At 34.4% G+C, this 115,518-nt stretch overlaps 11 protein-coding genes and 1 long non-coding RNA gene across 27 annotated transcripts; 8 read left to right on the top strand and 4 right to left on the bottom strand.

Moving 5' to 3' along the window:
* Window positions 1-2,156: 2,156 nt before the first annotated feature.
* Window positions 2,157-7,457, top strand: LOC121252468 (post-GPI attachment to proteins factor 3-like). The gene is made up of 5 exons (XM_041152133.1): window positions 2,157-2,569; window positions 4,145-4,406; window positions 4,504-4,700; window positions 5,241-5,428; window positions 6,818-7,457. Exons 1-5 carry the CDS (start codon window positions 2,475-2,477, stop codon window positions 7,102-7,104), a joined length of 1,029 nt encoding a protein of 342 aa, XP_041008067.1. The 5' UTR covers window positions 2,157-2,474; the 3' UTR covers window positions 7,105-7,457.
* Window positions 7,458-8,536: 1,079 nt separating this feature from the next.
* LOC121251671 (valine--tRNA ligase, mitochondrial 1) lies at window positions 8,537-25,639 on the top strand. 2 transcript variants are annotated; one of them, XM_041150985.1, is made up of 23 exons: window positions 8,537-8,738; window positions 8,857-8,913; window positions 9,006-9,068; window positions 10,677-10,733; window positions 10,849-11,018; window positions 11,104-11,176; window positions 14,995-15,060; window positions 15,159-15,242; window positions 15,903-15,980; window positions 16,120-16,203; window positions 16,381-16,460; window positions 17,513-17,570; window positions 17,678-17,980; window positions 18,082-18,252; window positions 18,947-19,146; window positions 19,781-20,183; window positions 21,518-21,769; window positions 21,852-22,352; window positions 23,365-23,456; window positions 23,955-24,054; window positions 24,961-25,106; window positions 25,293-25,466; window positions 25,497-25,639. In XM_041150985.1, the coding sequence occupies exons 1-23, from the start codon at window positions 8,604-8,606 to the stop codon at window positions 25,537-25,539; spliced, it is 3,390 nt and encodes a 1,129-aa protein (XP_041006919.1). In that variant the 5' UTR covers window positions 8,537-8,603; the 3' UTR covers window positions 25,540-25,639. The 2 variants fall into 2 exon arrangements, with proteins under 2 accessions (XP_041006919.1, XP_041006920.1); XM_041150986.1 differs by having other exon boundaries at window positions 25,293-25,639.
* Window positions 25,640-26,310: 671 nt separating this feature from the next.
* On the bottom strand, window positions 26,311-27,845 carry LOC121251672 (dehydration-responsive element-binding protein 1E-like). Its single transcript, XM_041150988.1, has one exon. It carries the CDS (start codon window positions 27,248-27,250, stop codon window positions 26,612-26,614), a length of 639 nt encoding a protein of 212 aa, XP_041006922.1. The 5' UTR covers window positions 27,251-27,845; the 3' UTR covers window positions 26,311-26,611.
* A 5,926-nt stretch (window positions 27,846-33,771) lies between these two features.
* On the bottom strand, window positions 33,772-34,824 carry LOC121251422 (ethylene-responsive transcription factor ERF027-like). The gene has a single exon (XM_041150674.1). The coding sequence runs from the start codon at window positions 34,685-34,687 to the stop codon at window positions 33,974-33,976; it is 714 nt and encodes a 237-aa protein (XP_041006608.1). The 5' UTR covers window positions 34,688-34,824; the 3' UTR covers window positions 33,772-33,973.
* Window positions 34,825-39,728: 4,904 nt separating this feature from the next.
* On the top strand, window positions 39,729-46,784 carry LOC121251883. The gene is made up of 2 exons (XR_005938135.1): window positions 39,729-40,187; window positions 46,722-46,784. It is a non-coding gene; the product is annotated as an uncharacterized LOC121251883 (long non-coding RNA).
* Window positions 40,204-41,166, top strand: LOC121251882 (LOB domain-containing protein 24-like). The gene is made up of 2 exons (XM_041151283.1): window positions 40,204-40,511; window positions 40,650-41,166. The coding sequence occupies exons 1-2, from the start codon at window positions 40,359-40,361 to the stop codon at window positions 40,986-40,988; spliced, it is 492 nt and encodes a 163-aa protein (XP_041007217.1). The 5' UTR covers window positions 40,204-40,358; the 3' UTR covers window positions 40,989-41,166.
* Window positions 41,856-46,715, top strand: LOC121251881 (serine/arginine-rich splicing factor RS40-like). 8 transcript variants are annotated; one of them, XM_041151281.1, is made up of 8 exons: window positions 41,858-41,990; window positions 42,183-42,241; window positions 43,500-43,611; window positions 44,532-44,844; window positions 45,054-45,166; window positions 45,257-45,492; window positions 45,723-46,355; window positions 46,461-46,715. In XM_041151281.1, the coding sequence occupies exons 5-8, from the start codon at window positions 45,071-45,073 to the stop codon at window positions 46,483-46,485; spliced, it is 990 nt and encodes a 329-aa protein (XP_041007215.1). In that variant the 5' UTR covers window positions 41,858-41,990; window positions 42,183-42,241; window positions 43,500-43,611; window positions 44,532-44,844; window positions 45,054-45,070; the 3' UTR covers window positions 46,486-46,715. The 8 variants fall into 8 exon arrangements, with proteins under 8 accessions (XP_041007212.1, XP_041007211.1, XP_041007209.1 ...); XM_041151278.1 differs by lacking the exon at window positions 44,532-44,844 and having other exon boundaries at window positions 41,856-41,990; window positions 45,260-45,492; window positions 45,723-46,346; XM_041151277.1 differs by lacking the exon at window positions 44,532-44,844 and having other exon boundaries at window positions 41,856-41,990; window positions 45,260-45,492.
* Window positions 46,785-55,030: 8,246 nt separating the features above from the next.
* LOC121251490 (protein DETOXIFICATION 49-like) lies at window positions 55,031-57,163 on the top strand. The gene has a single exon (XM_041150752.1). It carries the CDS (start codon window positions 55,166-55,168, stop codon window positions 56,801-56,803), a length of 1,638 nt encoding a protein of 545 aa, XP_041006686.1. The 5' UTR covers window positions 55,031-55,165; the 3' UTR covers window positions 56,804-57,163.
* Window positions 57,164-80,296: 23,133 nt separating this feature from the next.
* Window positions 80,297-82,697, bottom strand: LOC121252815 (BAG family molecular chaperone regulator 1-like). Of its 2 annotated transcripts, XM_041152636.1 has the most exons (6): window positions 82,496-82,697; window positions 82,253-82,376; window positions 81,765-82,084; window positions 81,312-81,568; window positions 81,056-81,202; window positions 80,297-80,928 (listed from the first exon to the last, which is right to left on the bottom strand). In XM_041152636.1, the coding sequence occupies exons 3-6, from the start codon at window positions 81,982-81,984 to the stop codon at window positions 80,560-80,562; spliced, it is 993 nt and encodes a 330-aa protein (XP_041008570.1). In that variant the 5' UTR covers window positions 81,985-82,084; window positions 82,253-82,376; window positions 82,496-82,697; the 3' UTR covers window positions 80,297-80,559. The 2 variants fall into 2 exon arrangements, with proteins under 2 accessions (XP_041008570.1, XP_041008571.1); XM_041152637.1 differs by having other exon boundaries at window positions 82,253-82,697.
* Window positions 82,698-89,399: 6,702 nt separating this feature from the next.
* Window positions 89,400-93,356, top strand: LOC121252581 (dihydrodipicolinate reductase-like protein CRR1, chloroplastic). 2 transcript variants are annotated; one of them, XM_041152292.1, is made up of 10 exons: window positions 89,401-89,636; window positions 89,734-89,856; window positions 89,979-90,053; window positions 90,132-90,197; window positions 90,292-90,387; window positions 90,535-90,651; window positions 92,276-92,368; window positions 92,701-92,802; window positions 92,898-92,984; window positions 93,088-93,356. In XM_041152292.1, the coding sequence occupies exons 1-10, from the start codon at window positions 89,526-89,528 to the stop codon at window positions 93,118-93,120; spliced, it is 903 nt and encodes a 300-aa protein (XP_041008226.1). In that variant the 5' UTR covers window positions 89,401-89,525; the 3' UTR covers window positions 93,121-93,356. The 2 variants fall into 2 exon arrangements, with proteins under 2 accessions (XP_041008225.1, XP_041008226.1); XM_041152291.1 differs by having other exon boundaries at window positions 89,400-89,636; window positions 92,898-93,356.
* On the bottom strand, window positions 92,538-100,373 carry LOC121252582 (protein COFACTOR ASSEMBLY OF COMPLEX C SUBUNIT B CCB2, chloroplastic). 2 transcript variants are annotated; one of them, XM_041152295.1, is made up of 7 exons: window positions 100,078-100,372; window positions 99,870-99,988; window positions 99,693-99,764; window positions 98,506-98,649; window positions 98,233-98,386; window positions 96,042-96,233; window positions 92,538-93,188 (listed from the first exon to the last, which is right to left on the bottom strand). In XM_041152295.1, exons 1-7 carry the CDS (start codon window positions 100,250-100,252, stop codon window positions 93,184-93,186), a joined length of 861 nt encoding a protein of 286 aa, XP_041008229.1. In that variant the 5' UTR covers window positions 100,253-100,372; the 3' UTR covers window positions 92,538-93,183. The 2 variants fall into 2 exon arrangements, with proteins under 2 accessions (XP_041008229.1, XP_041008227.1); XM_041152293.1 differs by lacking the exon at window positions 92,538-93,188 and having other exon boundaries at window positions 95,914-96,233; window positions 100,078-100,373.
* A 4,026-nt stretch (window positions 100,374-104,399) lies between these two features.
* LOC121251665 (probable transcriptional regulator SLK2) lies at window positions 104,400-114,247 on the top strand. Of its 5 annotated transcripts, none has more exons than XM_041150978.1 (10): window positions 104,400-104,535; window positions 105,172-106,465; window positions 107,192-107,327; window positions 107,648-107,696; window positions 110,336-110,550; window positions 110,625-110,693; window positions 111,394-111,494; window positions 112,242-112,335; window positions 112,440-112,509; window positions 113,093-114,247. In XM_041150978.1, the coding sequence occupies exons 2-10, from the start codon at window positions 105,513-105,515 to the stop codon at window positions 114,004-114,006; spliced, it is 2,601 nt and encodes an 866-aa protein (XP_041006912.1). In that variant the 5' UTR covers window positions 104,400-104,535; window positions 105,172-105,512; the 3' UTR covers window positions 114,007-114,247. The 5 variants fall into 5 exon arrangements, with proteins under 5 accessions (XP_041006912.1, XP_041006909.1, XP_041006910.1 ...); XM_041150975.1 differs by having other exon boundaries at window positions 105,172-106,469; window positions 107,190-107,327; XM_041150976.1 differs by having other exon boundaries at window positions 104,402-104,535; window positions 105,456-106,469; window positions 107,190-107,327.
* Window positions 114,248-115,518: the final 1,271 nt, after the last annotated feature.

The raw sequence follows: 115,518 nt of genomic DNA, 5'->3' as shown, positions 1-115,518 counted from the left end.
AAGCCTTTTACGTTACAAATGATGTAATTATCTCTGTGTTGTATTTTGGACACCCTAGGAATGGTCGTTCTGGATTTTTTATAGTATTTGAGTATCTCAATATGGCTTTAACCTCATAAAAGCATAATGGTTGACCGAAAATACGTTTAACAAAGGATAAAGAAGACATTGATAATGATGACATTCTAACATGAACTAGAATCACAAGGTGACTTAGGTTTTCAAATCCAAGGTTGCAAATCCAAGGTTACAATCTAAGGTTACAAATCCAAGGTTCAAATCCAAGTTACAAGTTACAAATTCAAGGTACAAGTTACAAATCCAAGGTTACAATCTAAGGTTACAAATCCAAGGTTCAAATCCAAGTTACAAGTTACAAATTCAAGGTACAAGTTACAAATCCAAGGTTCAAATCTAAGTTACAAGTTACAAATCAAAGGTTCAAATCCAAGTTGCAAGTTACAAATCCAAGTTACAAATTACAAATCACAAGTTATAAGTTACAAGTTACAAATCCAAGGTTCAAATCCAAGAAATATCTTAAATAAACAGGAGAGTTCTTAGATAAGAATATAGTAGTGTGGGGTATTGCACAAGAAATATCTTAAACTCAACCAAAGAAGTCTAGAGAATCCTTAAGGCTCGTTGGAGATGCTTCCTTCAGTGACTTGATGCCTCTCTCTCCTACAACATTAAGCATAAGATCATGGTTAGTTAAGTGGTAAAAATGAAGAGAACTTCAAATAATAAATGGCACATCAAAATCAATTTTAGCTCAAAAAACAAATATCTATATCATAAACTTACAAGGGCAAATAAAATATCTATATCATAAACCCTAGTTTTTGGATTAGGGTTGACTAGGGTTAGGGTTTCGAGATTTTGGGTTAGGATTAGGGTTTCAGGATTTAGGGTTAGGGTTAGGGTTAGAGTTTCAAAATAGGGTTTTGTGGCTCGGAAGATGTGGGGAAGACGAGGGAGAGGCAGAGATTCGTCGTCTTCGTGTGGGTCCTTAGAGATTCATCACTTGGGGAAGACGAAGGGATTTTGTGGGGCTTCGAGCTTCGATTTTGTGGAGAAGACGAAGGGAGGGAGACTGGTGGGAAGTAGAGGGTCTTCACTGCTCGGGAAAGATGAAGGGGAGATTTCGTAGGGCATCGATTTTGTAGGGCTTCGTGGGGAAGACGAAGGGAGGGAGACTAGAGTGCTGAAGACGACGGTAGGGAGGCTAGTCACTTGAAGACAAATGATGGAGCGCGGAAGGAGTTCGGGGGTTGAAGACGAATGGAGGCAGACGAGTGTTGAAGGGGCTTGGGGGTTGAAATCTAGGAGGGAAGAAAAATGTGAAACAAAACACCCTGTTTCATTTTCTATGGGGACAATGGTTCCCTTGCGGTTCCCCCTCTCGATTGCATCTAGAGTTTTTGTTTCATTCAAACCCATTCTCCTTATTACACATTTTCTCACTCTGGTTTCATATTGTGAAGTATGCACTCTTTCATCCATTCTCACTTATCTCTATGACATATGTTTATAAAAAATACATATATGAAACATGACATAATTATATAACATAATTATATAATTAAATTTGGATTAATCTGAAATATGACATAATTATATAATATTGTATAAGAAGAGATATTGCAAATTCATTAGTAGTTAAAAGAAATATTTGAAATAAATAAAAAATATTAAAAATAATATTTAAATGATATAGAAAAAAATAGATAAGCTTATGTATGGCCTATTGTAAAAATCAGTATATAAAATAGAAAAAATGAATTTTGATAATATATTTTGAATGATAAAATAGATAAACCATTGTATCCACCTAAATTATATTTATTAATATATGCTGTACTTTAATTATTTTTAAAATATTATATTTAAAATTAAGATCCAACTATATTATAAAAAAGTAAAGAGGGAAGAAGTATTTATTATTTATGAGTAATGCTATATGCAGTCGTGAAGTATGCAAGCGTCGTACAATTATTTTAAAAAATAGTAAAATTTATTATTAAAAAATTAATTTTTTTCAAGTAAGTTACATATTTATTTATTTATTTTTAAATAATTATGCGATAGATTCATACTCACTATTATAATTATCATTTTTTATTATTTATTATCGGGGAAAAATCATACAGCAGCATCAGGTTTCCACGTGTCCCGTCGCGGATCGCCTCCGAGTCTCTGAGATCATCTCCTCACGAGTTTCTGGTCATGCTACATCTTGAACGTTTCGCTCCCACCCACTCACCCAAAGCTCAACTCGCCCAGCTGACTCAAACCCCGCGGCTTGCATCCACTTGGTCCCGATTCAATAACCCACTCAAACCCGCTTTCTCCGATTCTATGGAGCACAGACAGTTGCATCCTCATTGCGATCATCCTCAACACTCCCCCTTGCTTCTCTAGAAACCTCCAGAACCTTCTCTCTGTTGACTTCTGTTTTTCCACGAATCGGGATGGCTCCGCTTCATTCGATTCTGCTCTTCTTCGCACTTCTCTGTATCGTTCGTGCTCTCGAAGCTAGCACTGGCGACGCTGATCCGATTTACAAGTAACCTTTCTTTCTTTCTTTTTTCATCATCCTTTCTTTGCGTTTGGTCAAGTTTTTCCATTTTCATTTTATTTTCTGTTGGATTATCGTGATCGGTTAGGTGTTTGACTTCGTTTTCTTTTCCAAATTTTGGTTAATATCGATATGCTTGCACTGTTTGATAGAGAAGATAGGCTTTGGTTCTTTTTTTATAGTAACCTGTGCAGCAGTGGCAAATTAATTCTATCGAATTTCTAATGTAGTGCGAGTTTAAAAAGAAAAAAGAAAGATAGAGAGAGAGACTGTTATCATATAGATATATTTGAATGTGAGGGTAATAGAGTAAAGTTTGAGATTCCTGAAATTTGGATGGTACTGAGTAACCGATACATTTATTGAGAAACTAATGTTACTGGAAGACATGTTGGTTGTGTTGGGTTTGTGGAGCCTGGTTTGTTGGTCTATCGGCCCAATTTGATGACTTGATCTGACAAGGATGCATTATGGTTTTTTGGCGGATTTTCAAGGAGGCTTGGGCCGATACCTTGTGGGGTCCGGGGGCAACACCCCCGGGGAACATTTTTGGCACTGTTTGCAATCAGAAAAAGCGTCAGGCAGAAAGTTCCCTCGAATCTCGCTTGAACAAACATTAGACAGAGATCTTGTTTGACACTTCGCTCGAGCGAATAATGCAAAAAAGTAAAAATTAGGGTTTCCGTCATGTGACACTATAAATATGTATTTAATGAATAGTTTAGTACACCCTGAGTGTTCTTAACGGTGAGATTTCGCTTCAAAGTGTATTTTGTGATTCCTCAGTATAATAAAATCCTCTGCAGCTCTATGGATTTCCGAACCAAGTTAATTTTGTGTCGTGTGATCGGTTTGCTTGTGTTTGCTTTTGCTTGTTTGTCATCGTTTTTCACAACAGGTTGTGCTTACCTAAGTTGATGGTGTATTGAAGAAGTTGTTGAAGAAGTCCGTACTTGGGTGCCTAGGCAAGCAAACTAGTAGTTGTTAACATTTATAAGAAGCAACACATGGTTGCAAAATAAAAACTTTCAGCCCTTTTCTTGGATGTTCAAGCTCGTTCATTTCAATTCTGGGAGATTTTTTTGGGAAACAAAATTATTCATATGTTGTTTGGCCAAGATCTTGAACATGGTTTTTTAGTGCTGATTTGCATAAAAAAGTTCTATGTAAATCCCATATATTCCAATCACAATAAAACATATGAGCTGATGAGGTGACTTATATGAAGCCAAGAACTGTGGATCCGATGTCATAGGTAGTGGCATGACATATGAGTTATGAAGAAGGAATGAGGTGGTGGTGGTGGTGGTGGTGGTGGTGAGGAGTAGGAATGGAGAGATCCAAGAGAGAGATAAAAGGGCAAATATGTGAGAAAGAGAAAAGAGAGGGCCACATTTCTGGAGAATAACTTAACTTTTTTAAAGCATAAGTCATGTTCAACCAGGTAAAAAGAATTAGTTTCTTCTACTTGTTTATGCATGCCTTTTTTATTTCTGCTTTAGCGCTTTAAGCTTATTTATCAGTATATTACTTTGTCATTGCTATTCTCATTTTGTTTCACAGGGCTTGTGTGGACAAGTGTGAGAAAACTGGATGCGTAGGAGAGAAATGTTTCCAACATTGTAAATTCTCATCTGATGGAAAATCTATTGATGGTCCATGGTATCTGCAAGAACCACTTTATCTGAGGTGGAAACAATGGGACTGCCGCACTGACTGTAGATACCACTGCATGCTATCTAGGGAGGAAGAAAGAGAGCAACTTGGTGATAGGCCTGTCAAATATCATGGGAAATGGCCATTTCGACGTGTTTATGGGATTCAGGTTTTTACATTAATATTTGAGGAGTACAGTTTTGTTTTAAATAATTACCTGGATTATGATTGCTTACACAATCTATGAATAAATGCTCTTTTTTTAGGAACCTGTTGCCGTTGCTCTGTCTGCCCTCAATCTTGCTATGCAATTTCATGGTTGGCTATCCTTTTTCATCCTTTTATATTACAAACTGCCTTTGAGGCCTGATAAGAAGGCATATTACGAGTATACTGGCTTGTGGCATATCTATGGAATTTTATCGATGAATGCCTGGTTCTGGAGTGCTGTTTTTCACAGTCGGTAAGCATCCCTCACATCATGCATAAATTAAAATGAGGATATGATTCATGCCTAAAATACTCTGAAACAAGAAAATACCTTTTTGCTTTGCATATAATGGTCAACTCCTTATCACTCTGGTTTGCGCACAATGGAGGAACTTCGGAACTTTTTTGTGTACACCTTATAACTCTGGTTTTCAGCCATTGTGCTTAATGGAATTATTGTTCATGATTTTCTGTTTTAATTTCTGGTTCCTAGAATGTATTTAGGTCTTCTTTTGTATACTTCCTGTGTACATAGGCTTTGCCTATTTCATTCGTATAAATAAAATTTTCATTTAACTTATATAAAAAAAAAATAACGGTAAACTCCAGACATACTGAGAAGCCTAGTGCCATTCACATCCTATAGGGTAAAACAGATTCTGGTTCATCATGTGGATATTTCTCTTGGCTGCTTTTGTTTTCAACTTATGAAGTTACTTATCATTGGAAAAACTCTTTTGTTTATTTTTGGCGTGTTATGCTGTTAACTGTTTGTTGATTTAATCCTTTATAGAGATGTGGAGTTGACAGAGAAGCTAGATTTTTCATCTGCTGTGGCCTTTCTTGGGTTTAGCCTGATTGTAGCATTACTGCGAGCTTTTAATGTGAGGGATGAAGCTACAAGGGTCATGGTCGCTGCTCCGCTGCTCGCATTTGTGACAACACATATCTTGTATCTGAACTTCTACAAACTTGATTATGGTAGATCATTTTCCTAATATCCACCCCTAGGGAATGAAGCCCTAGTGATGCTAAATTATGCCAATCATAATTGTTATTGTGTATGGCTTAGGTACTCCACCAGTTTAGGGTTTCCATTTAGCCAGGATTGCCTCGTTCACTAATTTATGTAGTTAAGAGTTTTAAAGCAAATTTTAATCTAACAATGCCTTTTTTCAGCTATTTGGGACTGTCAACGCTTACTTTTTTTACTACTAAATCTTGGTCTTACCTGCACAATCTTTTCTTCAATTATAGGGATTATTTTTGCCTTTTCTGGTGCAGTTGTTATCTTCTTTTTCACACAATTCACTATGGTTGCTATATCTCAACTTTTTCCTGAATTTCTCTTTCTGTAAATACTCATGAGTGGATTTTTATTTCCTTCTGTCCTTTTTTGTCATGTTTCTCATCCATCTCAACCTTGTTTAAGCTAATCCTGATATTGTGACCTGCCTATATGCGGAAATATCTTGTTTGACTTTGTTCAATTTAGATACACTGCAGAACAGTTTAAATCGATCCTTTTTGTGAGGTTACCTATGCAATTTTCTTCCTGACTTCAAATATGTTGTTTGGCTTTGTTCAATTGAGATACACTGCAACAGTTTAAATCGATCCTTTTTGTGAGGTTACCCATGCAATTTTCTTCCTGACTTCAAATATAACTGATTTTGGAAATGAATTAGTTAAAACAGATTTAGTTCAGTGCCTTTTTATGCTTAAAATGTTTACTAATTTAATAAATTTTTCCATGTAAGTTGGATCCATATTGATAGCTGTGAATTGTCATAATTAATCTCTTAAATTCTCAATAAGTATCTTACTATTTCTTATTAAATTAACTATATCACTCTTTACCTATGTATCCATGCAAATTTCATGGACAATGATATCTTTTGACTTCCAGCTCTGTAAAAGACAGTAATGATAGCTAACTGCTACAACCATATTGCTTGGTAGTTGGGACCGTGCCACGGAATTATTTGGTTCATGAATTTGTCAAAGTACTCTGAAAATGCCTTGTATTTCTCGGGAATCAATAAATATTAGTTTTTACGTATCAATTTCATGCTGGCACATGCTCAAGTGTCATTGGTATATTGAAGCAAGCCTTGAACCTGTGATTCAAAACAGGGTTGGAAGTATTTTTCTAGGCAAGTAAATATGTGTTGTTGCCTGCATGGACTGCGGTAATCAATTAATTTTTATTCAGTAACTTAATGCCAACCTTCTTTGAAGACATGGACCTAAAGTAGAAATAGGATGCATTAAGGGAATCAGTTTCTAGTTTGAAAACCCACTTTGCATTGCATGGTCTCATTCTCTATTTTCTGTGTAGTGGCCTTACACAAGTTGACCATTTTGCAGGTTTGAATATGAAAGTGTGTGTAGCCATGGGTGTTGTCCAACTTCTTGTATGGTCAATCTGGGCTGGAGTCACTTGCCACCCATCCCGCTGGAAATTATGGTTGGTGATTTTGGGTGGTGGCCTTGCAATGCTGTTGGAGGTGTATGACTTTCCACCCTACCGAGGATTCGTCGATGCTCATGCACTTTGGCATGCGACCACTGTCCCTCTCACATACGTCTGGTGGAGTTTTATCAGGGACGATGCAGAGTTTAGGACATCGTCTCTCCACAAGAAGATGAAGTAGCATATCGAAATTGAACGCTTGAACTAATGAGCTGGTGGATTGCACGAAGTACAAGGCATGCTCGCCTCACTGTTAATACATCGAATGTACTCTCTCTCTCTCTCTCTCACCTCTGGGTATGCAGTTTGTTGGAGTGCTTCCCATGACAGGTCTCTTTGCTTTGCTTTTTGCTTGATAACAACCAATTTGTTTTTCCACATAATATGTGGGATATTTTTGTAATGGAACTTACATTTCCCGTTCTCTTTTTACTTCCCCCATTTGGCAATTTCATAGCTATTAGATGTAAGAATCAAAACAACCATTGCAACTATATTTTGCTGTGAAAACTTTGTGTAGCCTGTTCATACTCAGTTGCTTTTGTGTTTTGTCCAGAGTCGCTGAGAAGCTTAGGCAAGAATGAATGTCGTTATTCTGAACAGTAAGACATAAGTTTATGCACAATTTCCTTTTAGATGTTTTTAACTTTTGGGTTGTGAACCCTTTGTGATTGAACTGGTCAAATGTTACAATACACCGTGTACCACAAATGTACAAGTACAACGACCCATGGTTAAGAAATTGAACGAGGTTTTGATTTGCTTGATGCTCTAATTTCTCCCTAAGGGTGGCCTTGAGCTTTGGATCAAGTCATTATTATTTTTTTCCTCTGTTTACTTCAGTGTATCCAACACAGGTGGTAGGGACTAGGGATTTTGTGTCCAAGATAACATATGTTTTCTGTCTACAAATAGACATGGATTTAACTAATACGGTTATTAATGTGAAATTCTAATATAATATAGCTCTTGTTTAAAATATTGTATTCATTTCGTGTTTAAAATGAAACAACGCTTTAAAAATGTATAATATATATATATATATATACATATATATATATATATATATATATATATATATATAGTTGTATAACCTTCAGCATTATGATCAAAGACATCCAAAGCAAACAACTTCACGAAACACTCTTATTATGATAAAAACAAAAACTTAATAAAAATGGCTTTAATTTATATTTGTTTATGTTAGCATTGAGGACAAGATTTGACATTAACTTATTAATATAATTTTTCATCTTAAATATTCTTAAAATTTTTTCGTAAATGAATTTGTTATGATATTCGTTATAATTATAAAAATTAAATAAAAAAGTATTTTTTATCTCGTTTAGTTACACAGTTTAAATAAGATGAGATGAGATATTTTATTGAAAATTAAATAAAATATTATTATAATATAATTTTTGTTTTAGAATTTAAAAAAGTTAAATTTTTATTATATTTTATATAAAAATTTAAAAAAATTATAATAATTACACGAAATAATTTAATTTTATAAGAGCAGATCAGTCAACTTGGAAAAGAAAGAAAAAAAATGAAAGGAAGAGCATGCAAAAAGCATCTGTTTGTTTGTTCTTTTTATTGGACAGAGCAAAACGGTATAGGTATAAAAGTCTCAGTGCCAAAGCCGGCGGAAACATAACGCTAGGGTTGGGTTTTTATATGCTGGGATTCCATGCCAGGGTTTTGCAAAAGCCGCTACTCTTGTTGAACCTTGCAAACCATATCCGCAGCCTACATAGGTCACCATTTTCACAAGTTTATTCTCTCCGATCTTTCTCAGCAACAAACATAATGGTAAGTTTACTCATTAGCCACTGAGATATTCTTTTTCATTTCTTATTATAGAATCTATATGGTTAATTTTCTGCTGGGACCCCATTTTGGTTAATCTGGAAATTCCCTGATTTTTCAGGCTGATTCGGAGAGAAGGCCGGAAATAGATGGTGCTGAGAAGAAGACCGAACGACTGGTTACTGCTTTTGTTTTTTGTCAATTGGTTTACGTTCGGTTTGTTTTCCTTTCAATGCGAGTCTCTGAACGTAATGCGTTCGAATTTCGTAGGGCGATTCGGAGAAAACGCTCAGTTTAGAAGACCTCGAGAAGAAGAAGAAAAAAGAAGAGAAGGTTCTTTGTTTTCTATCTTTTTAAAGTTTTTTTTTTTTTTTTTTTTTTTTTTTTTTTTTTTTTAATATAGTCGTAATTTATGGAGGAAAATTTCCGTTTATGTAGTTCTGTGTATGTATGCATGGATTGGGTATACATATATAACGCATTTTTGTAGACGTAATACATTATTTTGTTCTCTCGGCGTGAGTTGCTGGTTTTGAGTTTGAGGTATTTGATTATTTGCACTTGTATTTTTGGGGCCATTGGTTCAATAAAAAAAAAAACTGTCTTTTTTCCTCCCTTCATGCTTCACATGTTTAATTTCATTGGTCAGAAAGCGAATTCGTTTTGCATTGAGATCCCCTTGAAATCTAACCCAAATTCGAGGGACTAGACTTTTGGAGAGATATACAGAGTGTGTGGCCCTACAATATTCATCGTTGTCCATGAAAGTCTCTTCGTTATCATTAAATACTCAATAAATGTAGGATCTGTACTCTATGCATTATGCCCCCAACCCCCTCCCCCGCCAAAAAAAAAAAACAAAAATAGGCCCTAGAAATTCATATAAGGGATCTTGACCTGTTTTATAGGTGCATGGTGCATTTTCATCCTGGTGTTATCCCTATTAATGAAACTGATGCTTGTAACCATTTTCTTTCAAAGTATATTCATTCATAGTGGCTGAAGCCCATTTGAGGAATAGTTTATGTCGATCCATGATTTAGCATATTTTTTAAGGAAAATATAGGATCGGTGCTCACTTATACTCTGTTTTCTCCAACTTCTTTTATGAGTATTTTTTTTCCAAATTTTTCTTTGTTACAAGTAAAAATTGTATTAATATCAATAGAAGATTAGGCGAAGCTTAAGTACACAACATGTATACAAGTGCCAACACCTAGTTAGAGGTGTTTCTCCAACTTTAAAGAGGAAAAAAACAAGTAGGGAGCATTTATGCTTCTATTTCTTGGCATTTGGCTTGTTAATGTGAAGAGAAGAGAAGGATAAAGTGTGAGGAAAATATGATAGATTGTCCACTTAAGCCCAACATAATTTTCTCCCCAAAGGATAAAAATGCCGACAGTTCGTTTTTTTTAATTACCATTTATCTCCACTCTCTTCATATCTACACTATGGCAACCACCCATTAGGGTGCAGTCTAATGGTCAAAGAATGGACTTGGGACAAGTAGACTCAGATATTTTGGATTTGATTCCACTGTAAGAGTTCCATTGGATTACCTAGTATATGCATGGTTCTGGTGGTGAGGTCATGTATCCAAGGCTTGCCTCCCTAGGGGTGGGTCCAAAGGGCGCTGCCTTAGTTATGTATGTGGCTAATGAAACTATGGTATTTCAGTAATTTTTGTTATTCTTATTGCGCTAATTCTTTTTTGGGTTCTCTTCTGGTCGACGGTGATGACTCTCTCTTTATTTATTTGCTTATTTATTATTTTGATTTATTACTTCATATCCTTGTTATATTTCTGCAATTAGTCTATTTCTCTTATTTTCTCTTGTTGAATATGAAGGTGCTGGAAGTGATTCTTCAGGAAGCAGTTACATTTTGTTCTTGGGATTTCTTTGCTTTGTGTGATTCTGATTGAGTATTTGATTTTGGCAGGCAAGGGAGAAAGAATTGAAAAGGCAAAAGGCTTTAGAGAAAGCTGCTAAACTTCAGGTGACTAGAAGAAACTAATTTGGGTATTCAGGATTATATAATTTTATGCCTTGCATTAATCATTTATTGATACATATGTAAAGTGATAAAATGTTTAGTTCGTTCCATTTTTTAGGCACAACAAGCATCAATTCCTCTGAAAAGAAATGACAAGAAAACAGTAAAGCGTGGTGGGGATGAAGAGAACCCTAAGGAGTTTGTTGACCCAGAAACACCTTTTGGCGAGAAGAAACAAATGTCTCGTCAAATGGCAAAGCAGTACAGTCCTAGTGCAGTAGAGAAATCGTGAGTGCGACTTTTGTCTTTTCCTGTCCCGTATTAGTCATAATTAAAAAATTTTACACTCTGTCTTCTATTCTTGTTGATATAGGTGGTATGCATGGTGGGAGAAATCGGGTTTCTTTGTTGCAGATGCAAAAAGCTCCAAGGCCCCGTTTGTTATTGTGAGTTTCTTTATGGGCATCTTTCTTTTTTCTTTTTATTTGTTTTTTGTCTTCCTATAACAAAGGAAATTCTGAATAGAAGCATATATTATATTCATGCGATTTCGATTTAAGAACAACTTTCATGTATGGCTTGGGCTGGTTTTAAACTTGAAGAGTATGACCAGATGTCGCTGAGTAGTGAGAGATGATCTAATGATCATAGCTTGTATACCTTTAGGTAGATTTATACTTCCTACTTCATTGCAAAAATTATGGTGCTTGTTGGGTAGACTTCTATTTTACACCCTTAAAGTAATCCATGTTTTCAGTCGTAAAGGGCAATCACCTGGGAAAAATTGGGTGCTTTCGTATGGCAAATTGTTGATGATATTTACAGATTGGCTTTAGGATAAGTGGTTTGATGAAATTAACATTTTTGGTGCATGGTGTATGTAAATTAGGTTGAGATTGTAGTTGGGTGGGTTTTGATGCAGGAGATTAGACTAGTAGCTAATGTGGAGGGGACAAAGAATAAGTAGGGGTTTGTCAAGAAACAAATTTGTATGAAATGGCCGAATGAATTGGCCTTGTGATTTCGGTTTATGATATAAACTGGACAAAGAGTTCTATACATGGAAAGGAATAAGTATATGCTAATTCTATTCCTATACAATCTGTCAAATATTATGCTAATTGTACAAAAGAGTAATCAAGGAAATAAATAAGGAAACAAATATGGATAGCAAAGCTGTCCATTGACAGCCCCCCTCAAATTAATGCGGGTTGATCAACAAGCATCAATTTGCTACTATCAACAATTTATAGTTCAGTGGAAATGTGTGGAAGAGTGATAACACGAGCTTCAAAGGCTTCACAGATAGAGTGACAGTCGACTTCAATATGCTTTGTGCGCTCATGATAGACAGGATTGGTCGTAATCTGAATAGCACTTGTATTATCGGCGTGTAAATGTGCAGGATCGGTCTCAGAGAAGTCTAACTCAGCAAGCAAACCTCAAAGCCAAATAATTTCGGAACAAGCAAGAGACATTGCCCGGTATTCAGATTCTGTAGATGACTTAGAAACTCTGTCTTGTTTCTTACTCTTCTAGGGATCAACACATCACCTAAGAACACGCACCAACCAGTGATGGACCAACATGTATCAGCACAACTAGCCCAATTAGCATTGCTATAAGCAACAAGACGAGGAGAATTGCCTGCAGGAAAGAATAAGCCACGGGCAGAAGTGCCTTGAACATAGCGTATGATCCTACGGACAACAGCCAAATGAAGATGACGAGTCTGAAGAAACTAGCTGACTTGCTTTACAACAAAAGAAATATTCGGTCTAGGAATGGTGAGATAGACAAGGCTATCTGCCAACTTTCGGTATAAACTGGGATCAGCAAGTAGGTCAACATCCTCTTTGCAAAGCTTGACATTTAATTCCATGGGAGTATCGACACAGTTAGCCTCCTATAGTTCAGCGGTAGCCACCTAGTCACTAGCATACTTATGTTGATTTAGTGAAATACCAGAAGGACTATGATACACCTCAAGACCAAGAAAATATGTGAGAGACCCAAGATCTTTCATATAAAGCAAAATCGGAACCAGTGATCACAATATCATCAACATAAACCAAAAGAACAACAATACCCATGTCAGATTTTCGAAGAAACAATGAAGTGTCGTACTTGCTCTGCTTGAATGAAAATTGTAGTAAAGTGGTGCGAAATTTATCAAATTAGGCCCTCGGAGCTTGTTTGAGACCATAAAGAGGGCGACGAAGTTTACACACGTGAGGTCGGAGAGGGAAACAATCTCGGGGGCGGCTTCATATAAATACACTCTTTAAGATCCCCTTGAAGAAAAACATTTTTGACATCCATCTGATGTAGTGGCCAATCATTGGAAGCAGCAAGAGCTAGAATTATACGAACAATGGTCATCTTAGCCACAGGAGCAAATGTCTCTTCATAATTGACACCATATTCCTGATTAGTCCCAAGTGCAACAAGCTGAGCTTTATAATGATCTAAACTTCCATCAAATCGAACCTTGACTGAGTAAACCCATTTGCAACCCAGGGGAACTATGGTAGAAGGACAAGGCTCAATGTCCCAGGTGTGATTGGCCTTTAGAGCGGCAATTTCTTCCTGCATAGCTTGTTGCCAATAGTCATTCTTGACAGCATGTGGGAATATCAAAATTGGACAATACAGCAGTAAGAGCTGAAATAGAATGGCCAGAAGAAGAAAACCCATACCTATCCGGAGGTACAGACACTCAAGGAGAGCGACGTACCAAAGGCTCTGGAGGTGCTGCAACTTACTGATTCTGGAGCATGGTAGGATTAGATATCGAGTGAGCCACCGGAAGAGACTGTGGGTGGGTGGGAGCGTCTCATATACACAATACCTCGTTTAAAGTGAGGGCTGACTTGATGAAGATCTGAGAACTGCTGCTCAAGGGAGGGGAGGACCGTAGTAGAAGAAGAGGGCACAGAGGACACAGGAATAAATGTTGATTTTCAGAGACAATAACATTCTTAGAAATGCTTGTACGATGAAATGTAGGATCATAACAAATAAATCCCTATTGACACATTATATCACAAGAATGCACATCTAACAGATTGAGCAGATAATTTATGTCGCTCATGAGGAGGTAAATGCACAAAACATACACAACCAAAGATACAGAGATTATTGTAACTAGGTTGCTTAGCAAATAAGTGGAAATAGGGAGACTCCATGTGCAAGACTTGGGAAGGTAAACGATTAATTAAGTGAGTACTAGTTTTCAGAGTCTTGACCCAGAACATGGATGAAACAGAGAATTCTAACAAGAGAGTACGTACTACATCAAGAAGATGACGATTTTTGCGTTCGGCTACTCCATTCTGGTGTGCAGCGGATTAGTTGGGTGGGTTTCGATGCAGGAGATTAGACTAGTAGCTAATGTGGAGGGGACAAAGAATAAGTAGGGGTTTGTCAAGAAACAAGTTTCTATGAAATGGCTGAATGAATTGGCCTTGTGATTTCGGTTTATCATATAAACTGTACAAAGAGTTTTGTACATGGAAAGTAATAAGTATATGCTAATTCTATCCCTATACAATCTGTCAAATATTATGTTAATTGTACAAAAGAATAAATCAAGGAAATAAATAAGGAAACAAATATGGACAGCTTTGCTGTCCATTGACAGGGTTTACAATCGGGTGTGGAAAAAAGTTTGTAATGGGCTAAATGTCCATGATTTTCTCCTTTCGATTGTGAAATCTAATTAGGTTATTCTCATGTATACTCCATGTATACTTGGGTTTTGCCTACTTCTATGAATAAAACTTCTCGATTACCTATAAAAAAACAGTTCTAGGTAAAAGTGCGTAATAAATATATGAAGAATGAAAAGAAATATATAAGGCGAATTGACAATTTGCATGCTAGTCATGTGTAAATAGAACCATGTTTAATGGAAACAAAAATCATAATAAATATCATCCTAATTTAATTACATTATCAGGTTATGTACTTGAAATCAGTTTTAAAAAACAAACCCCTAGGTGTTGGCTCAAGTGGTAAAGGCCTTGGTCTTGGTGGTGTGCTCCATTTAGGTCTTAGGTTCAAATCTCCTTGGGTGCAAACAATTTCTAGGGGCCATCAGGCTGGGGGAACTTCCACTTGAATTACCCAAGATGCACTTGCGGGAAACTCCTTGGTGAGGGCTTGTGCACCCCCGGAATTAGTTTGGACTTTGTTTTCAGACAGCCGGTGCCAATAAAAAAAAGTTTTAAAAAAGAATTAAATTGATTCCTTTATTTTGCAGGTCTTGCCACCACCAAATGTAACTGGTGCCCTCCATATAGGTCATGCACTTACTGCTGCTGTAGAGGTACTGTGGTTGCCCAAAATTGATGTTTATGCTGTGCATACTCCATCTTCCATATGGTTTTTTTCCTTTTTTTGTGTGAACCAGTATACTGCATGCAGGATACCATTATTCGCTGGCGGAGAATGTCTGGATACAATACCTTGTGGGTCCCTGGGGTGGACCATGCTGGGATTGCCACACAGGTTCTTCTTCCTTTTCCTCCTTTTCCAAGTTGTTTGGTTATCTTTTGATTCAATTTGATCTTTTATCTTATTATGCACGTCTGTATTACTGAGTGAGATGTAGCTTTGAGAACACCAGTTGCAATTTTTTTGGGTTTCATTTTTGTGGGGGGGGGCGGTGTGGAACTCACATTACTCTGGCATGATGCCCTGAAAAGGCTCTCTGTGCATCAGCATATTTATCAGATGTTCTGTCGGTCATGTCCCTCATGCACGTGATCATGTTTTAATCAAACGGTTTCTCCTCAGTGTGCATCCAAAGACATCAGTGTTGCTAATTTTTTGCCCAAGCTTTGTAGCCTGTCCAGTGACAGCTATATGGGGCCTCTGCAATCTGACCCGTTATATGGCATAGATCAATCTGATGTGGCCTTGGACTTTGGTCAAGGAGAAGACCAGTTAATGGGTCAATACTGTCAGGCATCAATTCAATCTGTCATATGCCTTTGCCTAGAAACAACTGTGACTTATGTAGCCCATGTTTAATGCTTTAATTACCCTTGCAATAAATCCATATTTGTGCTCAATTGGTGGATGAGTTTGAATATTCTTTATATTTTTATCCATTTGATTGATTTAATATGTTAGATGCTTTTCTTCTTCTTCTTCTTTTCCCCTCAGGTTGTTGTGGAAAAGAAGATAATGCGTGAAAGCAAATTAACTAGGCACGATATCGGTCGTGAGAAATTTGTATCTGAAGTGAGTTCTAACTATCACTAACCAATATTAGCTCCCTCTGAGCACAAAATAGACCCCTTCACAATTATCATGTTCATATATTGCTCGACCTATTCTAACCTTTATATATTCTGTTGGTTGGACTCTATTGAAATAAAAGGTCTGGAATTGGAAAAATAAGTATGGTGGAACCATTTTGCAACAGTTGCGTCGTTTGGGTGCCTCTTTAGATTGGTCTCGTGAGGTATGCATTTAATTTATGTGACTAAGTTTTACTTGTTCTGGATAAAACATAGCATTCTAGTGTTTTTTTTTTTAATTGTTTTCCAATCAGATTCACTCATAACTCATAAGTCTCATATTCTCCCTCCCCCTCCCCCCAAACTCAGTCTGTGATCTGCTACTTTTTCCTACTTTTCAGTGCTTTACAATGGATGAGAAAAGATCAAAGGCTGTGACTGAGGCTTTTGTTAGGCTTTACAAGGAAGGCCTTATTTATAGGTGAGATCAACATCTGGATAACATTGACATTTTCTTTAGCATGGCAGTCATACACGAATTTATAAAAATGGCTTTGTCCATAATTTGTGAGATATGATCTGCTTCTGAATTTTGTTTTGTTTCATCGCTTCCTTCACATTTTTTCTTCAAACTTTTGACCTCTTTTTTGGTCCCAGATAACCCAGTAGAAATTTAAGCATCTGTTGGCCAATGTGATTTAAAAAGCTTCCTACTTGATAAGTAGCCTTTTATTGTATGTGATGTGTTAGTCAAGTTAGACATATCAAATTTAGTTGAAGGTTTTATTAGGCATGTCATTCTTCATACTATTGTTAGCTTCCCTACATATAATTGTAATAAACAATGGATATAATTTTTTTGATAAGTAATAGAGATTTTATTAATAAACGCAAAGGATGCATCCATTGTACACGGAAACTATGCAAGAGGAAAACCCAAATAAAAGATGGAACCAGTTCTCTAAGGTGATAAAACATCAATGAAAGATCTCAGATGCAATTTAACTGTTTTTAAGCAGAACTGAATCTTAAAATATCAGTATAAGAAAAATTTATTGAATCAAAATTTAGGAAAATGGTCAACTTGGGCTTTGCCTACTTTTTGGAGAGATTCCCTGACGTTTAAAAAAAAAACATAGGACCATAGACCAAAATACACCTGACAACCCCAACTAGCTAGGTGTTCCTTGTACAAAAAAACTAGCTAAGCGTTCCTCTTATATAGTTCTTATGTACTTGGGCTGTGCCCTTTGTGTTTGTTAATAATCTTCAATTATTTACTTATCAAAAAAATAATAATCTTCGATTATTTATATATAAAAAATATTTGGTTCTGAAATTTCCCTCGTTTGAATGGGGACTGGCTTAATGTTTCTTGTCCGCTCAAGTATTTTTTTCTTTTTATCAAATTGGACCTCAATATTCCTACTGTATTTGCCCTTTCCTTTCACTTGTTTAATCTCATTTCTGATTTATTTGTGCTTCTATTTTTCTGCTGTTTGGAGTTTTAATGTTATATCTTCTTTTCTGCAGAGATCTTCGCCTAGTGAATTGGGATTGTGTGTTGCGGACTGCAATATCTGACATTGAGGTAAGTCATTTCCTGTAAGAGGCACGTTTATAGTGGATTCTTTTGTATTTTTTTATTCAAAATGTCTGTTAATGGATTCTAAATTATTGTAGTTTTTGGTTCTGTAGGTAGACTATGTTGAGATCAAAGAAAGGACTCCACTAAAGGTTCCAGGATATGAGAAACCTGTGGAATTCGGTGTTTTAACTTCATTTGCCTACCCTTTGGAAGGTGAGTTTGGTGAGATTGTTGTGGCCACTACTAGGATGGAGACTATGCTTGGAGATACTGCTATTGCTATACATCCTGATGACCCAAGGTACAGTCATCTTCATGGAAAATTTGCCATTCATCCATTTAATGGACGAAAGCTTCCCATAGTTTGTGATGCAATTCTTGTTGATCCGAAGTTTGGGACTGGTGCTGTCAAGGTAAATATTTTTTAGGCGAAGTATGCTTACTTTAGTAGTTCTCTTTTGAATTTTTTTGTTTACAGGATGAAAAAACTCATATTTCATTCATGGTACTGCAGATTACCCCTGCTCATGACCCGAATGATTTTGAAGTTGGCAAGCGTCACAATCTTGAGTTCATCAACATTTTTACCGATGATGGAAAAATAAACAGCAATGGTGGGTCAGAGTTTGTAGGGTTGCCGCGTTTTAAAGCCCGAGAGGCAGTTACTGAAGCATTACAAAAGAAGGTATCGGTACTATAGTAGTCTGTACATGAGTTAATTCTCAAGTAACTGAGGCAATATAAAATTTTTATTGTAGATATGAAAATCTTATTGATGAATCCTTGACCCTAGATATTTTTTAAAAATAATTTGAATATCAACATTATGTTACTTATGACCATCCAAATCAAGATTTTAGCAAGAGGATATCAACCGAGTAGTTACATGCTTTGGTCCACGACTTCCGTAATTTTTTGAAGAACTCTCTAGGTTTCAAACAACAATAAATTTGGTTCTTGGATTTTTCATTTTGAACCAAAATGGTTGTTTCATCTATCTGCTGTCAATAACCCTAGCAGTATGCCACTTCAGCCCAATGAACTCCTCAGACCCACCAGTTAACTTTTGTGTTAATTATTTCTGTATTTCTTGCTATTTATGTATTCATGTCATTCGTTGCATGTTAATGTTGTCAATCAAGCTGCCTAAAACATGTAAAATTATTTCTGTAATTCATGCTATTTGTATGTCTTTTGTGTCTATTCAAATTTTTTTCACACTTCATGTTGCAGTGTGAGTTTAAGTTACATATATTCTTCATGTTTTACTACTTATAAAGACTGCCCAAGTTTAGTTTCTGGTCTTCATTCATGTACTTTTATTAACTACGTAATGTTGTTTATTTTTTATCATTGACATAGGTCTTCTTTGCATTTAGGGCTTTTATAGAGGTGCTAAAAATAATGAGATGCGGCTGGGCCTTTGTTCAAGAACCAATGATGTTGTGGAGCCACTTATAAAACCTCAATGGTATGTTAGTTGCAATAGTTTGGGGAGGCAAGCTCTTGATGCTGTAATGGATGAAGAAAACAGGAGGATAGAGATCATCCCGAAACAGTATTCTGCTGACTGGAGAAGGTCAGATATTGTTTTACTTCGCTTTGTAAATTTCAGATGGTCACATCGTGAAGGAATAAATAAGTAAAATCCAAAAGGGCATGAAAAATTTTCAGAACATCACTCCGAAAGACACTGCAGAGTGTCCCTAGCCTATCAGACTTAGATGCTGCTCTTTTATATGTCCCATGTACTTGGGCTATGCCTAGTTCTTCTTAATAAATTTTTTATTTTCTGATAATAAAATACTGCAGAATGTAATTTTGGTAATATTCTTAAAGAGACTCCAGAACATTGCTCTGAAATAATATCCACCGATGCATCTTAGTTTCTTCTGGTTGATCTTATAATATGATACAAACTGTTTGAAGAATGTGCTTTTGGTAACAGTCCATAAAATATCTAGATTTTATTCAAGGAGACTTTTTTTTTTTTTGGGGGGTGTGGGGGGGGGACTTTCCTTGATGGGTCTTTGTGACTTTGGATTCTAAATTTCTAATACGCCTGGCATGCTACATTTATGTTGATTTGTAGCGTATTAATTTTTTTAAGTATCTTTTATAATTAATTTTTGAAGTAATCATTACTTATAAGTAGATTTTTAAATAATTATTTATAATTACAATTGAGTACTTGGGCCTTAAAAACATCACAGGTGGCTTGAAAACATTCGTGATTGGTGCATCTCAAGGCAACTTTGGTGGGGTCATCGTGTTCCTGCATGGTATGTCTCACTGGAGGATGATGAGCTAAAGGAAGTTGGTGCTTACAATGACCACTGGGTGGTTGCAAGAAATGAGGAAGAGGCTCAGGAGGAGGCTAGCCGATTGTATAATGGGAGGAAGTTTCATTTGAGTCAAGATCCTGATGTGCTTGATACATGGTTTTCTTCTGGTCTTTTTCCATTGTCTGTTTTGGGCTGGCCTGATGATACTGAAGATCTGAAGACATTTTATCCAACTTCAGTTTTGGAAACTGGCCATGATATTCTCTTTTTCTGGGTTGCTCGCATGGTGATGCAAGGAATGAAATTGGGAGGTGATGTACCTTTTCGAAAGGTAAGTTTACATTATCCTATTATTTAGACCACAACATGACCTTTGAACAATCATATATTAAATTAGGACTGAATTATTTGTTAAATAAAAAATTTGCATAGACCTACCAGAGACTGTCTTAAGGTTAGGGATTTATTTGGATGGTTGTTACTTTATCTGTATTATCGTTTCAAGCTTCTAAATCATAAGTTCCACTGTTCCAATGAGCTCTAGCTCAAACCGTACCCCTCTTCGCTTAATTTTGACAATACCTCTTTCAATAATCATAACAGGATTGAGGAGGTATAAGTTAAGATTCCTCGGGCACATGTGAAATAATAAAAAAAAAGATCATATACACAAGGTGTGATCGGGTGCATTATTTTGTCTTTTGAAATGATGGTACTGAAACTAGAAAGATCCTTATGGTGTGTCATACAACTCATTAACATGGTGTTCATTATATGCCGTAAACTACATATTTGAATTTGCCCGAGGCTCTTACTGTAGCCACTGGGAAACTTCTGAGATACATTCTGTTGTGTTTACTGTCCTTGATGCCAGAAAGATTAGTTTTTAGTATGGTTGAAGGGTATGCCTGGGAATATGAGTAGTTTCCCAATTTCAATCTGAAGCTAGAGCTTGTTCAACAGTATGGAAGCCTTGACACGTTTAATTGGTGTTCAGTATATGCCATAAACTACATGCCTGAACTTGACTGGGGCTCTTACTGCAGCCACTGATTCATTCTGGTTCGCTTGCTATCCTTGATGCCAGAAAGATTTGGGGGCTACATACTTATAAAATAAAATAAAAAATTTAAAAAAAAAAGATTTGGGGGTTCAATTATGTAAGATTATTGTAAAATGAACAAAACAGTTCTCCCCCCTCAGTTTTCACTTTATAACCCAAAAAATAATGGATGACAATTTCTCCTCTTTTTATGTGGAATCATCAGTATGGTTGAGGGGTATGTATGATAAAGGTAAAGGCAATTGATGGTTATGGAGGCCTTAACATATTTATGTAATATATAGTATGCATCCAGTGTACTTGGCTATGCTGAGTTATGCAGCAGGCATAAGCTAAAGCTAGTTTCATTACATAGGCATTTATGCATATATGATAATTGTCTTTGGATTATTTGACATCTTCTCCTTCCATCAACAAGAGGTGGAGGTTTAGGTCATGGGTTCAATCCTGTATGAATGCATGAACTGTGTTTACCTGAAAAGAGTATGTATGCATATATCCTTGGAATTTTTATTATTTCCTATTCAGTGTGCATTTTCATGTGCGAATCTATTGCATAACTGAGGCGATATAGTCTGCTTGAATCACTTTGAACTATGCAGGTTTATTTGCACCCAATGATTCGTGATGCGCATGGGCGCAAGATGTCTAAGTCATTGGGAAATGTCATTGATCCACTTGAAGTAATAAATGGGATATCCCTGGATGGTCTTCATAAGAGGCTAGAGGAGGGTAACTTGGATCCTAAAGAACTGGTTGTTGCCCAAGAGGGGCAGACAAAAGACTTTCCTAACGGTATTTCTGAGTGTGGTGCTGATGCTCTTCGGTTTGCCCTTATAGCTTACACTGCCCAGGTTCATTCTTGTAACAATCTCTCTTTGAACCATTTGGCTATATCTTAATGATATAGTGATGTGTGACTATTTTGTCTTGCAGTCAGATAGAATAAACTTGGATATCCTAAGAGTGGTTGGGTATCGTCAATGGTGTAATAAATTGTGGAATGCTGTACGATTTGCCATGAGCAGGCTGGGAGATGATTATGTTCCACCCACAAATGTAAATCCGGATGTCTTGCCATTTAGCTGTCAGTGGATACTCTCTGTATTAAACAAAGCTATATCCAAAACTGTAGCTTCTCTGGAATTGTATGAGTTCTCAGATGCATCAAGTACAGTGTATTCATGGTGGCAGTACCAACTGTGTGATGTTTTTATTGAAGCAATTAAGCCTTTCTTTGCTGGGAATGATCCAAAATTCGAGTCTGCAAGGAGTTTGGCTCGAGATACACTTTGGTTATGTCTTGACAATGGGTTGCGACTGCTTCATCCTTTTATGCCATTTGTTACAGAAGAATTGTGGCAGCGCCTTCCTTCATCAAAGGACGGTACAAGGATAGAATCTATTATGATATGCGAGTACCCATCAGTTGTTGAGGTTAGTTTAGCTTTTTAATTTTTAAGAGAAAATATAAGGCACGGTTAAGGCTAAGCTACAATTATTATATCCAACTACTGATTTAGAGGTCATGTAGCTTTCTAATTTGAAAGAGAAAATGAAGGCACACATAAGGTGGACCATTAGTTGGTTAACTAGAAGTGGGTGGAGCATTTATTACCTTACAGGAAGGCTGTTACTTGGACCAGAAGAACTTTGCTTGGTGTGTGTGTGTGTGTGTGTATACTTTCTAAGCATAGTAGTGCTACAGTTAACACTTCGCTAACTTTTGACATGTGATACTTTTCCTGATGATGAAGGGCTCTTCCCTTTATGCTTCATATTTTTTTTATTGCCGATAGAACGTAAAGACAAGTCAAATAAAGGTTTATTCTTCCTCATCTACAAATATCGAAATTTTGGTGCCTAATACCCCATAGATAGTTCCAACTGTTTAGGAACAATAATCAATTTTAGCTCAAATAGTTTGTAGAGGAACTGTCCTTTTTCCAAAGGCAACAAAAAATCTTTGCCGCATGTGGGCTTTTCTAGTGTTTGATTGTTAAGTATAGTTATGATTTTTTCAGCCAATCTGTCTATTCAGCAAATTAGTAACAGTTATATCTATCAATATTGTATGGTCTAGGACCGTCAGTAATGGCTTTTCTTTAGAGTTCAGCTACTTGATCGATCCACTTACTTCTATTATGTTAATCTTAATTAAACCCATGTTTGAATTGAAATTGAGATGCTGCTGTAAGTTCTTCCCCTCTGGATCAGATAGATTCATATCTGAAAGAGGTTTACAATAAGTTCTTTCAAAATTGACTATTTGTCCCTCTAGAGGTGTTCCATTGATCAAATATGTGGGGAAATATTTGTGTTTGTCCCATGCATCATGGCCACTTTTTCCTATTTAGTATGCTGTGTAGGCTGTCTAAAAGTTTACGGAGTTAGCTGTAATATTTTGTAGTTGGTATAATAAATGCTGATAATATTCTTGATGTTCCAGTGCTGGACAAATGAAAGGGTGGAGTATGAGATGGATCTTATAGATTCTGTTGTGAAATCTCTCAGGTCGCTTGCAAATGAAAGACGTGAAAGGTACATGGAATTGGTCCTTTTTTTGGTTCTTTTTCATTTTTTTTCCAAGCCTTTTGTTTGTTCTTTTGATCTTTATTTTCACTAGAGTGTTGATTGTTTCACTAGAACCATGTTGCACAAAACGATTAATGGTGTTGCACAAGAAGAAATCAAGACTCTATCACTGAGAATTTTTTGAAGGAAGAAAAGTGGATAGTTGAGGGTGGAACCTAGGTTTTAGTGTAAACACTCCTACCAAGTTCTTGAATCTTTTATGCGCCTTAAAATAATTTCCTCTCTAATGAACTTTTGTGAGACAAATTTCGTAAAACCGATCAAGAAAAAAAGTATTTCGAAATAATCAAACAGAATGCCAAGGAAACTCAAATTTTCTATTTCCTCATCTTCTTTCTAAATTGTAAATCTAAGTAGTTTTCTCTTAAATTTAGCTTAATTTGCCCAATTTAAAATTGCACATTTCAATAACTCTAATTCTTGCTATGGTGTTTCTGCCCTTAGGCGACCAGCTTTTGTGCTCTGCCGAAGTGATGCAGTTGCAGAGATTATTAGCAACCATCAACTGGAGATTATTACTCTTGCCACTTTATCGTCTTTGAAGGTACATCACTGACAATGCTTTAAAAAGGGTGGTATGAAGTTTGGCAGACTTCTTGGTTGCCTAAAAGTTTGGCTTTCTTGGTTGTTCATTGGGTACACTATACATTTTTTGTGAAGTGAAATAAAAAAAGTCGGATGCTTTTCCACCGAGAGAGACATTTGGCTCAACAGGATTAGGGTTTTAGTGCTGCATTGCTGTTTTGGATAGGTCCCTTTTTATTCCCAGCTGATTAGACCGTTTTAGTTAGTTTGTTTTTTATAATTCTCATTGTAAGTAGTGGTGCTCATTTTGCACTTCAATGCATTTTAAAGCAGCAGTATGTTAGACTGTTAGACCTCTTCTCCAGACCTGTTGTTTCATTGACTGTGAACTAAAGCCATTTTGCCTCTCTCCCCGCCCCCCGGCAGCCCCTTCTTTTGCTATTTTAATTATTTTTGCTGTGAATCCTCTAAGATACGAATGGGACAATACATTATTGCAGTAATGGCGTGGTTCTTTTGCTGATAACCATTTCTTAGATTCTTTTTTTTTTCATTCTTTCCCGTATAGTTTTGAATCATGCATGTGATGCCTGGCCCATGGACGATGATTTTTTTTTTTTTTTTTTTGGTCCTCACTTTGTATTGCGTATTTCCTCCTGTTGAAGCTTTTTGTGATCATATGTTCCCATGTGCATCGATGTGTTAAATGCACATGATATTTTGTTCAACAATGGTATCTGTCCACTTATAGGCTACGAAATTTTTTATCATCGTCTTATTCCCTAAGATATGGATACTCTGACCTGGCCTACTGCTGTTTGGCTCCCTATCAATTTTTCATGTTGAATTGAGATTAACGTTGAATATTGTTAGATAAAACCATTTGGTTTAAACGCTTCTCATCTGCAAAATTATCATTATGCAGGTAATAAGTGAGAATGATGCTGCTCCAGTTGGATGTGCAGTATCGGTTGTAAATGAAAACCTCTCTGTTTATCTTGAGCTTCAGGGAACTCTTTCTCCTGAAGCAGAACTTGAAAAGATCAGGAAAAAGACGGATGAGATTCGGAAGTAAGATAGCTGCAACTATTTATCTCATTTTTTTTTCAATAAATTGGTGATGGATTTAAATTACATTTTGGATCCTTGCTTTTCTTTTTTTTTTTTTTTTTTTTTTGGGGTTGCAAGCCAAGCAGAACAGAAGAATGCCCTTCCAGTTTCAGGTCGCTGATGGTTAAATCTTTGTTAATTTTGCAGGCAACACGAGAAGCTAACAAAGATGATGAGTGCTTCTGGATACAAAGAAAAGGTCCCTTCGCACATTCATCAAGAGAATGTTGCAAAGCTAGCGTCCCTGATGCAGGAGGTTTTGTCTCTCGAAGAAGCAGGCCAACACATTGAAGCTCAAGCATCAAGCAATCAACAGGATTAGCTGTACTATTTATTGTTGGTATATGGGGGTCTTTCCCAACCTCATCATGGTAAACCATTTTTGCTTCAATGAAGGAAACGAGGGCTATATTTATCACATCTGCATAATGTCATTTTTTTGTTGAAGAAATTTTATATTGGCCGCTTTATTAAGTCGCAGATAATAGTTTTAATCTTGTCCATAAAAGTTTTTTTTATTTTTATTTTTATTTTATGGTTTATGAATAGCCAGGAAGAGTAATGTGGAATGAAATAACTAGACACTAAAATGTTTTCTTTCATTAAAGTGGTTTTCCGCTTGTTTTTCTCTTTCCTTCTAAATCGTCAACCAATGTTTTCTTTCTTTTATATATATTGCCTACTACCCCTCTCTCACTCGCAGCTTTACGAATAGAAAAGTTCTTCTCATCTCATCAGTCATCGTTCGCTATTTCACACCTCACATTATAAAAAGAGTAGTGCTACTCTGGCGGCAGAGTAGCACCGCTCGGTTTAACCGCTAATTATAAAATTAGTTTTTTTTTTTTCATTTTTCTATTCACATTTTTTAATGTATTTAAATATTTTTAAAAAATAAAAAAATACATCAATACATTTAAAATCACTTTCTTCATCATTTGGTAAAAAAAAAAAAAAAAACACTTGAGTGGTCAAACCAAGCGGTATCATTTGGGCGACATAGTAGATTTTTCTTTATAAAAATTACCTCAACACCTTGTGAAAAAAAAAATTATAAATGTGAGGTGTGAAAATGAATAGTGACTGATATAAAGAGTTCTTATTACGAATATTTTTGTCAAAACTCTTAAAAATTAAGATGAGAGAGAGAGATCGAAAAATGTACAAATGTTAATGACATAAAATTGCTACTTGGTTACATACAGGATATAGATTATACCTGTAATGCATTTCATGATTGTGCATTTTTGCACAAATCCCCCCTCTCTAGAACACAACTATTATCAGCACTCTATAAAAAATATATATATATATATATATATATATATATATATATATAAAGTGCAGATTAATGGTCTCACTCAAGTATCTATTCTATTTTCGAACATTATACACTCAAATGCGCACCGCATAATATTAAAAATATATAACTATTAAAAATTATGGTACTATAAAAACAGAAACAACTAAATGGAGTAACTCCATAATGACACGTCAGCTGAATCTTCCACGTCATTAATATAAAAATCATTTCCCGCACAAAAGGGTGGAGGCAAAAGCATCCCCTCTGCCATATCTGCCACCAGCCTCCACACTGTCATCCCGCACTCCGCCTCATCAAAGAAAATACTCTTCGGCCACTCCCTCTCGTCTTCATCCGTCGGCGATGTTGATCCGTCCAACGACTCTGCCGGTCGAAACAACTCCGCCGCCGCTGCAGCAGTCCTCTGAATGTCCTTCACATCACCGGACGCTGGCACCGGCAGCCTCCACACCGAGTCTGCGAAATTAAGGCAAGCAGACCGACCACGCATCGCTATTGCTGCGACATCGTGAGCGCGCGCCGCCATGTCGGCAGTGGGGAACGTCCCCAGCCATATCCTGGACTTCTTGTTGGGCTGGCGCACCTCGCATACCCACTTGCCGGAGTTCCTCCTCCTGACACCCCGGTACACTGGGTGCCTGGTTTCCTTGAACTTCTTCCTGCCGGCACGTTTCTTCGGATTCCTGGAAGCCAACAGAAGCTCCTCGTCGGAAAAGTTCAGGCCGCGACCATAGCTACTACTCTCGGAGTCTGGGGAATTATAAGGAGAGAAAACATCCATGTATGCAGGTGAGATATGATTTTGAAGTAGAACTCTCTCTCTCTCTCTCTCTCTCTCTCTCTCTCAATGTTTGTTGGAGTAATGAAAAAGAGGCAGCTTACTGAAAAACACTCAGCAGTGATCGATCAGTAAGTATAGCGAGCTTGTGTAATAGAAGTAGATAGTGTTGTTTTGTGTTTGGATAAAGGTGAGAAACTATATGTATATATATGTTCCTTAAGCAGAAGGAGAACGTACAGGCACACGGACTGAGGACAGGCTGTGGGAAAAAAAGCCACGGCTTTTACGTACCTATGTTAAACGAAAGCGACGTATAAATAAAGAAATAGGAAACAAGCCAGGAAAGAGTGGATTGGGTTAAGAACCAGCTGTGTTTACCCAGGTTGTTGGGTGGATGGTGGGACCCTTTTTTTGCACGGATGACACGTGGAGCATTTGACTACTGAAGAGAGAGAGAGAGAGAGAGAGAGAGAGAGGCGGGTGTGGTGCTTTAAACGATGATTAAATAATAGGAGTTGGGGGCTGGACGTGGATATTTGATATTTCTATTCAGTTCTCTCTCTCTCTTTCACTGCTGATTATTATTAAAGTTAGCTTATTATCTTGTGTATTTGACCAGTCTGTTGACTCTCCCTCCTTATCCATTCCCGTAGCCATTGCGTGGATGCCAATTCCTCGCCTATTTTTATATTATTATATATTTCTTTCTTCATATTTTTTATTTGGCAGTTGGCATGCCTTTTACTTTTTATTAAGTTATTTATAATATGTGATATTAGGATGTCCTTTAAAGTTACGTTTAGTTGTAAGATTCAGTTAAGTTTAATTTAATTTTAAGATGAATTTAATATCTAAATACTTAATTTTTAAATTATTAAACTCATATCAACTCAAAACCTCTTTAAATGTGAGACCCATAACTTTTTTAACTTCTCATAAAAAGTATTAAACTCATTTTAACATCTAAATATATTTTAAACTTAGTTTAGATGAGCTTTACATAACTCCATTCATTACTCAACTCACTATTATTTATAAAAAATTGAACTCAATTATATTCAGCTCAACATCCAAACACAGCTTAAATATGTTCTCAAAAAATGCTTTCTAATATATATATATATATATATATTCTAATGTTTAAAAAACACACACAAATTTATTAGTGATAATTTTTTTAAACATTTTAAACATATAAAAAATACACTAGAGACACTTTTGAAGACACATTTAGAGGATACCTAAGTATTTTACTTATAATATATATCTTCGATGATTTTAGTACTTATTCATTGTCATTAATAAATAAACAAATAAATTCTGTTATATATTTGGTAGCTACAAAGTTAAGTTTGAGGCCTAGTTTGGTAAATAAGATGGGATGAGATAATTTGTGAATAGTAATAAAATTATATGAGTTAATATGTTTTATGGTTTTTGGGAAAAATGAGATAAAATGTTGAATAAAAATATTATAAAGTTAAAATATTATTAGAATATAATTTCTTAAAATTATTTTTATTTTGGTATTTAAAAAAATGAAACTGTTTTTTGTGTTTTGTTTGAAAGTTTGAGAAAATTATAATGATTAAGTAATTATTAGATGAAAAAATTGAAGATTTGAAATTGAAAAGAGTTTGTATTTGTGATATTTAAATATTGAGATAAAATGAGTTTGAGAGGATTTTACTATACAAATCAGGCTTAAGGTTAAGGATTAAAAAAAATATGACTTTTTTTTTTCTTTTTAGGGAATTTTTTTTTTAGTGACAAGAATGTCACAAAACCAGTAAGTGGTTTTTTTATATGATAGAATATGAGACAAAATATTTATTTATTTTATTATATAATAGGAGATATAATTTTAGAGTGTCACTCTATATGTAATTAAAAAAATATAGTAAAATCCAGAATAATTTTTTTTTTATATATATATACAAATCTCAAATTTAATATTTTTTTTAAAAATTGCACAAAGAATAGTGTTGGGCTGTCGGCTAGTATTGATCGCCGCCCAGCATTGACTACTGGTCGTGCCGTTTAATATAAATTCATCTTCTTATTTTTTAAAGTTTTTAATTTATATTTTTTTATTATGTTAAAAAAATATATAAAATAAAATATCAATATATTAATAGCTAATTTTTTAATTATTAAGTAAAAAAAATGAAAATATTAAAAATATCAAAATGAGATATCAAAATTAGGACATTTTCGTTGCACAAATCTTGCCGACAGGTTATTCTTCAGATTTAAGTGAAATCGCTTACACAGTCAAATAGTTAAAAAAATAGGGAGAATCGGCTTAGAAATGGTGCAGTCTTCGAACTTTCGAGGAAGCTTGGCGAAACAAGATAGTCTGCGTCTGAAACAGCGAAGCAAGAAGACACGTGGCACGTTTGAACCAAACAAAACAAACGCACACCTTTTCGAATCATCGATGTGACGTCACACTAAGATTTTTTATTTTTCCTTTTAAGAAACCTGAAACACAAGATCAATGAGCCGACGGTTTCCCCACGGAAACGCGTTGCCGAACAACCATCTCTCGATCGGCCCCACAATATCTGGTTTTTTTTTTTTTTTTTTTTTTTCATTCTTAAAATTTTAATTTTATTTTAAATATTATTTATCATCCATCTATTTATTATTATCTTATTATTTTATTATATAATATTAAATAAATTTTTAATCATTCAATATCATATTAAAAAAGGGGCGGCTAGTATGCCCAGCGTAAATTTTTTTTTTTTTTCATATTTTTTTAACATATTTAAAAAATAAAAAAAATACACCAATAATCATTTTTTATTGTTTTACAATGAAAATAATCATTTTTTGTCGTATGTGAACAGAAGGTTTCATAACCCAACAGAAACCTGTCATGAAAGGAATAGAAAAGGTGGGAATGCTTTGTCTTTGGATTAGATAAATGAATAGATTGTTTTGTAATCGGCCGCATTTGGAACAGTATTCCGGATCATGTTAATTGAACCTATCTAAACAATCCTCATTCATCTATATTTAACTTTAAGCACGTCGACGACATGACACGTGGCATGTATTTTTTAATATATTTATTTAATTATTAAAAATAATATTTAAAATCTTAAGTGTATAAACTCTACGTAATTCCTTAAAAAAAATAATAATAAATTTAAAACTTACATAAAAATTAATTTTTAATAATATATCTCACTTTTTTTTTTTAAATAAATACGTGAGACTTGGATGTCTTGAAACTGCATCTAATATTTCTATTTAACTATTATAAGTCATACGTTAATCATAGAAATCGCAAAATATCCTCTATATACTTTATAGAGTAATTAATATCATTATTATTATTATTTTCTACCTTCTTCGATCGATATGCATCTCCATCGTTGGTGCTATGTCTCTTTCTGTCTCGTAAAGATCATTAAAACATGCAAAAAAGGCATAAAGACATACGCACAAAACAAAAGATCAAGTACTGCAGTAATAGATCAACTAAATATCTTTTATATCGAGCGTAATATAATAAAAAATAATACTACTCATCATCTCAATTCTCATTATTCTCATATCATCCTATGATATGACATTAGATGATAGGTTTACAAATGACATTAAATGATCAGAGATTATTTATTATATTTTATTTATAAACTTATCATCTAATACTATATCATGAGATGATAAGAAGATAATAATAATTGAGATAATAATTAGATTTTTTTTACAGTAAAAACACCGGATTGCTTGTAAATAAATCTTTCACGTGATATATTTCTTTCTTTTGGGTAGGTTGTGATCAAAAGATACTTTTCCTTTAAAAAGTTATTGAAATTAAAACATCAACAAATTTTCTATCTTGATTATTATTATTATTATTATTATTATTTATGTATGAGAAGTGTTATAACCAAAAAAAAGATTTTATAAAAATAAATTTATAAATTGATATGAATTTATGCGATACGTTAAATTTATTTTATAATAAAAATAACTTTACAATTTGACATATCACATCAAACTATATTAATTTATATGTTTATTTCTATAAAATTTATTTATGACCAAAGTAATTCTATTTATGCTTATAGGTAGGCTTATTGAATATATGTGTGGTTGCGGTTAAATGAATCTGAAATATGAAGTTGAAGGGAAGAAAACCCACATTTAAAAAACTAAAATAATGTATTAATCGATAAACTTGAAGTATCTCATAAATTAATTAGGTCATTCACCTATTTATGCCAAGATATTGATTAGGGTTAATTTCATTAATCAACCATCTTAAAGGTAGGTAGCGCTAGCTACTGTCTGCACTTTCCGTAATGATCCCTTCTCACAAAGTAACCGTCGTAAGTCCCAAATCTCAACTAGGGGTGTGGTTCAGTGAGTTTATGGATCGAAAATTTTAGTCTATCATTTTTATTGGATCTAACTACTATCCAATTAGTCTATGAATATTTTTTTTATTTTTTTCTTTTGTTGACAAAAGAAAATTAATACAAAAAATTAATAAAATTAAAATAAGTGAACTCTTTAACATTTTATATATAGTTAATGAATATTAAATAATTTTATTATATATATAGTTAATAGTGATTCATTGAATGAAAATTATAGAATTAATGTATATAATTACTATATAAAATAATATATTATATATAATATTTAAATATATATATACATTCTGTCAGTATCGATCTGATATGGTCTAAAACAATAACATCTCGAAACCAACCAATAAGATTATCGATCTGGTCCGATTGATTTTTTCGATCCGGACCGATAGTCTTACACTCCTAAATTCTCAACCCTTAAGAAACATAGAAAAAGTTCGGTCGACTTTTGGAAAGGGAGGAAATTAAACGGGATTTAGTCCAATTTAAACTTTTGTATATTCTCAAAAAAAGAAGGAAATGATATATACAAGTACTCTCGAATGCATATTATAAAAAAGTAATCTCATTATAAAAAAAACTCACTTTTCTTTATGCGACCTATATTTTTATAAAAAATTTGTACAAAATTTATAAATTTGATATTTATACCTAGAGTTCTTCTATATAGCATCTATTGTAGTGGTGCACACAATGCACATACTATGTAGATGCTTGTGGTCCATTTATTTTTTTTCTTTTTCAGCATAACGCACAAACGGCTACCCCTCTCTCTCTCTTCCTCTCTCTCTCATCAATGATTCTCTCTCTCTCGCAGGCTTTTTCTCTCTCCTCGACTCTCTCTCAACAGATCTCTCTTCAACTCTCTCTCTCATCCCTCATGCTCTCTCTCTCATCCCTCGGTCTCTCTCTCTCATTTCCGCTCTCTCTCTCATCTCTATTTTCTCTCTCATCATCACTCTCTCTCTCATCAACTCTTTCTCAGTCAAATTTGAGAGATATATGTTGTAAGGTAGTTTTTATCATTTTACTTATACTATATAGAGTGTACAGCGGCTGCTCTCTGCTACAGTAGTTTCTCTCCAAATTTTTTCTTATACCTAACGTTACTTCACGGAAATGATGCCCTTATCTTTGGCACAAATCTTGCCTCGTCTCTAAAGTTTGACTGTTGACCACCCTAGCCTTGACGGCTGGAAAGTTTAGGTATTTGTGGACAAGAAATTCCCAATGATACAGAGATGTTTTTTCTTCTTCTGGTGGCCCGGGAACTGTACTTCTGTACTGACGTTTGACCTTCTTCCGCCTTTGACGGCTAATTTCTTTTTTTTTTAACTGTTTTATTTTTTGATAATTAACTTATAATTTAGATGGAGTACGAGAAGCGTAACTCATAATTTTTTTTTGTCATCATCCTCTTGCTATTTATACAGTAGGTGTGAAGACTATTTGTCATAGAACATCGCCTGACGTGATTAAATTTAAACCAATATCATGGCCCTACCATTGGCAGGAGGAGGGAGAAATTGCCATGATCAGGGACTTTCACAAGAGAAATTACATTTATAGTGAAAATGTAAGTTTCGTACCATCTTTTTAAGAAAAGTAGGTAAAAATAGCGTTTTAATTAAACGTTATGTTGATGCTTCTGCACTTGCAAAATTTCAAAACTATAATAAAGCACAAGACAGAGAACATGGGTGAGATCTCATTAATGAGCTTAATTTGTACATCTTTCCCATTGCAAATATGTGTACACTGTATAGATTGCTAAATTATCATGAATTGTAACTTCAATTAAATGTATTACTAAGGTTTCGTTTGTTTTCATAACTCTTCTTAATTTATCTAATTTAATTATTATAATTTTTTTAAATCTTTACATAAAATAAAATAAAAAATTTAATTTTTTCAAATCTTAAAATAAAAATATTATTAAAAAAAATATTATATTAATATTTTATTCAACTTTTAACTTTAATTTTAACTCATCTCATTTTATCTGTAAAAACAATTCAAACCTTAATTATAATGGAGATTTGCTATTATATTTATAAAAATAATACTATATATAAGTTTAAAGCGCGTAAATTTCTCGTAGATATTGAAACAAAGTAGGACCTTTGAAAAAAAAATAAAAATAAACTGCTGCAGTAACACAAAACCCAGCGGGAAGGACTTGAAGAAAAATAAAACAAAAATAAAAAAAGCCACACATACTGTGCAATGGAGAACATGAGTACTGCTCAAACTGTTCGATGAATATTACAGACCAGTACCTGACAATCGAACATGTATGTTTCATCTTCCGAGAATCCGATTTGAGACTTTATACATAACTCCATAAATTATCTCCACCCGAGTCCTCCGAGGACTTCGATTCTATCCTCGGCGGGCTCACGAGCATTCCCTCCGCCATGTCCACCAGCAACTTCGGCATGTTCAAAAGCTCTTCCACGTCGATGAACTCCTCGCCCATCGGACCGCTACTACCTGTCGTTACCTCCTTCTCCGATGGTCTCGTTTCCGGATATTCTTCCGTACTCTCCGTGTCCGGCTTCCTCGCCATGGCCTCCGCCGCACTCGCCGCCGCGGCTTGTATGTCGCTTGCCGACGTCGAAGCCGGTACTGGGTACGAAACAATGGAATTCGGAAAGTTCAGGAAGGTATCGGGGCCCTTCAAGGCCAGCACCGCCACGTCGTACGCGGCAGCCGCCATCTCCGGTGTCGGGTACGTACCGAGCCAAATGCGCGTACTTTTACGTGGCTCCCGTATTTCGGACACCCATTTCCCACTCCGGCTCCGTACTCCCCGATACTTCGGGCTCCCACCGGAGGCGGCCTGTTGACCCGATGACGCGAGTGAAGATTGAACGGGTCTCGGTGATGGGTCTTCAAATGCCGTAGCAAAAGGACGTGGCGTAGTCTCCTCCTGGCACACGTTAGTAGCGAAACAAGGTCCAGGTACTTGTACAGAGAGCCTGGGTACTGCAACTTGTGGCTGTGGATAATCTGGGCGCACGTTAACTGGATTATTGGCCATGTGAGAGCACCTATCTACATCTATACATATACACACACTTGTATGTGCACGTTAGCTAAAACATGGTATATAAATATACAAAGATTTATGGTATGGGAATATACAAAGATTTATGGTATGGGAATTGGGTTCTTTTTTGTTTTGGTTTTTGAACATTTTGGGATATTGGGTTTATTTAAAGAGGAAGAGAATGCGTGGGAAATTCGTGGCTAACAGTACTTTTTGGTGACATATTGGACTGACCAAAAGTGGGCACACGTCTATATTAAGCGCAAACTAGCAATTAGCTGTAACCTCCTCTCTGTCATCAACATCTCCTTTTCATTTGGTACGTAACCAATATATATATATATATTATATTGAATCTTGAATCTTGATCTGAGATTTGGTTGTTAATATTGTTGGCTATGATTAAGTTATTGGGTAATGCTTACCCGTCACTTTATTTATCAGTTGCCTATAATGATTCGTATTAAGTACGACTTTTTATGGAGTATTAATATTGTATTTTTGTAGATACTTATTATATTATTATTAGAAAATATAAAGTCAAACTAATAAAGGTCTTTTTAATTATTGACATGTTATATGTCAATCTGCATGTGTTCTTGACTAGGGACGTTATCTTCCATGTTTTTAATTATTTACCAAGGAAGAGTTAGAAATTATGAAAAACTCTATTTTCAAGTTAGCGTGTCCAGCATATATATTAAGAATAATTATATTTGAAAGTTTTTACACTACGTATCATCTACGTGACACAATCTGATTTGAAAAATAAATTTTAAATTTTGAATTTTACAAATTAGCTCTTACTATTTAAGTGACGTAGATTGTGTGTTTTATATACAAACTTGCTCGAGAATAAGATAACTCGAATAGTAATATTACATGTACTTATAATTTTATATACAATATTCATTTGATTGGATTTCATTTTAAGTTCAAATTTTGAATTTTAAGTTTTACAATTTTAAGCATATTAGTAGTTGATATGTTAGCACGTATTATCGTGTGAGTAAAAATTATAAGTACAAATAGCATTTTCCTAACTCAAAAATCATAACCAATAACATTTAGCATGGCCTGATCAATTTCTTTTATTAAAAATCCGTTTAATTTCTTTCAAATAACCAATAGACTAATAAGCTTTTTTAATTAACTATACTACAATAAAACTACTTATTTACGATCAGTTAATTTAAGTGAAATGAGTATTTATAATTAAAATTAGTTGCGAAGAGTCTTTTAATTGCATTAAATTGATCACAAAAATTCATTTTTCTTGTAGAATTTGAAGATGCTGGAAAAAAAAAATATATGTTGTGTTTTTAAAATGAAAAAACTGTGAGCCATTTTTGAATGAAAATTATTCCCTTGCAAGTCTTTGTGCCACATGAATGGACTTGTCCCTGGTTGTTATAATTTGGTGACTTGTCTATGAATGTACAAGATTTTCTTCTTACAACATTCACATCAATAAGCTAATTTGGCCAGCCTAGAGAAAAGTCACAAAATAAAAAATAAAAATGAAAACATATAGAACTAGTCAAAACCATTTTATTGTATTGGTTGCTTGACTTGTATTTTGGCTTTAATTATGGTTGAAAATTTGTATTAATTTCCAAGCTTAAAGCTCATTTGTCAGATCCCAATTTTGAAATGAATATCCCTATTGTATTTGTATTCATGAGTTGTTTGGATAGTGAGTTGAGATGAGATAAGTTTAGTTAAAATTTAAAAGTTGAATAAAATATTGTTAGAATATTATTTTTTAATTATTATTATTTTAGGATTTGAAAAAGTTGAATTGTCTATTTTATTTTGTGTGCAAATTTAAAAAAGTTATAATGATGAAATGTGATGAGATGAAACGAGATGAAACACTTTCATTATCCAAACCAGGAGTCTTAATTTTATATGGGATAAAATATAGACTATGTGTCTGAATTTTTTTTTTCAAAGTATATATATTGTAAAATATTACCATACAGTTTTTAGTATGAAAATCAGGTTTGAAAGTGATACACTAGCTGTGCATTAATGTCAATTTTTGAATTTATTGGAGCAAATGCTGTTAGAATTTGAAACTGCAATCAAGACTAACACACATAAATAATCTAATTACCTTAATCTAATAATCTTTTCAGAAATTCCACACATAGCATTATTAGAACGAATAGGAAGAAAAAAAACATATTTAAATTTTAAATAGATTAAAATAAAGTGAGAGGGAAAGTATTTTGAAAAATAGGTATCTAAAGAAAAAGAGGATTTGGTCAATTCAAATTTAGCAAACTTTTGACTGGCCTAACGTGGATATTGCTAGCTCTTAACAGTCATCTAAAAAGGCATAAATAAATCAAATATATTTTATTTTATTAAAAAATCTATAATATAAATTCATTTATATTTTGTCTTTTGTATTATAATTAATCTATAAATAATAAGTATCTCATCAATGAAGCTCAATAAGAATATAATCAAGAGTAATGCTATATATAATCTTAAAGTGTGCAAATCTCGTGCACTCTTTAAAAAAGAATAGAGTCTATTATTAAAAAATTAACTTATTCATGTAGATTTATATTTATCTATTTTTTTCAAAAGGAGTGCACGGAGTTTGCACACTCTAAGACTATAAATATCATGTCTCTATAATCAAGCATATTCATTTTCAGTAGATTAATTGCAAATTCATTATTTGAAGGCTTTGGATTTTTAATTTTTTACAAAATTTATACTTGAATTTTAAAATATTTACAATTACTTTCAATCTTCCATTAAAAAACTAACAAAAAAAAAATATCAACCTTAATTAAACATCTAAATATCTAATATATAAAAACCGTGAAAATACATGTGCTGCCATTTTTCTTTTTCTTGTTCAACCTTCCGGAACACGGATTTGAAACTTGGGGCAACGTTGTTTAAAAAACTTCCACATGATTCAGTTAAATCTTAAATGTACCTCACATGATTATGATCTTTTTTCCTGATAGATTATGGATATATAGGTGGAGGTTGTTGCCCGTAAAGATTGCAGCCATGCATGTGCTGTGCCTGTTTGCAGCTCTGCCTTTTATCCAAGCTCTGAAGCAAGCACAGAAGAAAACTCCCATTTTCGAGACTCCCTAGCTCAAAACCCCACCCGCCTAGCTCTCTCTCTCATTCTCATCCATGGAGACCCTCGAATATTCGAGTTTTATCGCAATTTTCATCACCAACCCATTTTCTCTTTCAACAAAACACTTCGATTTCAGAGCATAAATCGTGGATGACTAGTACTCCAGATCCACATCATATGTATAAGCCCAAAATCAGTACTCCGAACTGCTTGATTTGGCTGATAACGGGAGCTTTGATGGCAACTTGTATCCTCCAGATCGAGGATAACCCTGATCAACTCCACAACCAGGTTAGCTTTTCCTTCACAATTAGTACTTTCAACAGTTGACTTTATAATATAAGATCTTACAACTGCTTTTAGATTAACCTTTAGAAGAAAATATACTCTTGAGTCCAGTTTTGATCGAGATTGTTGAATAATCAGAATGGTTTTAGACTTTACGAGTAATGCTAGATATAATATAAGTTTGGCAAATTTTGTATACTCCATTTGAAAAGTAGTGGAACCCATTGTTAACATAAAAAAATACGCACAGTCTGGAAGGGAAGAGAGATCCATTCTTGGACGCGTTAAGAGGTGTTGGGCCTCGATTAGTGTTGTAGGGAACCCCCGGCAGTAATTCGGTGCGGCTATATGGTGTCAGTTCGTACATCCATGATGATAAACAGTATTTAAATGCAGAGAATAAAGAGAGATGAATACACAGTTTTACGTGGTTCGGCACTAGGCTTACGTTTACGGAAGTTTGGAGAGATGAGATTTCACTATAATAAGCTTGTTTACAGTCTCTCATAGCCACTCATTTCTCTCTATACAATGGAAACTGTAGATCTGTTTGCTGGAGAAAAAGTTCTCTCTGGAGTTCTCTGATTTAAGAAGTCTAAAAATCGGAAGAAGTCGAAGTCGTCTCAAAAACCAGTTCCAAATCCATAGGTTCCTCTCGCCTTTGATCTCCTACCCCCATTTGAGTCACTTCCCTACTTTTTCTCTCTTGACACCTTGCTTTTTCTTGCTTTATGTCAAATCTCTAATTTTCCTCTTCTGACATTACTTTCTCATGCCTCCTGACATCTCCATGACTCTAGTCCCTTATTGTCCCTCATTCTTCTCTAATATTCTATCTTCTTGCGAGTCCCCCCATTAACTAGGCTCAGGAAATTCCATGGGCCGGAGAAAAATGATAAAATCCCCTCACACCCATAATTAAATAGTAAATTTTTAGAATAATGCTAGAGTCACGGCTGGTAGCTCTCCGCTAGGAGTTATCGTTGGCCCTAGCATGTGTTTTTTTATTTATTTATTTTAGTTCTTTTTTTTTATATAGATTTTTTTAATAATTTTAAATATTTTAAAAAAATAAAAAATTCACAATATTATTAAAAAATACGTTCTTAATCACGAAGTAAAATAAAAAGTACAAAAAAATAATTTTTTATTTTACTTCCTAATTAAGGAAGTATTTTTTAATGATTTTTTTTTAATTTATGATTAAGGAACTGTTTTTCAATAATGTTCTAAATTTATTTTATTTTTTTTAAATATTAAAAAATATTAAAAAATTTTTGTAAGAAATAACTTAAAAAATACATGAAAAAATACATGCTAAAGCCAGTGGTAGCTCCGGGAGCTACCAATGGTGGCTCCGGGAGCTACCAATGGTGGCTCCGGGAGCTACCAATGGTGGCTCTAGCAGTACTCAAATTTTTATAATTTGGGTCTTATGTTTGTCCATTTTTTAAAAATAATGCGAGAGATTTATGTTCTTTAAAATTGTACAAATGATATATATATATATATATATATATATATATATATATATTTCACTAGAAGTTGGATTTGATCTTTGTTAAGGAATGGGAGGACAAATTCATATCTTCGCCCCTAGCTGAGGAAGCAACAAGCTGGTGAATATCATGCCAGTTTTGAAGAATTTTCTTCTAATCTTAGTTGATTGGAATTAGATTATTCAACCGTTACAAGGTTTAAATTATCCTATATGGTTATCAGTGTATATATATTTCATGAATTCCACGTAGGACTGTTTAAAAAATTCAGCTCGGATGAACAATCTTAATTCTACGTACGTATGGTATATATGAAGGATAAAATATTATATATATTGTATCATATGCGCGCAATATATGACTATTTTTGTTAAACATAAATCAAGAATATTCATCCCAAGAATTTTGTTTTTCCTTCTTTTTTTGGACTAAAGAAATGCTAATATATTTATATTTGGACGAAAAACGGATATATGGTAAGCCAATAAGAGAATTTCTTACCATGATTCTCAGAAGCTTTATTTCCTTAATTTCTGATCTCCAATTTGAAAGAAAATACTAGCCGTTGGAAAATCTCTCCAGAGTCGTCAATACATGGCTTACAATACAAATACTCTCTTTTATTCTTTTATCTTGACAAATCCATGTCCAAAATCTCTGTAGATTTTCTAATTCTACAGTACTAGCAAAACATTGACAGAATCTTTGTGGGTGATCTTTCCTTTAGATTTTATAAAATTTTCCAGGATTCTGAACCATGAACTCTGGTCGCTGTGCAGCTTGCAAGTATTTGAGAAGAAGATGCCCTTCAGATTGCATTTTCTCTCCCTATTTTCCTCCCAACGATCATCAAAGATTTGCTTGTGTTCACAGAATCTACGGTGCCAGCAATGTCGGAAAGATGCTTCAGGTACTACGTATAACTAATCTTTTTATTTCTTTTTTATTACTATATATATACATACATACATATATATATATATATATATAAACTATAAAAATGGTATATTTCTTTAATTTTTTTCGTTGCTCTTGGAATAAAATTCAGCAAATCCCATCCCATGATCTCCGAGCTAAAGCAGCAGATACTTTGTATTTCGAGGCGAAGTACCGAATTCAAGACCCAGTCTATGGCTGTGTTGGTATGATCACTCAGTTACATCAACAAATACACAGCGCAGAGAGTGAGCTTGCCAAAACCCAGGCTCAGATTGCCTTCCTCAATTCCAATGATCATGCACAAGAATCCCAAGTTCAGAACATCGAAACCAAATTACATCCCGACTCCAACATTTTAATATTGCCGGAGCAAACCAATGCTGCCGGCGGCCTGTGGTCCTATGTTCCTGCCTCGGCCACTAGTACTGATCAAACTTCTTGGTTTTAATTAGTGTTGTTTTCAAATAACAAAATAACATGTTGGAAGCAATGGATTAATTCAATGCATATTAACAATAAAAGCTTCCTCTTTGATGTATTGTGATTCATTTCATATTGGTTGCGCAAAAGTAATGCTACATGCAGTCATGGAGTTCGTAAGCGTCATGCAGTCGTTTTGAAAAAGAGTGAGTCTATTATTAAAAAATTAATATTTTTCTCATGTTAGTCTCGTATTTATTCATTTTTTTTAAAATAATTACGCGGCGTTGTCCACTCACGACTGCAACTATCATTTCTCATTTTCTAATACAACTCCCGACTAAAATACATATACAATTAAAACCAGGCTTGGAAAAGCATAAGTTTTTTTTCATCTATTCATTTGTTACCTTAAATAATGAGTGATTTTTAACCAAATTGTTTAAAGATTATCTCTCGAGCTAAACTTGTCTTTTACAAATTAAGAATTTATGATTTATTTCACAAAGCTACGGTATAAGAGCTGAAAAAGAAAAGAAAAATTAAAAAGTAATAAAAGAAGGATTTGATTTCCTTAATTTTATAAGATGTGTGATGTTTTTTTATAGGATGTGTGATGTTTTTCATAGAGTGAGAATACTTTTCATAAGATGTAGAGTGTGGAATGATGAATAGTGACTGATGAGAAGAATTTATTAATAATTTAATATAATAAGGTTGATATAATCATAAATAAAATATTTATAGTATTATAAACAGGCACACAATTCTATAAACAAGCCAGCCATGAGAATTGTGCGCCTTTTTTGCAACAAATTTGAGCAAAAGGGGTATATTCGAATTAACTTTCCTAAAATTGGTCTTAACTTACAAATACGAGAATATATGGGGTCAGTTCCACAATACCTTAACGTTGTTTTCGTCTATATAGTTTCACACTTCATTTAGGTCAATCCAAAAGAAATTATCCAAACTCTTTCCTTAGGGTTTCGGAAGGCGACGTCTCCTTTTCAGTTAGTGCCTTCGAAAGGTAAAGGATGAGTCTCAAACCCTTTTACATGCTCTATCGAAACTGGAAAATTCAACTTCTCTTTCTGTTTGTTACGTTTGGTTCTCTAGAAGTAAGAGTAACTAGGGGAAATTCTTGGATCTGGTAGTTGGTTGCTTGGTGGAGTGGATATTTGTAGGTGCGTCACGATCTTACTTTTCTTTTTTCTTACAGTTTCGTGGAAAGCAAACGGAGCTTCTACGGTCTGATCTGAGCTTGTGGTTTGTTATATGGTAGATCTGATTGTTCTCTACTCGATCTCTTTTTTTTTTTTTTTTAGAATTGGTTGCTCTAAATCTAATTTCTTTTTTCGGAAAGCATCGTAGTTTTTACAAATTTTCCGGTTATCATTTGGAATGATTGTAATCTGAAAATATTGGCTGATATTTTCTTTTGGGTTTTGTTTGAATATGGTCTATGGTCATGAGTGTAGTGGAATATATAGGTGAAGTTATTGGCAAATAGTTCTGCTGTTTCTTTATTTGGGAGTTTCTCGGATTTAGTGAGTCTTTTGAGTCTTGTGAGTCTTGGTTTCCTGATTTATTTGAGGTTTTTGTATAGCGGCACTATTGTTTTAATGGTTTATGAATTTCGTGTAAATTATTATTCTGGAAGTGGTTGTTGGAGATTGGTGGTGTTGTTTTTAATTTAATTTTATAATTAGAGATTGATGGTGTTATCGTTGTGTTGGTTTACAGTTTCATCATCTGTTTCCAAATAAGCTGTAATCTACCCATTTTCTTGGGCTATTAATGGAAGCATTGCTTATGTTAGCATGAAACCTTGGAAAGGCATATAGTGATGGTCAACAAAAATTGGGTTTCATTGCCTCAAGTTAATTTCTTCGAAAAGAATCCTCAGAAAGATGCCATAATATTCACACTCCAGCTACACACTAGTAGTAGTGTGAGGACCTTGTTCAATTGATGGTGTATAATGACTCCTTGAATGTGCTTACTCTCATAATTTAATATTGGTTATATATTTCAGTTTCACCAGAGAATGAGTAAACAAAATTGAGGTGGTTGTGTATTGTTTGGTTGGTTCTGTGGTTTTCGGTTTTGAATTATGGGTTACCTAAAGCTTGAAGTGTAATCTTGGTTAAAATTTTCCTGAAAAATATACAATTGTTGATTTTAGCTCGTTGGAAAACATTTTTGAGCTGAAGAGTAACAGAGTGAGATGCTTAGTGGGGCAAAGAGATTCGAAGGTTCAGAGATGGACTAGAGTTAACAATAGGCCGATAAAGATTCTACCCTCAAGTTTCAATCTGATTTAGTTATAGGTTTTATCCAGTTATAAAGATATCATACATAAATTGCATTGAATTTTACAAGCCGTGTGCAGGCAATATTCCATGATTTTTTTTTGCTGCGACTGTACTTACTCAGTAGGCTGCACTAATTGCTGTTGCTTTGACCAAGTTTAATTATTCCTGTGTCCAAGATGCATTCTTGTATATATATGAAAGTGCTCTCATAATATGTTCAGGAAGAAATGAGGCCAATCTTCTGTGGAAATTTTGAGTATGATGCACGGCCGTCTGATCTGGAACGGCTTTTCAGTAGATATGGGAAGGTTGAGAGAGTGGATATGAAGTCTGGTAAGATCTATGGCTCATAGTGCATTTGCTCTTTTTTCAAGCTACCTGGTTTCTCTGTTCTGGCCCTTTTTATCTGCTAATCATTAAGACACTGGTATTTGAGACTTGGAGACTGGACTTTTAAAAAGTGTCAGGATATTAGTTCGGAAATGTTGATTTGGCTTTGAGAATAACCCCTCATTAAATATTTCTCAGTAAATGTTTAGCATTTGTTGGAATCAAACTTTGAGAGAATTCTCTCAGGAAGCGATTGAAGGATTGGAAGTTTTATGAGCTAGCAAGCTTCATGCTTGAATTGTAATTGATCACACAAATTAAAAATACTGTGGACATAACCTGGCATTTGATCAGCTCAGTTCCACTACGTAAGAGAGAGGAACTATGGTGCAAATTGGTTTAAGTATGGAGAATGAAGTGCTGCTGTTAATAGTAAATAGAGCGAGTAATTGCTAGAATTCAATGCCTTTGGGCACTGCATAAGTTGACTCATAATAAGATGACCACTTGATCTCCTTTCTTTCAGGATTTGATTTGCTCGAAAATAAATGCCTGATTATCTGTTTGATATAGATTCAAAGTAGACGGAAATTAAAAAGAAAAAACTTTTATACGTGTGTAACCTGCATTGGTATTTGATGTACAAGAATAAAGTACCCAATCATATAAGAAATGCCTGCACTCTTCTCAATAAGGCATGAGATACTCCACCTGCAAAGTAACTCAGCAGAAGCAAACCTATCCGTCAAGGTGGCAGGTTCCTAGCGCTCTCGTACCTTGGCAGTTTGGCTGCAAGATCAGTCAGAGTTCATGACTCAGCGATTGCTTTCTTCCTTTGTTGAGTTTAAGTGGGGGTTCAGGATATGTGAAAAACATGTTTTTTGAGACAACAACCCCCATATTCAACATTTTCTTTGGCGCAGGATTATCTTGGCATGTCCCTATTCTTCCTGGCTAATGGATGGGCTCTTCAGAATTCTGTGACGAGCTTCTTCTTGTATTCAAGAAGATTCACTCAGTTCCTCAATGGACTACCTTCCCACGTTTCCCTCAGTCACAATTGCCTTTCACCCTCATGAATTTTGCCCAGCCTCAATTTCAGACATGTTTCAAGGTAGAAACATTGCCGACCTCACAGCAGAGGCAGCAGAATAGATGGAGAAGGCACTCTTTTCATTGACCTACCATCCACTTTTGGAATGTTGTTCCTTGACACCACTTAGTTCATCACACAAGGTCTGTTACTAATTTTACTGGTCACTCAGTTTATAGAATTCACGGAGGTTGCCAACATCTTTATTTTAGGTTAGATTTTCAGGGAGTTTATATTAAGGGGAGGAATGCCGTCATGTTGAAGAATCCTTTAACGGGAGGATTCTTACTTTAGATATATTATCCACCTAGATTTTATTTTTAGTGTGATTCTTCTTTTTCATGGGTTTCAGGATTTGCTTTTATCTACATGGAAGACGAGAGAGATGCTGAGGATGCTATTCGGAGACTGGATCGAACTGAATTTGGTCGAAAGGGACGCAGGCTTCGTGTTGAATGGACAAAAGTGACATTTCTATGTCTTTGCTTATGATGATAATGATTTTTCCAGCTCTGTTTTATTATATACTTAAGCTTTTTGACATGTGTGTTGCAGCAGGAACGTGGCATTAGAAGGCCTGGAGGTTCTAGAAGATCTTCCTCTAATGTGAAGCCTTCAAAGACACTGTTTGTTATTAATTTTGATACACATCATACGAGGACTAGGGACTTGGAGAGGCACTTTGAGCCATATGGGAAAATATCAAGTGTGAGGATTAGAAGGAACTTTGCATTTGTGCAGTACGAGTCACAGGATGATGCTACGAGAGCATTGGATGCGACAAACATGAGGTAAACTTTTATCTTAATTTGGTTTTGACAGAAAAAACTAACCAACCCCCCTCCCCCCCCCCCCCCTCTCAAAAAAAAAAAAAAAAAAGAAAAAAAAAATCCTTGTTTCTCCCCGATTTTGTGAAGTAATATTCAGAATAGCACTCAATGGAAAGCCTTTGGGCACCATTTAGGGTGGTGAAATGGTGGGTTGAAATTGATGATGATTGTGTTCCAATGCTTACATGCAGCAAGTTGTTGGATCGAGTTATTTCAGTGGAGTATGCAGTCAGGGATGATGATGATGAAAGAAGAAATGGATATAGCCCTGATAGATTGGGTGATAGGTCATTGGAGAGAAGCCGTGATAGAAGGCGGTCCCCAAGCCCATATCGACGAGAGAGGGGGAGCCCTGATTATGGACGTGGTTCTAGTCCATATAGAAGAGAGAGAGGCAGCCCTGATTATGGCCGTGGACACAATCCAAGTCCCCATCGAAGAGAGAGGGGTAGCCCCGAGTATGGTCGTGTACGCAGTCGTAGTCCTAAACAAAGAGAGAGGGTTGGCCCTGATCATCGCCGTGGTTCAAGCCATAGTCCTTACCAAACAGAAAGGGCGAGTGCTGATCTTGGTCGTGGCCCTAGTCACAGTCCTTATGGAAGAGAGAAAACAAGTGCTGACCATGGTCGTGGCCCCAACCGCAGTCCTTATGGGAGAGAAAGGGCTAGTCCTGAAAATGGTCGTGTATCCAGCCGTAGTCCTTACGGAAGAGAGAAGGCTAGCCCTGACAATGCTCATGAACTCAGCCCAATACCTGAACCTAGAGAGGACAGCCCCAATTTTGGAGGTGGTCCTGAGACCCCTGTGCGTGACAGGTATCACAGGTCTGCATTACATATATTTGTCTTTATCCTGCTCATTTTGCCTTAAATATGAGCATTGTGGCTTGTGTATTGTTTTAATTATTTATGTATTATTTGATAATGCAGTCAATCGCCCCCGGCAGAGGACTGATATGGAGCCTAGTTCTTAGAAAAGCTATGATTTGTGGTGGTGGCACAAGTCATTTAAAGTTTGTTCAGCTTGGCCTCCTCTCTCAGTAACAACTAATTGTAGAGTTGGCGAGCAATATGCTTCTGTGTTTGTGATGTAGGACCTAGTCGTTGTTAGTCTTTAGTTTTTAAATTCTCGTATGCTTAGGTTTCTGCTCGAAATTTAATGGACGGTGTAAACAAGACATGTATTGTGAGTCTACTTTCTGTTCTTGTTTTGTACTTTGAATTATAATAATTAATAGTTGTCTGTCTCTGGTAGAACCTGATGATTGTCTCTCTGTTCTGTTCTTGTTTTGTTCTTGTCTTGTTCTTGTTTTGTACTTTTATTTATGCTTTTTGCTGTTATATTTGATAGAATTATAGTAGTGTCATAGAACTGTCCTTTGTAGAATGCAAAGATTGGATTGATCTTGTCAGGAGTCCAAAGAGGGCGTTTTAATTGTCAGGAGTCCCTTCGAACCTGTCTGAATCTTCAGATTTTGTTTTGAAACATGGCATACTCAGACCTTTACAATTTTATATGCACCTGACCTTTTTTCTTTTGGATCTTCTTTTTATCTTTTCTGTCTCCACTAAGGCCTCGTTTGGACATTGAGATAGAAATTTATAAATAGTATTGAAGTAATTTTAGTTAAAATGTTTTATGGGTTTTGAAAAATGGGAGAGAAAATTGAATAAAAAGAATTATAAAATTTAAATGTTATTATAATATAATTTTTATTTTGTAATTTGAAAAATTAATATTTTTTGTATTTTATTTGAAAGTTTGAAAATTTAAAGAAGTTGTAATAATCGGTTAATAATTAGATGAAAAAATCTAAAATTATAAAGTGTTTGAATGTAGAGATGGGCCTAAGCACACCCTCTCGTAAGCTGCATCAAGACCATTTTTTCAAGCTTACTTTCGTTGAGAAGGTTTCCTTCTACAGTAAGAATTATCACCGATATCATAAGTTTCTACAGAAGTTCATAAAGGGCTGAAGTTATCCACTTACCTTTGACTTTGAATAATAGGTAGGCAAATATCCGCTTACCCCAGTTCAAAAATAAATAAATATTCAATTTTTTATATATTAATTAATATTATAGAATTGGTTCTTCTATTCTCAAGCCGTTTAGAGTATACCATTAATATCATTTAATGATAAGATTTGATTTGTAATATTCAAATTTTAAAATTTATCTTTTAAATTAAATTATGTCATATAAATATTTTGTTGTATGTGATTTATACATTAATTTGAGAATATAATTTTTTTATATAATATATTCAGTATTCTTTCTTAATCTCCATGAAAGAATATGAGATAGGAGTAAAATGGATCAAGATTCTTTAGAGATTTTATCTAAACTTTAAGACGGGAGATAAAATTCCTGTTAGCTATATAAATACTATAAGATCTATTTTTATGTATTCATCTTTCTCATTTTTTTTTTTTTTTTTTTTTTTTTGGGTCTAGAGTTCAAGCCCTTGAAAGGAAGAGAAGATTTTAGGCTTAAGGTGAATTTATCCAAAACGTTTCCAATTGTGTTGAAGTACAAGTAGGTATAATGAAGGATGTTAAAATATATAAGGCCTCAATCTTTTAAATGGTAGAGATATTAATACCTAAAATGGAGTTTGTTAGTCTCACTAACCTTCCTATTTTAAATAATCAATAAATATTATAAATTCTAATTTATACATCTATCTCTCTTCTATTTTAAATTTTAAAATTTTGGATTTTTTAAAAAAAAAAAATCAAATTCAATATATAATCGCCAAAGTACAATTACTCAATATTGTTTTAAAGTAATGTTAAATACAATCTTAAGGTGCGCACTCCTTTTGAAAAATGTGAAATTCACATTAAAAAATAATTTTTTAATGTAGATTATAGATTTATTCATTTTTTTAAAAGTATGCAAAACTTACATACTCTAAAACTGTAAATATAATTTCTCATCATTTTAATACCAAAAAAATGTCCCATAACTCGGTGATGAATATGATCATGATCAAGGAAGTTGCTTGATCTAATGAACTTCTTGTAAAAAAACAAAAAGGGGAAGGCATAAGTTGCCTAAAATCTACCGACCATTGAAAAGCAAACCACAAGGAGTAAAAGTGGATCCCACTTATTCGATTGAATCAGCTTTTTAAGACTACTTTTTTTTTTTTTTTTTTTTCCTCAAAGTTTATCCAAAATAAATAGAAAAATCTAGTTTATCCTCTCACTAGCATTGCTACTCTCTCCAAAGAATACGGATATGGATAATGTGGGATATAATAGTGAAAGCGTAATATCAATAGTCTCTTTTTTCTTTTAGTGCAAATCACGATATGGATAATGTGATCTCCAGTCTCCTCCTCCACCACCCCCCCCCCCCCCCAAAAAAAAATTCCAATCAAAGCTGTCTCCTGAAATAAGACAACGGCTTGAGCGTACTGTATTTTACCTCCTTCCTTTTATAACAACCCAAAAATAAAAATAAAAAGAATCAATTCCTCTTCCAGAGGTATGGTTACATTCCTTCACATATACATGAACACAGTCTCACAGACACATCGATCACTATGTGATTTTCAACGCTTTGGATCATTACATCCCCTTTTTATACAACTTTAATTTAGTGAGGATCATTGCAGCTATTATATATTGGTTAATTACTACTCATGATTTCATATGAAACACGAGATTATATATCATGTTGATATCATATGGCTTTAACCCCCCATCTTCCTTCTTTTTTTTTTTTTCGAAAAGAAACTTCTCATTAATAAAACAAATCAATTACAGAGTTTGTCAAACAAAACATTACCTGAGATAAAACCCCCATCGTCTTTTTAAATGATGTATTACGATGAATTTTAATAAGCATTAATCCAATCGATTAAGACACTGACTAATGGTTTAAAGGCCACATTTAATATTTAAGGTGTGGTTTGGATAGTGAGATAAATGATATAGTTTCGGATAGAAGTTGAAAGTTGAATAAAATATTGTTAGAATATTACTTTTTAATATTATTATTATTTTGAAATTTGAAAAAGTTGAATTGTTTATTATATTTTGTATGAAAATTTGTAAAAATTGTAATGATGAGATAAGATGAGATGAAACACTTTTACTATCTAAACAGAGCCTAAATCTCGATTTATGAACTATATATATATATATAAGATGAGGTTTGATAACTTAAAACAAGTATGTTATGCCACGTATCGGTTTTTAACTGATTGATGTAGCATATTAATATCACGTATCAATCAATCAAAGATCGACACATGGCATACTGTTAATTTTCTAACAGGAGATTTGTAATACGTAAAAACTCAAGTACTAATCTTGCAATTAACCCTACAAATCATAAAATATATTTAATATGAAAAACAAAAAAGTTTATATCAAAACCATATTTTAATTTCATATTTCTTTTGTTTTCTGCTTGGGCCTTCTCCAATGGGGGCCTTAAGCGTGGCCTTATTTGTTACCCCCTTCAAACCCAGCCCGAGCTAATATTATGTCATGAATGCTGTTATATTTACAAAAGAATTACACAAAAGAAATTTCATAAATTAACGTAATTTCATCTTAACTGTTAGGTTTACTTTACAATAAAATAATTTTACAATTTGACGAACCACATCAAATCATACTAATTTGTGAGATTATTGTTGTGTAATTTCTTTATGGTTAGAGTATTTTTCTTATGTCATACGTTGTATTAATTATGTCATCTTGCTATGATTACTCTATATATAATAATAATAATAATAATAATTTGGACTTCTAGCAACGGCTTATGTATTTTTTACTCACAATATCATAATATATATATATATATATATATATATATATATATGTGTGTGTGTGTGTGTGTGTGTGTGTGTGTGTGTGTGGAGATGAATGAAGACTTTTCATGTTGCATGCAGACGATCATTGGGTAGATAAACTTAATTACAAAGTGACAACTTTAACACTCGATAGATGATCATGGTGTGAACTTCCATGGAATCCTCCTATTCACACTATGTGATCGCTTTCGTGTTACCAACCAAATGGGAATTGCTTTTAGGTCAGGTAGAAAATATACATGAGTACCAAACTAGAATAAAATTTAGATCATGATCAATGGCTTTAATGAAGAAGACCAAAGTCAAAAAAAGCAATTATTTTTAGATGTTTCCTTTCAGAGTTCGTCTTGAAAAAGATCAAAAGACATAGCGCAGTGTGTGGATGGATCATTTGATCCTTTTGATGGAAATTAGACTGAGACTTTACGACAAATATAATTAATCTAGAATCTAGAAAACATCTTAATTTTCATCAAAATCTTCGCATGAGTCACATAAAAATATCCCAATCAAGTCAATCAGGACAACAATTAGATGATTAGAACTAGATGACAACCATGGTTAATTAATTTGGATCTTCCGACGCAGAATAAAAAAAGAGAGAAGGATTTGGATACTTTTTTGTGGACTAGATCAACGCGATCGATCCTTAATTCATTCGTTAAGCTTATCGTCTCTACATATGGGACCGATCGATAGAATAGTCTAGTACTACTGCTTTAGAAAGCTTAATTTGGGACGTTTAACCCTAGGGATAAGATTAAACATGCATACAAGAGATAATTAACTTGACGTTTTAGGACGTTGTAGGCCCTAATTAAGCTTTTGTAAAGCTAAACTTCTTCTTTTATTTTTTTTTTCATTTTCATTTTTTGTTTTCGCTTTTGTTTTTTAGGGTTATGGGGGCCCGATAAAAACGAGGTTATGCACAGTGGCCGATCGGTACTAGTTCTGCAACTGATTAATTTTTATTGAGAAATGATTTATACAATCATAAAGTATGTAAGTTCTGCACATTCAATTTGAAAAGAGTAAGAAAAATATGAAACTACGAGAACAACAAATTTTTTTTTCCTATATGAAATGTACGAAATTTGTACACTCTAAGACTGTATCTAGCTAACTAGCATTACTCATTTTTATTTATGTAGTTGTCAAAAAGTAACCATGTATCTAGATTTGCATACACATGATGTTGGATTTAGCTTTAAGAGTATTGTACTGATAGGTGATCTTAGCATGATGTACTGTTATGTATTTCCCGTAACAAGCGGCAAGATTTTCTCAGAAAAGAGTTCTGATCATGAATTATCGATTGATCCGAACCTAACTTAAGTGGCTTCTTTATTATAAAGACGAATATAGTCGCAGGCCAAAAAAAAAAAAGACGACGGATCGCGAAGAAAGTGCATGTCTTTGTTTTTGCACCTTCAAAGTATCATTTTTTTTTTTCTCTCAATTTGCAACCCAACTACCATGCACGCGCGTTCAAACTACCAGCTAGTACTCCTTCGTAACTTGCACCATTTATTTAGATACTTGTAGCATTATAATTATTGATGAAAGCAGAACACACGACATGACACAATTACCTTGACAATATGATCATATATCGTACGTATAGGCCGTGATCATGTTGTAATTTGTGAAAAAAAAAAAAAAAAAAACAGTAATGTTGATATGTAAAAATTAATTGACTGGTTTTGATAGTTTTGGTGAACTAGAAGATGATCAATATGATAGTTTGAGCAAGACATAAATATTAGAGATATGATCATGAGCTTGCTAGTTGTTATATTGGCATCGTCCCATGCAAGTTCTTATATATTGCATGCCCAAAAAATGAAATTTTTTAGAGGGTTGATTGTCGGTTGTCATGTATGCGACCCATAATGTCTTAAATTAAAGCTTGGTCACAATTTTCGGCTCATGTTAGACTTTCATCAGTGATTAATCACATATATGTATGTGTATATATATATATATATATATATGTTATAATCATCATGATCGTGGCTTTGTTTTTTTCTGGCTTTGTGTGCGTGTTTGATTGAGATCCTTAGAGACACAACAACGTGTTAGTTCCCTAGCTATGGAGAGCCCTATATATGATCTAGTACTGTTTCTAGGAAAGCAAATAATTAAGTTCGCAAATACTTCAAAAGTTTGCTTTTATCCTTTGAACTCTATCATTAAAAAACCGACCCAAAAAGCAGTCTTTTATTACGTTTTATTTTGATAAAATGACGGTCCAAAGATCCACCGAAAGATGATCAGCCTATGCTAACAGACCAAAAAGAATTAAAGAAGTAAAGATCTTTGTGCTAGCTAGCTAGCTATCTAGCTACGAGTTTCGTTAGCAAGCATTAATATTGCTTTTTCCACAGAAGCATAGAAATGGGAACTCAAAAAGTTATTTGGAGACCAAAGTATTAATGGTAATATATGAAATATTTGAAGTGCATGCAAATTAAAACGTATTTTCTACACGTTTTTTTTTTTTACCAGAGCATGCATTGTCTCTGTGGGTAAGCATATATTCGTGTCAAGAGGAGGACCCCAGCTTATCGATCCTGTGGGCTCAGGCCCTTGTCATAACAGCTTTGCCAGCATCATGTCCAAAAAGACCAAAATCATGTGCCCCCTTTAATTCGTGGATCATGTGAGGAACCATGTCTGCCATCCCACTAATTCATGGATCAGTGGAACATCGTCTTTAGCAGGGCAGCTCAAGCCTGTGAAGTTGGTAGTTTTGAAGAATTCTTCCAACTTTTCTATTATGTGAGACTGAGCATCCAATGAAATGTGTGCCAAGTTGTGGTGGGTATCGACCGGTAAAGACACATTCTCAGTTTGATCGTTTTATGGGTCTCTCACGAAGGTGTACAACACTCAGTTTTCATATAAGAGAATATGGCATAATAAGGCGCATCCCAAAGCAACTTTCTTTGCATGTACAACTTCATTGGAAAAAAATTTGACGACGGATAATTTGAGAAGACGTGGGGTGATCATAATAGATTGATGCTGCATGTGCAAGAAGAGTGGTGAAATTGTGAATCATCTTTTACTGCACTGTGATGTTGCTAGAGCGCTATGGGTTGAGGTGTTCAACACTAGAGTTAGCTTGGGTTATGCCCGCCATAGTCGAGGCGCTCTTAGCTTGTTTGACAAATCTAAGAGGTATTCCACAAATCAAAGTTGTGTAGAAGATGGTTCCTATTTGTAATCTATGGTGCTTATGGTAGGAGTGAAATGATCGGACGTTCGAAGATAAGAAGAGATCTTTTGAGGATCTTATATCTTTTTTTGTTAGAATGTTATTCGTATGGGCCAACTGTAGATTTTAATGGTTTAGACCTAAATGATTTTCTTGTTTCTTTTTCTTTATCCTAAATAGGTGTTTCCTTTTATATACCATTTTGTGTACTTTAGGCTATGCCTATTCTATTAATAAAATGTTTATTTATGTTAAAAAAAAAAAAAAAAAGCTCTCTGCGTTAATTTTTTTTTTATAATTTAATGCTAGATATGGTCTTAGATGAGTAAGTCTCGCATTATCATTTTGAAAAATAAATTTTGCCACGTGAAAACACATAGAAGTACCATACAATTAAATCGTCTTCATTTTTAGCATGCAACACATGCTTGAGTTGAGTGGCCAATTTAATGTTATCTAAAAGTAGGACTTTGGACACGAAAGGCTCACCAATAAAAGCTGAGTACTAATGAAGTAGTTGTCGTTTTCGTATAAAGAACTGAGTATCCAAATCCTCACTGCCTCTGAATTATGGAGATCGTGGGGCTTGAACAAAGGGAACCCAACCCGATCGAAGATCGACCCTAATTAGAATTGTCTTTAGTTTGCCATATGGAGACAGAAGCTAGGGATCATGTATACTACAAAAACATCAAATGCAATGTATTTGTCTTTTTGTTTTTGGTCCAAATTATATTCCCCTCGGGACCCTCGATCGGTATCCAGCAGCTCCTAGAATCAGCCACCACAATTCAGATGTATGTTCTCTAATTCCTTGACTGAATGCACATGCAGAATCGACTTCACCTGAATTATGACCTAAATTCCTCTACAAAAAGACATGAATTAAGTGCATGTTTCACAAAAGTGGATGAACAGTACTACTACTGCTGCTGCTGCAACAAAAAGTAGCAGTAGCAGTAGCAGATCTGAATGAATGAATGAAGAATACTTTATAATGGTTAAATGCAAGAAAGAGGCTAATCGAAACCGCTTCTTTGAACAAACCTATGAGGCACCTTTGGTTTCATTTGAAAAAACAACAACATTATATATTAATCGATGATGAGCAGCCTAGGCCATGGGTGGCACAAAATTTCCTTGTACAAAGAAGACAAAAAGGATGGGCCATGATGGGCTTAATTTTGTTTTTTCATTGCTTACATTATGCTCATTGTACAGCTGTACACTAAGAAACAGCAATCTCTGTGTCTTAGTTTTTGCGTGTTGATCCCGGTCAGACGTAGATAATGTCGTTCTACATACATGTAATCATATGATAATTTACGAATCCATGTATAAATAACTGTTCACTGTGGGACTGACTGCGTGGATTATAAAATAAATTCAAAACTGAAATATTTTTATATGATTTAGTTGACATGGCAGGTATGTCTTTGACAAAGCCAAACTCATATAAATTATAAAACCCCCCCTTCGGCATTCCCAGACCACCCATCTACCCTCTAACTCTCTCTCTCTCTCTCTCTCTCTCTCTCCCTCTCTGCTCTTAACACTTGGATTTATTTTATACGCGCTAAAATGTGCCAGCTAACTTCCCCTCTCCCCGGCAAATGCGACTCAAACCCCCCATACCTTGTCTCAATCAAAGAACCAGAGCAGCCCAACATGCTTACTTCCCCATTTATCTCCGGGGCCGGGCCAACATCACAACAACAAACATGGAAACCACAAAAAACACACCTGTCCCTTGCCGTCACTGAAGCCATTTCCATAGCCAAAATAGCTCTTCCCATGATACTGACAGGCCTTTTGATTTATTCTCGCTCACTGATTTCCATGCTTTTCCTCGGCCGCCTAGGTGAGCTCGCCTTGGCCGGCGGTTCTCTCGCAGTCGGATTCGCCAACATCACCGGTTACTCTATTCTCTCCGGCCTTGCCATGGGAATGGAACCCATTTGTGCCCAAGCTTTTGGTGCCAAAAAACACACCCTCCTCGGCCTCTCCTTGCAGAGAACGGTGCTTTTGCTCACCTTTACGTCATTACCTATATCTCTTCTATGGTTAAATATGAAGAAAATCCTTCTCTTTTGCGGCCAAGATGAAACTATTGCCAGAGAAGCACAATCATATCTTTTGTATTCACTCCCTGACCTCTTAGCTCAATCACTACTACACCCATTGCGCATCTATCTTCGGTCACAATCCATAACTCTGCCTCTAACATTTTGTGCCGCTCTTTCCATTTTCCTTCACATACCCATCAATTACCTTCTCGTTTCACATCTTAATTTAGGAATCAAAGGCGTCGCTCTTAGCGGCGTTTGGACTAACTTCAGTCTTGTAGGCTCTCTGATCATCTACATCCTTATCTCCGGCCTCCACAGGAAAACCTGGGGAGGTTTTTCGATGGAGTGCTTTAAAGAATGGAGGTCTTTGTTAAATTTGGCCATTCCAAGCTGCATTTCCGTCTGCCTCGAGTGGTGGTGGTACGAGATCATGATTCTGCTATGTGGATTGTTGATAAACCCCACAGCAACCGTGGCTTCCATGGGCATTCTAATCCAAACTACATCGCTTATCTACATATTCCCTTCATCATTGAGCTTTAGCGTCTCCACAAGAGTTGGTAATGAACTTGGTGCGAACAACCCAAGAAAAGCAAACCTGGCAGCCATTGTAGGCCTTTCTTGCAGCTTCGTACTGGGCTTTTCTGCACTGGTTTTCGCAGTCATGGTGAGGAAGAAATGGGCTACTATGTTCACCCGAGATAAAGACATTATAGACTTGACAGCACTGGTTTTACCGATTATTGGGTTTTGTGAGCTCGGAAACTGCCCGCAAACAACGGGCTGCGGAGTGCTGAGAGGGACAGCAAGGCCTAAAGTGGGAGCAAACATCAACTTGGGGTGCTTTTACCTTGTGGGAATGCCAGTGGCATTGGGGTTGGCTTTCTATGCTGGACTCGACTTCCCGGGGCTGTGGTTGGGCCTTTTGGCAGCGCAAGGCTCGTGCGCAGCGAGCATGTTGGTGGTGTTGAGTCTAACAGATTGGGAATTAGAAGCCAAGAGATCAAAGGAACTAACCGGAGCTGTCCTTGTTGATGACAGTCACGAGGTTGATCATGAGGAGCAAAAGCCACTCAAAGCTGAAATCAAGGAAGGTTTTATGCTTTCGTCTGGGAGGAACTCAGATCAACCTCATGACTTGCTTGTTTAACTAAGTAGTTAGACATGGCTTTACATAACTATCAAATCTAATTTATAAATTTACTTTTATAAAATCTTAGAAGAATCTGTGTAACTAAAGCATTTTTTATTTTGGGTTATGTCCTTGGCTAGCTAGCTGTACATGGGGAAGTAGTAGTGCATGAGAAAGAAAGAGGTGGGGAATTTTGTATTGGCCTGGATGTCTGGTGGAATTTAACCAGACTGCAAAAAAAGAAAAAGGTGTGTGTGGGGGGAGCATTTGAATATCATTGGAAGTAGCACATAGAAAGGTCATTACTGCTACATGAGCTTCATTCGAGAAGTAATGACCAATTCTATTTGGTACTCTGTTCAAAGTTTTCTAGTACAAAGATATTTACAGATACTCTATTTACTGACATGATGTCAAGCTCTGCTCTTTCATGGCCTCGATAATTTTGTTTGCCTATTATAAAAAGATGGGGTACTGGTGTTAAAAGAGAAATGATAATTGTAGTCGTGAGTGTGTAAGCGTCGCACAATTATTTTAAAAAAAATAAATAAATGTGGAATCTATATGAGAAGAAAATTAATTTTTTAATAATGGATTCCACTTTTTTTCAAAATGATTGTACGGTATTTATGTATTTCATGACTGTATGTAGTAGTACTCGATATTAAATATGGGTTAATCAAACAAAATATGCATAATATAATAATATAATAGTTCTTACCAAAAGTGCCCTATCCATGCATATATGCCTAACGCTGAATATTGAAAGTTCTGAGTTAGAATTGCTAAACCATAGAGGTGGAGAAAACTGTACCATCCAAGAAAGGAAGAGAGAATGCTCGAAAATGCGTCGACATATATTCCATCGGTATAACAAGTAACAGTATAGAACTTTATTAATGAGTGAAAAGTAATTAATAAATGGTCTCTATGTTCGGTCCGAATTTATTTGATTTCAACAAGAGAAATTAGATAGACACATTTAATTTATAAGCCTATATATAGGATTTATTATTATTCATGTAAAACTTTTTGAAAAGGTATTAAATAATCAATAAACACTTTTATATATATATATATACACATTTATCTAAAATTCGTACGAGGACTTCTTGTTATCCCATTTTTTCATCTCATAGGATTTAGGTTTGAAAAAAAATCTCCCTCCTACGACTATTATGTCTGAAGCACTAATTACAGTTATGGTAGTACAGTCAATTGCCAAATCATGTTGCCATGTGGAGAAGGGAGGGTAACTTTTGAAAACTCAGTCATGACCTGTTTAATTATGAATAATTCTATTTGAACGTCTTTACACTACATACAATTTAGATGAAATAATTTGATTACGATCGATAAATTTTAAAATTTAAATCTCACAAATCAATTATATCATATGAATGATGTGTAGTGTAAAGACTTTCAAATAACGTTACTCTCTAATTATATCAATTATCTTAAATTTAACGATCAGTCCTTGTTAATTAACTTTTGCTTTAAAAAGTCCAACCGTTATTATTTACCTAGTATTTTGAAATCGGGCATGCATGTCAAACCACAACTACCACGGAGATCATTTCCAAACTGAACCTTACTTCAATATTTCTGTGTTCCACGAAATAAAATAATCAGCAAACATTATATATATACATGTATCATTCGTGCATTTGTCCTTATCTCCTCGTATTTGCAATATGCAAAGGCTGTCTGTTGTAGTGACTCTTAGATTTATATATTAACCACCTATAACCTTATCGAGGTGGCCGGCTAGATCGGCCACGCACCTCTAAGGCGGTCAGCCAAATAATTAAGTTACCTATCGCGCGCGATGACTCGTGGCTATGCAGTCTCTTTCCCGGGTGGGTGGAGTGGAGGGTTGGTCTTTTAGTAACTCCCAACATTCAAGCATACGACCCTTAGACGTACGACTAATTGGTCTCTTTGTTGACGATCTCCTGCCTTCCTCCGCAAGTGTTTAATTCCGGCCACTTGCATCATAAAGCTGGCTATCATGAAGTCCTGAATTTTGGATTCTCTTCGTTGACAGCCAAAACGAATATATGCATGAGATGCATATTTCCAATTGGTTCCAATATCTCAACTTGCAAAGTTCCTTAGATAACGATTGAGTCAACTATATAAATCTAGAAGAGTAGTCGGCCTGAAGACTCATTAAAAGATCTAAATGGCGTAATGGAATCGAAAACTCTCAACTAATACTACTCTTGGAATCTAACAAAAAAATCTGATTCTGAAATCAACAAAGTATTGGTGCCATTAATATTCCGTATGTTTTCTACGCACCATAGGCGCCCTCGTACGTAAGGAATCACAAGTAGTGACCAAGGACGACGACTTTTTATGTAATTTGTTCTAGTACTGTTCGATTTCCAAAAGTCGGGTCAATCCTAGTTGAGCGTGAACCTAAAATGATGAGAAATGTTAGTCATAAAAATAAATAAATTCATAAACTGACATAATTTCATATGATATGTTAGATTTACTTGACAATAAAAATAATTTTACAATTTAACGTACAACATGATCAAACTATGTTAGTTTATAGATTTATTTTTATGTGATTTTTTTGTGACCAAGGCATTTTTTATATAAAATATATCTCTAATTCATGCATGCTAGAATAAAATTTTTAATTAGGGCGGTCGATAGTTTAATTATAAGGGTCACATCGTAGACTACCCTTAAATCGATTGGGAAGTCCACTATATATATGTATAGAGGGACCAACCTTTCATATATACTTGGTCAAACGATCGAAGGGCATGACTACAACCTCACAAACACATACACACACATAATCAAAGTCATTATCTTTGGTGTAAAGCTAATTAGACGTTGGAAATCAATGATATTTATGTTTGTGGTCAAATATCAAAGCTATCAACTAAAACTAGATAATGAATTTCAAATTTTATATATGAATTTAATTGGAACGATATTTAAAAAAAAAAAAATTATGTCTCCAATTTAATGACATAGATGATGACACATGACCGGCCATATCGTAAATAAAGCTGTGAACCGACTTCACACCTCACACGATTCGTAAGTCATGACGAATTATCGAACAAAGCAACCAAATATGTGATTCCATTTACATTTAGATATAGTTTATAAAAGTAGCTTATTTATAATTAATTAATTAATTAAAAATATGGCCCACATTTTGTTTTTGTTTGAAGATCTGCCATATTAAGCTTTATATCACTTTTCTTTTTTGGCTCAAAATTAAAGCACACGGCTTTAGTCCTGGTAAAAGTCACTTTTCCATTTTCAATGTCACATCAAATCAACCATATATTAATGCCGTGGAACGAGCTTTGATCTGTAATTTGCATCTCGTGTGTTGAAGTTGCCCCAACATCAAACTTCCTTTTTTGAAAACAAAAATGTGAAGATCATAGTGTGAAAATTTGAATATTGACTCGGAATTAATTATCTATTTAATTATTTATTTTCTTGATCATGTAGTCGAGGTCATGACTAGTATGAATTAAGCATGGACTTGATCAGCAGTTGTGTGCTGCACATAATTTGTCAAGTACGTACTCCGCTAATTGTGACTCTTAATTTGTTGATTAGTACTGACGACATTAATTAGAATTTCCTTTTATTAGGCATTATTTGACTACTTACATTAATTTACCAGCGAGGGTGCATGGAGGGTTTTAATATAATTGGTGTTATTTTTATTTTTTTTAATGAAAATTGATGATTTTTTTAAATGGGTGTTTAATTGGTGTGAAAACAAAAATTCGCGTTTTAGCTTCTAATTTTTTCATGGGTCAATGTGTAATTTGATAGGGGATTTAAAGTTTGGGAAATACTCTAATCACAAAGTGATTATACAAAAGCAATCTCACAAACTGACATAATTTGATATAATTTGTTAAATTGTAAAATTATTTTTATTATAAAGTAGATATAATGGATCAGATGAAACCATATCAATTTATAAAATTATTTTTATATAATTATTTTGTAGATGTAGCAGTCTTCTTAAAGTTTTAAACTGTGATTTTTTTAGAACCCAGATTTGTAATGTGATTATAAAATTACAAAATTTGACAGCTTCTTGCAAATGGGTGAGAATTTAGGGATTGATTATATATGCAATTAATCTTTTTGTAACTTTTTAATCTTAGACTTTTGACTTCCAGTTTAGATTTCTAATTTCTAATTTGAAGTAATTTTTAATTTTTGTCTTATCATAAAAATATATGGTTGTTCAAGTTATATATATTATCTTTATGAGATATTTATAGTTTTATTTTTATTTTTTGGTTCTTTTAAATTTGCATATTTTTTCTTTTTTATTTTTTCGCCTACACATGCAGTAACTTATAAATGCATCACGTGGAATTATTAATTTAGAGCATAAAAAGAGTCAAATACAAGTTTGAAGCATGCAAGTTTGAGGAAGCTCTTTGAAAACAACCAATATGATTAAAATTAAATGTACTAATTAAAGAAGGGCTTGCATGTCTAAAACTTGTATTTAGTATGGTTCAGGTTGTGTTTGGATAGTGAAATATTCTTAAATATTTTGTAAATAATAGTAAAAAGTAATAATAAAATATTGAATAGTAGTGAATATGAATGAAAATTTATAATAAAATAATAAATAATAGTGAAGTATTCTCTCACTATCCAAACTAAATGATAATCTATTATTTATACGGTCAAAATGACATTCTACATCAATCGATTGATGAAAATTAGATACAAATGGCCATGATTGTTTTAAGATACGAAACAGATTATATCTCAAATTCTCATTAAAATCAAAATCGAAAGTAAATAGGTGTTATCATGAAAAAAAATTATTTACCATTTTTTAATTATTATTTTTTAAACGTTATTTGATATAACATCAAATGATTGCATTACTTTAAATAGAGTATTATAAGATAATATCACAATCATTTAAAATAATATTATAAGATAAATAAAAGGATGATAATTAATGAGTATCATTGTTTTAAAAAATAAAAAACTGACAATATATTAAAGGTTTTGGTTGTTTTTATAATTTTTCTCAATTCATCTCATTTAATTATTATAATTTTATTAAATTTTTATATAAAATAAAATAAATAATTAAATTTTTTAAATTTTAAAATAAAATTAATATTAAAAAAATATATTTTAATAATATTTTATTTAATTTTTATCTTTAATATCAATTCATCAAAAATAAATTAAGCCTTAACGTCTGTAAATTATAGTACTGATCTCGGTCTCAATGGGGTAGCTAGGGATCGAGAAGGTAGTACGGTGGAAGAAGAATATTATACCACGAATTAAACAAATTACAGGCCTTGCATGATGGCGACAAGTTGAAGTCCGTACATACAATGTACGTAAAATTATGTCTTGGGGGGAAGAACAACGCATGAGACGTCCGCGCGTCCGACTTTGAGAAGTTGCAAGTGTCAATTACACGAGAGAGTTCGCCGGGCAACCTTAGAAACTAATTAGAATGGTCAGTACTCTGTCAAAGAAGTACTGAGCGTAAGATCAGGTACGTAGAAAACAAAAGGCAGGCTGGAGCCGGGGAGCTACCCCTCTCGAGGAGACAAGTCACAAGACAGATGAGTACGTAATTATAAAATTAAGCTGTTGGCATGGGAGACCAAAACAAAAAAAAAAACCTAGTCCAAAGTGGTCGTTAGCCTAATTAATCCCCCCACCCACACACCATCAAATTAATTAATAACTGATTACTTTAGTTAGTTAATTGATGATCCATGAACTTCATTAATGGCCGCAATTGCCGTGTCAACTTGGGTCACTTGGTGATCTCGAAAAGCCAAATCAAAGACAAATGACCCATTATATTATATTATATATATATATATATATATATAAAATTTACTTCTTCCGGATCAGATGCTTGGAACATGGTCGACATTATATACTAGCCTGACGTTGTAGGTCAATTTCGGGTTTTATCTACTTTGGAGGCCGGTGGAGATAATCTTTTTCTTCCCGCATCGAAACGAGATTATATATAGATATGATCGATCTATATATTCCTAGCTTAAAGCCAAGTCATATGGCTGCCTGGCGGTAGTAGAAAAATGGGTGTCGCGATCGAGAAAGTGGAGGAAAAGTAGTTTTATTATTCATTCGTCATGAATAAAGGTACAGTATATTATTATTAATTACATGCCGATCATCTTTTGCATGCAGGGTGGGTTGGTTTTTAAACGCATACCACCCACGTACGTTGAATTCATTAGTAAGCCGCGTGCTAAGAAATACTACGACAAAATAGCACATCATGATGAATACTTCGTAGAAATATATGAAGAAATTAGCGGATCAAAAGCCGTCGATTTTGTTCGGTCTTTATATATATATATATATATATGTAATTAATTAATCAGCCAGTGTTAGCTAGCTACATATATGATGTCAGAATGATATAACTGGGCACTGTTATTGTTGGCTAGCTATCATGTTATAGATGAACTTGATCTTATTATAATTAAATAAATAAATAAAAAACAAAAAATATATGATCGGGTCTTGATATTTCAAGATTTGTTAATGTATCTTGATCATTAAGTTGATGCAGAAGTCAGCTTATTGTCGATCATGAAATTCCTCACCAAAAAAATTTATAAAATTATAAGATCAATAATGGACTGACGCTTAATTACATGCATGCATGAATTGCCAAATTTTATTTTACATGATTGAGGAAAATATAATCTGGCCACTAATATATATTTCATGCTTGACCAAGAAAATTAAGAATAGATAGATCCCAATTAATTTTGTAGCAGATCGATCGAGTATCAAATATTAAATTTATCAACATGCATGGTAATGCACCAAATTAATTAATGAAATTGTTCGTTTTTTCTTACACTAGTCAAATTAATTAAAGACCACTTGCTGTTCATATAGTGTTGTAAAATATGAGTACTGCATGATCCAGAGAAATTAATTGTAGTTGCAGATCCGATCGAATAAAGTTCTGCTTGGGATGTGTGTTGGCTAAAGTACGTACGCGTGATCACGTTTAATATAATATAATATAATGTATACATGATATGATATGATAAAAGAATAAAATCTACGTTATTATAATCATAGAAGTTTGTGCTCATTAATATTTATCAATTTCAAATAATGTGGCCGATGAGTACTAGTACTACTATCTAGTACGCCCATTTTGCCATATTGATGTATATATGATCGGAATTTAGGCGAATCATCCTCAAAAGAGTGAGTTCATCATAAAATTAACCTAACATCAAGAACATGAATCGAATCACTAGCTAATTTATTTTATATATGTGTGTATGACTGCTATTCTAAGCCTATATACACCACACACAATGCAGCTAGCTTACGTGACATAATTTAATTTGAAAAATAAATTTAAGATTTGAATCTTATAAATTAAATTTTATCATTTAAATAATGTGGATTATGTGTTCTATTTACTATTTAAATTTTATCATTTAAACTAGTAGTACTAGGCCCGCACATTGACCCACCTAAGAGATTTTTTGGCCCGACTCGTCATAGCCCGCAACAACACCCAGGAAAACATAACCCGACCCGAACCATTCTGGTCGGGTAAAAAGTTATCAGTTTTTTTTCTTTAATTTTATTTTATTATCTTGTAACCCCCATTTATACAGATTATAATAGACGCCCAATCTATATTATTGTAAACCCCTAATGCATCCAGCTAATATAATAGATTTTTTTTTTCTTTTTGCTACATAAAGGAGTACAATAAACATCATAATTTAAAGAAGTACAATAAACATTATAATTTAAAGGAGTACAACCCAGAAAAGTCCTCAAACTTGAATCTTTAACAACAAATATTAATGAATGTGCATACCATAAGTCTTGAGTCACTCTTCATCAACATAAATAAAGCTTGATTTGGAATCAAATTCTGGAAAAAAAATATTATTAAATGATATAAAAATAAATATTATGAAAAAGTTTAATAAATATGTAAGTAACAAATATGTTCATGATCCGATTCTACCTCAAAACGTTCAACATTGTCCAAGTAGGCATGAAGATCAAGAGGTAATGGATCTTTTAACCAATTTTGAGTACAAACGAGTGTCTCAACTATTCTTGGACATAATGAACAGCGAAATGGGTCAAGCACACGACCCCCTGCACTGAAGGTTGACTCAGAATAAACAATAGAAATAGAAATGGCCATCACATCATGTGCAACTCTCCCCAAATTATGATACTTTATTTCATTGATCTTCCACCAATCCAAAATATCAAAATATGGAACTTGTGCTCACAATCATGTTCCAAGTATTAATCAATCTCTGATTTGTTCCTCAAATTACATTCAATAATTTCTTACTCATACTCAACCCAAAAACTTTGCTGAGAATCAGAATCAATCATACTATGATCAACTGAGGATGGAGGCTCAGAGTATGAAACTCCACTTGAACTCTCATACATAATATTATACTTCCCGTACATGTCAGTCATCAATTGTTTCACTTTTACAATTATTTCTTCAACTAAATTGCCACCATATATTTTCTTTGAACTAAAAATGCAAAAGACTAAATTTGCATTTTGGATCAAGAACAATAACAATGAATATCATCAAGTTAGTCTTTTCAATTGATCCCCAATATTTGTCATACTTACTCTTCATGCTCATAGTCATACCTCTCAACACTGGATCATTACTTTGACTCATTTTTATAAATACAATTGGATGCCACAAAACTCTAAAAAATATGCATTGGATGTGACATACAAAGAGCTAGAAAGTTTCACAATAGCATCATAAAAAATTTGCAAAAATTTAACCATTATTTTATCTCCCACCCAATCACTAAAGTTTGGGGAGTTCAAGTTCACACTACGACAATAGTGATAAAAATAACCATTATCATTCTCCAATCGCCAAAATGGCTTTTGAAATGTTTCTGTAACTTCTAGCATGGGATAAGTGGAGTTCCACTTGGTGGAACATCAAGACACACCAATTTTAAACAACTGATTTTCTCATTCTCTATATACTTTTTGAATTTTTTCATTCTTGCAGGAGATAATCTAACATACTTAACCGTATTGCGCACCCTTGTGATTGAATCATCATAATTTTTTAACCCATCATTCACAATAAGGTTCATAATATGGCGCAACACCTTATGTGAATATACTTCCCCTCCAACAAATGATCTCCCACAAACCTTTCTAAGTAATTGATGGCAATATCGTTTGAGGAAGCATTGTCAACTGTAATAGTAAAAATCTTGTCAATTTCCCAAACCCGTATACATGACTCTACATGCTTTCCAACAGTGTCCCCTTTGTGATTAGGAATCAAACAAAAATTTATAATTCTTTTGTATAATTTTCAGTCACAGTCAATAAAATATACAGTAAGACACATATAATTGAATTTCTGATTGGACATCCTAGTGTCAGTAGTTAAACTAACCAGCCCAACTGCCTTAAATATTTCCTCTCAACTTCTCATTCTCTTTTTTAAATAGTTTAATACAATATCTCGCTGCAATGGTTCGAGATGGCACTTGAAATCTTGGTTCTAGTGATTTACATACAGTCCTAAATCATTATGCTTCCACCACCCTAAACAGAACCTCATCACAAATTATCATCTCTGTAATTGCCATTCGTACATCTTCTGGATCAAACTTATGTGTAGTTTGTTGATCCATGGGTCTAATTCTATTAGGGTTTTTCCTACAAACACTAATATGATGCAGCATACTTGATGTATCATGTTTTTTAGGGTGACAAGCGTAAGTCTTATGGCAGTAATTACACCCAACTTTTGGGTCACTTAATGAACATCCATCTATTTTTGTGAAGTGTTCCCACACCGCTGAAGGGCCCTTACTTGCCTTCCTTTTGGGAGGGAGGATGGTGTTATTACTACTAGACAAGTTATGTTTGAAGCCAAAGGAGTAGTAATCTCATCGTCTCTTAAATTTGTAAGAGTGTCACTTCTGAAGGAATCCATGGTATGAACTGACATATAATTATCATATAAAAAATGAGAAAATATAATAATTCGGCATGAGCATTCACTATCTAAGATTATATGCCTAGAACCCAACAACACAAATACCAGCAAACAAAATGTTTAATGACAGAAAAACTAGGATATGGATGATTTGCTAATAGTGCCCGAATGATTTGCTAACAAAAACACTAGGATATGGATGTTGTACAAAAACAGAGAAGTGACATGCTTATGGGGCATAATTTGGCCAATCATGCAAAATAGAGAGCCCTTGCTTTCAACAAGAATGTGCATCTGTGACACATTTTTGTAACACATTTTTAAAGGCAATGGTAAAAATGCAGGATTTTTATGAATGGTCATGAATGAGTGTTTGTGAAAAGTAGAGATATTAAAATGGCAATTCATACCAAGAATAGGTATGATGTTCCAAAAGGCCACTTTGCAGTTTATGTTGGAGAATTAAGTAGCAAGAAGAGGTTTGTGATTCCAATATCAAACTTAAACCATCCTCTATTCCAAGACTTGCTAAACCTTGCTGAGGAATTTGGATATGATCATTCTATGGGCGGCCTCATAATTCCTTGCAGTGAATAATACTTCATTGGTTTAACTTCATCTCTAAATTGCTCATAAATAAATGAAGACTCAGGGATTGAGTGAGTTTAGGCAATGAACCTCAGTCCCATCAATTTGTATTGTGGGTTCTTGCCAAAATCATTCATGTGATGTCTTGAAAATTGTAAAGAAACTATTCGTCATTAGATTTCTACTTTATGTGCGTACTAAGGATTCTAGTGTCTATAACACAAAGAAAAGTGGCAACACCAAACAGTAATTGTCAAGAAAATAAACAAGAATCATAAACAATGCCCAAAAACACACACACACACACACCCGATAGCAAAAATTTCAAATCACTAGAAAGAATTTACTGGAAAAATAACTCGCTGATTAGAATCCAAACAAATACAAGAAACCAAACAAGAACATGGGCAACTTTTTTATGCAGAATAACCATCCAAATCATTCGAAATATGTATCAGTTATGAAATAGCCTAGCAAGAGTTTCCTCTGCTCCCATACCATAAGTTCATAACAAAACCATTAAGGCACCAAAAAGCCAAATCAAAGGGAGCAGATGATGTATTAGACATAATGAAATGAAATGGTTCCAAAAACCTAAACATGTTTCCGGTTTATTTCTATACAAAATTCTAGTCTAGAAATACCAATCCAAAATAAACAAAAAAATAAAAGGAATACATAAAGCGAGAGAAAGAAAGAGTTACTTGGAAAATCCCAAGGCTCGGATTTGTAGATGTCGACGACTGAGATAGGGTCGAAGCGGAAAGGATTGGAAGAGACTTTGCGCTTGGTAGTAATGGACGGTTTCTTTGTCAATGGAGTGGAATCAGAAGCCAGGGGAGCAACAATAGAGGTATTTTCGGCGATAGCGGACTGCGACAAAGATCACGAACAGCGACAAAGATGGCGAACTACGACAGAGATGGAGAATGGCTAGGGTTTTCGTAGTGGGAGAAGAGATGTGAGAGGCCGATTACAAATTTCACAGGTTCCACCGAATGCCTGCTGTTTAAACCCGTTATTGATTTTTTACCCAATGAACCCATCTTTGACAGGTTGGGCAAGTCGGGTATTTCGGTCTGATCAAGCCCAATGCAGAGGCCCAAGTAGTACTATTACTCTAGGAAGGAGGCTATCTAGCTAGGGGCAGTACTACTCTAGGAAGTCATGGGAAAAGCGTGGAATTCAAAGTTCTATAAGATTTATGTGACTAATTATTAATTATTAATCCTCTAATATATACAAATCAATGTGGTGTGGCCCTACGCCTACTTTAGAACTCAAAACGAAAGATTATCATCCCAATGACAGTACTCAAAACGAAAGATTATCATCCCATGACGAGGTGTACGTTCCCTTCATGTTGTGGCATACTTATTCCATATTTTGAAAGTAATATGATCTTCTCGATCGGCTAGCTAGAGTGAATGTTGATTCTCATCATGATGAATTTAATTGGTTCATGCATGCATGCATGGGATAATTGATAATCTGTACTTATTATAATGCAATATATATCCCAATAATTGTCTCGATAGTCTACAAGAAATCGACAGATCACTCTCTCTCTCTCTCTCTCTCATGCTCTAACATTGAGAAGCTGATAAAGGAACAAACGCCGAAGTAAATTTTTGTCCAAGTTACTTTTATCAAGGAGCCTAACTCATGGCCGAAAGAGTGACTTTAAAGCAGGAAGAATTAAATAAATAAAGATCAAGGCCACGTACAATATTTAGTACTGTAAGGCAAGATATTCAAGAAACGAAGAATTAATTAGGTGACGCAAATTAAACGAGGTAGGGTTTTGTTGATTTGTTAAAAAGACCAAATTAAAGAGAAAAAAAAAACAGAAAAGCCTATATATATATGTATATATGTATATGTGTATATATATGTATGTATCAGATAAATTGAGAGAGAGAGAGAGTATAAACCCATGATTTTTTCCTAATTGTAACTTTCCTTTTAGAAACTTAATTGCTTGGCACTTTATCTTTCTATTCTCGTAACCTCCAAGTTTTCTCTTTTTTGTAAAAGTTATTCCTCTAAGTACTGGAGTAATCAATAAAATTTTGGTACCATCCTAGTATTTTTTAAAAATAAAAATCCATAATTTTCAAAAAATAGGAAAATCAAGAAATGAAAACCATAAAAAATATTGCATATTTAATTACTTTATGGAAATCTAGGAGAAGTTTTTTTTTTTTTTTTAATAAAGGAGCATGCCTGTTCAGTCATTTAGAAGGGGAAAGCATATATAATTAATTAATTAATTGTATAGTTAATTACTGGCTAGCGTCATGATCTTGAAGAATCTCCGTACCAGGCCAAGATCATGAATCTGACTTTAATAGCTAGGTACAATATTAGTTGATGGTTACGAGATAATCTTCCTTTTTCTCCCCCTAATTAAGAAATTAGCACCATATATATATATATATATATAGAGAGAGAGAGAGAGAGAGATTTGCTATCATAATTAGTAGTACTAAAGCAATATTAATTAATTAGTCGTATCGATCGAAGATTCGAAAGGATAAGTGATAGGGTCACTTTCAGGAGAAAAGATCGATGGACCACTAAAAAAGATAATTATTAAAAGAGAGAAGAATATATAATAATTAATAATGGAGTCGATATTGCTATATACCGGAATAATGGCAACAACGGAGGGAGTGGAACCCTTCTTCGGAGACAATAAGGAAAAGTATGGATTAGCCATGATAATACGTAGTAGGCCGGCTCGATCGGATACCGAATTAACCAAAGTGCATGGCTCCGAGATCTAGGGCTTTGTTAATTGTGTCCGAGAAAACGACTTTAGCAGCAGCGCCCATGCATGGGACACGATTCCGTGTCAAATTCGATGTCCTAATTTGAATGTGATAAGAATAATTAATGGGTATAAAGTATATTTATATATATATATATATATATATATATATATATCATGTCTATGCATGGACGTCAAGTACTACTTTCTTTCCCCCGAATAGCTTAATTAATAAGCAAACAATCTCGCACGTGCACTGGACTTTGAATATCAACATGATGAAGAAACTACTAATATTTCTAGTTAAAATTAGCATCTAGGGATCGCCTGATTAATAGCTGTTCAACGTAAAGATAAAATAGATCATGTACTGATCTTACGACGTTAATTGTTTGGTGTCTGATCTTCATGAGATGATGAGATTGTCTATATCAATTAGTACTCACATACGATATTATAAATGCATGTGGTAATCTCTAGATTCTTGACGTCGCCGGCGGGCATAGATTTTTCTGAGATCATTGTCTATATAAAAATTGGGTATATATGCTTTCCACGTTTTGTTGGTCAAAGTTAGTTCAATTCCATGCATGCATGCATGGTTTGGTTACCTCGCCGTCTAGGTCTAGCTAGCTAGTTTTTATTGGTTTGCTTTACTTTATCACAATATCACATGATATATATTTTCTCTAGCATATCTCGTAGAATATGCCTAAAGATGATATGTTTCGAACAGCTAGCTAGCTAGGGCTTGTTGTATATATCGGGAAATCAAGATCATGATGATGATATATAGTCAAGTTTAATTGATTACATTGGGATTGAGAAAGTAGCTAGCTATATATATCTATGATCTAATTGATATTTTGGTCAAACTCTAGCTAGCTCTCCATTCCTTTCCAATAAATTAAGTGATTAAGCAGCATCCTCGTGCTAGTGCAATGATCGATACACGTGCTGTCCCAAATTAGAAAGCTAGAGCACGTGTTTAATTAGTCTTAACTCGATCGTCACTACTGCATTTACAAGTCTACAAATGTCGACAATAGATCAGGGGTTTAATTGCTACTGTTTATTTGTCTAATCTGTAAGCTAAGTACTGTACATTACATTATAATATTAAGTACCAATAATCTCGATGGCGACATTCGATCACATTAGAATCCGATCCATGCTTTATAATTAAAGGGGGTACTATATTTCAACCCTACTTTTCCCCCTTTTCTTAAAAAAATATTTATTTGCAGATCCACTTGTTGACACCACATGAGACACATTACTGACACGGGAATTTATTATCAATCATCAGTTAGGATAATATATATATATCTATATATATATATATATATTTTTTTTTTTAATTTTATTGTAACTATATTATATAGTGGATCATTGATAAGTATGTTTACTCAAAAACTTATAATTTATAAGTAGAAAAAATATATTTTGGTTGAAAGAAGTGTTAGGTAATCTATACAAAAATCTTACATAAGAAAGCTTATAAATTGACATAGCTTAATGTACTGATCTATCAAATTGTAAAAAATCTTTTTATTATAAAGTTGATATTAAGGCACATCAATTTATAAATTTTATTATATAAAATTTATGTGTAGATTGAGAATTTATTGCTAAAAGTTTGTAACCTGATTGACATAACCTCCAATCTCCAATCTCCAAAATGAAAGTCTGAAGTTCGAAATCCCTCTCTCACAACTCAAAAAAAAAAAAAAAAATTGAGAATTTCTATTTTGTTAATATTAAAAAAATGAACTATGGAGGTTGATGGGCATGATGATAAAAGCCCACGTCAAAATTTCAAGCCCTTATATTCGTCCATCCGATCCATTCTGAACAGAGTAGGCCCCTAGCCCCAAAATGAAACATACCCGGCCAGTTCCCAAGTTCTTTCATTTTGTCAGCCTCGAACTATATGTTTGTACACAAGTTGTTTTGCATGTTTTTCTTTGGTTTCTTACTTTTGCTTCTATTCCCTATTTTTTTTTTTTTCCTTGGAATGTTTAGAATTTCTTAGATACAAATAACAAATTAGTGAAATGTAAAAGCCGAAATGATGAATATATATATATATATATATATATATATATATATATATATATAAACAGGACCACTATCTTTGCTGTAAAATGATAGCCACTTGTCTAGATGTCCCCTTTATATCAGAAGTGATGCAATATATAAGAGAACATTTCAGGTTTATTCCATGGAATTAAAAAAAAAAAAAAAAAAAAAAAGGAGAGATTATTTTGGGTGGGTAAGAATGTAGGATTACCCATGCATGCTGTGTCTCAGCAATTAGATACTGCCATACAAAGCTACTTGAATTTAGATTACATGATTCTCCCTAAAAGCAAAAAAAAAAAAAAAAAAAAGTATAAAATCTTCTTTCTTTTGGTTCCAATGATTTAGAAAGAAATCGTTTTGGGAGATTAAGCAAACAAATTAAATTGGGAGTTAATTATAGTTAAAAGAAGAAGAAGCAGCAGCAGCAGCAGCGATCTAGCTTTTTTACATATCCAAGAGCCAATAAATCGAATCTTCAAAATTAGAGTCCATGTTAGCAGGTGATTAACACACAAAACCTAGGTTGTGACGCCCCCGGTCCCGAAGGATCCAAGGAGTTACTTCCTGCAGCCTAAAATCATCTCCCATGACACAACTATATATATATATATATATATATATATATATATTCCAAGAACTCCATAAAATATAAATTTACCTGTTTAACATAAATATATATATATATATATGTTCCTCTAAAAGGACATCAAAGAAATACTTCAACATAACAAACTAAAAATTTATAAATCTACTAAATAGGACTCTAATAATTACTTGTACCCTTTGTCACTTATTCATCTACGATCATCTAATTTTTCTCAAACTTCATACTCTTGATTTCCAGCTAAACCATCAAAATTATCTAAAAAATATTATGGAAATAAATGGTCAGTTATCAACAACTCAGTAAGTAAATAACATATGCTAGTGTATAAACATGAGCATTTTCACAGAGTTCAGAATGCAGAACAAAACATTTTAGTTTCAGAATGCAGATCCAAAACATGTTATCAAAATATCAGAGCGACAATTCAAAATGTTTATATTCAAAAATGTCCTTTGACATAACATGATTGAACACCATCATCTTATCATATCATATCATATCATATCATAATAGAATATCATTTTTAATCCCCATGGTAGGGTTGTGCATTATGTAGAAAGTCAAACAGAACATAAATCACCATGATACCAAAGCGATTGCACTCAAAACTAGTACTGCTATTATATCTTGTGGCAGGGCCAGATGCCATTATTATGTCCAGTGACAAGGCAGAGGTTACTATTATATCTCGTGACAAGGGTAGAGGTCGCTACTATATCTCATAAAGCCAAATATCACTATTATATCCTGTGGCAGGGGTAGAGGTCACTATTATCACTCGTGACAAGACAAGAGTCTACTATTGTTACTCGTGGCAAGACCATATATCATAGCAAAACAAAATTAGAATTATCGGATCATTACTAGAAACAGATTTAAAAAGTCGTGCCAAAGGTTTTTCAGATGTTACATCATATCAAAACGGAGTACTGAGCAATTTCATATCATTTTCACATATTTAAAACAGATTCAAAGCATCTTCATATAATATGTATAAATTTTCATATTTCATATTCGCTCTTTTTGCATAGTCAAAAATAAAATGCTAAAAATTTTCTTATATCTACACTAGTCATGACTACAATACTTTCATCTTTTATACAGATTTCATGAGTAATGCAGAACCAACAACTGATGTTGTTTTAAATTTCTTTTCATAACAAAACATGCATATTTTTTCAAAATTAACCTCAATTCATTTTTTTTTATGCAATGTCTAGCATATGAACCCCCGCTTATCTAGACTTTTTAACTTCTCTGAATTTCCTCACAATCAAAGAAATATCAATCACCTATAGAAAAGTCATGTAACTTGAGTAAATTTCCAATTGAACTCGTATTTCCTAATTGTACCTAAAATACTTAAATAACTTATTTTAATTCCTCAAAACCTCTGACCCTAAAATACCATCACTTCCAAAAATTTATCGATATTCACTTAATTTTTCCGACAAAGACATTGAATTCTAGATTATTTCCTACTGAAATCTAACTATAAAAATTTAATACTAGATAATATAATTATGTTAAAAATCTATTAAAGTAAACAACAAAATTTCATTTAATAAAAATAGACTAGATCAGATTTAAAGTGTTCAAAATAAAATTACATAGTTACCATTTACTTTTGAAATTAAATTGTAAAAATCTATACTTAATAACATAATTTAAATCCTTTAAATATTTTCTGTAAAAAAATAATAAAGTTTCTGGACTATTATGAATTAAAATTGAGTACACTTAAAAAATTAAGTCTAATCCACTTAAGCATTATAATAGTGTAACTAAAACATTACGAAGCCTAAAATGATTTATGACCCGAGTCCAATAACCCACCAGTTGAATTTAGAAATACCCATCAGTGTGAGATCACAACTGGCCCACTAGAGGAAATAAGCCCAATTTAGTTGAACAAGTCTCACACTGAGACACTGAAGAAAACAAAACAAAACAAAGTATATGATGTGTTATAGTAACCAAACGGTACAGAGAGAGAGAGAGAGAGAGAATGAGGGCCATACTGACAAGAAGCAACCGAGAGGGGTGGAGATATCATGTGATGGTGGCTCACGAAGGCAAGAGGTTGGGTATGGTGGTTCGGGTGGCGCAAGGCAGTGGTGCACGGTGGAGCTTTTCCACAGTTAGGCTTATTCCAATGAAGGTAGTGTTGTGGCTTTGAGTTGGTTACTGACGGTGGTTGGTGCAAGTCCATGGGCAAGTATCTCACGATCGAGCCATAGAGAATGGGTGGCAAGTGCTGGCACCTTACAGAGGAGTCACTTAACAGAAGAGCTACTCTTTTTTTTTTTTTTTTGGGTATAAAAACAGGGCTTGCCGTGTGGTTTGAAAGCGTGGAAGTAGATTGGGCTGCGATGGTGCACTGGTGGCCAACCCAGATAGTGTCAAACGTCCGTTTTGGTGGTGGAGAAATGGAAGAAGGTGGTAGTGGCTTTGTGGCTCACAAAGGGGAACAAATACTCTGTTTGTGTGTAGAAAAAACAAATCCTTTTTGGTTTGGTTTTTTTTTTTTTGGGGGGGGGGGGGGGGGGGTGGGGTGCAAGTCTGTGGGGCGCTCTCTGTGGTTGGGTTCATTGGTGCTAGGTCTCAGGCTGCTAGTTGAAGGGGTGATGCTTGGGTTGAAGTTAAGAGTGTAAAGGTGAGAATACAACTCATGGCAGAAATGAGGATGAATTCGTGGCCTCTGAGGTTGTCAGTAGCAATCCACGAAGACTAACCTGGTTGATCGTGCGATGGTCTGCAATGGACAGGAGGGAGAGAGAGAGAGAGAGAGAGAGCGCGCGGGGGTCACAGGGAGATAGACACAGTTGGGGGTGGGGCATGAATGGGAGAGGAAATATCGGAGGAGAGAAAATTGAAGAGAGAGAGGGAGGGAAAACCGCCGGGGGTGGGGAAGGAAGAAGGAAATTGATGGGGGGAAAAGAACTTCCCAAATGCCGTCTTTTCTCTTCTTCTTCTTCTTCCTCTTTTTTTTTTTTTTTTTTTGCCTTCACTTGCTGAGCTTCTCGTGGGTCTGGGATTGGGTTTTCGGTGGGCCTGGCCCTTGCTTCACAAAAATCTGTTTAAATTTTATTTTAAAATTACTATTTTATTATTTTTGAGTTATAATATTAGAATTTATTTCTATGTTTATATTTTTATTATTGGGATTGTAATCCTATACCTATGCTTATATTCATTATTGTTAGGTTTGTATTATTGGTTTTATTATAAGTTAAAATATGAAAAAAATATTGATATTTTCTGTTAGTAAGTAGTCTTAATATTTTTTTAGATATTATGACTACTAATAAATATAAATTTTAACTTTTATATGAAATTATGCTAATCGGGTTAAATGAGTTATATGAGTTAGTTCAATCAATTTACATAAAACGGGTTGAAATTATTCATATCGTGTTGACCAATTTTTAAATAATTATTAAACAGTCAAAACAGGTAATATGACACAACCTATTATTTAAATAGATAGTGTTAGGATTTGAAGGTCTAGCTCGTTTAGGTTAACAGTTTGTGTTCAAATTGACTTATATAATCAAATGTTCATAACTTGACACGATATAAACACGACCCACACCTATTATCACACCTACTTGGCTACTTGTAGCCGAGACAAGACATGCACCTCGTGGGAACAATGGCCTCAATAATATTCATATATAAGGACGATATATATGGAAGTTCCCATCAAACTTTTGTTCAAGTTGCTTTCCAAACAACTTCCAAAAAAAAAAAAAAAATTGCTTTACAAACCCTTCCCCTGTTTCTTATGCTTTCCTTTCTTATTATTTATCTAATCAACCGATCGACTTTCAATCAATTATTTGATTGTATTCTTTGCTTGGCTTGCTTACGCTTTTTTATTCTCGAATCTCGATGAGGTGCCCACCACTGGTCTACTGATGATCAAAACCAGACACAGCTTGTTTGATATGCTTGAACACCTCCTTTTTTTTTTTTTTTTTTTTTTTTTTAAATATTTCTTGGTTGGAACAATCAATAATTGGAAGCTTATTAGAAAATTCAATTTTTATAACCCCCAGTTTTCTTCTTGATGCTGTATGTTATTTTTTTTAAATGATTTCTTAGGAGTGGGTTTTAATTTGTGTACAGAAATATATATCTTTGTTGATCAGCTGCTTGATAAAGTGTCATAGACCTCTATATCTGGTCCAGTTTAGATTTTATTTTATTTTTCCTTTGTTCTTTCACTTTATTAATGATGCTCACTTTATCAATCCTTATTAAAGTCACATCTATATATATATATATATATATAAATCAGTGATCATTTCCTAAATGCTAATGGAAATCCAATTTCTGAGCATTTTTTTTTTTTTTTTTAATTTCACTTGATAGGTAGAACTTAGAAGACTGTCACATTCCAGTGATTTTCAAGAATTCATGGGAAATTGAAGTATTTTTCTGCTAAAAGTTTGTTAAAAATAGGAAAGATTACTAAGTTCACAATAATATATACCTCTTGTTATAGAATCTGTTGCTTTATTTGGCCACTCAAACAAAAGGAACCACAATACAAGGCCTCGTGCTTCTTCTGTCACCTCACCTTGGCCTCTGCTTTCTCGTGCACTTTTTTTTTTTTTGAAGTAATCTCAGGAGGCTGTTTGCCTTTCTCGTCCATGGTTCGCTTCCCTCTTCTTAATAATAATAAATAAATAAAGTACTGCTATTTTAATGTCTTTATATCTTTCAGACTTGCATAGTATAATTTGATTTAAAAAATAAATTTTAAAATTTTAATTCTATAAATCAAATTTTACAATTAAAATGATATGGATGGATCTACACATATCGATTTGAGAGTATAATAACTCTTAAAATATAAATAAAAACCAAAAATAAAATTACCGCTTTCTATCCATACTTGCTAATAAAAGAAAAAGTTCCTAAATCTCATAAACTCGTGTCTTTTTAAAGTATTTTTAATAGATTAGTTAAAAGTTAAATTTATTGAGTATTTAGTTATTAGAGAGTAAAATATGCTCGCAATGGATTAACTAAATTCTAAATATCTACAATGACTTTCAAAAGTTTTTTCAAATTTAAAAATTATTGTATATACATCAAATACATATTTTATCAATTATTTATCTCTTCCTTTCTTTCTGTCACATATTTTATCACAATTGATATATTAATTTGAGTTAGTGATATATTAATTTAATTAGAATATGATGATTAATTAATATATAATAGGTAGAATAGTAAAATATGATAAAATAAAATAAATTAATAATTAAAAAAAATTAAATATTTTTAAAATTATTAGTTATTCATTATTATATAATGAATAAATAGATAATTCATTGTGGAGATTTGATGTGAATAATCAAAATAAAATTTATCTTATATTATTTTATTGTTATATAATAAAAAAATAACTATTCTAATATGGAGATTTATGTAAATAGAATAGTTAAAAATCAAAATTTTCTTATATTTATAAAAAAATGTCATTTAATTTTAGCTGATACATTGAGAATGTTCTTAGATATAAATTGAGGTGAGAAAAACATCCTTTATTTGTGAAAAGAAATCCTATAAATTAAGTGATTTATTAATGTGGATTATGTAACAAACTCAATAAAAAAATATTTTATATGGTTAATGATAATAAATTAAATGAAAATTATATTATTAATTTATATAATTACTATATAATTAACTAATTGATATTATATATTAGTTAATTCATAGAATATTAACAAGTGTTAATAACATATTTAAAATTTTATATTGTTAATAGTGATAGGTTAGATGAAGATATATATAAAATATTGTTAATTTATAGAATATCAACAAGTATTAATAACATATTTAAAATTTTATATTGTTAATTGTACAATTATTATATAAATAATATATATAATATTTATTTTTTATTTTTTATTCGGTCGGTCCGGTCCGGTCCAATCCGATCCGAGAAATCTCCACCTCGGGACCGGACCGAAGATCAAAATTTTTCTATTTATTGGACTCGACCAGACCATGTATTTTTTTGATCCGGTCTGGTCTGGACCAACCGTTTTACACCCTTATGTACAGTTGTTAACTTGTTTGTGCAAGCATCTTTTTTTTTTTTTTTTTTTTAAATGTGGCTTGTATTATTAAAAGAATAAATTAAATAAAATCATGAGTTGTGCTAATAACGTTTACTTATAAAGAGTGAAATATATTATTAAAATTAATTTTTTTCATATTTATGTTACATGTATTTATCCCAATCTTCACTGGAGTCTGGCATAAGATGTTTTTACATAAACAAGTTTCATACAATTTTTTTGTCAAAAGTTGGATTTAACTAATAAAGGATAATTTTTTTTACATTTTTTTAAAATAGATCTATTTTTTCATAAAGATTTATATATAAAATTTGTTTATTTGAAATTTATACACATTATTTCTCTTTTACATAACACAAAGGCATCGGTAGCAGCAACGAATATTCTTTACTCCATCTTCAAGATGGCCTTTGCAAAGTTTGGTAGGTATTGGGATAGGGTTTTGATTTTCCTTGAAGTTGGTTCGTTTATTAAGAAATGTTTAGATAATGAGTTGAAATAATATAAAAATTAAAAATTAAATAAAATATTATTTTTTAAAATTATTTTTATTTTAAAATGTGAAAAAATTAAATTATTTATTATATTTTATATAAAAATTATAATAATTAGATGAGATGATATAAATTTTGAAACGAAACTATATAAGTATGTAGGAAGTGCATTTTTAAAAAAATATATATAATTTAAAAAATTATATTTTATTAATAAAATATGCGCTTCTAACACAAATAATCGACGCAAATAAAAATTTATATACCATAAAAGAAGTTTCTCGAACCCAATTTAAAAGTAAATACTGTTATAGGTATTTAATAATTTAATATGTGTGAAGTCAAATCATATGCTCAAACACATTTCCTTCTACTTTTCTAAACTAATCTACTTTACTCCTCTTTGTCTAGCTATCATTGGATGGGTTCTTACAATAATAATCATTATTACGTGGTTTAGTGTTGGACTGATTATATGTTTTTTCAATTTCTATTACTCATCTCATCTTATTTAATTATTATAATTTTTTTTTTAATTTTTACATAAAATAAAATAAATAATTTAATTTTTTTAAATTTTAAAATAAAAATAATATTAAAAATATATATTATAATAATTTTTTATTCAATTTTTAATTTTAAATCACGAGACCTAAATCTCCTTCTTCATCGTCGGCGTTCTGTTTGTCACTTTGTAGCCCCAACTGGAAGCAACGTATCAATACCAATTTTTTTTTTTTTAATCTAACTATCCCTTTTGATTCCCTTTTTTTCCTTTTTTTCCTCTCATTGATATGGAATCAGAGAAAAGATAAAAAATATCAATCAGATAAGAGTGAGAACATTCATTGTCGAAATGGGATCACAAGGTGATATGGCTATCAGAAACAGAAGCATACAACTGATGAATATGGTACTGAAACCATTTATATGTGATGAACCCAATGACAGACTAAAAGGGGGTGCTCAACAAAATCTAGGTACAGAAAAGAATGGAGAAAAAAGATAACAAGCCAAGTAAAAAGATAAGTCCAAAACACATCCACACAAACAAAAACAAAAACAAAAACAAAAAAACGTGGCCTATGGCTTACTCGAAGAATTCCCAATTGAACTTGGGTTGGACTGAGTTGTGAGTGGCTGAGGTGGGTGTGGGTGTGGAAGGGAGAGGAACTAAAGCAGGGTTCGAATCGAATGTCTCCCATTTGGTCGTAACAACCACCCCTGTTGTCGAATGCTTTGATTGCTTCTCATGTTGTAGCTGCTGCTGCTCATGAATTGGTGCGAGTCTTTGCCCATCGGATTGCCTTGGTTGCTGCCCGTGGGTTGGTGCTCGTATTTGACCATTTGATTGCCTCTGATGATGCTGCATTGGATTTTGACCTCCATTGCTGGTGGGCTTGGAGTTTTTAATCTTCAGCATGTCTAGAGTTTCAACATACTTTTGCACTCTTCTCACCTACATTAAGATTAGGAGACTCTTAGGTTGTACACAAACAATGAGAACTTCAAGACCACTTTTTTTTTTTCTTTTGTTTGGGGTAAGTAGGATGAAACAAGTGGAACATCTAGAAATTGAAGCATACCTGCATTTTCCTCTGCAATTTCGCATCCCCATCAGCCATAATTCCGTCTAATTTAAGCAACTGATTCATCAATAGCTCAATCAGAGTAAGCACATCTGTTTCCGCGACTTTCCCACCTCTATTGATTATAGATTCCATAGCCGACACCTACCCAATCCCGGCTCAAAGGTCAATTTCCAAGAAATCACAAACCAAACAAACATTTTTATATTTCTCCTTCATTTCCCGCAAAGAAATTCATATCTTGATATAATACCTGGCCAGCAAGCCTATCAACCTCCAAGCTGATTTCTGAGATGAATTTCGATGCCTTCTCCATCTTTGCATTTCGTCTCATCTCAAGATACCGTCTTTCTTGACTAATGGGGTCCTCGACTAGCACGATCTTTGATCGGTCTTTCACCCCAGCACTGTCAAGGAAGGCCTTTGAATTTCTCTCTCTATCTTTGTATATCAACTTTTGATCTTCATGGTGCAACCCTGTCGGTCCCGACAACATTTTTTTCAACTCTCCTATGACAAGAACCACACGCATATGGCATTAATAATCTTGACAGCTTCATTCAATTCCAGTTACAGTATCGATGAGATTCTAAGAATTAATATATATTTTTTAATTTCTTCTTTAAATTCAATTCCATCGTGATGCTAAACATAATAAGTGTGCCATTAAAGATGCTGAAGGAGTTATAAGCAGAGTTGAATGTACCGAAGGTAGCTTGAGAACTGATATAGATTTCGTGGTAGGTTGACCCGAACTTGACCTTTACTCTAATTGTCGGTGCCGGGACCGAGTTACGATCGGAGTCCGGGTCTCGCTTCTGAACTAACATTCCTCCGGGCCTCATTTCCCACTCGGCTGCTCCTCCTGAATCGGCAGCACCGCCGACACCATTCATTCGTCCCACCCCCGTGGTCTTAGTCATCATCTTTGGCTGGCTAGCTGCCTTGATCTCTTGTTTTATTTTGTCGCAAAAATGTGTACGAAGAACCTCAGATCTGCGTACGTGAAGTTTGGTTCCTGGTTATCTGCGTTGGAAATTAGAGATACTCAATTGAGACAAAGGTTTTTAAACTCCGTTGTAGGAACCTCGGACCCCACCAGCATTACACGAGTCTAAACCCAACAACAACCACGCGTAAAGAGAGAGAGAGCGAGAGAGAGAGAGAGAGAGCCTTCGAACTTTTGTTATTTACCTCTGCACAATCACTGGCGTCCTGCATACGAAAAAATTGAACCCCTCAAGCTTAATCTCCAAGAAAACCACGCAAAGATCGCGGGCCAGCGAAAAGAGCCGTCGGCAACCCAAAAATCTAGCACCTGTCAAAGCTCGAATGATAGATAGATCTCTTGAGCAAAAATGTAGTCAAGTAGCTCTAGATTTTCTTGGCCGAAAAGCCTTTTTTCTCGGGAAAAAAATCAAAACCCAAGAATGAAACCTGCGGTTTTTCCCAAGAAAGTGCCGGTTAGACCAATGCGAAAGCAAACCCCAAAGAAACAGAATATCAAATTATCAAAAAATTCTCTCTCTCTATCCTCCTTCTAGCTCGGGAAAACTCGTGGAAGAAGAGAGACAGGGAGAGAGGGGGGGAGGAAATTGATAATGAAAATGAATATTAAAAAACGAGTGGCCAGCTAACACAGCCACTGTGACCTCGATATAAAAATATATATAATCGATAATTATTTCTAAATTATTGATTTACTTTTAAAAAAATAATTAATAATTAATACAGAAAAAGAAAGGGAAAGAAACTGCGAAAGCCGCCAAAGCTTCTATCTAAAGGCTAAAAAACAGAAGCGGAAACCTTTTCTTTTGGGTCTTTCGCCCAACTCCGGCGGAGTACTATGAACTTACAAAATTACTTTCTGGTTGAATGGAAGCTAATGACTAGTTTGTTGCACAGTTCATGAGCTTATATAGGATGTTTTGTTAAAAATTAAATAAAATATTATTATAATATTATTTTTATTTTAATATTTAAAAAAATTAAATTATTTATTATATTTTATATAAAAAATTTTAAAAATTATAATAATTATATAAAATGAGATAAAATAATTTAATTTTATATAATTCCAAAGTCGTAATTGGGGCTGTCTTTATTTGTCTAACACGTCTCAGATAAAGGGCATTTTGGGAACTACGTGTTGCCCAATCATTGTCTAGTTAATTGTCTGGACCATGGAGGAGCCTTAATCTGGTGTTATCTTCGTGGCAAGTGGGCCTACTAAGAAGGGGTAAACACAAGTTTTCCTCCTTGATAGTTGAAACCTCAAGCTTGAAGTAAAGTAAAATTGCCTCTCTTTTTACCTTTTGTGCTTGGCCCACGCGTTTCCCTTTCACTCAGCTTAAAGTTCGCACGTGTATGAGTTCATTCATTTATTTGTAACACATTAGAGAGAACGTTTGTATTATAAAAAAAGATCAATTTGTTACACATCAAGCTTGAAATGTTGGAAATAGAAATCTCATCATGTTCATCTAGGTTTTTATTCCTTCATGTGTAAAATCCCGAACTTCCCTCGCATTTTTTACGACCTTATTTGTTTTAAGTTTTGGAACCGATCTTTCTATTTGCAAGTCGATATTGGTTGATGTTAGAGTTTCTACTCGTTGCTAAAAAAAAATTCTATTCAGAAGTTGGTGTGCAAAACACACTCTCCATTGTATTGAAATAATAAGGTTTGATTTGTAAAAAATTTTAATTTTTTAATTTTTTTTAATCAATTAAATCTTATCATGTTCATATTAATAAAATAAAGAGCGTGCTTTAACCACAGGTTTAGGATAAAAATGATTTTTTCACTTACTTAGGGTTATCTTTAAAGAATAAATTAATCTACCAAATCAGGGACACAGACGTCATTTGAGAAGAAGTGCATGCCAAAATGAGAAAATACAGCCAAAAAAATAAAGTAAAATAAGAAGTGCCGGACAGGAAGTTCTTCACAATGTCACCGACACTGAGACACGTGCGGAAGACACTCGCTTTTGTAGTACGGTAATGAAAAAGTCTTCCCACGTGGGAATTATGTTGGGGGTATAAATTCCATGCAGACGTAGTTCGATGCAGACGGTACAACCTACTGTGGTTGTTCATGTATTGGCCTGTACGCCTACGTGGAGTATAGATTAATATATATATTTCTCTCCCGAAAAATGACATAAAAATATAATAAAATAAAATAAAAATTAGGGTTTTTGAGGAGTAGTTGGTATTGAGGCAGTTATGGTAGGCGACAAGTTACCGATCAATTGGAATATAAAACTGTTGAAAAGTCATGTGCTTTGCTTGCAGTAGTTTTGAAGGAGTTTTTGTGGGACTGTTGCCAAAATTAATATGAGGCACGTGACAAGATTAGTTGGATTATTTATTAATATTAGTTCTGTTCATGTGGACTTCGACCATTAATTTTTATAATGTTTGTAATGTTAGATTACTCTAATGATCATGTTGTTAATCCTGTATTGTGTCTTGTCACTAGGCAGTAGGAGATCATATATGGCATAGAAATTTGGGTATAATTATGAGTTAAAATCACCTTGTTATTAATTAACATTAATTATCACCTTTTAACAAAACAGAGTTTCTTGTAACAACCTCGGCCATCTATTCAACATGTATTGATAACTTTATAGATCAATATATGAAATAGATTTTACATTATTTATTACATATTTAATACTGATCAGAATATTTACGATGGATCTCGTCCAAAAGATGAATTCTTGAAGTTAAATTATTTGAAAAATGATACACTTACAGTTTTTTTTTAAACATGTTTTAAATGATGTACAATTTTGTAAAATAACTTATAAAATAACATCATTATAAATATCCTCAAGTTGTATAAAAATTGTAAAAAAGAGTTGTAATTATATCATTACTCAAATTATTTTCTATATGCTCATTCATCTTATTAGTTATCCATTTTCACGAATTTATATTTGAAAATTAAGAAAAATAATACACATGTCTTCAAATGTAACCTATAAAAAACTATATTAATGAGCATGCTATAAATTATATTCACATCTCACTTTCAATTTATTACGTAAAATGTGACACATTTATAACTCTTAGATTATCTTTTATATTTTTAAAGAAGAATTTAATGGTTTATGAGTAATGTGACCCGATCATAGTAGAATAAAAGTAAGATGAGAATATAGTATGTAAAAGTTTTCTATAATAAATTAATTTGCAGTCTTATATTACCCAACAAATCAAAATATTGACTACGCATCCCAATTCGAAATTCAAATAATGTGGCCATTTGCTAGTGGTTGAGGGTGGAACTTTTGCAATAGTATGAAAAACGAATTATTAGCAAGCTAATTGACCATATAAAAGTCTCCATCTACCGTGATAAAATAGAATACTTTTCTTCCCCCACACATCTAGATTATTATTATTATTATTAGAGAAATTTTATTTACAGTCCTCACTTAGAGACTGTATGTGCAAGCCTTTTATTAAATGAAAAAAAAATCATCATTTTATGAAGGATATTTTTATAATTTTTAAAAAAATTAAAAATAAAATTACTTAAATTTGTATTGCAATTCCCAAATAGAGACTCTACGTAACATTACTCAATACTACTATTATTATTCATAATTATATAATATATCAAATATACCTCTTATTCTCAAGTTCTGATTGCAAATAGACCACTTGATTTCAAGGGCTAATGGACCTATGAATGCGCCATTGGGATGGTGAAAGGTCTCTTTAGTAATTAGCTCTAAGCGATTACAATCAAACAAGCAAACATAATTGAAAATGAAAACCCAACAACTCCAATGTTTTTAAAAAAAAAAAATAAATGAAACAATAGGAGAAAGGGAAAATCCAACAATGGATAGGTTAACCGACATTCAATAGTCTGTAAATTGTGAAACAATGGACTTTTTTATTTTATTTTATTAATCTATATAGCAAGCGAATTATGAACAAAATTAGTAATTTAAAAACTCAATTAAAATTTTCATTTAATTAAATATTCCTATGAATTGTCTTTTTAGAGCTATTTTACTTGCAAATTGATGGGAGATAACACACTATACTATATGTTAACGTCATGTTTTTTACGCTTGAACAAGATTTTAGTTAGGGGTGTTAGTTGGTCGGTCCAGAGAACAGAAGTAGGTTTGGTCCGGTCTCGATTTAGTGGTTTCCCACCCCAGACCGAACCGAATTAAAAAATAAATATATATTATTTATATAATAATTGTATAATTTATAATGTAATTTTCATCTAACCTATCACCATTAAAAATATAAAATTTTAAATATATTATTAACAAATTAATATTCTATCAATTAACTAATTATATAGTAATTATACAAGTTAATAATGTAATTTTTATCTAATTTATTATTATTGACTATATAAAATATTTTTTATTAAGTTAGTTACATAATCTACATTAATAATTCACTTAATTGTAATTTAGTATTTTAAATCATTTTTTATTATCTTATTTAAAAAAAGAATAAAAAAATAATTGGGTCTGAACGAACCGGATAGGACCGAATGGAAACAGACTGAACCAGTCCTTATGCTTATTCGGTCCGGTCCGGGGTGGAAAAACTTTAGACCGAATAGGTTTGGTCCGGTGCACAAAACCTTATCGGGACCGATCGAACCAGATCGAATTCACCCCTAGTTCTAATAACTTGGGCTAAGAACTCCACCTACAAACACAAGGAAGAAGGTGGGCTCGGGGTGGTCTAGGGAACTTCCAATGCCTAAGTTAGTCTCACGTGTTTTCAAATAATCAAGTTCAGAAAGAGTTTTTTGTACTTGAGATGTGTCTTTTATACAAGCTTTCAGCGGGGCATTATGTACTTGATGTCAGGGTCTCGTCGTCCCGCTCATAGCTATTTTAGTTTGTGTATTTGATGTGATGTGGTGTTCTGTGGTAGAACTTTCAATGCAACGTGACTTTTGAGACGGCGCTTTTAATGCGGCATGACTTCCTGAGTGCATCCCGACGGTGGGTAAACGGCGTGGTCACTTATGGTCCCCTTGTCAGAGAATAGAGGGTTGTTCGGGTCCTCCGTTCACTTGTCGATGCAAGTCTTTTAATACTTGGTGTCGTAGGGAATGTCAAAGTCAGTGCGTCTCATCTATCCCTCTTCTTCTAGTTTCTCGAACGATGGAAACTTCACCATCTAATGCAACTAGAAGCCTGGGTTCTTTCGACGACTCTGGGGCTGCCGGAGAGTAAGGCCCGAGTTGCCCTGAGCCTAACTATTATGGGCGGGTGGGAAACATCCCTCGCACTATAGGTGTTGATTTACAATAGGGTCTTCAAAATTCAAAATTTTATATAATTTTTTTAATCTGACAAGACGACCCCTGATTATAAATAATTTATTTTGTGAAATTTTTCATTTTATGCTACATTTTGGCAAGAAAAATTGCCTAAAAAGCAAGAGCGGTACAATATTAGTTCGATATGACCCATGAGAATAATGGGGCACCATGTGTTGATGTTGCGTGGCTAATATTCTTCATGCATTGTTCACACGCAGTTTCCAGAATGGCCTTAAATGCCAATATCAAGGGGTTCAAGATCCTTTTTTCTCTCTTTTTTTTTTTTTTTTTTTAACCTTTAAACTTCATTAATTTTACATGCCATTTTATTATTATTGTTCGAACAAATACTTCCCCAAATTTGTCGGTTCACTTCATTGGCATTACTAAAATACAATTGTATAAATAATTAAAATATGGAAAATGCTGAAAGTACTCACAAGAAATTTATCTATTTACGTGATTTTTCACAATTTTTTTCGTTTTCTTATGTTTTATTTTTTTAATGAGAGTAGTGTACATATGAGAAAGCCACGTGTATATGAAAAAAATAATCATAGCCGTTGGATTTGCATACTTCTATTTTGAAAAAAATAATTATATATGACTCGTAATCCAAAATAATCCATGCTTGGCATTCTTGGTATATAAATGTAGACTAATCTCGTGGAATTAATAATGTCTAATAATATAAAGGGATATACATTAGAAAACTTGTGAATCTTTTTAGTTGTCTATATAAATTATCTTGTTCAAATTTTGCAGGAATCCTGAATTCAATCACAAAAGACTCCAATTCACAATATTATTAAAGTTTTATGAATGCCACGTGGCTTAATAGCGACAGGTAATATGCTATTTGCCATTCCTTTTAATCATCATCTTTTATTGATATCAAATGATTGAAAGATTAGTAAATATAATTTTTCAATCATTTAATTTTATATTAAATAATAATACGAGGATGATGATAAATAATATTTTCTAATGAAGAGATAGATATAAGATATAAAATGCACAAAAGTACAAGTCAACATTATTGCACTATTACTATTTTGACCCTTCAGTTTTTATCTGTCCGTGATAAACCAATATCCAAATTTATTTTTTATTTATTTTTAAATAAAACACTAAAGATTACTGTTTGGGATGAGTCATCCGACGTGGCATGTACATATCACACATGTATGAGCCATGTCAGTCCGTTGAAAACTCCAACCTTTGCGTGGGAGTATCGTTAATTCGTTATTGTATGGACGATATTACATCCACCGCTCTCAACTCTCGTTAGGAGTTACCGTTACACATAATTGATATTTTTCTTTTTTTTTTTATATGTATTTTTAACATTTTTAAATATTTTTTAAAAAAAAGAATCATAATATTATTAAAAAATACTTCTTTAATCACTAAGTAAAAAGAAAAATTAGAAATAAAAATAAAAAATTTCAACAATAACACCAAGCGATAAAAACCAGTGGTGAGAGTATCATTTTCCTTAAAAGATTATAAAAATAAAAGACACTACAGCCACCGCTGGTAGCTTCCTGCCACTAATTATTTTGGTGTTTTTTTTTTCGCTTTTTTTTATGTATTTTTTAACACTTTTATTTTTTATTTTTAAAAAATATAACATTATTAAAAAATACTTCCTTAATTATGAAGTATTAAAAAAAAATACAAGCGGTAGCTTCTAACGAGAGCTGGGAGCGGTCGCAATAGTATTATTCTTATTGAATTATATTTATGATTCATATATTTATTTGCGGTTGGGTGTATTTCAAACCAGAGTGTAATTTTTCTACCAAATTAAAAATAATAATAAATAAATAAATTGGTAATCCCTCATGCCTTTAAGTCACGAATAATATATCCTGGTATAAAATTACATGACTAGCATGAGAGAATATATATAAATAAATAAATAAAATAAAATAAAAACGATTTTCCTAAAATCCTTGTTTATATTACATTACAAAACATAAATCCTTGTCACGAGTTAGAATTCCCTCCAAAGAGGTGTAATCTAGAAAAATAGAAACCTTATCGAGTCGCATCATGTGGTGACGGGAAATAGGCTTATCTTTCGAGAAGAAACAAACTAGCTCGGCTGAGAAGTAGTAGAGCTTTTGCGCAGCAATGGCGGCCTTGAGCTGCCCATTTCACCCTAAAGTCTACAAGAGTTCTCAAAATATTAAAGCTAGACCTTCCATCTCTTGCTCAATGCAGCCTTCTCAAAGTAATACCAAGGTAACAAATTCAATATCTATTTAAAGGACCTCTTTCATCCAAAAAATCATATTTGAGATTAAGTTGCCTCTGTATTTATGTGGCATGCGAGTTTTAGGTTATTGTGAATGGAGCAGCAAAAGAAATAGGAAGGGCAGCAGTAATTGCAGTGACCAGAGCTAGAGGAATGGAGGTGGCTGGTGCAGTGGATTCCCATCTTGTGGGAGAAGATATTGGGAAGGTTTGGTTTTCTCTTATTCAACCCCTCTATTTTACTAGTTTCTTGTTGGGGTTGTCTTTATCCCAAGAAACTTCTGCCCTTTTCCCACCTCCTTTTGATCATTTTCCATTCTTTTAGAGTAGGTATGTGACATGGAAGATCCACTAGAAATTCCCATAATAAATGACCTCACCATGGTATTGGGTTCCATATCTCAGGTAATATACTCAAAATGCTCTCTCTCCCTCTCTCTCTATCTGGGTTTATCACATTAACCTTGTATTGCATGTTGGTAGTCAAAAGCAACAGGAGTTGTCATTGATTTCACTGACCCTTCGACTGTATATGACAATGTGAAACAGGTAAAACATCTCCAACTTATACTATTTGAACTTCAAATCAGTAGGAGAAAAAATAATTCTAATTGTATTTTTGCTCATTTGCATGTCCCTTTAGGCAACAGCATTTGGGATGAAAAGTGTGGTGTACGTACCTCGAATTAAGCCTGATACCATAACTGCATTATCTGTATTATGTGAGAAAGCCAGCATGGTGAGCACAGGGTGAGAGGTTTCACTAATAGATTCAACTTTGATTTTTCAATCTTTCGAGCTTTTATGTTATAGATTGAGTTTCACATAATCAAGCCTTTTCAACCTTTTTTTCTCTGTTGCATTAATCAAACTCCACTGTTCTCAGGGTTGCCTTGTTGCGCCAACTCTATCCATAGGATCTATACTTCTCCAACAGGCAGCAATATCAGCTTCCTTCCACTACAACAACGTAGAGATAGTGGAATCAAGGGCCAGTCCGAAGGTAAATTAGATCAACCTACTTTTAATTCGAGACATTAATTTTAAGAAAGTTCAAAAAAGGCTTTTGTGAAAGACACTACGAAAAAATTAATAATAATACAGACAAAAAGCAAACTCTTTAGAACATCTTCATGATCCTCTGACAGCTCTGCAGTCAATGCCAACACGTCTATTTAAGTATGGAGCACCAGAAAAAGGATAGTAACAATTGCAATCAATTCATTTCGTAGTTTTTGAAATTATCAAAGTATCTCTATAATGCAGCATAAATATCTATCAATTTACTCAATAAATTAGTTAGTATTCAAGCATGCAATTAATTTAATAATTAAACAATAACATAAAAGAAATAAATTGCATAACACTAAAATTGGTATCGAAGGGAAACCCTTTAAAGAACTCTTTAAAGGTAAAACCCTACAAGGCAGCCAAACTCAGGAAAATCAATCTTATTATTTGAAAATCAATTACAAGTACTCATCAATTACAAAACCTTTATAATTTGACTCTCTTATTTGCCCAGACAAACGACCTGTTTATCTTCTATCGCAGTAGCAGCCAGAACCTCTGGCGATCTTCAAATATTGTCTTTCCTCCTAGAACTCTAGGGGCTGAAATCCAATCACACGATCCTCCACGCACGAAGCACGATCACACTCAAAGAGGATCACAAATATAAAAATTCACTAAGGAATTTTCTCACCAAACAATGCACTAGAAAGTGCTCTAGAAAATATGTAGATCTGAATCTCTGTGGATCATAACCAGTAGGATCCTTTAAATAAACAATCTGAAAAGAGTTCCAGTTTCAGTAGGATTCTGCTGATGGATAGAATCTGTCGCGAAGACGTCTCTCGACGGATTGCTGACATGTCACAATAACTCTTCTCTACAGTAACTAATTTCTGTTCAGCTTCTGTTCTGGATAACTTCTTGATAGTTCGAATTCTTTCTGTTTGATATCTTCTTTTTGAATCTTCTATCCAGATCACTTGATATCTCCTATCTTTTCGAACATTCAATCTTGATAAAAAATCTTTTGAACCTTTATCTATTTAACCACTTATCTTAAAATTCAAATATTCATAGATAAAGATAAAGACAAACTTTTATCTATTAATCTATTTATCTTTGAATTTAAATATTCATAAATAAAGATAAAGACAAATTACATTCATCCAATAATTCAAATAGGTCCTAATCATCTAATCCTAGCCAACAAACTTTTACATCAACAGTTTTTATGTTGTTTTATGGGGTCAATGAAGTTGCCACAATGCCATATAGGGTGAAAGTTTGTGCATTAGGAAAAAATAAGTCGAACTTTCATTTTTGGATCCTTTAATATTTAGCACCTTGTTAGTCAACTTACAAGTCCAAATGTTAGGCCAAGCAACTACAGCTCTCGGATATACTGCTATGTACCTCATTGGGAATCCATTTCAGATGTTTTCTTTTTCTCCCATTAAATTTTCATCTGCCCCTTGCATACACACATCAATACATATCAATTTGTTTATGCGTCTCTTACTCTCTGTGTTCATATATTTGACAATTGAATCCAAGCTGTAGAGAGGTAACAATACCTTGTGCGGGTTGATGCTAAATTTGTCTTTGATGGCCAGGATCTTCCTTCGCCAGATGCAGTCCAGATTGCCAGAAACCTCTCTAATCTTGGCCAGATCTACAACAGACAAGATATTTCAACTGACGTTCTGGTAAGCCCAACAGGGAATTGATTCACATATGAATCCTAATTCAATCCAACTCACAAAAGATCTTACCATCATGCCAACTGGAATCTTTGAAACCCGTATAGGCTTATGAGAAAACATCAAACAATAAGATTATCCCAAATTTGGAGATGAAAAAATAATAATTTTTTTAAGTGATGGCAAAATGATAATAATAATAATAACAATAACGACAACAATAGTAACAAGATGAAAAGTGGAAAATCTAGATCTCATAGAATCAAATAACTAGGAAACATTTACAGAGGTCCACATGATACAAAAGCAGTTCATTACTTTTCTTTTCATCCTATAAGGCAAGGGGTCAAGTTCTAGGAGAAGATGGGGTTCGAGTACATAGCTTAGTCCTTCCAGGACTTCCTTCGAGTACAACAGTCCACTTCTCAGGCCCAGGAGAGGTGTGTTAGTGGTTTTCCTTTTCTTGTTTTCAGAAGCATGACCTTGAACAGTTTACGAACATCACTATCTGTTCCATAAATACTGCTTACCACAGGTATACTCTCTCAAACATGATATCACCAATGTGCAATGTCTCATGCCAGGCCTAATCTTGGCCATCAGAAAGGTTGTGCGCCTTAAGGTAACCAATCCAATGCCATTTAATTTTTTAATGTCTTCAAGCATTTTGCTTTAGTCCATCTCCAAAGTGAAAATGCCCTTTCCATTGTAAATTTTTCTTGCAGAATCTGGTGTATGGCTTGGAGAAATTTTTGTAGTCGTTTTCCATCTCCACAATCTGGAACTTTGATGTGTTTCATCAATTGAAGATAAATAGCATATCATCCTGAAGACAAAAATTAGAAAGAGATCGCTTTGATACAAGAAACAGCAGAGGGGAAAGAGATTTTTTCTTTTGTTTTTAATGAAATGCCATTCAGTGAACCTTTGAGAGACTTTAAAAGTAATGTGATATTCAGTCAGAATCGAACATGATAAGGCCAAATTTCATTCATACTGCTTTTCTCAGATATCAACAGATCAGGTCCGCTTCTAAGCAGTCCGGCTGTTTATGTCTAATAAACAGCCCTCCTATCAAAAGCAGCCACATCACAATTTACACCAAAAGCAAAATGGTTGCAGCCACACAAGATTAGCCCTGCCACAATTGTACTCTCTTCGTCCCTGCCGTGTGCCTTGCACTTTCACTGCACTGCCCCTTTTGAAATTCATCTCACCGAGACAAGCATCTCTTCCGTCCGTTTGCACCACCGCTGCAACTCATCTCACTGGAACCCCAGCCATCTCTTCCGTCGGAATCTCTGTCGTGACCTTGCTCATGTGCCTTTAATATTAGTGAAGACGACGTAATATCACCAAGACCCCACTCTTGTTCGAAATTAATATTAGTGAACACACCCCCAGCCATCTCTTCCGTCGAAATCTCACCGAGACCCTGCTCATGGCTGAGAATATCGTTACTCAGCTATTGTCCAAATCATGATATTTAATTTCTCACATAATATCATTTGAAATCTGGTAAAAAAAAAAAAAACATATTTGATTCTTGCATTTTCGATTTTTGGAAGGCTGTGCGATTTTGTGCGGGTCTATTCAATTTTTGATTATTAGCAGGGGCTGCAACCCCTGGAACTTAATAGTCAGAGAGCAAAAGAGGGGAAATCCAGCAAGAATTAGTGAACTTAATCGCAGACCAAACATACGAGTTAGAATGCTCCTTCAAAACTATAGATGCAACCTGATTTTGTGCAAATTTGACTACAGACAACATTAAAATTGAGAAAGACAAGAAATTTCTGTGTAAAATTTATATATTTTTATCATCTCTTCTAATTTTAGAATATAATGTGTGAATTTTATAATGTTACAGTGGGAGAGCCACTCGACAAGCACAACGAGAACAAACACGAAGACCAAAGCCAAAGGGTACATCACGGAGCTTGTACCGGGCCAACCTGAGAAGAGAACCTCAGCTTTATGGCCCCAGTAGAAGGACATGTGCATCATCATTCTCCAGTGCCGCATGTGTCGTTGAAAGCTCCGAAACCGTGATGCGAGGTAGTCTCCATGATCGCAAACCAATAGAAAATAAACAAATAAATGGGGGCTACTTTGGCTCAAAGACGAAAGCAAAGGTTGGTTCAGGGTCGCGAGGGGGTGGTATTCGCAGCACCGTCGAGATGGGGGTGGAATTCGCGAGAGGGGTCCCTGGATGAAAACAAAGATGAAAGGCAAAGCCAGTAATTAGGTGAGGTGCGGTCACATGAAAATAAAGATGAAATGCGTACGTGTCCAAATATTATTGGTAGGCTGTTTTTAGGGGCTTAGCAGCCCAACCGGTCAGAAGGTTTTCTCATCAACAGATATTATTGCCTAAGAAGATACTTCGGGAAATTTATATGTTACTTGGCTAAGTACCACTTGATTGCTTTTGGCTCATGGGACTGAGGTGTCGTTTGGATTCGAAAATGAGTTGAGATGGGTTGTGAATAGTAGTGAGATGGATTGTGAATAGTACTGAGATTTGTGAGTTAAAGTTGATGAATAGTAATAAATAGTAGTGAGATGAGTTGAAATAAGTTGAGATGGGTTGCGAATACAAACCTCTCCTAAATCAAGGAATGATCAAAATTCTACAAGATCCACTTTAACCAACCAGCAATAAAAACAAAAAATAAAAAGTCCCAAGCCTTCAGTTTTTTCTTATGGCAACTAATCCTACTTATAGGGAAAAAAAATACATAAAACAAATCCTTTTATTGAGATATGGAATATCGCTAATGAGCTTTAATCCTGCAATATTTTTTTGTAGTTCTTGCTCCTGGTAAATAAATGGGGATTAGTTCCGGTTCAGTCTAAAAGCCTATTTTAGGTACATCACTTGTTTCTACTCCATTTTTTTTTTTATTGGCACCGGGTGTCCAGGAACAGCATCCCGACTAATCCCGGGGGTGCACAGAACCTCAGCAAGGAGTTTACCCCAAGTGCACCTCTGGTAATTCAAGAGGAAAATCCTCCAGTCCGATGGCCCCTAAAGATTGTTTGCACCCAAGGGGATTTGAACCTTAGACCTGGGGGGAGCATACCCCCAAACCCAAGGCCTTTGCCACTTGAGCCAACCCCTAGGGTTTGTTTCTACTCCATTCATTACATAAATGAAAAGAAAGTTCCAAGGGAGAATTAACAGAACTATAGTATTGGAGTTTTTAATGTTGAAAATCTGAGAGGAATAATGACTTGCTTAGTACCAAAAAGCTATTCATCCCTTCCTAATTGATGTCTTCTTTATAATTTTTAAGCTACTCCAATTTAGCAATACAAAGCTTTATTTCCTTTTCTCCCTCATTTTTTTAGTGCAGCAAATTAAAAGCAGATAGCAACCAGGACACTTTGCTTTCTTCTCAAGCAAGTCATGCACAGTTGCTTACCAGCTAATTTTCTGCAAGATTAAAAAGGGTGCCAAACTAGCAACTGGTTGATTAAATTTAGGATTTAACAGATTTCAGATTACACTTGAATAACCGGCCATGAGACTGGTAACCACACAGTAATGAGAAAACAAACTTCCAAATAGAATTTGCCTATTCATTTTATACAAAAATGAGTTATCTTCCAAATAGAACTTGCCTACTCATTTAATACATAAAAAATGAGTTATGAATTCCTTACAAGCTCTTACCTCCAAATTTGTTTGCAAGAGCTCCTATCCAGGCTTTATCTCTATCGCTATATGCATAGCCCATGCTTGACGCCAACAGGACAAAACCTTCAATACCTTCCATTTGATTGGCACCAGGTTTTGGTACTTGTAGCACTGGTTGTACCAGGAGAGAACGAGTCCCCTTGGGTAACAGCTCCCAAAGCACAGAATCTAAAATAATGATCAAACATTCACATTGTTCCAAGAAAACTAGAGGTAAGAGTCTGAAGAACACCACCTAAATAAGACAACATTACTGTTATATATGAACAATGTAAATGAAGTAGAGTAATTTGGCAAGCAGTACTCCAAAATTTGTTTCCATTGGTTATGAATCACTGAGAAAAATGCACTAACGGTGTTTCACATTGATTTTTCCAACTTGAAAATGTGATGGCATTTGTCCATTAACAACCAAATTAAACCACTGCAACCTTATGGGGTAATATGCGATCAGACTTATACACTGGAATGTTATACAGCATGCTGAAGTAGAAATGGATAAATATTATAGATTAGGGCTGGGCTCCGACTCCGACGGAGTCGGAGTGCTCGTTTCCGACCTCCGACTCTGACAAGAGTTGGAGCCAAATTGGAGCTCCGGCTCCAACTCCGAATTGGAGTCGGAGTCCGACTCCGATCGGAGGTCGAAGCTCCGACATCCTATCGGAGCTCCGACATAAGATCGGAGCTCGACGTGGCGCTTGAGCGGAACTCTTTCAGAGAGGTTCGCTAGACTTCCGCTCGACATGTCGCTCGAGCGAATCTCTCTGGAAGAGGTTTGCTCGACTTCCGCTCGACATGTCGCTCGAGTAGAACTCTTCCAGAGAGGTTCACTCGACTTCCGCTCGACATGTTGCTCGAGCGAACCTCTCTGGAAGAGGTTCGCTCGACTTCCGCTTGACATGTCGCTCGAGCCAATGTTCAATACAACGTGTGCTCGACTTGCGCTCGACACCTCGCTCGAGCGCAAGTGTACAGTAAAAAAATTTCGGAGTGGGAATCGGAGCTTCTTGGAGCTCCAACTCCGACTCCGACTCCGAATACATATTTGGAGCTACTCCGAATTCAAACTCCGAATTCCGATGACTCCGACGAAGTCGGAGTCGGAGTCGGAGCGGAAGTCGGACGGAGTCGGAATTTTGCACACCCCTATTATGGATATTGCAGCCAAGCTTCTTGACCATCTCTTCTTCTAAATATTTAAAATGTAAAAACAAAAAGACAAAGCTCCCTTAAATTGGAAAATCTTATACCACTGTCATCCTCAAGGGACTAAAAAACTAAGATTTTCAAATGAATTTACTGATTTATATAAGATAAGAAGAACAGCTTTGTGAACACACCCCCCCCCCCCCCCCCCCCCTTCCTATTCTAATTAAAGAATTATGGTGATCCTCACAAGAAGCAAAATGCTTCAGAAAATTTGAATTAAATTCAAATGAAAACCTCCAAATTAGAGTAGTGATAGATTTGTGAAGAAATAACTTGGAGAAGTTGAACGACATGTTTGACTTTGAACATCTTTTCACTATTTCAGAATTTTTTTGGTTGTGTTTTAATATTAGAAAGATATTTGGATTGAAATTGATAATTTTTCTAGAAATTAGGAAAACGAAATTGATTCCATACCAGCAGGAATTGTTTGAAATAAGCTTCTCTTAAATGATTTAAAGGCAATTGATGAGAAAAATGATTGCCAAACATTATTCAGTGGTCATTGCATTTTCAAGAGCACCAATAGTATCTTTAACATTTTAACCAGTCTCTAACTAAATCTTTCTATCAAACAAAAGATTCAATTAGTTAGTTAATATTAGAGCTTTGAGGAAACAATTTTTATTTCAAGAGGTTAGTTTCTAATTCAAAACAAGAGGGAACCCAGGAGGGCTTTAGTGGGCCCATGTTGAGTGTTTATTATGTGCAGAGAAAAAAAGAAGAAGGTATATTTATCCTACTAAGAATTCTTAGAGTCTGCTAATGTATGTAAAAAAAAAACCCTTTTCACAACTGGATATGTATAATCCACACACACACACTATTATGTACATTTTGCCAACATGTCGAAACTAGATTCAATGTTAGATTATGTTCTTTGATGAAGAACTAAAATAATGTCCAATTTTTTTTTTTTTTTTTTATAAGTAAGTAATGTCCAATTTATGGCTACCTGAATTCTGAGGAAAATAAAGGGTGTCCTTCAGATTTTTTAGGCCAATCCTTTCAATTTGTCTCTCAAACCATTCAAGTAAATTTTTTCTTGATGCCTCTTCTGGTATATTCCAGTAGCCACGTGCACATAATGCACCTTGAACGGATATTAACTGAAAGATGAGACAAAATATTCTTCAGAAAGATTGGTAACTAGAAAATTAAAGTTCATATTTATAATGGAATGTTGTGTCTGATTCCATAAATACTACATGATTATGGGATGATATACCACAGCAATGGTGTTGGTATTGCGAAGCAAGACGTAAGTTGCCCAAGCCAAGTCTTCCTTCTTAGTATCCAAGATGTTTTGTGACATGACAAAAATTTGCTCAGTACCTTCAGGGATAGTTGCTTGATCTGTTGCACTAGCACCCTGCAAAAATTTCCACATTACCAGTTTACAAATTTGGGCATCACATAAACAGAGCTCCAGGTAAAGGATATTTCTCAGGTTCAATCTCTCGAAGTACTATCATAGATGATATTGCCAATACACAACTACTTTGCTCCAGTTTAGCAAGAGGAATTTTTACCACCAAAAAGAATTTGACTCATGGACCTTTAGGCTGCCCTGGGCGTGAATATCTTTTATTTTCTAACCATACGGAAATGTGATTAAATCTGTCTAAGGTGTCGTTTGGATTCGAAGATGAGTTGAGATGAGTTGAGATGAGTTGTGAATAGTAATGAGATGAGTTGTGAATAGTAGTGAGATTTGTAAGTTAAAGTTGATGAATAGTAGTGAGATGAGTTGAGATGAGTTAAGATGAATTGAGATGAGTTGAGATGGGTTGCGAATACAAACCGGGCCTAAATCATAAAACAATTTCAGTATCTTTATTTACACCATCATGTGCGAAATAGCACCATTAACCACATTATTGGTGATACTCCTTGAGATATTAAATGTTTCAAGAACATGTGGATTACGACCCTTCAGCTAATAATTTTTAAACAATGGCAGGCCTGGTGCAAAGCAGAAAGCAACTTTTGTCATGTAAAATACATCTTGAATTTCTGTAATCAGAGAGAATCTGCATCGGAATTTATGAGACTGAACCTGAGAAATATCCTTTACCTGGAGTACCCTAATTGGCAAATACAGTGCTCAACCAAAATATTCAGTCTTTAACAAATTGGTCGGGGGTATCCTAATTGGTATCATAAATACCAAAAAAAGTTTTAAGCCCTCAAATTACCTGAATAAAAGTCTCTCCAACAAGTAAGCACAAGAAGTTAATACAGGTCAACCGGATATTTTTCGGGCACACAATTATCAATCTGTCAAACCCGAGCTAATAATACCGCCGCGAACTTTAAAAGAGTGTCTAAAGCTTAATTGAATTCGTAGACTAATAAATTATACCCACACAAGCGATGATGATAAAATAAAAGCAAAAATAATAAGAAAACTACCTTAAGAAACTTTCCAAGATAGGGGATTAAAACGGAGAATGCAGCCAAAGAAAGGCCGATAGCTTCTGTTCTCTACAGAAGGAAAAAATCAAGGAGATAAAACGAAATTAAGAAAATTAGCACAAGCCTAATAAGAATCGAAAAAGAAGACACCCTCAAATAAAGGGTTTGCTTTACAAGCTGTGCCGGAGTGGTTGTAGCAGAATCCGAACCCACGAAGTGGTTCAGAATGAGAAGCGAAGCGAACCCGTACCCGATCCATCTGGGTAAATAGGACTCGTCCAACCCAGGTATCCCTGAAACCCCAAACACAATCTTACATCAGAAAGCACAAACATACCCGCATCATACATAAGCTCTAGTATAAAGAGAGGGAGAGACAGACCGAGAGTGAAGCGAAGAACGGATAGGTTAAGTTGTTGATTCGAGGGAGTTTGAGAGTTTTGAAGACGAGAGGAGATTGATGCGGGTTTCATGGTGGATTTTTTGGCGGGGAACTGAGCAGGGATTATCTTCATTTTGAACTGAATTAACGGATTAGAACAGAGTAGGTTGCTCATTTTCCTTTCTTCCCTTTCTTTCTCTTTTCTAATTGGTATTTGGAAGCTGGGAAAATGTTTTCAAATTGAAAAATTCGTTGGGTGCTGCTAACTTATTTGTAGGACTGGCCCGCAACAAGAATCTTTGTGCACAATACATCATGCGTCATATAAAATAAAGAGAGCTATTATAATTTATTTCGCCTGAGCTTGTCCTTCATACATTTTATTTTATTTTTATTTTTATTTTTTACTTAATAAATAGAATAACTTTTAGTATATTAGTATATTTTTTATTTTTTAAAAATATTAAAAAATATTTAAAAAATATGACAAATAAAAGGAAAAAAATAAAAAGATAAATTTGTGATAGGCAGCACACCCAGTAATGGTCATTGCTGGATGGCAGCCTAGCACTACTCTAAATTAAATATATGCAAGTTTCACGCACGTTATTATTTTAAAAATAAATTTAGTATGCATCAACTATTATTCATTTTCACATCTCACACATACAACTTTTTTATAGGATGTATGAATATTTTTCATAAAGTATGTGAATTTTTTTCATAGAGTGTGGAGTGATAAATAGTGACTGATGAGAATAATTTTTCTTTAAAAAATATATATATCTTAAAATTATATAAATTATTTTTTATATAACAAAACTTCCAATAATTCTTGTAAATTTTGAGGGGGTGGCCAATAATATATTAAGATGGGAGGCATTTTACAAAATTTTGAGAAAATAGAAAAATTATCTATATTTTATTTTAAAAAGACTTCAATGTTAAAATTTTCTTGTGAAGCAGAATCATGTATCCCGTCTACATATGGTGCTGCACTGAGACTGGCCCAAGATCGGCCCAAACTTAAAAGCTTGGACTCGGCCCTGAGTTAGGACAGACGAAGTTAGTCAGGAACATCCCGTCTACATATGGTGAGACTGGCCGAAGACGGCCCAAACTTAAAAGCTTGGACTCGGCCCTGAGTGGCAATGAAAACATTTTGTAATTATTTCGATGGAGCAATATTATATATAGTTATAAGATATGTAAGTGTAGCATACTATTTTAAAAAAAGAGTAAGATTTATTTTAAAAAATTAATTTTTTCATATAAAATGCACAGCACTTGCATGACCTATAACTATATATAATATTACTCATTTTAATTTTCAAGTTGGTTAGCTAAGTACGGCTGTTTGATATATATGATAAACAATAAAACCCATTTTTCTCCAAATTTATTCCATGCAGTTTGCAGTTTTGATCAAATCGGCATTAAAATTTAAAATAGCCGCATATTTTTTTCCCAAAATTAATAGTCATATACATCTTTAGATCATCGAGAGTTTTACGCTTTGTATTTCAAACTAGGAAACTATATATATTCTTGTCGAGTAGGCAAATCTCACGTGAATAAAATTCACGTGTTGGTGTATGGTGTAAAAGATAATAAGTAATATTTTTTGAGCTGAAGCTAAGTTAGAGTTGTTGATCAGATAATATATATTTTTCTGGAAAAAAAAAATCAATGCAGCACGTGAAAGTCTTGCAAATTTTCTAGCAACAATACACATAATAAAAAAATTGTTTATTTGTTGTCAGTTATTTTTTATCAAATTAAATGAATTTATGTCATAAATAATTATAAATATTCATTTCGAGAGTACCATTTAATTGATTGCCAGTGTTGGTTGAATAATCAATTCAACATTCTAGAAGAACAGCCTGTCTTTAGTCGCTGCACCTAACAATTATTAGGATGAATACTTATTTTTAATCACTTTTCAAAGTAAAAGTTGGCATTTTTTTAACCTTATAAACCTATGATCAAAATAAATAATACAGGACTTTAAAGTCTAGCAATAATCATGCAGCAAATTAATTAATTATATACATATATATATTATTTTGGTCAAATAAACATAATCTATGGTCATATACAGAGTCTGCCGTGACATTTTCAATTAATTTAATGTTTTCCTTACCTTAGAGCACATGCATTGGATACTTTAAAATATCTAGCAAGGTTAAAATATACATAAAAAATGGTAAAATTGACCTGCATTGAATTAGTTAAAAACAGTGTTAAAAATTGAACTGCACCAATAAATTATTGGATACTAATTACTATATATAGACTGTCTATTCCATAGACTAATATTATAAACCTAACGTGGGATGTATTGAAATTAGATTATGTAAACTACTTGAGACGTATTTTTCTAAGTAGATTTTAATTAATTATAATTTATATATCTTTCTAGCTAGATTATAATTAATAAATTATATATATATATACTCGGATGCCAATACTCCTTTCTAGCTAGATTATATACTCCTTTCGTCACTGAATACCTAATATGAATATATAACAGGGGCATGCGGTACGAGCGTGCCGCCCAGTTTTGACTTCTAGGCATGTTTGTTAGTACAAATCTTTTATTTTATTTTTTATTTTTTAACATATTTAAATATTTATAAAAAAAATAAAAAAATATATATACCAATATATTAAAAATCACTTCCTTAATCATTAAGTAATAAAAAAATTAAATACATGAGCGATCAAAATGATCAATAAAATCAAACGACATACTAATATTTTTCTATATATACCCTTCTAGAGAGAGAGAGAGAGAGAGAGAGGACATGAACTATATTTTGGGGAGACGTACCAACGATAGTGATAGTCAAAGATAAATTCACTTGAGGCGGCGGAAATTTGTTCATAAAATATATATGCATGACCAAGTTTGTTCCAATCGAACACTTGGATGATGCTCAGCGATTTATACAGCCTAACTTTGCCCTTGTTAGTAATTAATAACATTTTCTTAAGAGAAATCTTATTCTCCTATTCTTTAGCTATTCTATTACAGTTATTTTGTATTGGAGATGAAACTCTACCTAATGGTATGCATATATATCATTTGCACACATGGCAATCCATACTTATATATCATCACTTGATAGTCAAATAAGAGAAGTGCTAAAGACAAAAAAAAAAAAAAAAAAAAAAAATTATTTTTATATAATCTATTTGTGTCTAAAATATTTATTCCCAGATAATATCATATTATTCAACAAGAGATATATTTCTTATGAAAACATTTAACATCCATAATATTATATCTTGAAATAATATATCCTGTTTTAGAGATTTTGTGTGTGTGAGTGTATATATATAAATATATATATATAATAGATATATACAATGAAATTTGTATTAATTAAAAGAGGGGGAGGGGAGCCACAAATCACATGACACGTGTCACAATAATGTAAAAAAAAAAAAAAGAGAAGAGAAGAAAAGAAATAGGAAGTGAAATCACACCATTGAAAAATAATAAATATTAATTAAACTAGCTAATCCAAAGCTTTTAATTTGCGAGGATAGGTACAAAGACAAAGACAAAGCAAATTATTAGTATTTAAAGTATTATATTCATAAAAATAAATTTATAAACTGATATTTTTATATAATACGTCAGATTTACTTTACGATTTTTCATATTATATTAATACACATCAATTTATAAATTTATTTTTATTATTTTGTAGTTAACATATTTATCTAATATTCAAAGCGGATAAAATATTTTCAGTCATTTAAAAAAAAAAAGAAAAAAAAAAAAAACCAAGGTATATACATGCAAAGGTTTTGAAGCCGCACGAGGATTTGGTCGGTTCTATTATGCGTGTGATTTCACACGTGACAATCTGACTCTATCTACTAAGCACTTTAGTACCACTACCCAGCCAAAAATCGATTTTCCTTGTACTTTAGGCGCTAGAACTTAGACTACCTAGACTACCCCTGAGGTTAGCCTCAAATTACCACATTAGTCCCCGCAGGGGAGTGACGTGGCAGCCTGCTGTTCTATGAACGCTTGGATTCCTCGGCTGTAGACTTTATAATGTCCAGGGAGACCAAACTCGGTTAAAGTCCTCACAATCTACAATAGGCCATAGGCAACCCCCCGAAGTTAACCAGTGAAACCCTGCCACGTGGTCAAACAACCTCGCTAGCGACCGTGGCGATCTAACACCGTCTACGCCTTGCCAACAGATACACGGCACGTGTCCCACCTTTCACCGGACATAACCGGTGGCATAGAGCTCGAAACCAGTGCAGCCGGTAACCCACCTCTCTGCAATTCCCGCTAGGTATATAAACAGCCTCATCAATGCACTCTCTCCCCTCTCTCTCTCTCTCTCTCTCGATTCCACAGTTTCATAGTCAAGCAGAAGCTCAAGAAAGCCAAGCATTCTGTTCTTGTTAGCTCGCGTTTCCAAGGTCGGTAGCTTTTGTTGATATTTATTACTGTTTTTTCATCTATTTCTTGGTGATAATTTTATTCTTTTTGTCTGCTTGTCGATCTCTGGAACTGTAAAAGCTCTCCATCTGTTCTGAACTTGTTTCTCTTAAAGCTTTCTTCGTTAGCTTATGATCTTCTAGCTGCATCGGCTAACAAGTGTTTAATTTAGTTTAGCATGTTTTACTCCGGGTTTTAGAGTTGAAAAATCGTGCAACTTCTCATTTGATTGGAGCTATTTCTGTTTCGGAACGTATTTTAATTTGTACGATTCAAAGCAATAGATTTTGGGCTTAGTTTGATCAATGGATAGTTCTTTAGTTCAATTTTATGGTCACGCGACTTGATCACTTCTTTAGTTCAATTTTAATGTATGATTGTTTTTAGGGAAATTATCGGTCTGTGCTAAAGGCACTGTTTATGGCTAAAAATTAGGGTTTTGGTTGAATTGTTGGGAAAAATTTCCCCTTTTTTCAAGGGCTAGTTCTAGAATGATTTGGTGTTTTTAGTTTTTGATTAAACTGGGTAAGGCATTTTATAGAGTTTCGTGTTGGTTTCTATATTTAGTTAGGATATTCATCTACAGCTAATGTTGTTTTTTGGTTTGTTTATTTTAGATCCCCATGACAAATTGTTGAAAGCTCAAACAGAGTAAAAATTTCGTGCAGTTCGAACGCACTAGAGCTTCTAGATTTGTAAAATTCGTACTTTGACTGGGGAAATCTGAGATACAAGGGATCAAATTGTGTTTAATCTTTGGTTGGTGAAGTGGGAATATACTATTATTTACTTTCCATGCTGTAGTTGTGGAGATATTTTGGGGGTTTTTCTGGCATCGGTTTTGTTTTTGGATCATATTAACTGGGTTGAGCCTAATTTTTTTTGTATGTACATACCCTAGTTAGGTCTGGCTCTTGAGAGCTACTTAGACTCCAGCCACCAGGGGGCGGTGCCCCCCATGACACCTTCTCGAGTGGCTGGAGTGTTAACCCAATCTTCCTCAAGTTCTGGAATATTCTTCCAGGGAGATGGGCAGTCCCAGGTTGTAGTTAATTCTCACTTGAGCTCGTCTTTTGGGAACTCTTCTAATTCAATTCCTGGACATGGCCGTTCAAATCTGGGTCTTGTTTCGGGGGATATGAGCAATGCTGCGTTGAACGGTGTGGCAAACTCTGGACCAAGTGTTGGGGCGAGTTCTTTGGTGACAGATGCAAACTCTGCACTTTCAGGAGCTCCCCGTTTACAAAGAAGCGCCAGCATCAATACGGAGTCTTACTTGCGTTTACCAGCATCACCTTTGTCATTCTCATCCAATAACATTAGCATTTCGGGCTCTTCAGTTATGGACGGGTCTTCTTTAGTGCAGCAAAACTCTCATCAAGACCAGAATGCACAACATGTGCAGCAGAATCAGCAACAGCCACAGGGTGCTTCAAGTGCTATGTCATTACCCACATCACAGACTGGCCAAGCTTCCCTTTCCATGGGTGCACGAGTTGGAGCTTTTATTCAAGATCCAAATAATTTGTCCCAGGTGCAGAAGAAACCCCGGCTGGATATCAAGCAAGAAGATATCTTACAGCAGCAGGTTTTACATCAGCTACTGCAGAGACAGGACACTATGCAATTACAAAGCCGTAATCCACAGTTACAAGCATTGATTCAGCAGCAGAGATTACGACAACAGCAACAGATTCTGCAGTCTATGCCACAGTTGCAGAGAGCCCAGTTGCAGCAGCAGCAGCAGCAGCAGCAGCATCAGCAGCAGCAGCAGCAGCAGCAGCAGATGCAGTTGAGGCATCAACTGCAACAACAAGCAATGCCGCCAATATCAGGTGTGAAGCGTTCTTATGACAGTGGTGTATGTGCTCGCCGGCTGATGCAATACCTATATCATCAGCAGCAACGGCCGCATGTGAGTAGTTGCTTTTTCATGTCTTTATCTGATAAGACCTATAAAGCACGGATACTTTGAAATAGCTTCTGTACTAGTATCTGATATGGATCCAAATGCATATTTGGATATTTTGGAGTACTTATAGGATATCTGTTGGTAAACAGGAAGAGTTATTTATTAAGAATACGGCAAAATACTGCTAGGACACAGCATGAGTCTTTTTCAGGTTAAAAGTTGGAATTCTGTAGGGAAAACAGCTTTAAAGGTAAAATACATTATCTAATCTTTCAGGAAGAAAACTTCAAGATTCAAAATTTTTTATGTATCTCTAATATGGATCATTGGACCATGTGTGCTTCGGTTTTTTACAGCTTCTAGACTAGGTCCTTTAATTATGATTTTTTATGCGTTTTTGAACAGAAAACTAGCATAATATTTAAAACCATTTCTTACACATTATTCCATAAAAGTTTACCTGCTGAATTGTATATTTGATTTCCAAAAGTTGACTCATCCATATTGGTTCTTCATGGGGCAAAACATACGTTCTGCTTTACATGAAGTTCTTTAACATTCTCCTCTCATTTGTATGAAATTTCTATATTTTTTCATGACCTAGTGTGTTTTGAACATGATGAATATTCTTGTCTTTTTAAGTTGTTAATTTGGGTAGTTCTGAAGGTTGAAGGATTTTTTTTTTTTGTAATTTTTTTTTCGTTATTTTAAGTATCCCTCATGTTACAGGAAAATAGTATTTTGTACTGGAGGAAGTTTGTGGCAGAGTATTACTCTCCTCGTGCAAAGAAAAGATGGTGCTTGTCATTATATGATAACGTGGGGCATCATGCACTTGGTGTTTTTCCCCAGGCAGCTATGGTCAGTTTTTTTTTTTTTTTTTTGTTCTGGGGATCTATTCTTTCTTTTCTATTTTAATAAATAAGCTTATCACATAAACTTAAATTGCCTCAGGTAAAGTTTATCCTATAATGAAAACTAAAATATTTTCTTTCTATTCATTGCATGACTTGATTCTTATATTAATCAACCATGACCTTGTATCCATGTTTCTATTGCAATTATACTCATTAACTTTATTAATGGTATGTAATTAGACAATGGTGTTTAATCTAAATAATAGAACATGCTTCTCGCATATATATATATATATATTTTAATTTTGTTCTTTTATTTTCCAGGATGCTTGGCAGTGTGATATCTGTGGTTCCAAATCTGGAAGGGGATTTGGTAAGAAAAATAGAATCTTCGTAGGGATCAATTTAATTGGAAACTTCCTGTTGCACTGTGATTACGCTATGTTCATTCCCTTTTTTTTTTTTTTTTGGGGGGGGGGGGGGGCATTAATCCGATAGATATTTGTATTAATGACAGCTAAAATTATTTCTATGCTTTTTGAGTATGAATTAGAATAAAGCATTAGTTGCTTGTTGAGAATGTTTTTTATTTATTTTTTATTTTTATAAGTAAGAGGTAAATTTTATTGATGCAAATGAAATAGGCATAGCTCATGTACACAGGAAGTATACGTTGAGCATGTGTATGTTAACCAACAAATTGCTCATAACAACTGATGCATAGCACAGTCATATTATCTCCAACAAGAAATGAAACCTTAAATATAATTCACTGTCAAACTTTGCAAGGGTGCTCTAGCTACTGCTCAGTAGAGCTTGATGTATTGGAATTATGCTTTTTTCCTTAAATTTATTTTCATCATCATTTCTCTTTCACCTATAAAAAAATTCATCGTACTTATCAAAAAAAAAAAAAGTCATCATCATTTCTCTTTCACTTTGCCCCTCTTTTCTTGTACAAACTCATCTTTGTATGCTGCTTAGGTGTATCCTTTTTCATGGATTGTTTCTCGCATATTTTGGAAGTTTTGTTTGAATTATTATTTTGCAAGTTTTATTTTTTTATCACCTCTCTTCAGGTGACCTAAGGTTCATAGTCAAATAAAGTGTAGTGGCAAAGATGCTGTTTAAAACAGAATGTAACCTTTGATAATAATCTCCAGTTGCTATGTGGATTTAATGTTGGTAGTATATGATTTAGGACAGCACTAGAGGTTCATATTAGAGCTGTTTTGAATGGGTTTAGTGGTGGCTAAGTAAAGAACCTATGTGTAGGGTCTAAATGGTAAGAGGATGGGTATGGTTGGTTTTTAGATGAGAAGATCAATGTTTTTGGATTTTTTTGGGGCTGAATCTTTGTTGTAAAGGTTTGGGCTCGTGATGTAGGGTGTTCAGGTATTTGGGGAGTAGTTAACAAGCCTTGATGGCAGGCTTAAAAGGGTTAATACAATGTGGGTAATTGCAGAAGAATATTGGTTTCATGCTTGGATTCCTTTAGGTCGCTTGCCTAGGGTTCGAATTGTATCATACAATCACTTAGTGATATAATTGCAGCTGGAATATCACTTAAACTTGATCTCCTCAGAAATAGTAGCACTGATTGATGCTGCCAGAAAGAATGTTTCAGGGCACTGCGCTCAGATTCCCATAGGCCATCCTCCTAGGATTAAATTTGCATCTCATAGTCCTTTAAAATAACCTGTGAAAAGACCTTTGAAGTCATTAAGTAGATACTTATAGGCTGCCAGAAACTCATTATAATTGCACTAGGACCTTGACCTAGTAATCCTAGCATATAAATTTGAATATTGAAACTGCTATGAACAAGCATGGTTAGATCCAAGTATTAATGTGGTGCATTTGGATTTGAGTGGGTTATGCCCCAAAGGGTGGTGGAGTTGTTGGCCGCGTGATATCCCATTCTCTTAAGTGATAAGGGTAGGTGGTGTATGAGATCCTGCATTGCTTGGAAAAGAGAAGTTCTTGCTCATTATAATGTTCCAATGAGGCTCCAATTGTATAATTGACTAGTCCTTTTAGAGCATAGGCCATGTGATTTAGGTCTTCCATTGGGGCGTTACAAATAGTATCAGAGCCATCCCAATTAGAAATGTGAGACTTGAGCCATGCCACCTACGACGGATTGGCCCGACGAGATCTCCCCCCCCCCCCCCCCCCCCAAATTCTCTTTAGTGATAAGGATATGCGGTGTATGAGATCTCACATTGCTTGGGAAGGAGAAGTTCTTGCTCTTTATAATGTTCCAATGGGGCTTCAATTGTATCATTGACTAGTCCTTTTGGAGAATAGGCCATATGGTTTGAACCTTCCATTGGAGAGTTACAGCATGTCAGTGGAATCGTTGTGGTGGCCATAGAAATAAAATGTTTGGAGGATGGTCCCTTTGTGCTTAATGTGGTGTATTTGGAAAGAAACTAATGCCACACTTTTTAAAACCGTGAGATACGGTGTCAAAACTCAAAGCCATAATTTTCAACAATCTCTATGTTCGGATGACTAATCACAACAATTTCCAATTCTCCAGCCTACTAGAATCTAATCAATATTCTTGTTGCTAGTTTTGTGCATCCTTTTGTATACTTCCTATATACTTCGGTTGTGCCTCTAGAGGTTTTTAATAAAATTTACATTACTTATATAAAAGGAGATCCAAGTATTTACAACATTCATGGATTCCTACTGCTTTCATGTACCCAAATACTCAAGAAATTACAAGTTAAAGAAACCTTGTAAATTTTAAGAAACTCCATGGAGACAGGTACAGACATTACTCTGTTACAAAAAGCATCGAGTTAACATTAAATTGTAATTATGAAGGGCCCTATCAGAACTAAATTCAATAATTTAACTGATTTTCTTAGTCTCACAGTATGCCTAGGGCTTGAATCTAACTTCACCATAATGGTAAGGTTGCTCCAAATATTTGCGTGCCAGGATCTTATCATTTGGGGATTGCTGACTAAATGTAAGTATACTTTTTCTTTATTTCAGAGGCAACGTTTGAAGTACTTCCTAGACTTAATGAGATCAAGTTTGGCAGTGGGGTCATTGATGAGCTTCTCTTTTTGGACTTGCCACGGGAATGTAGATTTGCTTCTGGAATAATGATGTTAGAATATCGAAAAGCTGTCCAAGAGAGTGTTTATGAGCAACTTCGTGTTGTTCGTGAGGGTCAACTTCGTATCATATTCACCCATGATCTGAAGGTAATAAATCTTGTATACTCATATTAATTAATCTCTATATTCTGCTGCTTAGCTGGACTGTTATAATTTTGCAGATATTGTCTTGGGAATTTTGTGCACGGCAGCATGAAGAACTTCTTCCTCGTAGGTTGGTTGCACCACAGGTATTAATTTCACACACCTTACCAACCGTTGCTTTATTCATCCACTTGTAAGGATTTTTTCTGACATAAAACATTCCTATGAGAAAGCAAGGTTTTCTAACAAGTATATCAACTGAATTGCTCAGGAAAAAAGGAAAGAAAGGAGAAGTGTTTTGATTGAAGGAATGCATGAGCAATCGAAGTGGGCTTTGTTTTCATTTTTAACAAAAGGCTCTGGTTATTTCCAAATATGGGGGATTGGCCTAATGTAGAAAGTGAAAATACGAGCTTTTTCTAAAAAGGATGTTTACTTCGGTCTAATGTATAAAGTGAAAATATGAGTTTTGGTCATGCACTTCGCTTCATTAGTCCACAAACACAATTCCTACAACATATTAGTTGTTCTGTCAGACGACTCAGACCAAAGCTTGGGAATTCACGACTCTTGCCTTCTTAAAAACTGAGCTTGTCATAAAATTTAGTTTTATTCATGAGAGGCTTAGCCATGAAATTGATATATTTCCATTTTTTTCATCTTATAGGTGTAAATTTCTAGTTTAATAAGATTGTCATTTGGTTCCCTGCTTTGTTCCTGGTTTGTGTATAACATCATATACCCTTGGTTCTTGATAGTATTAGGATGCTTGACATACTTATAAAAAAACTATTAGAATGCTAAATAGAAACAATTAGGGAAGTCCTAATGGCGCTTCTCTTACAGGTGAATCAATTGGTTCAGGTTGCACAGAAATGCCAGAGTACAATTGCTGAAAGTGAATCTGATGGGGTTTCTCAGCAGGATCTACAAACAAACAGCAATATGTGAGTGAAATCAAACCATAAACTTCCTCAGTGGCTTGATCTTTTTTTTCAATCCTTTTTAGATGGAGCTTGTTCCTTCTAATGGATAGTTTGCTCAAGTAGTGGATTAATAATGTAGGGATCCTAGCTCCCCAACTTAGCCTGTTGGTGGATATAGTAGATCACTTGGAGATATTTGAGATTTTTGCCTGCCCTTGTCCTCTTATCATATTATGGAAATCACTACCAAGTCTGAAGTGTTTCTTGTTCACGATGGGATGAGTGGATTATTCTGATATCTCTATGGTAGCATCAGTTATGTAAATGCTCCACGAGGATGATAAAGCCCTATAAAGACGGGCACCAGAAAGGAAAGTAAACTCTTAGATGCCTTTTGAAAAGCTTTTTGGTTTCTAACTTTTTACTGAGCTACTTGTCAAAAACCTTTTTACCGACTTTGAATGTTAAAGGCATGCTGAAGTGATTTCTTACCAAGTGCTAATTAAATACCACCATCCAGGGTTATGTTACAGCTGCAGGTTGAGCCTAGACTGGATTAATGAAAAATAATAGGTTCTACTTAGGATGGATTATTATGAGCCATACTATTCTCGGATACAGCCTAACTATCGGTGGAAGGAGTTGATTTATTGAATTTCATCATACATATTGGAATTGGGTTTTATGGATTGGGTCTTTGAACATGATTAATTCTGACCCTGAGTGGTGTGAGGTTGCACTGACGTCATGTCAATTGATTTTTCCCAGGGTACTGACAGCAGGGCACCAGCTTTCAAAGAGTTTGGAGTTACAGTCTTTGAATGACTTGGGTTTTTCCAAAAGATATGTGAGGTGTTTGCAAGTATGTATTTTTATCTATTTCTGACATGAAATATGGTGTAAAAATGGAATTGTTATTATTCTTTCATCTTGAGCTTTATTATAGTTGTCCTCCAACTTTTACAGATCTCTGAAGTTGTCAATAGCATGAAAGATCTGATAGATTTCTGTCGTGAGCACAAAGTCGGGCCCATTGGTAATTCCTTTGTGGCTTTTGTTATTACCTATCATTTGTGTAACTCAATGAAGACTTGCACTGCTAGCCATGACTCAAAAATACACTTGCACTTGGGAAACTCAAACAAACGTTTATATTACTATGCAAACTTTAATCGGTTTGATGAGCTAGAAGCTTGATCTAAGTCGTACTCATGTTTACCCACTGCATGAAGTAATCATTTGAAACATTATAGAAGCTAAGCCAGTGCCATTCTTGATTTAATTTTAAATTTGTTTATGAAAAATGATTGGAGACTTGGAGTAGATTTTATTTTGATCTCCCATCTGTCAGAATATGCAGTTCTCGTTGCCTTCATTTGCGAAGTCTTTTTCAATAGTGTAAACAGGTCTGGGTGGACATTCCCTCTTTCCCAAGCTGCTGAAGAATATGATATTTATGGAACTGTTTTTTTTTATTTTTTATTTTCTTTGGAAGAATCTCATGATTTTTGTGTGTAGTTGTTGCTCGTGCCTATCCTATTATTGTCTGTAGAAAATAGGCATGCTAAACATGAAACCCTTGATTCATTTTGGATCTTATTGCGACACTTCATTTGCAGAGGGCTTGAAAAATTATCCTCGACGTGCCTCTGTTGCCAAGCTCCACCAGATGCATAAGATGCAGGAGATGGAGCAACTAGCAAATGTTCAGGGTCTTCCAACTGACCGGAGCAGCCTCAATAAGCTAATGGCATTGCATCCTGGACTGAATAACCAAATAAGTAACAGTCATAACATGGCTGGCCGAGGAGCTTTAAGTGGTTCGGCACAAGCTGCTCTGGCACTGACCAGTTACCAGAATCTTCTCATGAGGCAGAACTCTATGAATTCAAATCCTAACTCAGTTCAACAGGAGGCTTTGTCTCCCTTCAATAATTCTAACCGGAGTCCATCTTCAAGCCTCCAAGGGGCAGCTGCTTTAATACCAGGATCCATGCAGAATTCACCATCTAGTGGCTTTTCTAGTCCCCATTTACCTCCCCAACAGCCGCAGCAGCCACAGCAACTGCAGCAACGCTCGTTCAGTGCTTCTAACACGCTCCAACAAAATCATCCACAGACCTCCCAGGGCAACGAGGCCTTGCAACAGAAGATGTTCCAGCAACTGTTGCAGATGTCTAACAACAGTGGAGTGCAACAGCAATCATTTGCCGGGCCAAATATAAATGGAACTGTGGCAAGGAATGGATTGGGATTTGGAGGCAACCCTAAGGTAGCAGCTATGACCACCGCCAACACAGCATCGGGAAGTAATGGACCTGCTCCAAGTCGGAGTAACAGTTTCAAAGCTGCTTCAAACAGTGACTCTGCAGTGGGTGGCAACAATGGATTCAACCATAGATCTCCAGATATGTCAGAGAATCTCCATCTGCCGGATGATATAGTAATGCCGGATATATCCCATGACTTCACGGAAAACGGGTTTTTAAATGGCGACTTCGATGATAATATGAGTTATGGCTGGAAGGCGTGACTAACATATAATTTATTCCAATCAATTTATTCGCTGCTGTGGGAGGCAAGTGTCCATCACATCTGTTTGTATAGGATCTTGGTTCCTTCTCTTTTTCTTTTTCCCTATTAATTGCAGAATTTGTCGTGACATCACGCACTTGTTCCCAAGTAGGTCTATTTCTCCAAAATCTTGCAAGTGTAATCTATTGCTCAAAAACGCCAACAACATTTTCCTATTAATATGATATTTACATGTCTCAGTTCTAGAGTTCTACTCATTGTATCGGTGTGTCGGCTCCATTATGGCTGGGCTGGCTTAAATACGCCTTCCATCTCAACCCTGATCGTCGATTGTCCATTTTCCGTTGATTCTGATGACAACTGAGACATAAGATTAGCGCACTATTTTTTTTTTTATTTAAATGTTGGAACCCTAAGGCTGGGAAACTGATGAAGGGCTGGAACTCAAAACGGCAGCGCACGGGTGGATCTTAAACGCACCGTTTGGGTTGTGTGGGGAAAACGCACCGTTTAGATAATATGGATAAGTAGACTAGCTTTTTGTTTATGTGTTGTTTTTGTAGTATGCACCGTTTTATATGAACTGAAACGGTGTGTTTTGTTAGTCTTTTATCATGTAGTGAACAGTGGTCAGTTTAGATTAATTTCTGAGAGGTTGTTGTTACGGAGTGGGTATTTGAGTGAGGAACGAAAGTGTAGTGGGACATCTTTTGGAGTATTTGGAATTTAGTAGTCTGTACTGGAGGTTGGGTCCCTCGAAGAACCCGTAGCTATGATATCTATAAAAAAAACAAAAAGAACCCGTAGCTATGATACCTATAAAAAAAAACAAAAAGAACCCGTAGCTATGAATCAGTGGCTCTTCTGAGCTTTTTATCAAACACTGTCCGTGCATTCTCATTCATTCTCCATACAACATTCCTTTACAACATATTACATCCACCATTACAATCAATCAACATAGAAACATTTCCTTAGATTTCTCTGGAAGCCGTTTATTCATCACAGCAGTTGAGTAGACTTACAGAGATTTTTAAGGAGGGTCTTAACAAGTGGTATCTTGAGCACTGATCCTGCCATTTTCCATCAACCAGTCCATACCACCAGAAAATACAATCTAGAAAAATCATAACTAGCCAAACAGATTTTACATCCATTCCTACACCACATAGACCATACAAACCACATCTCCCAGAAATTATAACCATCCCAGCAAACCAGAAATCTCAACCCACAAACATACCAGAAATCCCATAACCATCCATAACCCAGAAATTCCAGCAAGTCACAGCCATACCAGAAACCACTAAGCCTTCAACCATGGCGGACGCTACTAGATCCAAACAAATGCAGTAACAGATTGATGCCTTAGAGTAGAACCATCAAGAAACCCAAACACGTTTCACGACCATCGATGAGAGGCTGGACCAACTCACTGAAATGGTTCGAACCTTGGTTGCTCAACAGGGGAACATGGCGCGAGACCTACAAAACCAGCAAGATAATGAGC

The sequence above is a fragment of the Juglans microcarpa x Juglans regia genome, chromosome 2S (genome assembly GCF_004785595.1).
Source record: "Juglans microcarpa x Juglans regia isolate MS1-56 chromosome 2S, Jm3101_v1.0, whole genome shotgun sequence".
Classification (NCBI taxonomy): domain Eukaryota; kingdom Viridiplantae; phylum Streptophyta; class Magnoliopsida; order Fagales; family Juglandaceae; genus Juglans; species Juglans microcarpa x Juglans regia.
This window is presented reverse-complemented; position numbering and strand designations above follow the sequence as displayed.

Excerpts from the sequence above, each read along its gene's own strand:
- LOC121252468 (XM_041152133.1), top strand. The coding sequence starts at position 2,475 with ATGGCTCCGCTTCATTCGATTCTGCTCTTCTTCGCACTTCTCTGTATC. Across the intron at positions 2,570-4,144 it reads GACGCTGATCCGATTTACAA|GGCTTGTGTGGACAAGTGTG; the intron begins GTAACCTTTCTT and ends TTTGTTTCACAG. Across the intron at positions 4,701-5,240 it reads AGTGCTGTTTTTCACAGTCG|AGATGTGGAGTTGACAGAGA; the intron begins GTAAGCATCCCT and ends AATCCTTTATAG.
- LOC121251671 (XM_041150985.1), top strand. The coding sequence starts at position 8,604 with ATGCTGGGATTCCATGCCAGGGTTTTGCAAAAGCCGCTACTCTTGTTG. Across the intron at positions 9,069-10,676 it reads AGAAGAAAAAAGAAGAGAAG|GCAAGGGAGAAAGAATTGAA; the intron begins GTTCTTTGTTTT and ends TGATTTTGGCAG. Across the intron at positions 25,467-25,496 it reads TCAAGCAATCAACAGGATTA|TCTTTCCCAACCTCATCATG; the intron begins GCTGTACTATTT and ends GGTATATGGGGG.
- LOC121251672 (XM_041150988.1), bottom strand. The coding sequence starts at position 27,250 with ATGGATGTTTTCTCTCCTTATAATTCCCCAGACTCCGAGAGTAGTAGC.
- LOC121251422 (XM_041150674.1), bottom strand. The coding sequence starts at position 34,687 with ATGGCCAATAATCCAGTTAACGTGCGCCCAGATTATCCACAGCCACAA.
- LOC121251882 (XM_041151283.1), top strand. The coding sequence starts at position 40,359 with ATGAACTCTGGTCGCTGTGCAGCTTGCAAGTATTTGAGAAGAAGATGC. Across the intron at positions 40,512-40,649 it reads ATGTCGGAAAGATGCTTCAG|CAAATCCCATCCCATGATCT; the intron begins GTACTACGTATA and ends AATAAAATTCAG.
- LOC121251881 (XM_041151274.1), top strand. Across the intron at positions 45,493-45,722 it reads TTGGATGCGACAAACATGAG|CAAGTTGTTGGATCGAGTTA; the intron begins GTAAACTTTTAT and ends GCTTACATGCAG. Across the intron at positions 46,356-46,460 it reads GTGCGTGACAGGTATCACAG|TCAATCGCCCCCGGCAGAGG; the intron begins GTCTGCATTACA and ends TTGATAATGCAG.
- LOC121251490 (XM_041150752.1), top strand. The coding sequence starts at position 55,166 with ATGTGCCAGCTAACTTCCCCTCTCCCCGGCAAATGCGACTCAAACCCC.
- LOC121252815 (XM_041152637.1), bottom strand. The coding sequence starts at position 81,984 with ATGATGACTAAGACCACGGGGGTGGGACGAATGAATGGTGTCGGCGGT. Across the intron at positions 81,569-81,764 it reads CAGTTCTCAAGCTACCTTCG|GAGAGTTGAAAAAAATGTTG; the intron begins GTACATTCAACT and ends TTCTTGTCATAG. Across the intron at positions 81,203-81,311 it reads TTGATAGGCTTGCTGGCCAG|GTGTCGGCTATGGAATCTAT; the intron begins GTATTATATCAA and ends GGGATTGGGTAG.
- LOC121252581 (XM_041152291.1), top strand. The coding sequence starts at position 89,526 with ATGGCGGCCTTGAGCTGCCCATTTCACCCTAAAGTCTACAAGAGTTCT. Across the intron at positions 90,388-90,534 it reads TATGTGAGAAAGCCAGCATG|GGTTGCCTTGTTGCGCCAAC; the intron begins GTGAGCACAGGG and ends CACTGTTCTCAG. Across the intron at positions 90,652-92,275 it reads AATCAAGGGCCAGTCCGAAG|GATCTTCCTTCGCCAGATGC; the intron begins GTAAATTAGATC and ends TTTGATGGCCAG.
- LOC121252582 (XM_041152293.1), bottom strand. The coding sequence starts at position 100,252 with ATGAGCAACCTACTCTGTTCTAATCCGTTAATTCAGTTCAAAATGAAG. Across the intron at positions 99,989-100,077 it reads CGTTCTTCGCTTCACTCTCG|GGATACCTGGGTTGGACGAG; the intron begins GTCTGTCTCTCC and ends TTGGGGTTTCAG. Across the intron at positions 99,765-99,869 it reads CAACCACTCCGGCACAGCTT|AGAACAGAAGCTATCGGCCT; the intron begins GTAAAGCAAACC and ends TTCCTTCTGTAG.
- LOC121251665 (XM_041150975.1), top strand. The coding sequence starts at position 105,513 with ATGACACCTTCTCGAGTGGCTGGAGTGTTAACCCAATCTTCCTCAAGT. Across the intron at positions 110,551-110,624 it reads TATTCACCCATGATCTGAAG|ATATTGTCTTGGGAATTTTG; the intron begins GTAATAAATCTT and ends ATAATTTTGCAG. Across the intron at positions 112,336-112,439 it reads GATATGTGAGGTGTTTGCAA|ATCTCTGAAGTTGTCAATAG; the intron begins GTATGTATTTTT and ends CAACTTTTACAG.